This window comes from Puma concolor, chromosome C1 (genome assembly GCF_028749965.1).
Source record: "Puma concolor isolate L17-30 chromosome C1, mPumCon1.1.hap2, whole genome shotgun sequence".
Classification (NCBI taxonomy): Eukaryota; Metazoa; Chordata; class Mammalia; order Carnivora; family Felidae; genus Puma; species Puma concolor.
In genome coordinates this window covers 54313640-54457818 of record NC_141674.1, presented here as the reverse complement: position 1 = coordinate 54457818, position 144179 = coordinate 54313640, and the positions used below count along the sequence as shown (strand labels likewise).

Sequence of the window (144179 nt, the reverse complement as noted above, 5' to 3'; positions counted from 1 at the left end):
TCACTTGTGCTAAGCCCACATCACCAAACTGAGATTTTATATCTACCTTAATTACACTTTCAACCTCTCCCAGGAGGGGCATCTTATACCAATCAATCTTGAATTACCTGGTCTGTACTAGTGAGGTCATCTGTGTGCTCCAAAGCAAGGCTGTGGTGGAAAGTAAATGAGTCAATACACACAAAAATCTTCAAATAGTGCTTATTAACCTGTGGTAAGCGCTAAATGAGTGTGCATTTGTGTCTTTTTAGTCCAAGATATTTTAAATGCAGAGGGGTCTGAGCAAAGAATTTGGGAATCAGTGATATTTAAGCTGAGTTTTTGTTCATTTGTTTGTTTTGTTTTTTATTTTAGAGGGGCAGGGGGCGAGGCAGAGGCAGAGGAAGAGGGAGAGAGAATCTGAAGCAGGCTCCATGCTCAGCCCAGAGCCCAACCCCAAGACCCTGAGATCACCACCTGAACCGAAATCAAGAGTTGGAAGCTGACTGAGCCCCCACAGGCGCCCCAAGCTGAGTTTTAAATAATAACAAAATGTTCCAAAATGGAATGTGCAAGCCTAGCTAAGAGAGTCTCTTTTAAAGTAGGGCTGGGAAACCATTAAGGCAGGAGCGGTTTCTGAACTTTTGCCAACTGCAAGCCCTCAGCCTAGACTCAACTCCCTTGTCACCAGGACACCTGAATCACTCCCATTGTTCACTTTTTTTTAAAGGAGGCAAAACAAAGATGGTAGCTACACTTGCGGTGAGCATAGCGTAATATATAGGCTTTCAACTCTTCTGTTGTACACCTGAAACTGAAGTAACATTGTGGGTCAACTACAGTTTGTTTGTTTTTTAAATGGAGCCAACCCTATTTGACAAGTTTCAATCCCTCATTTGCCTCTTAACCCAGTAAACCCCAGTTAACCTAGTCTCAATCCGTGTTTTGCGTAGAGGACCTAAATGAGAACTGCTCTTTATAACTCTGCTCCCTGTTTGACTTCCTCGGAAGACAATTCACATATCTACCTGAATCTGTGTCTCCCAAATTGCAATTCTAATTGTCCAAATAAATGCCTGTTTGCTTAATTTTTCAGTAAATTCCTTCTAGGTCAATATAGTGACCAGAAAATTATCTCAGAAAATTAACTGACTGCCCCGGTGGCTCAGTTAAGCGTCCAGCTTCGGCTCAGGTCATGATCTCGAGGCTCATGGGTTCAAGACCCGCATGCGGCTCTGTGCTGACAGCTCAGAGCCCGAAGCCTCCTTCAGATTCTGTGTCTCCCCCTTTCTCTGCCCTTCTCCCACTCGGTCTCTCTCTCTCTCTCTCTCTCTCTCTCAAAAATAAATAAACATTAAAAAAATAAACTCATTATGGGATGCCTGGGTGGCTCAGTCGGTTAAGCGTCTGACTTCAGCTCAGGTCACGATCTCGCGGTCCGTGAGTTCGAGCCCTACATCGGGCTCTGGGCTGACGGCTCAGAGACTGGAGCCTGCTTCCAATTCTGTGTCTCCCTCTCTCTCTGCCCCTCCCCCGTTCATGCTCTGTCTCTCTCTGTCTCAAAAATAAAAATAAAAAAACGTTAAAAAATTAAAAAATAAATAAACTCATTATGAACATTTCTCCATGTCATTATTCTTCTACAACACATTTGTAATAGCTACATAACATTCCGTTTCAAATTGTAAATAGCATGTTTTTTAATCCATTTTTAGCACATTTTAATTATTTCCTTTGAATAATTTCCCAGAATTGGAGTTCTCAAGTTAAAGAGTATGGCCATTTTAAGGCTGTTGATATGTATGCACAGTCAAGATACCTCTAGGAAAGATAATGTTATAAATAGGGAACTTGCTGAGTGTCCTTTTTCATTATGATAACGCAGGCACTTGCTGGGGGATATGCATCTATCTGACAGGAAGGAAATCTTATGGCTGAGGCCTAAATGCATACCTACCTGTGGACACAGCAATTCATCCCATGTCCAGAGGAAAAGATAAGACAAAAGCCAGGAGGCAAAGAAAATGACACAAATGTTTTGTGTCATTTCTGCTCATAGAATTTTTTAGAAAAGGATATTCCTTCTATTTAGCAAATTAACCCCCCCCCAGCCCATCCCCATTAATAAATACAATACTGTCTGCCTTATTCCTGTCCATTTTTCACTCCCATTGAGATTGTATGTATGAGAGTGAACTTCCACCTTTGCCATCAGGTATGTCTCAGAACTAAACTTAGCTTTTTCGATACAGACCACTTTAGCAGCATAGGGTGAATATTCAGTGAAGACCCACTGAAGGTTAAAGGGATGGAGAAGATCTGATATGCGTTAAAGAATCCACTATGGGCCAGAGATTTCCTGCATAGATCAGTTAATCTCCCAGTTACTATCTAGATCATTATCATAATTATCACCAATTTAAAATGAGGATTAAGTGACTTAAATGATCCTGCTGCAAATAACTGCAGAGCAGAGCTCATCCCACACTCTGCTAGACCCCAAGGCCCATCCTGTTAACCTGCCTGGAGACGAGGCTGGGGTTGGGGGGGGATACCCCAAAGGTGAATTCCACACAAGCTTCTAGCACATACTTCAGGGAAATTCAGTCTTTTTCCATTGTTCCTTGGGATAGACAGTCTGAATTGAATGCATCTTCATGGTATCATTTGACATCTTCCTCTATGCTCTGTAATTCTTGGTTACCTGATGTTAAATCTAGAGCAGAAGTCAGCAAAATGTAGCCTTCGGGCCAGCTGCCTATTTTTGTAAATTATCTTTTTTTTTTGGAATACAGCCAGTCTCATTTGTTTATGTATTACTGTGACTGCTACAACAGCAGAATTGAGTAGTTATGACAAAGATCATATTGCCTCTAAAGCTGAAAATATTTACTCTCTGACTCTTCAAGAAAAAATTATCAACCCCTGATCTTAAGGCTTGAACAAATTCAATGAGTTCTCTGAGTTCCAAACATACTCCTTCATATTGCCCATTATTGCATTGCAGCAATACTACCACCTCACAGTCATCAGGGCCCAATATATCAAACAATAAAGTAATTCCTTTATTTGCTGAATAGGTTATATGCATGAGGAGCCCCAAGTGGCCAGGTGGTAGTTTCCAACTCAGAAAACTATGCGGAGGCATGCCTAGGGAGAGGCAATCCCATTCGCATGGGAACCAGGATCCCTAACATAACAGAACTCAAGGTTGTGAGGACAGAAAGCATAGACACCCCACCTAAGTCACTGGAAGTGATGAGGTCAAACGTCCTTCTGTCTATTGCTTCCTGGATCCACCTATCATAGCTATTGAGGACAAAGAACTATATTGGTCATTGATTTGCTTAGCACATCCTGAGTGACAATGCACCACTGGTGAATGGTGCTCTCCCAGGACTAGTGCTTTTGCTAAGCCTTCAAAAGCCCATTCCAGTACTACACCTGCTTGTCCAGGGACACCTGCTTTCAGTGGTAGGGCAACAGTATGAATCTTGTGGTCATGTGCCCACTGTTGCATTTTCTTTGCAGCAATTTGGTTCCTTCGTCTGAAGCAATATCAAATCAGATATTATATCAGCTGTTGTATCAATAGGTCATAAACCCTAAGATGGTGATGCTGACAGAGATACCACAGGTGACATGGTCAAATCTCTACTTGGATCAGGTATCAATTCTCATAAGGACAAATTGCTCCCCACTCCATGTTAGAAGGTGTCCAATGTAAACACTTCACAAGGTAGATGCCTGGTAAAGGTCACTGAGGCGACACAGAGCCCCATGGTCAGAAGCACCCACGCTCCATTTGATGCTCTGCTGTCTTGGAATTCTTAATAATTTCTGAACATGGAGTCCTACATTTCCATTTTGCACTGGGCCTTACAAACTATGTAGCCACTTCTATGGAGAGAAGAAGTCCATGCCATTGGCTTCAAAAATATCAGCTATTCTTGTAAAAATGACCCAAATGTTCATGGTCCCACTGCATAAGCACTGATATGATTGAGCATAGATGCTGGCTTGACACCCATGAGATGAGTCATTCCATCCTCCTGCTAATTCCAGACCTCTTCTGATAGGTATTAAAACTGGACAGGAACCGGATATCCTTCCACAGAAAGCCCTCTAGAATTCAAAGTCACCTTTCATCAAAGAGTTTCTAATAGCTTTGAAATTCAACAGGGAAGAGGTCAACTTCCGTCCTTTTGTTTCCAGGCCATTCAGTGACACCTATTGACCTCCACCCTAGAGACCAGTCATGTGCCTTCTGAGAGGCAGCCATGGCCAAGTTTCAAAACTCCTATTATGCCTTCCCTCAAGGCCATGGGCACAAGATTACTTACCATTTATGTTAGTAAAAGAGACTACCCAACCCCCCAAGTGACTCTTCCCAAAGCAATATCTGCTCCTAATGATGCCTTCCATTTACACCTCCAGACATTAAACCTGGAAGCTTTTCAATGGCAACTTTTCTTGCTTTAAAAAAACACAGACAAAAACAAGGAAGTGCCCTCACCTGGAGGCATTCCACTTTATCACCTTTACAAGATTGTAAAGGGTATGATAAGCTACTTTAGGCAGTTTGTATTTTATTCTAAAGGTGGAATGGTAGGGGTGAGAGGGGGGGGGCTGGGTGGCTCAGTAAGTTGAGTGTCCAACTTTTGATTTTGGCTCAGGTCATGACCTCAGAGTTTGTGGGTTCATGGGTTTTCAGCCCGATGTCTGGCTCTGTGCTGACAACATGGAGCCTGCTTGGGATTCATTCTCTCCCTCTTTTTCTGCCCCTACCCTGTGCCCCCTCTCTCTCTCTCAATAAATAAATAAACTTAAAAAACATAAAAAAATAAAGGTAGGATTGAAATTTGAGAATTTTAATTAGAAGAAAGACTGCTTAGATTTTTTATGTGGGGGAAAATTATTCTAACTGCTGTGTGGAAATAGGATTTTAAAATAGCATAATTGGAAGCTAAGATGTCTGTAAGAAGGTTGTTGGAATTTATGGTAGGTAGGACACATAAGAGTAGAGACCAAGATGATAGAAGTAAGTGAATTGAGGAAAGAGATTTAATCTACAGGACTTACTTGTATATGGGACATGAAAGAGAAGCAGGCACCAGAATAGAAATAGACACCCAGGTTTTTTATTTGGATAACTGGACAAACTCAAATTGGCCACTCACGCTAGGAACACGGGGGAGAGAAGGGCTAGTAGGAGAAACAGATAATGATCAATTTAGTTGGGTTTGGGGGATGCAGGAGGGCTTTCTAGCCATGCTCTAGATTGAAACCAGAACCCCACCATCATAATACAGGCTATCTATCGCTAACTGGAGGGACATCCAACTAGACATTCCAGAGAGCAGTTGAATAAATGGGTCTGGAACCCAAGAGCAATGTCTAGGCTGAAGATAGGAATGTGTAAGTTATCAGAAGATAGATACTAACTGAGGCTGTGGCAGATGGATAAGCTATTCCGGGGAAAATGTGTAGATTGAAGAAATAAAATGGCCACTATCAAGGCCTTAGCAAACATCAGGATAAAGGAAGAAGTCTTCATAAAAGGCTGAGAAAGAGTGGCTACAAAGGTGGGAGGTGAACGTATAATATTACAAAAGACAAGAGGGTATAATGTTTAAAGGAAGGAGAAGTTGTCAACAGAGTTAAATATTACCAACCAATGAAATAAAGTCCGATCTGCAGCGAGGAGTCAGTTTCCTGCCTAAAGGCCTTCGAAGACTTACCTTTCCCAACAGAGAAATATTCATAAGCACGGGTAACAGTAGGTATCTGCTCAGGGACACAGAGGACACATTAAATATTTTAAAGAGAAGGCATTTGATGCTGGGGATTGGCGACGTAAGTGTGGGAAGGCTTCAGGAGCAAAAAGGGAATGCGGCCACCTCTAGAGAATAAGAACTGCAGGGAGCAAACCTTACTGCCAGAAAGGAGGAACCTGAAGGAAAAAGATGGTATTTCCAGAACTAAAGAGCTGGGAATTCAGGCTTCTTGAAGGAAGCTCTGGAAAGCTGGCACTCAGATCACTGAGGGAGAAGGGTCCAGCAGAGGTTTGGATTATCAAGGGATTTTCAGGCGCATCTGGTGAAGGATCGCGGGGTGGCTGGTTCCCTGATTGCCAGCAGAGTTGCCAGCCAGCTGCTGCCGGCAACCAAGGAGCATTGAAAGTGGAGCCAACTACAGAAACATGGACTCGCATAAGGAAACAGGGAGGAAATCCACTTTCTCCTTCTCCCACCTCTCCAGCCTCTTTCTAGTGCCTCCCAATGGCAAAACCTAACAGAAAAGCAGCTGGCAAAGGAGTCCAGGAAATGCAATTTGCAAAGTCCCGGGCCCAGCACCACAGATCATGTAGAAGAGGCTGGATTTGTTGCGGACAGATAACAGATATTTAAAAAACAGCCCTCATGGCATACAAGACCCTGTATAATCTGCATCCACAAAACAATGTAGCTCGAGCTGGAAAATGCAGATGTACCATTTACCAGCTATGCAAACAAGAGCCAGTTACATGCATCTAAGCTTCTATTTGCTCTTCCACAAAGTGGAAATACAATAGTTCATCTCTCCTGTGACACTACATAGATGATCCTGAGAAACCTCATGTTCTACCAAAGTCACACACTAAAGATAAAAGGACTGAAGGGAAATTTAAAATTGGGCAGGTCTCTCCAAAGCTGTGAAGCATGGCAACCAGAGAACGAACAAAAACAAATAATTGGAATCTCAGGAGGTAAGTCAGACGCTCAAGGCAGGTCATTCAGTACACGTGAAGGCTGCTTCCGGGGATGTTTTTTGTTTTGGTTTGGTTTGGTTTTTTTTTCAACGTTTATTTATTTTTGGGACAGAGAGAGACAGAGCATGAACAGGGGAGGGGCAGAGAGAGAGGGAGACACAGAATCGGAAACAGGCTCCAGGCTCTGAGCCATCAGCCCAGAGCCCGACGCGGGGCTCGAACTCACAGACCACGAGATCGTGACCTGGCTGAAGTCGGACGCTTAACCGACTGCGCCACCCAGGCGCCCCCCGGGGATGTTTTTAAAACATAAAACAACAGAGCGGAGATACTATCCTATAAGAGCGAAGAAAATGGAGACAAAAGTGGAGCTCTGAGCCAGAGGAACTCAGAATGTAGACCGAGAGGGACATGTACCTGTCATGAGCCAGGAGCCTGTGCAAGCTGGGCTCTCTGGAGAGGGAGCCCAGGGGCAGGCTCTCAGTTTTAATTTTCTTAAAATAGAATAGTAGGGGACCCAGCCTAAGCGATAGTTGAGCTGAAGGCTTTCTCATCTCCTGCTGGAAATTCTAATTTTACTCCTTCTCTTCCAATTCCCTTTTCCTGGCATGGAAATCGTGTTTCGACCAACCCAACTTCATTATACTGAAATCATTTCCCTATTTTTCCAATCATGCGTGGGTTAATTGGTGTTACAGTAACCCATATTATAACAAAACAAACTATACCCACATTCAGGGTTTTGTAAGAAAGTAAATAGGACAGCCTGCAGAAAGTGTTGAGCAGAATACAGAGCCCCTAGGATGATGGTAGCATTGGTGCTGTTGCTCTTATGCCCCCAGCATCTCCTTCAACTGCTTTCTCTCAGGCAAACTAAGCTCCAGCCAGCCTAGACTACTTGTAGGAGCACCTGCCCGTTCTGCACATCTGCGTGGCTAAATGTCCACCCATCCCCCACTGGCCATCCGCAGCCCAAGTGGGCTGGCTGACTCCCATTTGCTGACGCTCTCTAGCCTGGACTCCTACAGAGCTTTGGGCATGGCTCTCTTGCGCACTTACTACACTGCAGGCTGCCTCTTGAACAAGATCTGGAGTGGCTGGAGAAGAGGCACCGTGTCTCACACAGCTCTCTAGCCCCAAGAAAACAAGAGGCAAACTTGCTGGTGGCAAATTTTGGCTAGGTTACCAGGAGGGGAGGGGCAGGTGATAAGCCGGGGATGAGATTGTGGGGGGCCTTACATGCCCACCTCTGGAATTCAGATTTTATTTGGTCAATGCTGGATTACTTGTGAATGCTTTTAGCAGGAAGAGCCGAAACTAGCCCTCAGATTGATGAAAAAGGTTATCTCTGAGCCAGATGGATGAGCCAAGGGAAGACTAAGGGGGTCAAAACAGCTTAGGAGCCTAGTGCTGTGGGATGAGCAGAGGCAACAGACAGAGCAGGGAAGCCACAGGGGGAAGGAGAGAAGGTAGACCCAGAGATAGAATCTTCAGGACTGGACACTTGTTTAGAGGGGAAGAAGAGTCAAAAGTAACTCCCAGGGGGTGCCTGCGGGGCTCACTTGTTAAGCGTCAGACTCTTGGTTTCAGCTCAGGTCATGATCTTGTGGTTTCATGCAGTCAAGCCCCATGTCAGACTCTGTGCTAGCAGCAGGGAGCCTGCTTGGGATTCTCTGTCTCCCTCTCTCTTTGTCCCTTCCCCACTTGCTTGCTGTCTCGCTCTCTCTCTCTCTCTCAAAATAAATAAATAAACTTAAAAAAGGGGGAACTCCCAGATTTTATGCTTAAGTTTCTAGGATGATGTCCCTGTTTTCAAAAAGGGTAGCAGAGAAGTATCCGCTGGGAGTGGGGAGAAGTTGAGTTTGATTTCACTTAGGTGGTGTTTCAGTTGCTAATGGGGAGAGCCTAGATTTTAGCTCCTCTCAGCTCAAGTTAAACTGTACGGGTTAATAAGTCTTAAATGTTGACATCCAGGGGCACCTGGGTGGCTCAGTCAGTGAAGTGTAGGACTCTTGGTTTCTGCACAGGTCATGATCACATCGTTGGTGAGATTCAGCCTTGAGTGGGGCTCTGTGCTGACAGTGTGGAGCCTGCTTGGGATTCTGTTTCTCTCCCTCTCTCTCTGCCCCTCCCCTGCTTGTGCACTCTCTCTCTCAAAATAAATAAACTTTAAAAAATGTTGATATACACAAGCCTCTCCAGTGGTAAAAAAAAAAAAAAAAAAAAAAAAAAAAAAAAAAAAAAGTCCTCGTCCCCCCCCCCTTAATACTTGAACAGACACAGGTTTTCCCCACTATCTGAAAGTAGAGAGTTCCTATGAAAACCTTTCTATGGCATAAAGCAAAGAAGCAATTACCATTAATTTTTATGAAAGCAGTTTTGAGCTCTCCCAGACCCGAAAAATAACCTCTCATAGGCTTTTCGGATACATCAGGAAACATCTTGCCAAGAAACGCACAGAATCAATGGAGATAAAGCACAGATGCTCACAGACACGGTTCAAAGCTATGGCGGCTTGACATGGAGATTCCAAGTGTAGTTCTGAGGGAAGGCGCTGGGTGGCGCCACTCTCCCCGCTGTGCACACTGCCTCCATTCAGGCTGGCTGCCAAATACACCCTGAAGGCTATTTTCATTTTTCACTTTTTTTTTTGTTTTTCATAGAAGCAAAAATCCTCTTTGGATTTCCCTCGGCTTTCAAAAACAGATACTAACACTGGTCTTTCATAAAAGTGAAGTGGCATAACGCAGACTTTTGAAAAGTGGGCGACACCTGTAACGTCTGTTTCTAGCCACTTACTTGAGATCATTTCTCATGGCAATGGAAAAAGAGGTTGGAGTGAGGGCGGGGCAATTACGACGAGGGAGGAGGACTAGGGAGAGAGGTAGTGGCAGGAGATCGTGGGTGAGGCCTGAATGAGAACAGGTAGGGACATGAGGACAGTGCCAGATCTCTAGACTCCAGAGCCAGCAACATGCCAGCCCAGCCAAGCTAGCGATGGCATTAGGGAGGCCAAAGAGCTCTGCCCCTGTCTCCAGACTGCTGATGTGGGTTGCGTTACTGAAACACAGCTGCCCTTTTCTGCCCTCCCATCTCCTGCCTGGGACACCCACGTCCATCCTACCCACAGCAAAAAAGTCCCAGGAATGTAGGTCTCTGCTTAGGGAACTTTTTTTAGTTAAAAAATATTACACCAGTAATAAATATTCCCTATAGAAAAATATTCTCATCACCCTCAGACAAATATTGTTTGATATTTGGTCTTTTACCAGAAATTTTATATTCTTGGCCTATGTGTGAATATATGTATTCCCCAGATTCTGGGTGAAAAGACGATGGGCAGTGTTCTAAAGTCGTTAATGGATAGTGTCCATTAACCATTTCCCTAACTGTTCCTTGAACAATATGGAGTCTAAGTCTGAGAACCCTGCTGACTTCGACGACCCACCTAGCTGAGGCCCTGGTATAACCAGGTCAGCTGCTTGTAGACTCTCTAGTGGTACACACACCCCAAATGAGGGGGCTTTCTCTTGAGTAAGTCCATGGGCAGAGTTTTGGCCAATGGAGTCCTAGTTTTAGCCAGTAAGAAGGCCCCAAATCCTTGGGACGATTTCAGGCTCTCAGTGTGTTCCAAATGGGTGGACTGCAGGGAACAAGCATTTTGCAGGGGACTGGGGTGGCTGGGGGTGGTAAGACCGGGGGGGGGGGGGGGCGGGGGGGGGAGGTTTGGTGAAGGAGAAGAAGGAAAAAAAGTTAAGAAGTCTCATTTGAAAAATCCCCACGGGCGACAGTCAGGCACAGCTGCGCCCCCCATTGAACCATTCACTTCCTTTATTGTTTTTAAAGTTTATTTATTTGGGAGAGAGAGAGAGAGAGAGAGAGCCCACTGTGAGCAAGGGAGGAGCGGAGAGAGAGAGGAGACAGAGAATTCCAAGCAATCTCTGCCTGCTGTCAGCACAAAGCCAGATGTGGGGCTCGAATCCACTAACCGTGAGATCATGACCTGAGCTGAAATTAAGAGCGGGACTCTCAGCCGACTGAGCCACCCAGGCGCCTCATCCATCTCCCTTATATCAGAGGTTTCAAGGACCCAGGGGAGAGGCCTCCCTGCCTGCATCCTGTTGGTGGGCTGGAACTTGAGACTCTGAGGCAGAGGTCCTTTACTCAGAACTTTTCTGAAACACCTGAAGAAACGGACAAGCCAAGGGTCTAAAACAAGCTCCTTCAGAAGAACTGCAGGGGACGCTGTAGTCACCCTGCTGGCCTGAGCTGTCAGAGTGAGCTGAGCAACGACAGTGTGAAGCTACTTTTTGCCTTCCCACAGACGACCAGCAGGGGGCAGCAGAGCACAACGCAAATCGGGACCAGCCCAGGACTGTTTCCTAAACCCTTGGAGATTTGGAATCCAAGGATCCTCTGTCCTCACCCACAGCCATTCCAGTTTTCACATCCCAGTTAGGAGAGCTTTCCTATGAGAAGCACACTATTTGATAAGCTGCTTTCGATATTTATATGCCTTTAGGCCCGATTCCTTTCCTTACTCAGCCACTTACTAGTCCTGACTTGTTGGAAAATTTACTAAGCCCCCATTCCCTCGCTGGGGTTATTAACCATTATGAGGATTAAAATAAGAGGACGGTGTTAAGTCACCAGCACAACACTGGCCATAGGAAAGTCCTCAGTAAATGCCAGTGATCTTGCCCCATCCAAGACAACATAAAGTGAGATGAATAAAGAGGTCATCTATTATAAGGAGGTGTGTCATTTCAAATGTTTAAAAGAGAGAATGACTCTCAAGCCAAAGTTTTTTTGTTGTTAATTTATTTTTAACTCCCAAAGCAGTGTCAACACTTTTTTGTCCTAAACATTTCACTCAAAAATTTTGTTCAGTGTCATTAAGTGAAAATTTACCAAAGACTTACTAGGTACCAGGCACTATCATAGATACTGGAGGTACAAATATAAGTAAAACACTTGATTTGTTAATATTTCCTTGAAGATTTTGTGTCTCTACTTATGTTTGTGGTTTTCTTTCCTGTAATAGCTTTGTCTGGTTTTGATATTAGGGTGTTTTAGCCTTTTAATATGAGTTAGGAAGTATTTTCTCCTCTCTTTATTCTGGAAGAGATTGTGCAGAATTGGTACTATCTCTCCCTTTAAGCATTGTAGAATTCACCAATGAAAACCCCTGGGCCTAGAGGGGTTTTTTTTGTGGGAAGATTTTTAAGAACAAATTCAATTTATTTAATAGATATAGAACTAGTCAGTTAAGTATTTCTTTCTTACTAAACTTTAGCTATTTGTGTCTTTCAAAGAATTGATCAAGTTTATGAAGTCTCCAAATTTTGATTGTGTGCTACTCTGAGCTTTTGAACAGACAGCACAGTGGGCAGAAAATAATACCTAGAAATTGGCTGCCTTTGAAATGCACCTGGCTTAAGATGTGGTAAGGAGAATTGTGATTCTGAGATTTTTTTTTCCTTGATAATACTGTTTATTGTCCATTGACCAAGTCATCACTCAAGAATGATACAAAGCATGGGAGACATACACAGTTGTTTGTCAACGTTCAACAGCTCTTACGTGTTTGCAGGACAGGAAAGTCACAGACTTCATATTCCAGCAAAAACACATTGCCCAAAAATTAAAAACAAAACAAAACAACAACAAAACAAAAACAAAAACAAGCAAAAACAAACACAATCAAACAAAGCTTTAAATTATGGCAACAAGTCTGATATTTCTTAGTACTTATCAAGCAAAGATTTGGAAATAACTACAATGTAAACTTCATTTTCAATATGTTGAGTTGCATGCATGAAGACAAGAATGGCTTCTGGCAATTCCATATGTATTTGTTTCGGGAGGGAAATGATGGATTTACTTTGTTTCAGGCACTGTCCTAGGCATCAAGGATATATAATTGAGAGAACAGTACCATGCCCTCCTAAAGCTTAAAAGCTTATATGGTAGTGAAATATACAAACAAGAAAGTAAGCAAAATAAACATTAATATAACTTTAGTTAGAGAATACTTTTTTTTAATGAAAAGAAAGAAAATGACCTGAAAAGACACAACTTTTGAATAGTTTGGTCTTGAACGGTCTCTGAGGTGAGGAAATTAATTCAAGCAGAGCCCTGCCTGAAGTGAGTCAGGGACCCATGTAAACATGGGGAGAACAACATTTATAGTTGACAGGTACTAAGTGAAAACCAGACTGCCATGTTCTGAGAATCTGACTTTACCATGTTCTTATCCTGGTTAATGTATTTGACCTCTTGACAAGGATTTTGGTGTGTACTTCTTTGTATATGGGTTTTCTTTAGCTTTGTTCTCTTTTTAGTGCAGCTCATTTTTATATCTACACATTCCTGCCAAGTTGGAAGGAATGTAGTTTTATTTCTACAAAAACACCAAACTTATGAATCTCTACTTTTTTCAGCTGAGAGGAAACTAAAAAAATCTCTCTATGCTTCCTTATCTATTCTTTCCCTCTTTTCCCACACTTCTCTTTGCAGAAAGCTAACCTGTATGGACTGTATCAACAGGGTTCCATGCCTTCTTTCCCTGGTTGGGTTTGACTAATTGAACCTCTGGGAGGAAAGTGGAGGGAGGGGAGGGGAACAACATAGAGGTAGTTTTTCCTTTGGTTCTCTCCCTCCCTGTCTAGAGCTGAAAGGCCTCCAGCTTTCTGTGTCCCTCAACTTCAGTTGAGCTCACTGCTTCTCTCAGAGTGGCTCTTTCTTTTATTATGTTCTCTGGCGGGAGCTCAGTGCACTCATCTTTTGGGGCCCAGGGGTGGTAGCAGTTTGGCTGTTACTTCCTTGACATCCTTCTGAAAAAAGAGAGTCCAAAGACTTAGAGGAATAGGTAAGCTGGAATGGATCTATTATGTGCAACCTGCTCAACCATCTTTGTCATACCTTCCTCTAAAGACCGGAGGATACTCCTTCACCAGTTAAAAAATGTCTACCTGAGGCGGAGGAGCCAAGATGGAGGAACAGCATGGAAGTTTTTTGTGTGTCTCGCATCCATGAAATACAGTGAGACCAACACTAAACCATCCTGCACACCTAGAAAACTGATTTGAGGATGAACACAACAATCTGCACAACCTGAAGCACAGAATTCAGCAGGTTAGTGGCACGGAGAGGTGAACTTGGGGAGTGAGAAGCCACAGCAGGTAGGGAGCCGCTTTTGCTGGTAGAGAGAGGACAGAGACGGCGGGGTGGGGAGGGAGGATACGGGAAAAGCACCCCTCCCCAAAAGCAGCTGGAGAGAAAGTGGAAAATTGGAAACAGCCACAGGGACTAAACTAAAAAAGGAGAAAGAAGAAAGGAGAAAGGAGAGGGTTTAAATTCCATTAAGACTGTAAACAGGGGGAGCACAGAGTCTGAAACTCCGCAGCTCAGCTCGATACCTGGTGGTGCTCTGGTGGGAAGGGTGAATCCCCAGGAGCAGAGTGGGGTCCTGGAGGTTCTCGGGACACGTGGGGAAAAGTGGTTCCACTCGTGGAAGTACATTTGGTACAGACTGTTGAAGCCACCTGGTCCCAGCAGACCCCAGAAAATGGCCACATTCGCTGGTGCTGGAACAAGGTTGTTAAGGGTGAAGCCTGGTGCCAGATGTGTGTTGTGATCTTCCACAATCCCTGAAACACTGTTGCTACAGTATCTCGTGAACTTTTTCTGGGGCAGGCTGGCACCTGGCCACAGTCTTGGGACACCAGCAGCAGCAGGGCCCTGTAAACTTTCCTGGGTGCGGCCAGCATTCAGCCATTGCTCAGTGAGACCCTCCGCAGAGGGGCAGAACGGGTCAAAGCCACATTCCTTCAGAAGTAAGGGGCCAGAGAAAACAGCCACATCTGAGACAAAACTTGGGAGAGAGGTACTACCTGGGACTTGGTCACGGACAGTGAAAAAGCGGGGAGTGGACAAAAGCTGAAGACAGAGGACGGATGCGCGATTGCTAATCGGGGAGAACAGAGTTCCAATACTAGAGACTGGGTAGCTGGGTGATGCCATTTTCACTGCTCCTGCGCATGTGCATACGCACCTACCAGTGCTGCAACAATCCACCTCAGTAGGCTAGCAGTGCCATCTAGTGGAGAGCAGAGCCACTACGTGGAGTCCCGCCCAACTGGGCCAACCTCGCTCTTCAAGAACACAAGTCTCACCGCCTGCTTAGTTTATGGACTATAAAGCAGAATTCATAGTCTGATTTCTAGGGGAAAACAAAGTAATTTCAGTCATATTTGAATCTGTTACCAGGTCCATCTATTGAGTTTTCTTTTCTTTTTTTTTCTCCTCTTTTTCACTTCTTTTTGTTGAATACAGAAAGGGAAAAATTCAGTTTTATTTTCAATTTTTTTTAAATATTTTTCTTTAATTTTTGACTATATTTTTTACTTTTGTGTAAATTTTTTCAAATTCTATTTTACTTCCATCATTTTATTTTAGTCTACTACAGTGTATTCACCTTTTCAAATTTTCAAATGATTCCCTTCTTTTTTCTCTTTTTTCTCTTTTCATTTCTTTTTTCTTGAATACAGTAAGAGAAAAAATTCATTTTCATTTTTAATTTTTATTAAAAATATTTTTAATTTTTTTCTACTATATTCTTTACTTTTGTGTAAATTTTTCAAATTCTATTTTACTTCCATCATTTCACTTTAGTCTTCAGTGGAGTAAATTCTCAACTAATTTGAGAATTACTAAATTACTAAATTCTCAAACAATTTCCTTTTTTTTCCCCACCTTTTTTCTCTAATCTGTCAAACCACTTTCAACACCCAGACCAAAACACACCTAGGATCTAGCATCATTTATTCGATTTTGTGTGTGTGTGTTTTTAATTTTCTAATTTTAATATTTTTTTAATTTTAATTTTTCTACCTCATTAATTCCTTTTCTCCCTTCAAAATGACAAAATGAAGGAATTCACCCCAAAAGAAAGAGCAGGAAGAAACGACAGCAAGGGGTTTAACCAACACAGATACAAGCAAGATGTCTGAACCAGAATTTAGAATCACGATAATAAGAATACTAGCTGGAGTCAAAAACAGACTAAAATCCCTTTCTGTGGAGATAAAAGAAGTAAAAACTAGTCAGAATGAAATTCAAAAATGCTATAACTGACCTGCAATCATGGATGGATGCTGTGGCAGCAAGGATGGATGAGGCAGAACAGAGAATCAGCGATATAGAGGACAAACTTATGGAGAATAATGAAGCAGAAAAAAAGAGGGAGATTAAGGCAAAAGAGCATGATTTAAGAATTAGAGAAATCAGTGACTCATTAAAAAGGAACATCAGAATCATAGGGGTCCCAGAAGAGGAAGAGAGAGAAATAGGGGTAGAAGGGTTATGTGAGCAAATCATAGCAGAAAACTTTCCTAACCTGGGGAAAGATACAGACATCAAAATCCAGAAAGCACAAAGGATTCCCATTAGATTCAACAAAAACCGACCATCAACAGGGCACATCATAGTCAAATTCACAAAATACTCAGGCAAGGAGAGAACCATGAAAGCAGCAAGGGAAAAAAGGTCCCTAACCTACAAGGGAAGACAGATCAGGTTTGCAGCAGACCTATCCACAGAAACTTGGCAGGGCAGAAAGGAGTGACAGGATATATTCAATGTGCTGAATCAGAAAAATATGCAGCCAAGAATTCTTTATCCAGCAAGGCTGTCATTCAAAATGGAAGGAGAGATAAAAAGTTTCCCAGACAAACAAAAATTAAAGGAGTTTGTGACCACTAAACTAGCCCTGCAAGAAATTTTAAGGGGGACTCTCTGAGGGGAGAAAAGATGAAAATATAAACACATACATACATACATACCAAAAGAAACAAAGATTAGAAAGGACCAGAGAACACCACCAGAAACTCCAACTCTACAAGCATCATAATGGCAATAAATTCATATCTTTCAGTATTCACTCTAAACATCAATGGAATCAATGCTCCAATTAAAAGACACAGGGTAACAGAATGGATAAGAAAACAAGATCTCTCTATATGCTGTTTACAAGAGACTCACTTTAGACCTAAAGACACCTTCAGATAGAAAGTAAGGGGATGGAGAACCATCTATCATGCTAATGGTCAACAAAACAAAGCCAGAGTAGCCATACTTATATCAGTCAAACTAGACTTTAAAATAAAGACTGTATCAGGAGATGCAGAAGGGCATTATATCATAATCAAGGGGTCTATCCACCAAGAAGACCTAACAGTTGTAAACATTGATGCACCAAATGTGAAAGCACCCAAATATATAAATAAATTAATCACAAACAAAGAAACTCTTCATTAATAATACCATAATAGTAGGAGACTTCAACACCCCACTCACAACAATGGACAGATCATCTAATCAAAAAATCAACAAGGAAACATGGATTTGAATGACACACTGGACCAGATGGACTTAACAGATATATTCAGAACATTTCATTCTAAAGCAGCAGAAAATACATTCTTCTCCAGTGCACATGGAATGTTCTCCAGAATAGACCATATACTGGGACACAAATCAGCCTTGAGCAAGTACAAAAAGATCAAGATCATACTGTGCATATTTTCAGACCACAACGCTATGAAACTCGAAATCAACCACAAGAAAAAATTTGGAAAGGTAACAAATACTTGGAGACTGAAGAACATCCAACTAAAGAATGAATGGGCTAACCAAGCAGTTAAAGAGGAAATTAAAAAGTATATGGAAGTCAATGAAAATGATAACACCACAACCCAAAACCTCTAGGACGCAGCAAAGGCAGTCCTAAGAGGAAGGATATAGCAATCCAGGCCTTCCTAAAGAAGAAAGAAAGATCTCAATTACACAACCTAACCTTATGCCTTAAAGAGCTGGAAAAAGAACAGCAAATAAAAGCCAAACCAGCAGAAGACAGGAAATAATAAAGATTAGAGCAGAAATTAGTGCTATTGAAACAAACAAACAAACAAACAAAAAAAAAAACAGTAGAACAGATCAATGAAACCAGAAACTGGTTCTTTGAAAGAACTAACAAAATTGATAAGCCACTAGCCAGTTTGATCAAAAAGAAAAAGGAAAGGACCCAAACAAATAAAGTCAAGAATGAAAGAGGAGAGATCATAACAAACACAGCAGAAATAAAAATAATAAGAGAATAGTATGAGCAATTATATGCCAATAAAATGGGCAATCTGGAAGAAATTGACAAATTCCTAGAAACATACACTACCAAAACTGAAACAGGAAGAAGTAGAAAATTTGAACAGACCCATAACCAGTAAGGAAATCGAATTAGTAATCAAAACTCTCCCAAAAACCAAGAGTCCAGGGCCAGATGACTTTCCAGGGGAATTCTACCAAACATTTAAGGAAGAGTTAACACCTATTCTCTTGAAAGTGTTCCAAAAAATAGATATGGAAGGAAAACTTCCAAACTCTTTCTATGAAGCCATGGTTTTGATTCCAAAACCAGACAGAGACCCCACTAAAAAGGAGAACTATAGACCAACTTCCCTGATGAACATGGATGCAACAATCTTCAACAAGATATTAGCCAACCGGATCCAACAATACATTAAAAAAATTATTTACCACGATCAAGTGGGATTTGTTCCTGGGATGCAGGACTGGTTCATTATCCACAAAACAATTGACATGATTCATCACATCAATAAAAGAAAAGACAAGAACCATATGATCCTCTCAATAGATGCAGAGAAAGCATTTGACAAAATACAGCATGCTTTCTTGATAAAAACACTCAAGAAAGTAGTGATAGAAGGATCATACCTCGAGATCATAAAAGCCACACATGAAACACCCAACGCTAATATCATCTTCAATGGGGAAAAACTGAGAGCTTTCCCCCTAAGGTCAGGAACAAGACAGGGATGTCCACTCTCACCACTGTTATTCAACATAGTATTGGAAGTCTTAGCCTCTGCAATCAGACAACACAAAGAAACAAAAGGCATCCAAATCCGCCAGGAGGAGGTCAAACTTTCACTCTTCAGAGATGACATGATACTCTGTATGGAAAACCCAAAAGATTCCACCAAAAAACTGCTAGAATTGATTCATGAATTCACCAAAGTTGCAGAATATAAAATCAACGCACAGAAATCAGTTGCATTCCAACAATGAAGCAACAGAAAGAGAAATCAAGGAATCGATCCCATTTAGAGTTGCACCAAAAACCATAAGACACCTAGAAATAAATATAACCAAAGAGGTGAAAAATCTATACACTAAAAACTATAGAAAGCTTATGAAAGAAACTGAAGAAGACACAAAAAAAATGGAACAAGATTCCATGCTCCTGGATAGGAAGAACAAATATTGTTAAAATGTCAATACTACCCAAAGCAATCTACGTATTCAGTGCAATCTCTATCAAAATAACACCAGCATTCTTCACAGAGCCAGAACAAATAATCCTAAAATTTTTATGGAACCAGAAAAGACCTCGAAGAGCCAAAGCAATCTTGAAAAAGAGAACCTAAGCAGAAGGCATTACAATCCCGGACTTCAAGCTGTACGGCAAGGCTGTAATCATCAGGATGGTATGGTACTGGCACAAGAACAGACACTCAGATCAATGGAACAGAATAGAGAACCCAGAAATGGACCCACAAACATATGGCCAACTAATCTTTGACAAAGCAGGAAAGAATATCCAATGCAATAAAGACAGTCTCCTCAGCAAGTGATGCTGGGAAAACTGGACAGCGACATGCAGAACAATGAACCTGGACCACTTTCTTACACCATACACAAAAATAAACTCAAAATGGATGAAAGACCTAAATGTAAGACAGGAAGCCACCAAAATCCTCGAGGAGAAAGCGAGCAAAAACCTCTTTGGTCTTAGCCGCAGCAACTTCTTACTCAACACGTCTCCAGAGGCAAGGGAACAAAAGCAAAAATGAACTATTGGGACCTCATCAAAATAAAAAGCTTCTACACAGTGAAGGAAACAATCAGCAAAACTAAAAGGCAAGCAACAGAATGGGAGAAGATTTTACAAACGACGTATCAGATAAAGGGTTAGTATCCAAAATCTATAAAGAACTTATCAAACACAACACCCAAAAACAAATAATTCAGTGAAGAAATGGGTAAAAGACATGAATAGACACTTGTCCAAAGAAGACAGCCAGATGGCCAACATGAAAAAATGCTCAACATCATTCATCATCAGGGAAATACAAATCAAAACCACAATGAGATTCTGACTCACACCTGTCAGAATGGCTAATATTCACAACTCAGGCAACAACCTCATGGAGGTTCCTCAAAAAACTAAAAATAGAACTACCCTACAACCCAGAATTGCACTACTAGGCATTTACCCGTGGGATACAGGTGTGCTGTTTTGAAGGGGCACATGCACCCCCATGTTTATAGCAGCACTATCAACAATAGCCAAAGTATGGAAAGAGCCCAAGTGTCCATTGATGGATGAGTGGATAAAGAAGTTGTGGTATATATATATATATATATATATATATATACACACACACACAATGGAGTATTACTCGGCAATCAAAAAGAATGAAACCTTGTCATTTGCAACTAGATGGATGGAATTGGAGGGTATTATGCTAAGTGAAATTAGTCAGAGAAAGACAAAAATCATATGACTTCACTCATATGAGGACTTAAAGAGCCAAAACAGATGAACATAAGGGAAAGGAAACAAAAAGAATATAAAAACAGGGAGGGGACAAAAGAGACTCATAAATATGGAGAACAAACTGAGGGTTACTGGAAGGGTTGTGGGAGGGGGGATGGGCTAAATGGGTAAGAGGCACTAAGGAATCTACTCCTGAAATCATTGTTGCACTATATGCTAACTAATTTGGATGTAAGTTATAAAACAAAAACAAAAACAAAAAAAACACTGTCTTCCTGAAGGGGCACCTGCATCTGGAAGAGCTCTGTGGTGACTGTTTTCTGAGGCTGAGGCTGGAAATGACCTTACAGTATGATGCAATGGAATTGGGTTCCTGATTTACCCACATGCTTACTAATTTATTCAATGAAGGATACTGGCATGGGAGGGGCCAGATGATGGTACTTAAGAATCAGTGATAAGGTGGCACAAATAAGGAAGGTAGGAAAGACAGGGCGTTAATCAGAGTGTTTAAAAGTAGCCTTAAACTAGCAAAAGAAAGAAGATAGGAAAATAAAGAACAAAAGAATAAAGATTAAAGCATGAGAATAAATATCTTTTATCATTGAATTTGGGAGGAAAGCTGTCTACATTTTGTGCAGTCATCTACTTGGTTTGAAGGACTTGGGTGGGAGCTATCACCCTTCTGGGAGACCATCAGTTTCTAGAGGATAAGAACCCTCAGCTTGAGATCTGGTAGGAGTACCCACTGCAGCTCCCAGGTAGTTAATGGTGGCATTTATCTTTGCAATTGCCCTTAGATGGTGGAGGAGATCCAAGGGCTTCCCCTTGGCCTTTCCAACCATAATGGCCCCCACTCCTTGGGACAGAAAACAAACATGGTGATTCTGACAGTTACAAACAAAGTATATTTTCACTATATAATCTGGGACTGGGTAAAGAAGCACAAGATAAATCTGAGGCTCAGGCCAAGACTCCACCTCTCAGTGATCTCCATAAACTCTATCCTGTGAAACACAGGGGTGTTTCTGATCTCTGGGAATCAGTGTAAATTCAGACCCAGTATATAATCATCCCTGGAAGAACTGGGGATTTCCCTGTCCCCATTGCACCGTTAATTTGATAAATGGCTACAGCTGTTCTCAGTTGGGAGTCTGGTTCTGCAAACTGACTTAGTTCTAGGAACTTGGTAAGAAGCTGTGAATCTCTACAGTGGGTCCTCATGTCTTCTCAGCAAACCCCCAATTTTCTTCCTATATATGTCCAGCAACACCTTACGAGGTTGTCCATCTACTTCATTTTTAGAGGCCCTGGGATCAGTTAGCCACGACTGCAGAACACTGTGGTTAGAACAATCTGGCAATTCTATATTCCCTATCAAGTTAGCAGGTATGATACCACAGAAGAGGAAAGAATATTTTTGGTTAAAGATCTGAGGATGAGCTCATTCTTAGGCTAGAACATGAGAAATGCCTGAGGATTATTAGAGGTCCCACTATTTGGGTTTATTGATTTCTAGGGAGAGGTTATGAATTTGTGATAAGGATTAAGGTTTACATTGTAGTGTCTATATCAACAAAATATTTGCAAAGTTATCCTTTCACAGAGAAATTTCTCCTTGTGAGTTAGTCAACATCTTTATTATTGTTTGATACAGTCAGTTTACCCACATGCTTACTAATTTATTTGATGAATCTCACTCTGTCCTGGTTCCATTTCTTTCTTATCAGTATCATACGGTAGTTCCTCCAGTGAAGGTCTATGCATGGTAAGTACATTGTTATTTTCTCTCATGACATTACAGATATTATTCTATTCTGGTTTCCACTCTAGCTTGTCTCTGTCATTCTTTTATAGATTGTTATTTTTTCTCTGGTTTCTTTTAATATCTTTTCTTTGTGTTCATAGTTTGGAAGCTTCATCAGATGTCTGGGTAAGGATTTAGTTTTATTAACAATTAGGGCCTGTGGTTCCTGCATCTTAAAATTCATGTTTTGCATTTCCTAACCATGATGCATGAGCACCTACCTTAGCCAAGTCCTAGGGAATCGACACCGTGTACAGGCGAGTTCGTCTAGAGAGCTGATGCATACCCTAGCTATGATAAAGCAGACAACACAAACCTATAAAAACACCGTCCTGACCTGATTCAAACCAGGTCATCCAAAGCTAAATTTCAGCTTCCACTAACATCTTGCCATTACTACAGAGCCAAAGGCTACATTTTGCAATGTGTACATTCCTTGGCATATGCCTCCCAAAAGATGTTACTCCTTAAGTACATTTCATAGGTAATGATCCTAATTTGTTAGCTATTTTAAACAGGATTAACATTACATATTTATAAGGGATTTTTACTTTAGAAAACTAATTTTCTCATGTGTAATGCATTAGAGTCATATATTTTTCTGGCTTTAGGTGTATATATTTCTGACCACGTTAAGGGTGACACAGCTGACCCACATCTCTTATACCCCCAGGTACCCTCTGGCATGAATCTCTTCCTTCTAGGCCTGATATTTCTCCCTGAAACTTTTCTCTCTCTTCTACTGTGCTGTAGTCCCCACAGCCATAGCACCTCTGTTAATCTCCTTATTCTCCAGCACTCTTGGCCTATACATCTGGCTGAGCTATTGACTCCAGCTGTAAATCTCAACTGGGAGCAGTTTGTTTGCCAAGACTTTATGACCAGAGAATGCAGCACAGACAGTGTTGTACCAGGCAGTGCTGGGCACATTTTGCTGACTTTGCTGCAAGGAAAAACGAGGGAACTGGAAGCTGTTGATTTGCTACAAGAACTCCAGTGGGTCAGTTGCCCTGGAGAAAATAATTAACATTTTTCACCTTGGGTGCCCTCTACTGAAGATGTATCACATCCCAGTTCAGGAAGAATAACCACCTCCCATGAACCTCTCATCCACTCATCCACTTCACCAAGATTTCATTTCCTTACAGCATTTTTCTACTTGAATGGCCTCATTTATGAAATAGGAATCATCCCTTCCTCAGATGTTTTGACAACACTGGGAAGTTTGAAGGCTGTAATGATGTTGTATGTCAGGGGTCTGGGGATGCTGTAGAGCACACGGCACTCAGGAGGACCTTCTACCTTAAGTTCCCTCCCACTCCCATCCCAGGGAAGAGGCAACAGGTAATTGTTTCCATGGTGAGAGACAGTGACAAGAACCACAGGCATCTAAGCATAAAGACCGTACAATAGTAATGCTGGAAATTACTGAAACTAATTACTCTCTTCTGTTGTCTAGACTGGGGAATGCAGAGAAGCGCTTGAATCTACACCTATTCAGAAACAGAGATGCCACAAGAGGCAGCCTGAGTGGGGTTGGGACAGAAATAATGAAGTTACCATCGTCTGGCACTGCCTCAGGCTCCGACTGACACCCAGCTCCAGCTCCAATCTCGAGTGGAAGTACTTATCCAGATAGGTAGGTGCTTGTGGATCATGGAATATGGACTATGAAGAGGGGCTGGAATATGAAGAGGGGCCGACCTGGAGCCCAGGCCCTCAGTCTAAGGCAACTAAGAGTGATTTTTTTTTAAGTAAACCTAAAGTATTCTCACTTGTTCTGTGAAATAACATCAGTTCTGCAGAGGTGAAAAATTTCACACTCAGTTGCAACCAATTCAAAGTGGTGAGTAGGAAAGATTCTAGCACATAAAAATTTCTTGAGTTTGGGAGATTTGTGGTAGGTTTGAAATAGTAAGGTTGATAAAGTGTCTCTCTTGCAGCTTCATTGTTCCCAGAATATTGGGAAACACACCACAGGAAATCTAGCTGGGTAAGGTTATTTTCTGAAAATAAATACTTACTTCCTTAAAATGGCATAAATATTCTTTGAAATCAAAAGAACTTCTCTTACTCAGAAATATGCAACATATTAAGGTATAAGACAGGGTCTAAGACTGAATAAAGTACAACCCGAAGGTATCTGTATACTTAAAGCAGAAAGTGGGTAGACTATGGGGCGCCTGGGTGGCACAGTCGGTTAAGCGTCCGACTTCAGCCAGGTCACGATCTCGCGGTCCGTGAGTTCGAGCCCCGCGTCGGGCTCTGGGCTGATGGCTCAGAGCCTGGAGCCTGTTTCCGATTCTGTGTCTCCCTCTCTCTCTGCCCCTCCCCCGTTCATGCTCTGTCTCTCTCTATCCCAAAAATAAATAAACGTTGAAAAAAAAAAATTAAAAAAAAACAATTAAAAAAAAAAAAAAAGTGGGTAGACTAGGTATTCTCAGACAGATATCCCACTGCAAAACAGCTACTGTCCGATAAAAAGTTAATGAAATCTTCAAGGCCAAAAGTCTTGGACATAGATTGAAAAATTCTTGAAACCAGAAAGACATGAAAACCAAAATTTGGATAATAAATTCAGAAAATAAAAACACAGAACACCCAGGTAAATTTGAGTTTCAAGGGAAAAAAATACACATTTGGAGGGGACATGCTCATACTAAAAAAAACTTTCATTATTTATCTGAAAATTGAATATAACTAAGTGGTCTGAATTTTATCTGACAACCCTATCCCAGGGCCAAATGGTTAATGCTTATACGGCACTGGGAAATGAGGCTCTGTCATTGCAAACAATGGGAGCTAATCTGAGAGCTTCAGGAAAAAACTAGGACCCTCTTTCTGTCCAAGGAAACCAACATAAAAATTTCCCTGTCTTTCTTACATCTCTAGGTAAAGGAAAAAAATATGTAGCTCTAATAAGTCTCTTCATGAGAGATATGGAACTAGAATTTGAATTTGTATTTACAGTGTGGTGGATGAAACTGTAAGCTGAGAAACTGAAGTTCTAAAAGATTGGTAGTACCCTGATGCCAGGCAGAAGAATATGCAACCCACTCTAAGGAAAGGATCCTTAACTCAGATCTCTTAAAGATTCTAAAAATGAACTACAGCCAACTGATTCCATAATTAAAAACCCACAATTTAAAAAATATATATACAAGAGTAAACAAGTCACTATGAGTTAGAGCTAGCAGAGATAATCAATTTAGAAGAACTAGGACTTCATTTTTTTTTCAACTAGGACTTCAAATGTTGGCATTATCAGTTACAGAATATAAGACAATTACTAATAAGTTACATTAAAAATAGATGTTGAGATTTTTAAAAAATTTTTTAATGTTTATTCATTTTTGAGAGAGACAGAGAGAGAGAGAGAAAGAGAGAGAGGGAGAGAGAGAGAATGAACAGGGGAGGGGCAGAGAGAGAGGGAGACACAGAATCTGAAGCAGGCTCCAGGCTCTGAGCTGTCAGCACAGAGCCCAAAGCGGGGCTCAACCCCACGAACTGTGAAATCATGACCTGAGTCATAGTCAGCCACTTAACCAACTGAACCACCCAGGCACCACAATAAAACTAACTCACTAACTAACTAACTTTGACAAAATATAATGAAAATGACTAAAAATTAATAACTCAGGCAACAACAGATGTTGGCAAGGATGTGGAGAAAGAGGAACCCTTTGGCACTGCTGGTGGGAATGCAAACTGGTGCAGCCACTCTGGAAAACAGTACGGAAGTTCCTCAAAAAATTAAAAATATAACTACCCTAGGACACAGCAATTGTATTAATATGTATTTACCCAAAGGATACAAAAATGCTGATTTGAAGGGGCACATGCACCCCAGTGTTTATAACAGAACTATTAATAGCCAAAGTATGAGAGGAGCCCAAATGTCCATCAACTGATGAATGGATAAGGAAGATGTGGTATGTATATACAATGGAATATTACTCAGCAATCAAAAAGAATGAAATACTGCCATTTGCAACAACATGGATGGAACTAGAGTGTATTATGTTAAGCAAAATAAGTCAGAGAAAGACAAATATATGATTTCACTCATATGTGGAATTTAAGAACAAAACAGATGAACATAGGGGAAGGGAAGCAAAAATAAGATAAAAACAGAGAGGGAGACAAACCACAAGAGACTCTTGAATACAGAGAACAAACTGAGGGATGCTGCTGGGGTGTTGGGGGGGGGGGATGGCCTAAATGGGTGATGGCTGATAGGCATTAAGGAGGGTACCTGCTGGGATGAGCACTGGGTGTAATACATAGGTGATGAATCACTAAATTATATTCCTGAAATCATTATTTCACTCTATGTTAACTAACTTGGATTTCAATTTTTTAAAATGACCAGAAGGGGGCGCCTGGGTGGCGCAGTCGGTTAAGCGTCCGACTTCAGCCAGGGCATGATCTCGCGGTCCGTGAGTTCAAGCCCCGCATCCAGCTCTGGGCTGATGGCTCGGAGCCTGGAGCCTGTTTCCGATTCTGTGTCTCCCTCTCTCTCTGCCCCTCCCTCGTTCATGCTCTGTCTCTCTCTGTCCCAAAAATAAATAAACGTTGAAAAAAAAAATTAAAAAAAATAAAAATAAAAAAAATAAAAATGACCAGAAGACTTGAAGAAGAATTCCTCAAATTAAAAAATAATGTCATTGAAATTTGCAACTCAATAACCATTTGGTAAGGCTAGGCTGCTCTAACAAAAACACCCAACAATAACTCAGTGTCTTAAAGGAGACACGCTGATTTTCTTCTCACATAATAGTCTAGGGGAACATTTGAGGGACACATTAAACTCCATTTGGCCATTCAGGGACACAGTTTCCTGCTTCATTATCCTCTACATCCTTATTTTCATCTACATTTTGGGGAGTGGGTGATCATGGGTTCCAGCTAGTCAGAAGGGAGAAGAGAGAACAGAGGAGGTATGACTAGATCTTACATTTCCATCCTGGAAGTGGTATACATCTTATCCAATCATGTTACATGGACCAGAACTTTGACTTAAGTATGCCCCTTTGCAATCTACCCTCTCACCTCTCCCAACCCACCCACTCCAGGCAAACACTGATCTACTTTCTCTAACATTACTTTGAATTTCCTCGAATTTTAAATACATAAAATCATTTGGTAAGTACTCTTTTCCTTTTTTGGTCTGGCTTTTTTCATTCAGTAAAATTACGCTGAGATTCACCCATGTTACTGTGTATATTACAGATGAAGTATTTTAACTGTATTTCACAAATTCTGATAGGCAGCTCAATGCTGCTTTAAGAACCAAACCTTTTCCTTTTTCCCCTCTGCCCTCCCCAGCATATTGGCTTGGTTTTCCATCTCTGTGGTTCTGATACTGTCATCTGCTGTTCCAGCTGACTTTCGCTAATGGGGTCTGTGTCCTTGTGTAAGTGACTTTGTCAATAGCCATATGTTCCCTGGAATTTTGATGTCCTCTGGGTCTAGGTCGAAGGTGGATTTACCCAGAGACTATTCATAGTTGCTTCCGTGATGTACCTTAAAGCCTCAACCAATCTGGGGCTCTTGAAAGTAAATATTCTGTTTCTTTTTCTGGACCACAGAAGTGGTATAGATTCCAGCCCAAAATCCATGTGAATGAAAATCTGAGGATAAAAATCTGAGTGGATACAAACTTGAGAGTATGTAGTTTTTTTTTTTTTCCTTTTTATCTTTTCAATTTGGTCAGAATCAATGGCTGAGATAGGAATATAAGCCCTACCATCCTTCTCTGCAGGGCATGGTTTTACTTCTGAGGTCTTCTATTTATGAAAGGTCTCCCCACTCTTTTTCTTCTGACATGTTTCCCTCTCAAAACTAGGCTATAGGTCATGGAGACCAGTTGACTCCAATGTTAGCATACTCCTCTGTACTTTACCTATTATTCCTTCAATGCAACCATACATTAAAATGATTTTTTTAATCTAGTGATTTTTTTTGGATATGCTATAATAGGGTAGATTTCTCATCTAGTATACTGTATTGCTGGATAAAGAAAGCTTTTAGGTTACTTTTGAGGAATAGATACATATATGCAAATAATAGCTATTTGCTAATAGATAGTTGTTTTCAGATGTTACAGTGGGAGAATTAAAGCAGTATCTTCATGTTCTTTAAATGCACCATCATTTCCAGATGTTCTATACCTGAACAAATTTGATAACCACTGGTACATTAAAGACATAAAAGCAACAGTGACAAATATTGTCGGAGGGCTAGTCCTTTATATGATAACCATGTATTTTGTTTGTCAAAACTAGGACACTTATAAGAGTGAAAGGGGTCATTATATGTGTGTGTGTGTGTGTGTGTGTGTGTGTGTGTGTGTGTGTGTGTAAAGGAAGACTTGGACAGGTACAGTGGGATGCATAATCACCCTACTTATAACCCCACATCTAAAGCATGAAGTTTAGAGCACCTACACATTACTATTCCACAGTATCAAAGGCGGATTCTTGGAAGAATTTAATACTGCAGGTATGATATGAATTATTTCTATTATTTAGGAAGATACAAGTAACAGTTTCCTCCCAACGTTTTTATTTTTTTTATTTATTTTTATTTTTTTTAATGTTTATTTATTTTTGAGACAGAGAGAGACAGAGCATGAATGGGGGAGGGGCAGAGAGAGAGGGAGACACAGAATCGGAAGCAGGCTCCAGGCTCTGAGCCGTCAGCCCAGAGCCTGATGCGGGGCTCAAACTCACGAACTGTGAGATCGTGACCTGAGCTGAAGTCGGACGCTCAACCGAGTGAGCCACCCAGGCGCCCCATTGACAGGCAATGTTGGGCATCTAAATACCATTGTAATAATACTTTTCAATACTTTTAACTACAGTTGAAATGCCAACAGGATTATTTTTTTACAAAAGCTTAATGACACAAAAATTGCTCAGGAAAGAATATCAATGAAATATAATGAGTGGGGCTGAGGAATCCAGCCCTCCAGATATTAAAACATATTGAGTAGCTGATGGTAATTAATAAACTTGGTACCAGATGAAAACAGATTAAATAGTCAATGAAAAAGAATAGGAAGCCCAGAAATAAACACAAACATACTTGAGAATTAATAAATGATAAATGTGATGGGGCACCTGGGTGGCTCAGTTGGTTAAGCATCCAACTTCAGCTTAGGTTAATATCTTGCAGTTCATAAGTTTGAGCCCCATGTCGGGCTCTGTGCTGACAGTTCAGAGCCTGGATCCTGCTTTGCATTCTGTGTCTCCCTGTGTCTCTGCCCCTCCCCCACTCGTATCAAATAAACGTTGAAAAAAAATTTTAAATAATGAATGATAAATGTGACATTTTATGTGTGCGGGGGGGGGGGGGAAGGGTGGGGGGGGGGAAGGTTGTTCTCCCAGAACCAAATTGTGTTGTGACAACTGAGTAGCCCCTTGGGAAAAATAAAAGCTAGATAATCATTCCATTCCTTATACCAGAATTAATTCCAAATAAGTTAAAAACATTCATCCCCAAATAACAGCACAGAATACCAGAAAAAGTAGTTATTAAGCAGTCAGAGTTGATCCACAGGACAAGAAACTTCTTTAGGATGAAGGGAAATTATCCCAGATGGAAGCACAGAGATGCAAGAAGGAATAGACTGCACTACAAAGGGCAAATTTGAAAGACCATTTACTGCTATAAGCAACAATACAACAACACTTTAGATGTTTATGAAATACATGGAAATAAGATATATGAAAAAAATAGCAAAAATGGCAAGAGAGGGATTAGTTAAATATTACTTAAAACCGTCACATATTACAGAAGCACAAACTGAAACCACGAGAAACCGTTACACAACCATCAGAATGGCTAACATTCAAAGGCTGACACTATCAGTGTTGAAACAGCAGGACCCTTCTACATTACCGATGGCAGTGTAAGTTAGTTCAACCATTACTTTATAGTATCTATTAAAGATAAATTAGGACCTAGCCTGCATTCAGCAATTTTACTCCTGGGTAAATACTCAAGGGGAAATGTGTAAAAAGTCACCAAAGGCTTGTGTACTTTACAGTATATAAGCTGTATCTCAATTAAGAAAAACTAAGATCACATATGTAAAAAATAATTACAAGAAATCAACAAAATGATAACAATTCAATAAGGAATAGGCAAAGAATATGAAAGTAGAGAAAACTGAATGGCTTATAATGTGAAAATATGCTCAACTTCATTCAAGATGAAATTAACACATCAAAAAGATACTCAGACAATTTGAGTTGATTTCTTACACTTGCAACCAATAGTCCTGACAAGTAGATTTGCAAAACTATGCCAAGGCAATTATATACACAAATGTTCACTTCAGCATTGCACATAAAAAAAAAATAGTAAAAAAAACCAAAACAAAACACAAATGTTTGCTAATCGTACACTGTTTACATAAATCATTGTACTTCGATACAGAGGGACAGTATTAAACCACTACAAATAATGAAGTAGGTATATGTGGGTTTATATGTTGCAACTCTATACATTTTTCAAAAGATATGTGACTAATAATAACAGGATATTTGGGGGAATAGGAACTGAGGGTTGGGAGGGGAGAGACACTTATACTTTTTATCTTACAGTTCTCTGTACTATTTGAAATTTTTCCAGTGTGTATTTTGTTCTATTCACATTTTAAAATCAGAAAGCAGGAAATAGAATGTATCTGAATACTAGCCCTCAAAGTGGTTAAAAATTCAAATTGCTTGAAGTCTAAATGACAAATATTCACAGATCACTAAATCAAGATTTCTTAAGGAAATAAAGAGTCGAACCAAAGAGCTCTTTATGTTTAAAATGAGTAATTGCCAGGAAAAATCTGGTGTGGGGTGATATATTGAGTAGATACCAGAGACGGTAACAATAAAGGGAAATACTTGCATCTAAGATGTTTTCAAACCCCTTTCAAAGCCAAGGCATTATATGAGTATTTTGAAGATATAAAGGCTAACAGTGTATAAAAATTTTATATTAACTATTGATATAAACTACAAAGATTACTTCTTTATATTTTCAAATCTTTACTAAAAGCAATCATACAATAGATGAAGTAATTCTAAAATAACTTAAATTCATAATAACTCTATTTGGACTTTCCATTTCTTAAAATTCTGACATCATTCATGACTTATAATGATAAAAAAATGAAAATATTCACAGTGGTAAATTATCTTCCTTCTTTATGACTTTAGGAACATAAAGGAGAATTAGACTAATTACATTTTATAAAATGATTCTCAACACTTACAACATTTATTAAAGTACCAATGGTGACTAAAAGAAAGTAGTAACTGATACCAACTTTAATGACACGTTTTTAAAGTACAATATCTGCAATCTAGGTATTTCACTACAAAATTAGATATTTTCCAAATTCTTTCTCAGTTCCAGGGAATGACCATTATTTAAAATATCCTGTCAAGGGCCTCACAAAATTGAATTTAATGCCAAACATCTGAAGTGTAGTTAATTTTGAAAAATGGACATCTTCAGCAGCTTTCCAAAATAAATACTGATTGATAAACTTTTTATAAAAATAATTTGTGCAATATAAACACCCATGGAAACCATTTTTGATGCTCATACAAGTAACAAGTAACATGACTCAGTTCTAATAAAGACCTTTGTATTCTAAATTGCCCCCCCCCCCAACACTGTGACTGCGTGCAGGCGTGCTTTACTGTTTTAATTTAGTTGTGCGAGATAAGGCAAAACTACTGACTTCTCTAGTTTCCTTTTGTAAATGCTTCTTCACATTTTCTTTGGTGACTATGTTTGCATTTTTTTCCTCAAACGCAGTTTTTCATAATAGAGTGGACAATTTTGTGTTTTACATCTGACAGTATGGTTTCTCCATAATAATCACTTTAGAAGAGTCCTTAACTATCAAGATGACCCTCAAAAGATGAACAGTGGAGCACATTTCTTTTTAAAACTACAAGAAGGAATTTGGCAAGAGGTCTTTTTCCATCCATGTCTAGGTGACATATGGTTGCAGCATGTCTTGATCCATTTAGCACGTTGTCCAACCCCACGTGGTCCCCATGGGCACAGCTCTGATGGCCTACCCTGTATCCCGTGCCAACCAAAGTAGTTTTGGAATCTGGCATCAGTTTGTGAAGGAAGTTTCTCTTCTCTCAGCATTTGTGTAGTCAAAGTGAATATTCCTAAGGGAATGTGACCATATGTTTGATATTTGGAAAGAGGGAGTTGGTTTTATTGGAAAGGGAAGAGAGAAGATAAACGCAGCTCATGCTCAGTGCCATAAAACCTTATTATAGGTCCAGAATCACCCACTGGTTTGCAAATTTCATCCAAGTCCTCTTACCACTTGAGACGAGGCTTAAACATGAAAGAATATCTGTTCCTATTCCTCTTGTCCATATGTAGCCCATCTCCAAATGGGAACACAGGGCTCCGTGGGAGGCCCCTGCTGTTACTGATAACCACACCTTGATTTTTCTTCTTTGTTTTAGGGGGTTTAACATAGGAAACGTATAATCTCATTAGCCCTGACAAGTGATTTGTCTTATGTTGAACCTTGAGGCCATATCCCAAATTATTAACTTCTGAATTTCTTTTCATCAAGTTCAGATTTAGAGAGACTGGTAACTTGTGTTGCAATTCAAGGCCTTAAGAGAAATACTCCAAATTCCAGATTTATCCTAAGTTTAAAAGTGCAAATCCATATTTCAGCTCTTCTCTCCTTAAAAACATTTTTTAAGGAATCTTTGGAAAGAAATGGAAAATATCAGACCATCCTGAAGTACAAAATGTTCTAAATTTACCTATATTTTTATTAAAACCCACTACTTAATGACAGATAATTTTCATAAAGACCCAATAATGTATAGTGATATATGCAGTGAAACAAACTTTCAAAAGTGAAAATCAGAGCCCTAACACACTGACAACAGATAGGATCTAAATCTATATATGCCAATAGGCCAAACTCTACCATTCAGCCCTCTCCATGAAAACAACTCCCTTGGCATTTCACTACTTGAGATGTTTTCATTTGTTTTTGGAACTGTGCACCGGGATATCAATGATCTCGTTAATATATTGTTACTAAATTCCTTTAACTCAGACCTGCAGCACTACACTGTTGCTGGGACTTCTGAATTCACTGCCACATACACAGAGCATGGTGAAATCATAGGCTGTTTGGAACATCTGTCACTTTCTCTTCCCCATAGTCATATAGTCATGGGTCCCAGGCCACAGGAGAATGTTGTGTCTCAGTGGACATGCTCATTGTTTAATCTCTAACTTTATGCAGAATGGAGCAAAATGTAATTCTTCTATACTGCATCCTCAATACAACTTCTATATTCTATGAGCAGCATTAAAAATAATGGTCAATTTTGCCAGAACTTCCATACATGCAATAATTTCTTTCTGTTTCTGAATCTGTAAACCACTTAAAACATCAGTGAAAAAAATGTATTCTCTCAATTTATCTTTGTATAGAACTAAGGCTTTCATACCACACTCAAAATTCAGTGAGTTGATGTGAGCCCTCTACCATTCTCTTGTGAGTCACCTATCTGTTGATGAGTATGTGAGATCCTGAGATATCTCAACAATCCTTATGGCATGAAACAACTTTATTGATTTCTAATTGGCAAATGATCATGAAGTGTGAAAAAAAATACCTGTTGTTTGGGCCCTGAGATCTTTGTCACTGTCTAGAACTTCTCATTTCATATGGCCACAACTAGAATAGAGATGGAGTGTAGGATTTTATCTAGGGTAACAGTAAAATCAGCAGGATCCTCTCTCAGGCCAAGTATGAAACTGGTGATGCTTAGCAATCTAATAGGCATATTTCTGAGTACTAAGATATGTATTTTGATTATACTGATCATCTTGAAATTCTGATTTATTGACACTCAACATCTATCTCTGCAGGTTTCTTGATTAGTTTGTTGCTCAAAATGCTGTCTCGGAGTTTTCTTGCCATACCAAAAACTGAAACAAACAAGAAATATTAAAGTCTTTAAAGGCAAAAACAACATCTGTATAATTCTCACTTCATTTTCACCCAGGATTATATATCCACTTAACAAATTTTATCTGCTTGTGAGTCATTTTTTTAATGGACGGCAACGTAAGGTATAGGTTTAAAACATAATCACTAGCATTAAAAGATCTGGGTTTAAATCTGGATTCTGGTTCCATTATACACTAACTCTGTGTCCTTGGGAAAATTACTTAATCTTCTAATCTTTAATAAGGGTGTTATAGTAGTACATGTCTCATACAATTATTTTAATAATTGATTGAGATAAAATATGGAAAGCTTTAACACAGTGGGTGGTTATATGAAAGAGAAGTGAGAAAAAAAAAAACAGCGTACAAGCAAGCTGGAATCAGGGAAGACAATAATTCCAGAGTGATATACAGTAGCATTTAGTCATCTAACTGTATCAGAAAGCAACCCTTGCAACATCTTTTATAGGGAAGCGTTAAGACACACATTATGTTTTCAAAATGCTTTTGTTGTCATCAAAATACTGTTTGTATTCTAGTATTGCCATTCTGATAGGTAGTATCATTGCATGGTTATATTCGATACATAAAGATCAGCTTACTTGTCAGTCTTCAGAAGTATATCCCCCAGGCCAGATCTAAATCTGCAACATTTAGCGGACTGCCTACCACAGAGTAAGTGCTCAAGGCAAGTTTGTTAAATTGCAAAATCTTAAAATCACACAGTCAAGTGGCACAAATACAAATATATCACATACTTCAAAAATGTACGAGGATGCCTCTTATGTATAGACGTGTGTGTGTGTGTGTGCGCGCGCGCGTGTGAATCAGTTGAAAACAAAGACAACTCAAGATAAAACAACCATACCTTTGAAACAAGTTACATCCCACAGTGTCTTTTAAACTTAGGTATAATCGAGAAGATTAGCTCTTTCTACACAGGTCTAATGTTCGCCAAACATGGTATTTGTTGGGTTCATTTCTAGCTAGAAACAAGCCATTGGAGATCTTCCTAGTGTAGCTTGTTAATGAAATCATTAGAAGAGTCAGTCTACATTGCCAGGCTCTTGAAGACTTTCTCTCATTTTTTGTCAATATTACTGAGCAATGACAGATACCTTTAATTTGGAAACACTCACTTTCAAGTTTGACTCTAACAGTTTTCCTTCCTCTCCCATATCCACAACCATGGTGGACTGTATTACATACATTCATATGATTCACTGTAACATACATCTGAGATGTTTCTTGAATGAAATTAGACAGTTAGGTCACACATTGTGTTTTCCATTATCTTCCGAGTCTGAGTAGAACAAGTCTGAAACTGAGGCATGTAAGATACAAAAGTCTTCTGACCATTAGTTCCTAAACTGAAATGATTTTCTACAAGTTGTGAGCAAGTGTCCTGGAGGATTCTGATGTCAGTGAGTAAACAATGGGCTGGGAACGGACACAACACTTGTGACTCGTCAGTCAAAAACACACCACTCTCTCTTTTTTTGATTGAGGTGACCCCTAAATAATAGACAGACCTCTCACCATTATTTTCTTCAGGGAAATTTCCCTCAGGTTTCAAAAATTCATCCAATCCTTCTGAGAACGGAAGGTGTGGTGAAATTATATTGGGATGCTGATCTGATAATATAAAAAATGCCTGGGTTTCTATCTCCCATGAGCTGTTAGAGAAAGAATCCTTGGACAGAATATTTTTGCTAGAGAAGCATTTGCTGACTGAACTATTTATAAGCCCTTGCTCTTCATCAATGTCACTTGATTTAGAGCTGCTGAGTAGGGTAGCATATCTAACAGAGGGCTGTCTCCTGTTTTCATCCTCATAGGTTACCACGCTGCTCTCAAGCTCAGAGAAGTCAGCACTGTTGTGCTGGTCACTGATACCAATAGAACCCTTTTCAAGATCCGGAGTTGCCAAAAGTAGAGAGACCATAGTTGTTGGCACCATGTCATCTTTATTTTTCCATGTTGTGTCAACACTGACATCTTCTGAAATGGCTTCAGGCTCCAAAAGAAGAGGACCAAATATCACTGATTCTGTATGCTTGACAAAAAGATGCTCAAACGTTTCTGGCTAAAAGAAAAGACACATTTTAACGCTCAATTGTATTATTATTATTATTTTTCTTCACTACGACATCATTGCAGAAACGAAAGTGTAAAAGGTTTACTACCAAAGGACATAAGTCAAGCACACATTAACTAGTTTTGGACTGAAATGGATATGTCAAAAATCATAAGGGAGAGACATATAAATTAGTGTTTAAAGTGGGATGAGATAGACTTTGGTTTGAGTCCTTCCACTTCTATGACCATGGACAAGTACATTAACTTCTTTGTCTTTTGGTTTCTTCATCTGTAAAAATGTGTTCTATCAATATTTACTTCCTGGCATTGCGGTGGGGAATAAATTAGAGAGGGTCTGAAAGTGCTTAGGTCTCAATAAAGATTGGTTGCTGCATATCTTCTGAAGAATTCCTCATGTTTTACAGCAAATTAGGCTTCCACAAACTGAAAAATTTAAACCTCAAATGAAAAAGTAATTGAAATAAAATCAAATGAACAAACCCTCTAGTCCAAAGGTAATTAGAGTATCTACGCCATGACATAAGATATGATGTAAAGGCGAACTATTTGTGACTGTTGAGACTAATCTGCCTTACACGATACTGAAAATCTACTTAAGATCACCAGAAGACAGGAACACCAATTTGTTGAAAACAATGATGGTAAAAGAGATGATCACAGACTCTTAAGTCACCATTCCTTATAGATAACTTCACATAAAAATACACACGGAACATGTGGAATGAAGACAAAGACACAAAACAAATGCACATCGTATCTTTTATAAGAATGCTGGTTACATCACAACAAAAAAATCCTGCTAAGCAGCTACAAATCAAGAATCTGTGTGTAAAAAGCTCAACTTATACAATGTAAACATATTGAAAAATAAGTGCAAAATGAAGAACACTGTGGACACATCACATTCAAAAATTAACGCAACTAAAGGACGTGCTACTGAAAATGTGTTCAATTTGTGAAACATACATATGATTGACCTTTTGAATTTTACAATTATTTTTTATTTATTTAAAAAAATTTTTTTAATGTTTATTTATTTTTGAGGGAGACAGAGACAGAGTGTGAGTGGGGGAGGGGCAGAGAGAGGGGGAGACACAGAATCCAAAACAGGCTGCAGGCTCTGAGCTGTCAGCGCAAGCCCGATGTGGGGCTTGAACTCACGAACTGTGAGATCATGACCCGAGCTGAAGTCGGACGCCCAACCGACTAAGCCACCCACATGCCCCTGAATTTTACAATTTTTAAACTACCAGAATGAATTCAAACTTATTCCCTGAAATAACAGTATCCCCAACTATTCTTCATAATGGCAAATATATTTCATATAAAAACATAATTCATTAGCACAGTTCTAAATTCTTAAATGAAATATATTTGTGATTATAACCATAAAGAATAAATATACCAAATGCTAAATATGATAAAAAATGGAATACATTTATATAGATATTAAAATCCTACATAATGACAAATATCATGTTAACACAACCTTCTCTGTTATTTATGAACATAATATATGAAAACTGTTCCTATGCCTTTTTTTCTGACAGAAATTTATCATTAGTTTTATGATTTGCTTCAAATATTTATTTTCTCATATTATTTTTTCTTAAACTTGCTACTCTGTGTGTCTTGAATTTCTTAAAATTTAAATGAACCTAGAAAATAAGATCACCAAATAAAGGAATTACATGCTATCAACATGAAAACAAAAAATACACACAAATAGCCAATAGCACGCAGACTCATATATGTTCTTCAGATGATGGCTCTGGCATATTTCATGTCCTCTAAAACCTTATAACTGGTAACTAATTATTGGTACCAAATAATTTACATGTCTTCAAATGCATCCAGATGGAAGATAATTAATAAGAAATCACATACCCATATATTATTGAGGTATATCTCATCAATGGGTCACAAACATTTATTAAAAGTATGTTCATTACAAAATCTTAACCATTATATGCACCTAATTTTTAAAGATTTTAGAACAGTCTGGGAACATATTAAGTATGTATTCAGCTGGTAGGAATTAAAAAATATTCTTTCATAATTTCACACTTTGATTTTACATTCCAATGATACCTATTCAAAGTCAATGAAGGGGAAAAGGACACATCGCTCCTCATTTTTAGTGTCTTTTTTGGTAATCAAATAAAACTCTGAGTGAAATCTAAATGTTAGTGATCTGTCTTTACCTAAATCTGAATATTATTTAGGTTCATCAAACAGAGGCTTTGGTTTATTTTGAATGTGAGCAACATAACACACTTAGTATGCTAGCATCATAGAAACAGCAAGGGTCTTTTTTTCCAGGGAGAAATGTCCTACCCTTGCCATGAACTTGTTGGAAAAGCTCCCTTTTTGCATCACTGTGTACTTCTATGCCTGCCAGAGGCTTTGAGTGGTTCAGTGTAAATAAATTTAAGAAGGAATTTCCAAAGAGGCTGAATTGGAGACTGATGTGTTTTCTGATCTGGTCAGTCTGACCTGGATATGTCAGGTCATCCTGATACGAACTGTAACTTCCATTGGCCTGTGACCAGCACAAGCCCTAACTTCTGGCTTTCTTTGAACTGAAACAGAAGTTAGCACATAAGCCATTTGCAAGGATACCAACGATAGAAATCCCCAGACTGACCAAAGTTAGATAGACATAAAAGCTATAAGACATTCAAAACAACACCCAAGTGGGTCAGTTTATAAGCTCAGATGTCTAGAGAAGAATATAAAATGGAAAATTTGGGATGTGAAAATATTAGCTAAATAGTTTTACTGTATTTTATAATTAGATTCATTGTGTTTGCAAAGTTATGTGTCAAGTTGTAGCTTTCATCTAGTTACAGCACTGTCTACTACATATCTGATAATATCTAATAGACCCATGGGAAGAGCAACAGTCATAGTTTTTAACGTTTTATGACCACCATACAAATGATAAATCAAAAGCCAGATACCATGAATATTACTTGTTAAACTTCATGCGACCTGAAAAGTAAGCATATATTCAAAATGCAGTGGACTGAGACCTACATCTTGACCCCAAATTTACCCTTCTATTTAAGTTCTAAATCAGCATCATCCACTATATGTTAGTTCTCAATAGTTCAACCAAATATTTTTTTAGATTTGTCTCCCCTTCTTCAAAATGTAAAAATCTTCTAATACTCTACAGAATGTTGGGAAGAATTGGGTTCATCAGTTGTGATCATGATTAAGCTTCAAAGAATATCCATTCTCTGTTTAGATAAAATAAAATAAGAAAGCAAAACAAAAAATCAGAAACAAAAGATAAAATATTTCAAAAACATTTTCTCTCAGGCATGGCTTCTGGACTATCAATTCTTCTGTGATACTACAGTAATGTACCTTTTTAGGAAAGAGTAAAATTTTGAACTAAGGTAGCCTTTTCTATTTCCGTAAAGCATGCCTTAATATCACACTCTAAGAACAGTCTTGGTGACCCCAGAAAAGGAAAAACTATACAATAATAACAGAATAAGGAGAAAGAACAAAGAGCTGGAAAGATAAATAGGCGGGGGAGAGTGAGGAGCAGGAGAAGTATTAGAGAGCTTGAAACAAGAAAGAGTAAAAGAGTAGAGGAGTAAAAACAAAAGTTCAAAAATTAAGAGAAAGAAGAGCTGAAATAATGGACCATTATCATGATTTTTCTAATCTAGGCAATCTAATCTAATCTAGGGGGGGGAAAAATCTAAGAAACCATCTGGTCCATGAGTCTCCCTTTTTTTTTTTTTTTTTTATAAACAAATTGACTGGGGCTTAAAGTTACAGAGCTAATTAGAGCAGAGTGAGGACCCCAACTTAGTTCTTTATTTTCTTCCAGTCTAACAAACTTTCTATAAAACAATGGAAAAATGAAAAGAGATGCTAACTGCAAACAGGCAGGAAAACATGTTTTTTGTTTTGCTTTTTCTACTTGCTGTGTTAGATTTCAGCCGATTAATTCAGTCTCTCCTCTGGCTACTTATAATTCATGGGCATATAACAAATATGAAGAACAGGAAAGTAAACAAAACTGAAATCATATTTTAGGGGAGTGAGATAGGTATTTCTAAGCCCAGTAACGTGTACTCCTAAATAGAACTTCCAACTCAAAACCACACCAGCTCTACCTACTTCTGCAAGACCAATTTCAGAGTTGCTCTGCCTCAGATCTGTGAGGCTGGTATTCTGGGAAGCTGCAGGTCTTTCAGCTTCTTCTTTGGAGGCCTAGAGCAGACTGAGGAATCTTGGATAGTCTTTGAATCACAAGGGAAAATCTATTTGGCTTTAGCTTTCTCACTTCTAAAGTAAGTTGTTAACTGGAGTACACTCTTGTGAAGAAGACAACAAAGAAGCGGGGTTAGATCCCCCTCCACCCAAAAAAATTACAGATGATTTAGATTTAGAGGAAGAAAATGATAGATTAGGCAACACTGCTAAAGAGAAAGGTAAATAACCAAATTGGTTACAGTCTTTTAAACACTATGAAATTTGCATTAGAAGAAAAAGCAAGTCTATTGCGTCACTGTATTTTCCTACAAGAATTCAACTTTTGTTTAAGATTCTGATTTATATATTTATTTTTATTTTATTTTTAATTTATTTTTAAGATTCTGACTTTTAAAGTATGAAAAGAAATGGTGTAGCACAGTATTCTGGTTCAAGATGGCAGTTTGAACACATTTCTCTCTCATCTTTGTAGAACTCTGTCACAATAAAAGTACACAAACAACAAATATATACCCACAACACAGAAGATAACCTGAGAAGGCAAGAGGGAATAAGATTTTGAATTCACTTCTAAAAGATGGAAAACAACCAGAAGAGTATAGACCAACGAGGATGAGCAAAGAAAGCTACAAACCAAAGTATCTCCAGAGCAGGCTGTGGCTGAAGAGAAAGCCAGTTTGCCCAGTTGAATCCAGTTGAGATGGTGAGTGACGAAATGGCAGGTAAAAGCAGGTAAATGAGTGAGTTGAGTGAAGAAATGAGTGAAGAAATGGCAGGTAAAAGAAGATATGAAGGAATGGGGCTCTTCCAGTTGTCTGTTGTGTATGGAAGAGCCTTTATATTAGAACTACCTTCCACACCCAAATTGAGGTTTTGTTTTCAAAAGCAACTAAGGAGCTCTCCTGGGAGTTACTAAGCAGCTGTGGGGTAGTAGCGACTATGAGTACATTTTTTTCCTCAGCTAGCCAGAGCCCTATCTACCCACCCAGAGCAACAATCCCTGCCTATACACATTGGGCTCCCAATCAGCTCATCTACAGTTTCATTCTAAAACATTAAAGGAAACCAAATAATTACTAGATATTTAGGGAAAGTCTGAGATTAAAAAAAAGAAAAGCCAATATAAACAAGAAGAAAATAGGATCCTGGCAGAAAGGGAATTCAGGGAAAAGGGAAAAAAGAGAATTTTTCAAACAAACAATGATCCTTAAAATGGTCCTTCTAGTAAGATTTAAGAAAATATCATATATAAAACCAGAAAAAAATACTCTGAAAAAAAAGCTTGCAAATTTACAAATGTGATAGTAAATAAAAGTTCAACAGAAACACTAGAAGAATAGGATATGGCAAGGTCTCAATGTAAAACAAAACACAACAAAAGAACATAATAAAGTGATAAGAAATATAGAAGATCTATGCAAAGGGCTCAACATCTAACAAATACATATTCTAGAAAGAGAAAACAAAAGAAACAGGAAGAGAGAAAATCACAAAGAAATAATATAATTTCTTAGATAAGACAGAAGGCATGGAATTGAAAGTGTCTTCAAATGGTGACCAAGTTAAATGAAAAAGAACCTCCCAAGATCCATCGCTGAAATTTTAGAACACACAAATGGAGAGAATTTTTAAGTGCAAGAAAACTGCAAGTAACCAGTGAGGAGTAAAAATTAGAATGGCATCTGAGTTCTCAGAAGCAATACTGAGTGCTAGATGATGAGACAGGAATTGCTTCAAAGTTGAATTGGAAAGTTTGTCCAATCTGGAAATGGCTACTCCACCAAACTAACGATCAATGAAGGCACAATGAAAAGAATTTCAGGCATGAAGAGACTCTGACTTAGCACATAACATTTCTTAGGAGGTTACTTAAGGATGTAGTTAATCAAGAAAGAGGAAGGAAACGAACTTAGGAAGCAGCAATCACTAGAAACCAGTTAAGGAAAAATTCTGGGTGATGGCTCGTAGAAATTATAGAAAACACCTTATCCGGATTGAAGTAGGAGGATATAGGGTTTCCTGGGCAGAGTACACTGGGAAAAGGTGTCCAGTGAAGAAGTTTGTATAATAGCAGCACACAGACATTCAAAAACACTTTGAAAGAAGCTATTAGCAGGCACCTGGGTGGCTCAGTCGGTTAAGCATCTGACTTTGGCTCAAGTCATGATCTCACCATTCATGAGTTCAAGCCCCATGCTGGGCTCTGTGCTGACAGCTCAGAGCCTGGAGCCTGCTTCAGATTCTGTGTCTCCCTCTCTGTCCCTCCCCTGCTCACCCTCTGTCTCTCTCTCAAAAATAAACATTACAGGGGCACCTGGGTGGTGCAGTGGGTTAAGCGTCCGACTTCAGCCAGGTCACGATCTCGCGGTCCGTGAGTTCGAGCCCCGTGTCGGGCTCTGGGCTGATGGCTCAGAGCCTGGAGCCTGTTTCCGATTCTGTGTCTCCCTCTCTCTCTGCCCCTCCCCCATTCATGCTCTGTCTCTCTCTGTCCCCCAAAAAATAAATAAAAACGTTGAAAAAAAATTTAAAAATAAATAAATAAATAAAATAAACATTACATTTTTATAAAGGCAATTAGAAACACTAGAAAAAGCAACAACAACCCCATAAAAACTAAAAACGAAGTCAACTAAAATTTGGCACAATTCTGACCAACAGGTGAAATATTTCTAATATCTTTTAAAAAAAACATTCTCCTGTGACATTGGAACTACCAAGAAATGTCATCACGTATATTACTTGTTCTTCAAGGAACAGTGTTTACATACCCATAGCCACCTAAATGCAGTTTACTGACTTTGTGTTTTTTACAATGATTATAGGACAAAACATGCTATCAATCCTGACTTAAAGCGAAGAGTTCTATTTACATAGACTGGGAGGTGGAGAGAGAAGGTAAGAGTGCTAATGTCTTTATTTAACAATAAAGCTCCCTAGAAGGGGAGCTCCTACAAGTGGCCTCTATTGATGGAAATAAATGGAATTTAAAAAGATTCTTCTGAGGTTGCAGAGTAATTACTGACAAAAATGGGGAAAAGGCGACAACACAGTATGTCGTAGGAGCGTGGGGAAAGGAGAACGGAAGGAAAAGTATGTGTATCCATAAATATTCATTATAGCCAGAAACCAATTGATCATGTCTACATTCCGTACTGGTGTAAGCATATTATTTTTAGAAATATAAAGATGACTTGCCAGAAAAGTTAAAAGCAAACCAGTTTAAAGTAATGGCATTTGGAAAGCAAGACTAAGGGTAGGTAGGCATGGAGGAGGACACTCTACTTTGCAACAAATGCTCTTCCATACTATTTCACTATTAAACCATGCACACTGATCACATGCTCATGCAAAAACTTATCTTTTTAAATAATGGGACATATACATCCCCAGAGAACAAAGAGATATTAACAACCATGTTTACAGCAGCATTGTTTGTAATGAATAGAAAAAGTTTGCAAACAACTTAAATATCCATAGGGGGAATGGACATATGAATTATGATATATTTATAGGATGGAATACAATCGGCCAGTCCACATAGCTGAACTCCGTTAATGGCATCAACATGGAAAGATCTCAAAAAACAATGCTTAGAACAAAAATAATTTTTGAATGACATGGAAGGCATGATAACATTAATTAATTAATGCCAAAAGTATTATTGTTCATTGGTCATGGATACACATATACAGATACAGTAAAGTACAAAAGCACAAACTAGACAAATACATACTATATTCTTGAAAGTCGGTGCCCCTAAAAAGGGAAGGAGGGACCAAAACGAATGAGAGGAATAAGCAGGACAAACTTTATCTTAACTTTTATCAATAAAAAAATATGAGGCAAATATGGATTTTTGATTAATTATAAACAAAAGGGAATGAGAATGATAGCTTAAAAAATGGAAGAGATTACTTTTAGGGAATATGTTAGAAACCAGGTTGGATATCTAAAGAATTACAAGTATAGATTACTTTCATAAAAACCAATGATCAAAGTAATCTGAATGTGAAGAACAAATTAAGGAAAATATTTCACGTAAAAAATTATCTCCTTAAAAAATACTGTCATTGTTTTTAACAACAATGGACTACCGCAGTATGTTTGCTTTGCAACACGTTGTGGGTTTTTTGTTTGTTGTTTCCTTTTGTTTTAGAATTGGATATATCACCCTTTGCTTATCCATTCAGCATTTGATGGATATTAAAAAATATGGCTTGTTGCCACATTTTGGCCATTATAAACAATGTTGTTATGAACATTCATGTATAAATCTCCATGTAAATACATGATTTCATTTCTATTGGATACATACCTAGCAGTGGAATTATTGGGTCATATGGTAACTCTATGTTGAACCGTTAAGACCATTTTCCAAAAGGGCTGCATCATTTTTTTTAAGTGTATTTATTTACTTCAAGAAAAAGAGAGCATGAGCAGGGGGAGGGGCAGACAGAGAGAGAAAGAGAGAATCCCAAGCAGGCTCTGTGCTGTTAGCACAGAAAGGGCTGCATCAGTTTACTTTCCCACTGGCAGTGTATGAGTTCTAATTTCTCCATGTTCTCACCAACACTTATCATCTTTTTGATTATAGCCATTCTAGCCAGTGTAAAGTGGTATCTTGTGTTTTTGGCTTGTATTTCCCCAATAGTTAATAATGTTGAACATATATGCATTAGTGCTTATTTTTCACTTATATGTCTTCTTTGCAAAAATGTGTATTCAGAGGCTCCTGGGTGGCTCAGTCAGTTAAGCGTCCGACTGTGGCTCAGGTCATGATCTCACAGTTCGTGAGTTCGAGCCCTGCATCAGGCTCTGTGCTGACAGCTCAGAGTCTGGAGCCTACTCTGGATTCTGTGTCTACCTCTCTCTCTACCCCTTGCCCACTCACATCTGTCTCAAAAATAAACATTTAAAAATATTTTTCAATGTCTATTCAGATTTTTACCCATTTTTAGAATTTTGTTAAAATATATATAAGATTTACCATTTCAATTATTTTTAGGTGTACAATTAATGGCACTAGTTAAATTAAGTAATACATTTGTTAATATGGAACTGATGGCAAGGGTAGCAGTTTGAGTCCAATGGACTGGGGTTTAACGAAGGTTTATACAAGTACAGGATAGATGATCAAGACAAGCCACTGAACCACTCTGAGACTCAGTATGGTCATCATAAAATTTAAGACGGTTAGGCCTATGAGAATTAAATAAAATAAAATATGAAAGTGAAGAGCCAATAGTAAATTTGCCGTACCATTTTTAGAAATTAGTATGAATTACACTATATTATTTTTCTCTATTAGACTAAAAACTATTATTTTTAGTTATTTAGGAGATAAAGTAGAAAATGAGATTTTTCTTAAGTTATTGAATTTTAGAAGATTAAATGTTTACCATTAGTAAAATCCTTTGAAATTATATTCTTCACTCTTCAAATATCGCCATTATATTCCAAAAATTCCTTTATTCCTGATTATGTTTTCTGTGTACCTATTAATCCCTAGAAATAAATTATGCATCTTAAGGACTAGTTGTGCTCAAATAATATCTTATAAGATTATATAAAGTCAAATATCTGCAGAGGGGGGAAAATCGGTCTTACAAATAAGGATATTCACACCCACTTTAAGTATCCTAAAAATTCTTCACATTTCTTTATTTTACCAGAACATAGGAAATTTTAGTGGTATTTCAGTCTCCTTGTATATAATGTCTATCAGATGATCTGCTGCAGCTTTGTGCTCATTTTCATCATGTCCATGTGAGACAGGGGAGCACATAGTCTACAAATATTTACTGACCCGACCTCTACCCATCAAGTGGTTCCTTTGCACACACCATTTTCTGGAAAGGAAAAGACATTTGCTGCAGGCTCAAACTGCATTTGCTGAGATGGGCCTGATCATTTCCCTGCCCTGGTAAACACTTAGAAACCATTTTCATGGTGGTGCATAGGGAAGATTTCAGAGCTTCACATGTTGAAGACAGAATATTTTAGCTTCCCCTAAAGAGACAGTGAGATGGTTATTCTCTGCATTCATATATACTTGTATAGTGAAGCTTTAAAATTTTTGCTTATATAGGTATTTAGTTTTTCTGACCAAAAAAAAAGCTCATATTAAAAGAAAGAACCCTTCATATTTAAGAAAATTAAATATTACACTGTAATTAAAAACTACACTCTCTTTTAATCTCCCTATTTTCAGTTTGTGAATGTGCTATGATCCTTTCTACCTCAGGGCTTTATATTTGCAGGTGGCTTTGCCTGGGCTCTACCCCTCCACCACAAAATCTATTTAATGACTACGCATCTTCCAGAGCTTAGCTCAATTGTCGCTTTCCTATCTTCACCCTCTCGTCCCCATCCATCCCACACACTAAGTTCAGCACAATGGATCCTTTTCTTTAACAACATGTTGTTTATAATTATCAGTATATCATATAGATCATATATATATTATTATTATTTTTATTATCATTGATTGATGCTTATCTTCCCCACTAGACCATTCGCTCCAGGAGTTTCTGTTTTCTGGTCATTACAACCTGAAGATATTGCATAGTGACTAACAAAGAATAGGTATTCAATAAATAGCCCATGAGTGAATGAGCGAAATTAATGAATTTTATTTTTTTTTTTAATTTTTTTTTTCAACGTTTATTTATTTTGGGGACAGAGAGAGACAGAGCATGAACGGGCGAGGGGCAGAGAGAGAGGGAGACACAGAATCGGAAACAGGCTCCAGGCTCCGAGCCATCAGCCCAGAGCCTGACGCGGGGCTCGAACTCACGGACCGCGAGATCGTGACCTGGCTGAAGTCGGACGCTTAACCGACTGCGCCACCCAGGCGCCCCAGAAATTAATGAATTTTAAAATGAATCAACTATTTTGGAGATGGTAAAGAAGACAAGTTCTTTCTATTCTGCTTTCCACCCAGCCACTCCTTTATGATCTGTCTTATTTCCCAGATACTAAGGAAAATCTCTTAAAAATTTGTTTTCCAAGATCCAAGCAATATCCTAGACTTACATATAAATACTCACTATGTGCTTATTGAATGAATGAATGAACGACAAATAAATATATATGGCTGAAATATCACTATAGCTACAAAAATGTTACTATATGAATTTACAATGGAAGACAGAGGAGAGGAATAAATATTTTACAAATTAAAAAAATATCATGACTTCTGTTTAATGAAAGGGGAGTAAGGGCTTACAGCAAGTAAGTGCATAGCTGAGAGAGGTATGGGGCTAGATGGACTCAAAACAAAGTGAAGTTTCTATAAAGAGAATGATCATCTTTAAAACTAGTGCTACCTGGTCTGAAGATAAGACAGTGTCATAGACCAATGGAATAGAAGAGAGACTCCAGAACTGGACCCACAAATGTATGGCCAACTAATCTTTGACAAAGCAGGAAAGAGTATCCAATGGGAAAAAGACGGTCTCTTTAACAAATGGTGCTGGGAGAACTGGACAGTAACATGTAGAAGAATGAAACTAGACCACTTTCTTACACCATTCACAAAAATAAACTCAAAATGGATGAAGGACCTGAATGTGAGACAGGAAGCCATCACAACCCTAGAGGAGAAAGCAGGAAAAAACTTCTCTGACCTCAGCCGAAGCAATTTCTTTCTCAACACATCTCCAAAGGCAAGGGAATTAAAAACAAAAATGAACTACTGGGACCTCATCAAGATAAAAGCTTCTACACTGCAAAGGAAACAATCAACAAAACTAAAAGGCAACCAATGGAATGGGAAAAGATATTTGCAAATGGCATATCGGACAAAGGGCTAGAACCCAAAATCTATAAAGAACTCACCAAACTCCACACCCAAAAAACAAATAATCCAGTGAAGAAATGGGCAAAAGACATGAATAGACACTTTTCTAAAGAAAACATCCAGATGGCCAACAGGCACATGAAAAGATGTTCAATGTCACTCCTCATCAAGGAAATACAAATCAAAACCACACTGAGATACCACCTCATGCCAGAGAGACTAAAATGAACAAATCAGGAGACTATAGATGCTGGCAAGGATGTGGAGAAACAGGAACCCTCTTGCACTGCTGGTGGGAATGCAAACTGGTGCAGCTGCTCTGGAAAACAGTGTGGAGGTTCCTCAAAAAATTAAAAATAGATCTACCCTATGACCCAGCAATAGCACTGCTAGGAATTTATCCAAGGGATACAGGAGTGCTGATGCACAGGGGCACTTGTACCCCAATATTTATAGCAGCACTTTCAACAATAGCCAAATTATGGGAAGAGCCTAAATGTCCATCAACTGAAAAATGGATAAAGAAGATGTGGTTTATATATACAATGGAATACTACTTGGCAATGAGAAAGAATGAAATCTGGCCATTTGCAGCAACGTGAACAGAACTAGAGGGTATTATACTAAGTGAAATAAGTCAGGCAGAGAAAGACAAATACCATATGTTTTCACTCATATGTGGATCCTGGGAAACTTAACAGAAGACCATGGGGGAGGGGAAGGGGAAAAAAAATTACAGAGAGGGAGGGAGGCAAAACAAGAGACTCTTAAATACTGAGAACAAACTGAGGGTTGATGGCGGGTGGGGGAGAGGGGAAAGTGGGTGATGGGCATTGAGGAGGGCATTTGTTGGGATGAGCACTGAGTGTTGTATGGAAACCAATTTGACAATAAATTATATTTAATATAAAAAAGACTGTAATTTCTGCTGAAAGATTACAATTTAATTGCTTGCACTGTTATATCTACAACATTACATATTTGTCCATTTGTTCATCGATAAGCTGTAGAGCAGTGTTTTTCTAACCTCAAGTCATAGGCCATTAGTATGTGAAATCAATGTACTGGGTTGCAATCAGTATTTTTAAAACAAAATAGAATTTTGAAAATAGCACTGCATATAATAAAATCACTTGGACATCTTTTTTCAGTTTTGCATATCTACGTCTATGCATGTACTGGGCTGCAAGGTAAGGCATATTTCTTACTGTGGGTCATGGTCAAAAAAAAAAAAAAATTGAAAGCCACCACTAGAGAGAAAAAGAACTAATGGAGCAGGCTCCACTGTGAGACAAATAGGCAAGCCAAGCCAGGTTCTAAAATAAATCACCTAATCACTATGAGCTTCAGGTTTTTTCTTCTATAAAATGGAGATAATGATACTTACCCCACAGTGTAACTGAAAGAATAATAATTTAAAACATCTAAATATGTAAAATAACGATAACTAATAGTTATTGAAACTTAACTATGCTACAAGTACCATCTTCTTCAATCCCCAAAACAATCTTATGATGTGAGTTCTATTAAACTTCATTTTACAGGAAACGAAACTGAGATGCTGCAGATTGAAGCATATACGACTATGTCTCAGTGATTTGCACATATATAAGCAGACACTCTTATGAATTACCAGCAATGCTTTACTGAATCTTCACTTTCATACTTCACAAGCAGCAGGAAGTCAGTCAATATTTGTGAGGGGTAAAATACTCCCCAGGAATTCAGAGAACTTTTCACAAAAATTAAACAGTAAAATGCTCTGGGAACTTAGAGGGGGAGAAATTCTGAACTACTTTTGTTAAAGGAAGGTTTGGGGAAAGGGGCCTAGAAGGGCAAGGTCTTCACTGACATGGTGGGGCTGTAGAGGTAAAGGGAACAGTAAAGGCATGACCAAGGCCCAGGGACAGAAGAGATAGGTTATGTAAGTTGATTGTAGACAGAAGTCATTGAGTGCTAGCTTAAAGGGACTGTACTTTATCTTGTAGCTAAAAGGAAACCAGTGAAGACTTTTCAACAGTGACTAATAATAAAGATGCAATCATTGAGACTGCTTAATAACCTCCATATGACTGATATTTAAAACAGCATGTTGATATTTGGACATGAAAACTGAATTCTATTTTCTCAATTTTATGGGTGGAAAACCAACCTGGCTTCAAGGGAAACTACAAGAACTAATGAAATATTAGTTAAACACTAGAGGTTTCTAAGAAATTCTATCATAGATGTAAGTACAAATTATTTTATTGTAGCTAGTTCATAAAGTACTTTAGCTTGAAAAAAAACCAATGTACTTAAAATGTAAGTTTTATTATGGTAATTATATTTTTCAGGTTGTGGTGTTTGAGGCCATAATTATTTTTATAGTTTTTAATTGATTTAAATAATTATGGAAATAATTACAGGGATTAAAAATATTGATTCCAGCTTTTACCTAAAGACAATCAATTTATACCAAAAAAGTATATCCAAATATCTGTTCTTCATCAGATTTAACTCTTAATATTCTAATATTTATTTTATTATATACTGTGATACAGATATATATTTAATGCCCACATGATAAACTACCTACTGAATTTTGTTTCATGCTGGTTTTAAATCTCTGCATCTTGCTATTCTTAAAAATATGTAATTAAAGAGAACCCATATTTAAATGAATACAATAAGACTTAAACCGTACCCTTAAAATATTTTAAACCTTAATAATGTTTGAAGCTATATAAGGCATATAGCATTTAAATGCAATCTTATATATTTTGGGTTAAAAAAATTAAAAAAGGGACCTTCTGAAAATTAAGTCCTTGTGCCCAGGAACAGTTCTTGGGGTTTGGAACATCTTCCCAAAACATCTTTTTCATTCTGCAAAGGATAAATAACAAAACATTCATACTGAAAATGTTCACAGTTAATGGGTGCACAAACTAGAAATTAATCAGCTATGTCTCAGTAGGGCTTGATTCATTTCAGATACTATCCCATGAAGATTTCCACAACGTTCTGTCTAGATCAAATCTAATAACCAGTATAATAATAAAAATAGCCAACACTATTTGACAGCTCTATGCCAGGCACTGTGCTGAACACTTGCCATGGATTTTCTTGGAGAAAATAATATATTAAAAGTGGCCATCGGTTGAATTTCAGAAACAATTCCACTTGATATGGCCTCATCAGCTCACTTGACTGAAAGATATATTCAGATTCTAAAAATCTCCTGTCCCTCTTTTCTGCTATAAGACAAAAGTTTCTGTAGAGATTTGGCATGTGTGAAATAATATCATTGGTCTGGACCTCTCAGCACACAGTGATGGGGCACCCACAGAACCACAAGAAATTCAAGGTTATTTGCCAAACAAGGCTATTTGCCAAACTGGGGAGCCGTGCAGTGCTGATTTTTAAAAATGAACTGTCCGGGGCGCCTGGGTGGCGCAGTCGGTTAAGCGTCCGACTTCAGCCAGGTCACGATCTCGCGGTCCGGGAGTTCGAGCCCCGCGTCGGGCTCTGGGCTGATGGCTCAGAGCCTGGAGCCTGTTTCCGATTCTGTGTCTCCCTCTCTCTCTGCCCCTCCCCCGTTCATGCTCTGTCTCTCTCTATCCCAAAAATAAATAAACGTTGAAAAAAAATTTAAAAAAAATAAAAAATAAAAAATAAAAAAAAAATAAAAATGAACTGTCCACTCCAGGTAAATCTTCATCACTAAAAGTCCTCAACCCAAAATCTACAACTCTAAAAGTCATTTTTGCCGTATCTGAGAACATACTGCTTAGGATATCCTGTTATAAGCCTGTTATTTCCTGAATGTATTTACATTTTAAAAATGAATTTCTGGGGTGCCTGGGTGGCTCAGTCATTTAAGCATCCAAATTCAGCTCAGGTCATGATCTCACAGTTTGTAAGTTTGAGCCCTGCATTGGGCTCTCTACTCTCAATGTAGAACCTGCTTCAGATCTTTGATCCTCTATTTCCCTCTCTCTCTGCCCATCTCCTGCTCATGTACACTCTCCCTCCCTGTCTCTCAAAAATAAAGATTAAAAAATAGTAATAAATAAATAAATAGATAGATAGATAGATGGATGGATAAATAAAATAAATAAATAAATAAATAAATAAATTAATTAATTAATTAATTAATAATTTCTTCCATGATGTTTATGTGGTACTAGCAAAACAGAATGTGGTTTCCTGAAAACAGGCCTTTTCTTTTTAGGCTATCTTAATTGTATACTGAATACACATAAACATATCTAGCATACTTTAATGTTTCTGATTTGGGGTTTAAATTAAGGTTTAAATATTCTCAAGGGCTTTTTTCATAAAGATTTTTCACATCAAACACATTACCTTTGGTGTGATATTAATAATGTTCCAAGCAATAAGATTGAAGAGGAAATAATTATTGGCACAATTACATATAGACCTGCATCATTCTGGCGTTTTTCAATATCATCTGAAAAAGACATACAATTCACACAATTCGGAAGCTTGAGAAAATAATGACATCTTTCTGTATCAATAATTACAATAGACTTTTTTTCTGATTTTATCATAAATCTGTATTACTTTAAAGATATAAATATAAAAATAAGAAAAAGATAAACTATAATTATGGTCACATTAATAAAATTATTATTTTGTTCAGAATTATGTTTACTGTAATTTAGCAAAACATTTTTTCAAAATTATTTCTTTGCCAATTCCATTTGATCACCTTAGGTTATATAAGTCAAAGTACCAATTAAAGTTCTGATGACTCTGTCTCAGCATCTGCTTCTAGAGAAGCCTACTTACAACACCTGCCAATGTCTACCTTGTTCACTACGCACATTGACCTTGCTTTTCTTGAGCTACCAAATATACTTGCTCTTCAGAAAGTTTTCACTTGCTAACCTTTGCCTGAAATGTCTTCTTTTGTACTTGTAGGTCTTGACTTAAATGTCATCTGCGCAGAGAAAAAGACCAATTCTGGGCATCCTAACTAAAGCAGCACTTTTTTTTTAAATGTTTATTTATTTTTGAGAAAGAGAGAGAGAATGTGTGAGCAGGGAAGGGACAGAGAGACAGGGAGACAGAGGATCCGAATTGGGCTCTGCGCTGACAGCAGAGAACCCTACACAGAGCGCACACTCACAAGCCATGAGAACATGACCTCAGCTGAAGCCAGACGCTTACCCTACTGAGAACCCCCCCCCGCAACAAGGAGCCCCTAAAGAACCACACTTTAACTCATCTTACTCTTATTTTGCTTCATGGCACTTACTTCTATCTGCTGTTATATTATACATGATTTGTTTACTGTCATTCCCATTAGAGCACTGGGGTTTAAGCTCCATGAGTACAGAGACTGATGTTTACTGTTCAATCCCCAGTTCTTGTGACCAACATGTATTTGTCAAATAATGAATGAATTTTTGTAATTATTTTAATTCTGAAACCAGGCAAAATATTTCTCTTCAACTTCATCATTAGGTTGCTTCGATTTGAAGACAATGTGAACAGTAATAGCAAAATCAAAATGTTAATACTCCAACCATGGTAAGATGAATCAGAAATTTAAGAGGAACAGTGAATTTATTTCTATAACTACCTTTCTAGTTTTATTTTTAGGGAACAAAATGTTTCCTTTAAAAGACTGATTAAAATTTAAAGGCTCATAAGTATATACCCCCAAACATATTACTTGGGGTAGATACATTTATATGAATTGTACAGAAAAGTCCTATTTTTCCAAGTAGTCTTTCTGATGATGTATTTTATTGTACAGCTGCATATCTCCCTTTATTTTGTTTCCATTAACTTTTTATCCAATTTGAGACTGAAAAATTTAATTTCCAATACGAGAATACAATACCATGCTTGGCTGTTCTCCTTCTTACTACCACCAGGGAACCATACACTCCTACTGCAATCACTCCCTGACACATCTATGTAAGACTCTGGCCTCTTCCATGACTTCATCAAAAAGAATATAATCAGATGGCAATATAACTGCTAACTGAGTAGGAAACCACACATCTGTGTGAAAAGAAACCAAAAGGAAAAAATTTACCTGGGGTAAAACTATTAATTATCTTCGGTTTCCCCACTCCTTCCATAAATACTGGGTAAAGACTGAATTGATACTTCTCGATGGGGATAAAATGATCTGAGGAGAAAAATTTATTGAAGGGTCATTCCTACTGAATTAATATTAATGATTAAAACTTATATAAAAAAATTTTAGGTGACTCTCCTATATTTCCACACCTAGAAATTTAGTTATTTATGGATCGAAACTGATGACTAAGCAAGTTTCGAAAATAACCTAAGCATTCCAAATTCTCCTAGTAATGACAATACTTTGTAACTAATTTTTGAAAATATTACCCAGAGACAGAAGATTGCAATTCCAAAAGCACGTTCCAATGATTACCAATTAGTTCAAGCTCATAGGATATGAGCTTCCAGTTTCCCTTTCTAGGACAATATGCCCTACCTCCTCTCCCATATCCCCAAAGCTAGCAACATTCCTCTTTAATATGCATTTAATTTACTTAGTTTCCCTATTCAAGGCAGCTGTGAGACTAAAGTCTTATGAAATGCAAAGTAGGGGCAGGGACCAGGATTCCCCTTGCTTATCCAGCCCCCCACCCCACCCCCCATCAAGGGAACAACGATCTGTATAACAAAGCTCAAAACAAATCTATCAGTGATGTATCATTTTTACAAATGTTGATAATATATAAATATTCCACAAGGGATCAATCTCTTTGAAGCCTAAATTATATATTCCCATAATTTAAATAAAAGCACAGAAAATAATCATCTGGACCACAGTGGTAATGAACTGAATTTAGTTCTCTATCAATCGTTTCTATGTGCCCTGATGCTAGGGTCTTTGGAATGCAACTGAAGTATAAGTCTCTGGAGTGATACTGTATTGTCGGATCATGGTAATCATTAGCTTCCCTACTTCAACCCTACTCAGACTTGGAGATACTGTATTATGCAGTTTAATCACCTCCTGGGGCAACTGGTCCAATCTGGGGAGTTTATATTGCCTACATCACCAAGTCCTACATTTTTAGACCTTCAGTCTGGCATTCCCACTCTCCACTAGTGGTATTATATGTTGGTACACATATTTGGGAAAACAATTTGGTGGTAGATAGTAAAAGCCATTAAAAAATAGTCTAGAAAAAAAAAGGTAAAGCTAGAAGCAACATAAATGTTCTCAAAAAAATAAATGGTTTAAGTAGACTTTAGAATAAGATGCTATATGATCATTAAAAATATGGTTAAAAGGATTGGGGAGAAAAGAGAAACATGCTTGTGATATATCAAAGGAACAAATCAGAAAAAAAGTTGATAGATGATATGATTACAACTGTGTAAAATATTTTAAAAGGATCAAATGAAATAGAATTGAATGTTTATGATAAAGGGATAGAATTATATGTAGTAAGATGGCAGTATCATCTATATTTTTTAAGTTTTCATTAACTGGCTATGTTATTTGAATTAATAATCACTCTCCTACTACTCCATAAGAGAAACTTATTAAAGTACAGCAAACTTACCATGAATATAATACTTCTTAACGGATGAAGGGATTCTAAGCCATTTAGTTTCACTGTCTTCATTAAGAATTTTCCACTCAGTAATAAAATACATCAGAGAGTAATCACTGGGTGATAATATCCAGGAAAGAAACACACAACTGCTGTTTAAAGGATAAGCACTGAGTGACTGCACGGTATTTACTGAGGGGAAAAGAAGGAAATTTGTTTTTAAATTCAAAATTAATGTAAAAAATCAAATACCCTCAAGGCACATATAACCTATTAGACAAAAGGAGAAGGAAGAGAAGGCTGACATTTATATAAATAAATATAATACAATTATTTTTGTACCACAGAGTCATGTATGCAGAAAGATGTGGGAATATATGCTATTGAGGAGAAACCAAAAACGGGATTTTGGATAGAGTCAAGGAAGTTGCTCGCCACTGGAATACTGCCCAAGCTTATTAATCATCCCCTCTACTTCTCTCCAAACTCTTCTCTCCTGCTGATGGAGTTGTGCTTTCAAAGAACAAATCTGATCATTTGTCTCCTCACAGAGTCTCACTTAAAAGCCTCCACTGGAGGGGTGCCTGGGTAGCTCAGTGAGTTGAGCATCCGACTCTTGATCTCAGCTCAGGTCTTGATCTCAGGGTTGTGAGTTCAAGCCCCACAATGGACTCTGTGCTGGGCATGAAGCCTACTTAAAAAAAAAAAAAGCCTCCACTGTATTTCCATATGTGAGGATAAAATTCCTTCATGTCCTCTCCTATGCCACAAGGACTTTCGGTCAGACTCTTCCTCTCTCAAGAGCCAATGCTCTTTTGGGGAAGTTTCATTCCTATACTGCTTGCTTAAGAAAGCCTCTCTAAACCTCAATACCAAGTCAGGTTCCTATTTTATTTTCTTTTATAAAATTATATTCCTCTCCTGGGAACATTTATCTCAGTTTGTAAATAAGCATCAACTTGTATGATTATTTGATTATTTGTTAATTAAATAATCAAAAAGTTGATTTGGCTCTGTGGATACTGAGACCATTTATAGTTTTTCTCACATTGGAGTTCCCACCACTTAACACAGTGCAGCATTCAATACATATTTCTAGAACATCTTGATGGAAAATATTTTTAGTGTAAAACATTGTGTAGATGCTATGGAACTTACAAGAAGCTTACACTATACGTACAAAACTAATCATTAATATAAGGCAAGATATAAAATACCTTAAGAAAGGTAGGAAGCACCCCAATTTAGGACATACCTAATCAAAGCAATAAGCAAAGACTTCATGGAAGAGATTAGTAGAGATACAAGAGATTTGAATTTTCCATTAAAAAGTTACACTTTGAATATGTAATGCAGATTGGAAACTCCTATTAAGGCAGTTCTCAATTCTCTAATCAAATATATCAAAATTAATTAAAGAAGGTTCATCACTTTTTTAAAAAGTTATTTATTTATTTTGAGAGAGAGCATGGAAGAGGAGCAGAGAAAAAGGAAGAGAGAGAGAATCCCAGGCCCCATGCATCAGGCTCCAGGGCTTGAACTCATGAACTGTGAGCCAAAACAAAGAGTTGGATGCTTAACTGACTGAGCCACCACAGAGCCCCAGTTCATCACTTGTATTAAATGAAGAACAGGGGTGCCTGGGTGGCTCAGTCAGTTAAGCGGCTGACTTTGGCTCAGGTCATGATCTCGCGGTCCGTGAGTTCGAGCCCCGCGTTGGGCTCTGTGCTGACAGCTCAGAGCCTGGAGCCTGTTTCAGATTCTGTGTCTCCCTCTCTCTGACCCTCCCCCATTCATGCTTTGTCTCTCTCTGTCTCAAAAATAAATAAAAATGTTAAAAAAATTTTTTTAATGAAGAACAGATTAATTTTCCAGTCTGAACAATTACTTGCATCCATGTCATACTATTACATATGTATGTAATAAATATAATACACACATGTACCTGTACTTACTTTTACACACACACACACACACACACACACACACACACACACACACACACACACAGAGGCAGGGAGAGAGAGATTAATTCACGTACAACTTGCATTGATCCAAAAGGTTTAGGTATTAGATTTACTAGAATATTCTCATTTATCATAATATTATTTCAACATGGTTCTACCACATGAAAACCCAAGGACCATATTATATAACCAGGGTACAACCTGCTTTGCTGTTTTTCAGAAAAGAAGAAATTAAAGACAGGAGACAGACTTACAGATTCAGGGAACTGCAGGCTTCTTGGAAGATCATTCAGAATGGGAGGAGTTTGTAAAAATTAGATATTGAAAGGGGCACAGGTTTACCACCCTGTACCCTTTCTTACCTTTGCTCATAGGCCATGAGAATGTTAAATTAAAATTCACAAAAGAAGCACCAATTGAATTGACGGCCAGAACTGTAACAGAATGTGCTTGCTCTGTCCACAGGAAAGTGAATTGAGTGTGATTTCCCACATCTTCTGACCATGTTCCATTGCGGGAAGTATGATGTTTTACCACATATTTTCTTACACTACACAATGAGTCATTTTTCATCAGAGGCTGTAGTAAACATGAAAATTGATTAGTTTAAGGGCTCCCGTGCTTTTTATATCAACCAAGCTCATGAACTCTTCTTATACGTTTCCCACTGGGAGGCAGGGGCAGACCAGGGCAAGCCCTGGCTAGTTCAAGGCTGAAGTATGGGGAGGTGAGGTAGGAGAGGGCTGGTGTCTGACAGAGACACAATGAAGTCATCGGGATGGGTATACAGCACAGGAAACTTATTTTTTTCCTTAAGACTCAGGGAATAAATCATTTAAGTATAATTAATTATGATACAATTAGGACACTTTTCTACTGAGAAGTTTCACACTAATTTTAGAGAAAAGAAAGACCGGCAGAGAGTCAAGAGTTTCCTCATCTGAAAAACCAACAACGTTCTGCTTCTGCAAAGCAACAACAAGAAAGAGCTGAAAAGATATTAATCATCACTTATGTTAACCCCAGTGTCATTTGTTATCTCTTCTCATAATTGTTGCTACTTCAAGTAACAGAGGCTATCAGAACCATGTATACGGCATCCCAGAATTTCTGCCCGATCACTTAAAAAAAAATCATACCAGATCACTGATGATTCCATGTAAAATACATATCTAGTCCAATTATGTTCTTCCATTCTACAGAGCATTGACAATACACCCCACTTCCTCCATTACTGCCACCTGTTTCAAATAAGATTCAGTGCTGCCAATGCCTTACAACCCATCGAAAACGACTCCATACAGTCGACTGGAAGTGTTTCTCCATATATTTTTTTTTTGTCATCGAGATTCCTCAAAATCAGAAATAACAGAAAAAAAAACACAAACACATACACATGTATGCCTGCGGGGTGTGGAACAATCTGGGTAGGTGGGGAGTAGAATTTTATCAGATATCATCTAGTCCAGCTCTACATTTATACAGATGAGAAAACTGAGGCTGAAGCATCTAAGCAACTTTGCCAAAATAATGCTGACCTAGCTGTAATATACTCAGCTGAGAATAGAATGAAGTTCCCTGAACTCCATGCCAGCGCATTGTAGCTCTCTGCAATCACATCTCAAAACTGAAATGAAATATTGGACTGCAGAGCCTAAAAAATGACAGGATTATGAAGTCTTTCATAAGTATAAAAATAAAATTTAAGAGTAATATAAAAAGCAGGAATACCTTCCAAAGTAAAGTAACATTTCTCTCTTTTTTAGTGGTGTCTTCATTAATTATTCTCCAAACTTCAGGTCCTCTGGTAGGAACTGCAGAAGGACAAGGAGCCCAAGTTGTACATGTGCTCTCAGAAGGAATAGTTTTTAGTCCTATTGGAAACGCACATCCTCGTGCATTTTTAAGACACATTTACAAAATCTCTACAGACCTTTTATATCTGTGACAACTGTGTAGGCTGGACTACTCCAATTGCTCCAATATCCCAGCCCATCCAGCCTCTTGCAGCGCACCTGAACAGCATAGACAGCACACAGATCTGGCACCAGGACGCTGGCAGAATTGGATTTTGCATCATGTACCTCATACATCTGTAAAATAAACTCAAGCATTAGAGTAATCATTACCAACACCTATGTAGCTGAAGGGTCCTGAAGTGCATTCTATTTAAAACCTTAATACTATTCCAAAATTAACAGAGGGCTGACTTTGTGTTTTCTGGCTACAGAAATATGTGACTTGGATCTTGAGCTCCTTCAAGTGAAGGATTATCTTAGTCATCTGTGGTCTCCTTCTCAGGCCAAGATTTGGACTGACCTACTTGCAACCTCACTCTCAGCTGTTCTCAACTCTATTACTAATTTCTGTCCACTAATCCTCTACCCACAGAAATTCTTAATAATTTTAACTGAGTGGTTACATAGTGATATCTTTGATAGTCTCTTCAATAAGATGGTAAACTGTCATATCCTTTCTGCTAAAATCATGATGATCTAAAGGCATAATTAGGGTTCCTAATATTCCTGGGTCTTTGCCGGCTGCCATCTGAAAACTGACGTGGCCTGTCACCATATGCACACTTGCCACTATGGGTGTGGTTTTAGTTGTTTGGTAAAAGCAGCTTCTTCCAAAATGTGTCCCTTTGAACATAAGTGTACTAAAGAATATTAGATGTTAAAGGAAAAAGAGTTCCTTGGTAAATTGAGTTTGAGAAACACAGAATAAAATAAAGTCACAAATATTACTTTGATGCAGGACCTATCTAAACCTTTAATATGTAACTCAGTGCAGTTCTGTACTAGGAACACACAGTGATACAGGGGTTCCTACATTTATTCATCCATGCAATCTTTTTTCAAGGAATATTTCAATATTCTGTCAAACTCATTTTGGGAAATGATGGGTTACAGGAAATGTCATAACTTTAAAGGGTTAGACCTAGGAGTGCCTGGGTGGCTCAGTCAGTTAAGTGCCCAACTTCAGCTCAGGTCATGATCACATGGTTCATGAGTTTGAGCCCCACATTGGGCTCTCTGCTGCCAGCGCAGAGCCTGCTTCAGATCCTCTGCCCCTTCTCTCTCTCTCTGCCCTTCCCCCACTCATTCTCTCTCTGTCTCTGTCTATCTCTATCTCTCTCAAAAATAAACATGAAAACAATTCTTTTAAAAAGGGTTAAACCTATAGAAATATCTACTTAACAAAAACAGCTACGGAATACAGGAAGATGTACATTTGTGCCAATAAAATAAATCTTATGCAATAAAATTCTTAAACACTTATAAGAAATAACATTTAGTGACACAAGCTGAAGACATTTCTATGTAAAATGTACCTTCCACTGTACTTCTTTTCCACTTAAGCCGTAGCGAATCTGGAATTTAAGATTATTCTCTGGAAAGACTGGCTTTTCCCAAGATATTTTCAATAATCCAATTTTTACAGTAATTTCCACTTTCACACTGGATGGAGGCAGTGGTTTCACTAGAAAATTTAAAAATAGTACTGTATAACAGTAATTTAAACAGTGAGAATATTTTTAAAACATTATCATGATGTTATAATCTTTTATACTCTATAAAGCAGTATCTCCTTCTCAAAGGAGATTAAAAAAAAATAGTACAAGTCAATGTGCAAACTCAGCATATTTGGGAACTAAAAGTCCCAACATCCCAGCACAGTAGTATGAACTCTGAAGCTCTGCACTTATAATACCTTAAGACTGTTGATGGCCAAAACCTCTAAACCTTTTCATTTCTAATGTTTCTCATGCTTATCCAATTCTTCATATATGAAGAAGACATTCTTGACCAACAGTAAGATGACATACATTTCAACTCCTGAAAAGTTAATTCCTCCTCAGAAAAGGAAGTATGAATATGTGAGAGATGCTAAGACATTCAATCTGTGATCTTACTTGACTGAATCATATGGATATCATATGGATATATTCCATGAATATCTAGTTTGCAGAAAGGATACTTTAAAGTACAAGAGTTTGCATGATCCCTACAACATGCACAGTGAGGAGGAAGGAGAAGCTTTCCACATTTTATGGGTGATAAACTAGTCACGGGGCACTTACATGTCTAGCCCATGTTTACAAAGCTAGTAACATATGGAACTGGCATTTGGATCCTAAAGTTGAATCTCCACCTTGTTTTCTAGTACTAAGTAGGCAGTATAAGCCTAACTTAAACTCCTAATTTTAGTACTGAAAAGAATAACATCAAAGGTTGTTTTGATAACATATAGAACTGAATTCATAGTGTCATATATTACATGTGAAGTTATTAATGTGTGTGTTTGTGGGGTAGAGAGTGGTAGGAGGGTTCCATGCTATTCCAAGATACTTAGTACCAGAGAAGTACTCCTTACAGTAAAATCCCTTTAAGTGGAACCAAACTAAATAGTTTGTGTGTATGCATGTGCATGTGTGTGCACATGCGCGCACGTGGGGGAGGAAATCAATTAATTGGGACTCTATGGTAATAAAAAAAACCCTAAATATTATGATTTTATCATACATTTAACAAAATATAGGTTTTAATTCAGATGCGTACTAATTATTTGAAAATATAACGAATCAAATACTGATTTTTGGCATAATTTCCCAACAAAATCGTATATAGGACCAAAGATATTCTTTTACCTCTATTGCATAATCATAAATAGGTCATTTCTCAAAGACTTTGCAGCAATATTGGAGGGATATATTATACTTTTCAATATATTCTTTCAATATATTCTTAATCCTTTGAAATCAGTGGATCTTTTTTAAGCGTATTTAAAAATATCATGATGGATATCATCTTTATTTTTTTCTTGTTCAGTGTAGTCATTTTGAATCTTTCGGTAGCCTACACAGCCTCACAAATTAAACTCTCTGGTTATGACTACTCAGATTACAAAATCCATCACAATACCCAAATTAAATTTCTAAATTAAAAACACCAAATGTTTTCGTAAGTACATTGGGAGAAAAACAAAGCAGTGCATTATTTACAATAATATTACTGCTACATTTTATTACCAATGACCAATATAACTTATCAAATTACATGCTGAAAGTATTCCTATTACAAAAACATTGTGCTATAAGTAACTTAAAAAAATAAAAACAGTAAAACTTTCTAAGGTTGATTGTCTTTTCAATTCCACTATAAACACACACAAAATTTTGTTTAAAAATAGTGTTATCTGAAAATGGTAAAACACAACAATTACCATGAATCAACCTGAATCCAAATCTGCTAATAAAAATGAAGACACACAACACAGTTTGACATACCCACAGAATCAGGAACAACACACGTTGGTGGAGAGTCAAGTGAACCCAAAGAGTGATTGATTCTAATCCACATTGTATAGCCGGACAATAGAAAGATTGGCTGAAATACGCATTCATAAAAACCATCTCTCTGCAAATGGCAATCTTTAGATTCAGATATGGGATGAATAGATGGAACATCAGAGCAGTAAAGGCTGCTCCTTAAAAGATACGAGAACACTCAGTTAATATACAACATTGATGAAAACGGTAAGATATATGAGAGAACGCCATAGATTTTATTCCACTTAAAATAGATGTTCTTATTGGAAATGCATTTTTGATTTCCCCACTGTATCACAATTTTATGTATTTCCATAAAAATGACAACAAACCTTATTAAATATTTTATTAGATACTAAATGGAAATGCAAATAAAATAATTGGTATTCCTTCTCTATGGATCCAAGTAGAGGTAGAACCTACGACACTGAAAGTTAAGTTAATATTATATTTAAGTGATTATCATTTTAAAAGTATGGATCACAAGTAGTATTGGAGCATTCCTGAGATGGGAAGGAAGATAAATCCCTTACACTTTAAATATGGATTAAATTCCACCAGAAACTGAAGACATAACTGATGACAGTAAATTATAGCTTAATTGACAATGTCCTAGTATTTTCCAGTTCGGAGCATTACAATGAAAACAATACCAATCTTTGATTTATATCTGAATCATATAAATATATAACGCATTTTCTCAGAGAAGAAAATTAAGAAAGCAATTTTTATAACTGTGTCCCGATCAACACTCTACCTCAGAACATACGAAGCATTTTTCCTTTTCTTTGAAATAGCCCTTCTGCCACTATTTGCTCTGAACATGGTATTTAAGTGGTTAAATTAGCATTTTGTTTCCATAAAAATGGAGTAAGGAGATTACAAGAAAATGAAAAACCTACATTCTTATGTTTCTCGTTCTATTTTTTGTGACATTTTGCTGCCTGTCTCCTCAAAATTACAATCATTGGGGTGTCTGTGTGTGAATGAGTGCTAGTGGGGAGAGGGGAGAGATGAGAACAAGGCATGGGGAGTCATCTGCGGTAAAAAGAACCGTGACCATGTACAGAAACACAGTAATGCTCCATTTGGAATGCAAAGGTTATATCTTTGTCATCATGACAGCAATAGCCATTTACTGAATATTTACCAGGAGAAATTCTATCACTTAACTATAATTAAATGGAATTTATCATTAATTCTCACAGAAACCTTGTAAGTCCTATTATTCACTCCATTTTACAGACAAGGAAGTCGAGGCTTAGAGAGGTTTAAAAAACTCGCCACAGTACATGCAGGAGTTTCATACTCTTCTGTAAATATTAGCGATTTAATTGAGGTACAGAGCTTATGTGATGATCATCCACAAACACCTTTTTTAATATGAAAATGTTATGGAAGGAACGTAAAGACAGATTATAGAAGTAAAATGGCATCCCATGAACATTCTATTGATTTTAAAATGCTACTATCAAGTAAGATGAAGCCAGCTATTATTCCCATGTAAGAAATGTAGAAATTGCCCCATTTTTCTACCACTACATAAGAATAGAATAGACTGGTCATGGGGTGCCTGGGTGGCTCAGTCGGTTGAGCGCCCGACTTTGGCTCAGGTCATGATCTCCCGGTACATGAGTTTGAGCCCCATGTCCGGCTCTGTGCTGACAGCTCAGAGCCTGGAGCCTGTTTCAGATTCCTTGTCTCCCTGTCTCTCTGCTCCTCCCCTGCTCACGCTCTGTCTCTCTCTCCCAAAAATATAAAACATTAAAAAAAATTTTTTTTAAAGAATAGACTAGTCACTTTAGGAACAGAATTCAGATCACAGTATTTGAGGACGGGGATTTGTTTTTCACGTAGAAAATTTAGATTTTAAGAATAAATGAGTAGGGGCGCCTGGGTGGCTCAGTTGGCTATGCGTCTGACTTCAGCTCAGGTCATGATCTCACAGTTCGTGAGTTCAAGCCCCGTGTCAAGCTCTGTGCTGACAGCTCAGAGCCTGGAGCCTGCTTCGGATTCCGTCTCTCACTCACTCTCTCTCTCTCTCTCTGCCCCTCCCCGGCTCATGCTCTGTCTCTCTCTGTCTCAAAAATAAAAATAAAAACATTAAAAAAAAAAAAAAAAAAGAAGAAATGAGGACAAGGGAGACAAACTGGAAGGCCCCAGTATGAACACAAATTGAGACAGCGTGTTTGAGAGCAGTATATATCACTGAAAACTACTAAGAGAGATTATAAAAATAAAAATGTATCTACCTCCTCCTAATCAAGAGTTCTATTACTTCAGATGACACTACAGGAAGATGATGTCTTGGAATCATTTCAAAACAGGGAAGCACAAAAATAAACAAGCATAAATTACTCTTTATCATAACACTTCACTCCTTATTAAGCATTTCTTTCCTAATCTTTCCTACTTCTGAAAGCATTCATATTATCTCTTAGAATCTTTGTGCAACAACCTCTGACTTTTTTCCAAGATATTTATCTTTAGCAAATGATACTGGACCTCTATAATCATGGATATTCTCCTCTGGCCAATTCTCTAAGTCAAACTAAAATGTACAGAAGCCAATTCTTCCTGGATTTCATTCAATAATTAAAAGGCAATTATGGAAAATTAACTGATTATCAGAAAAATAATTTGAGGTAAAAACAAGTTATATTTTTTCTACCAATGTAAATTTTTTCAAAAATCACCTAATCCCTCAACAATTTCCTAAGTATATAGTACCTTCCTCTATTAGGAAGAACGTCTACTAGACTACTGTTCTGATGATATTTCTATAAAAAGTTTTATCTCACCATATCCACAGAATAATAACTCAGCAAAAATAATACATACCTATGATACCTCAACTGCAAAGTACTTCCCACGAGTGATTGGATTGCATTGGTTGACCATCTGCAAGTCATTTGAGTTAAGTACCCATCAGTTTCACATGATATATTGATATCGACATCTATTTAAAACACATTAAAATATTAATACAAAGCAAAATCACCACACATTTTTTAATGAAAATAAAATTTCCTTACATTATCAATGGGACTCTAATATAGGGTCCATAATAAAAATCTGTCTGTGGAAGGAAATGAAGGGAAGTTCAGTACTCTTACCAATCACATATAATTCAGCATAGCGATGGTGGCATTCACGCTCGTTGCAGCAGTATATTGCGTCGTAGGTAAACTTCCCTCGAGGTTTGGTTGCCTTCAAACTGCGAAAAGTAACTTTGCTAACATGGTCACCCACGACATGATACTGGCTTTGAGGAATTTTCTCAGCTAAATTCATCCACCAAATAATCTTTTTTGAGGAAACAATCTTGTTTTCATTTTTATAAATGCAGTGAAAAGAAACGTTAGACCCGACACTTGTCAGAATTTTAGGTGGAAAGTATATGACATCTGCAATAAGAGAAGAAAGGGAGGATATCAGATGAAGAACAAAAACATCCTGTATGGAATTTATGCTACATAGAGAAGATTCACAATGCAATCAGGATCACACTGCCAAAAATAAAATGAGTGCACTAAGAGACTGTATAACTTGTACTGCCTGCTTACGTACAATTCTGTAGTATCCAGGCATTCCCATTTCCAAATCACTTGAACTTCCAAAAATGTCTATTTTCTTTTAAAAAAATTTTTAATGTTTTATTTATTTTTGACAGAGAGAGAGAGAGAGAGAGAGAGAGAGAGCATGAGTGGGGGAGAGCCAGAGAGACAGGGAAACACAGAATCTGAAGCAGGTTCCAGGCTCTGAGCTGTCAGCACAGAGCCCAACGTGGGGCTTGAACTTATGGACTGTGAGATCTTGACTTGAGCCAAAGTCAGACACTCAACCAACTGAGCCACCCAGGCACCCCTGTCTCAGTATTTTCTAAACATAGAAATTTATTACAAAGTGTATTTAGTGAGTAATTGTCACTTGCTAATTGACAGGCAGAAAATCAATTTAAATGAAATATAACCTAATTCCACAATGACATGTTTTCATCAGACTGTGCCTTATGAATCAGTGAAACCTAGGCTGAGTTCTTGAATCAAATCACTGTAAAGGCAAAATTCTGAAGAATAAATGGTGGTTGCTATTGTCTCATTTGGATATATGAAAATTTCAATCAGCAGGTAAAGCTGAAAAATAAGCTTTAAATAAGAGAACTGGTTAGGGACAGGGCACCTGGCTGGCTAAGTTGGTTAAGCATCCAACTTTGGCTCAGGTCATGATCTCATGGTTTGTGAGTTCGAGCCCCACATCTGACTCTATGCTGACAGCTCAGAGCCTGGAGCCTGCTTCAGATTCTGTGTTTCCGTCTTTCTTTCTCTCTCTCTCTCTCTCTCTCTCTCTCTCTCTCTGCACCTCCCCTGCTCGCTCTCTCTCTGTCTCTCACTCTTAAACATTAAAAAATAAATAAATAAATAAATAAATAAATAAATAAATAAATAAATAAAGAGAACTAGTTAGGGAATGTAAAATCAACAATGCCCCAATGCACCAAAACAGGTAAACCTTAAATACTGGTCTGTAATGTTTTAAAGTTATTTAATGCCAGTATGCTGTGGTTAAGGATAAGAGGAACCAATATTTTTCTAAAATATTATTATTTTTTAATGCCTCTACACTATTCCATACTACTTTTTTGGTCCCCTATTGTTGGAAACAATATATTTTTATTTTTAATAAAATAATCTATTGTTTACATAATGTTTATATATTTTTATTTTTAATAAAAGAATTTATTATTTAATAAAACAATCTATATTTTTAATTAGAAACAATAAAAGTGATTGTTTACATAAGAAGAAATCATTTCTGCCACAGTGCATTACAAAAACAGTGTATTTCAGTTGTACAATTCACAATAAGACATTTTCTTCTGAGAGAATATGAATATGTTTCTATTCATATCATCTGGATTACCCCCAAAACAAAAACGAAAACCTTCATTGATTTTTATTATTTTATATCATCTGGATTACCCCCCAAAAACAAAAGTGAAAAACTTCATTGATTTTTATATTTAAGTTTTTTCTTTTTTGCAATAGCGGGCTAAACTCCATGGCCTTTGTATTTAGAATCCAAACAAAACATTTGTATTTTGTACGTTTGCAGTCAAGCATAAACAAGAAAAAAACTAGTAGCATGAAATCACTAGACAGAAGACAGTCCATTAGATTTTTAACCCTAGCCTAGGATGGCACTCAAGCTTCGTTAGTACATTACTTACTGCACGCAAGTACCTAGCACAGATCTGAAAAATCATTAACCTATTTTCAATATGCTCCACATGTCATTACTGAATGGCTTCAAAACTTTAAGAGTAATTTATTTTTTTAAAGAGTACACATTAGATTTCAAAAGCTAAGCTGAATCTTTTATGTTTAAAGATAATGAAAAACTCAAACCATTTCACTTCAAAATTGAATGCCTCAGTAAGGCTTAATCAAGAAATGCAGTTAAAGTCATAATATTTTGGCATGATTAAATACTAAGATATTAGCTTACAAAAAAGAAAAGCAGGTTATTAAAAACCTGATGATGTGTAAAGTTTACATTGAATATACAGAAATTGATATGAAGTAAATTAATATTTAATTTTTAAAATAATATAAATATATATTTTATTCTCATGTAAGATACTCCACAACATTTAATTTGTAAAACGAGAAAATAATTTTCTTCTGATGACCAGGTACCAATACTTTTGTAAGGTCTAAAATAATGAATTTCATTAAAAGAGGAAAATCTTTTGATAAATATTAGTGAATTACCTACATGAACATAAATCATGAATCAAAACATTACAGTTAAAGTTATTTTACAATGTGTTTATTATAGCTCCAGAAAATAGATTTTTAAATTTTCAAAGCAGACTTCCTATTTTCCTTTGAGGGGAAAATATTTTCTCTAGCACATTATAAGCACTGCCAAGTATGAAATGAAGAAATTATCTGTTTCTCCTCTTCTTCGGCAGCACAAGAATGTAATTAAGAAAGGTACTACAAGAAGTGAGCACTTCTAAACTTGTTTTAAGCGTGTGGCGTCGTAACTCAACTGCAACATTGTTAGCCTTCCTAAGTTCTGCGAGGGTCCTGGGTTTTCTTCTCAAAGTCCAAGGTCTCCCAATAGCTACAAAGAAAGAACCTAGCCAATTCATTTTCAAAAAATCTGTAAGAATTCCTTGATTAGAAATGGTCAATGCTTCATTAACTGTGTACTTGGTAGGTACAGCTTTAATAAATCAATGACTACAAAATAGTAACTATAAAGGTACTGATAATGAGCATTCTGTTTGCTCCAGCAACAATACATCAGACAACCTCTGTTAAAAAAAGAAAAATTGGGGCGCCTGGGTGGCGCAGTCGGTTAAGCGTCCGACTTCAGCCAGGTCACGATCTCGCGGTCCAGGAGTTCGAGCCCTGCGTCAGGCTCTGGGCTGATGGCTCAGAGCCTGGAGCCTGTTTCCGATTCTGTGTCTCCCTCTCTCTCTGCCCCTCCCCCGTTCATGCTCTGTCTCTCTCTGTCCCAAAAATAAATAAACGTTGAAAAAAAAAATTAAAAAAAAAAAAAGAAAAATCAATAAAATCCAAAGTGTTTGGAAATGATAAAGCACATGTGCTAATTCACTCATGCTAAATAAGTTAATGCCTCAAACTTACAGAATGCTTCTGTTTGGTGGATGTCATTGTAGCACCTAGCAGTGAGCAACAGAAGATAATCTAATAATATTAAATACCTCGATTTAAGGGAGAAGGATCCAAATCCTTTTACATAAGAATAGGAAGCTCCCGAGTTTGGAGAAACATACTTCACTGATGCACAGCACTCAAGAACAAGCCTCAAGTGCAGTAAGCACCGTGAGGTGTGGAAAGTGCTGTGAAGGCAAACTCAGCAAAACTAAAACTTGAACAACCTAAGCAACACTGAAACCTCGTTTATCAGGAACCATGAAGGAAATGAGAGGTCCCACTAAAATGCTCGATGTAAGTTTACTGCTTATTAGTTCCCAGTATCAATTTTTAGTGACACCAGAAATCTTGCATAAATATACATCATGCACTTAATCACTGTATTAGTGTGTACAAACATGAGCGCTGGGATTGGCCTGCCAGCTCTAGATTGTGCCAACTTTTACAAGTTACTTAACCTCTCTAAATCTCGACTGCTCTGTTTGCAAAAAGGGAGTATCAGGGAGACATAGGTGAATACCGTATCTCACAGGGCATCAAAAGGATAAAATGATAATACATGTAAAGCACTTAGAGCAGTGCTTGAAACACAGGAAGTACCCTGTAACTGTCATTACTATGATTATTATTATTATTATTATTATTCAGTAGGGAAGTATGAACCTAATTGTACCTTTGATTTATGATTTAGCACCCATCATTACATCATTACAGAAGATGATACTGTAACACAGAAATGTGCTTGGGAGCTACTGAAGTGTGTAGGCTTTTCTCCCCACTCTTGGTGACCCTAGTCTACTTTCTATTTGGCAAGTTTCTATCTTTCCCTTAATATTTACCTGGTACCACTCACTGGCAACTAAGCCATCCAAGTCTGTTAAACTAGTAAGCTACTTTTACACTTATTGCTAAATCAACAAATTCTGCCCATTGGGGCAGCTGTTTACTCACTGTCTGGCTTTATTTTTAACTTATTTTCAGACATTTCTGTTTGGGATGTCTAAAGTCACTAAAGGGATACACCTGTGGTGAATAAGTAAAAGGATAGGTGTTAATTGTAATACTGTTAGAGACTGTACAAGTAAATAAATTGGTAAAGTTTCTTCTCAACAAAACATATCTTTATTACTGTCAGGTACACAAAACACTAAATATATGCAGAGGGAAGGGCATATATATGCCTATGTGTGTGTTTTATAATACATATTCATAAATCTTATTTATATTATGCACGAAAGCATAAGAATGTGGCCCAACATATTCGAAACCAAGCAAATTTAATCCTGCACATAATGACCATGAACTAAGAAAGTAATAGTAGTATGAAAGGATTTTGCACAATGTAAAACAGAACTAAGCCTATGTCCATCCAAAGGTCTAAAAAAACTGACCTGAACAATCTAAAACAAAATCTTACATGAAATATAACACAAATAATTATCACATCATAATCGATCAAAATGTTCATTTTAGGGGTGCCTAGGCAGCTCAGTCGGTTAAGCATATGACTTAGGCTCAGGTCATGATCTGACGGTTCATGGCTTTGACATGAATGTGCTGACAGTGGGGAGCCTGGAACCTGCTTCGGACTCTGCATCTCCCTCCCTCTGCCCCTCCCCTGCTCTCACTCTGTCTCTCTTTCTCTCATAAATAAATAAATAAATAAATAAATAAATAAATAAATAAATAAATAAATAAATAAAATTTTAAAAAATATATTTAAAAAAATAAATATTAAAAAAATTTCATTTTAGTCCCACTAAAAACATAACATTGCTAAGAGCCATTATTCTAAAAAGGCATAAATGTATGAATATTCAAAATGTTGAATATTAGCAAGCTTTAAAAATAACAATGATTCTTTTAGAATTTCCCTCTGCTTCAGAAAGGGTACATTTTCAGATCTAATTAAGAAGTAAAATCATAAAGAAGAAAGCCATTTTTTTCTCAAAGAGAAACGTTTCACCAGAAGGTAGTTAAAGGGGCCACAGGGTCACTCAGAGTAGGTTTCCAGACCACTTCTCTCCTCTTCTACCCACTTCACCCCATCCCACTGTTGTAAAAACTTCCATGGGATAGTCTTTAAAATTTGATTTATAATTCATTCCTTGCTACATAACTCACAGCTAGTCATTAAGTCCTATTAATCAACAATAAATAATTGAAGGTAGAAAAGTTGACCTTCCTTGGAAATAATCCCAAAGCTGAGTTGTCAGCACCATATTACACACATTGCTCAATAATTATTTGAGGAAAAGTGACGAGAAATTCATGTTTTCTAAATCTGTTCCCACAAGGTTCCTGACTTTCCTAGAGAGAACCAATCTTTCCCGTTGCCTAGCACTTGGTCAGCTCTTCTGACAACCTTGCTCATGCAATTAGTTATGTATCATGTCAACCTCTCACCTTTATTAGATGCTGAGATTTTGAATATCAAGTTGTGGTTTATAAACTATGGTTGCATCTACTATTTACTGAGTGCTTACTAAGGGTCAGGACAAGAAAATATTAAAGGCAGCTTTCCAAATCCGTAACAGTGACCTCACTTATTTGAGCTATGCTCAGTAATACGATGAACGTCAATAGAAGTAATACATTGTGAAGCAGGGGCTTTTTTTGTTTGATTTTGTTTTTTGTGGTTTTTTTTTTTTTTTGCAACTTTGCTGTGTGAGAATCCTCTAATTCAGTGCAGACATTAGGCAAATTGTGCCATTCTATCATATAAAGACATCTCTATTTTGCAGATGAGGAAAGGAGGCATAGAAAGGTTAAGAAACTTTCCAAATAAGTGGTGGGGCCGGGACTTCTATAAACTTGTTGGACTCCAAAGTCAGTGCTCTTAAACCACTAATGCTACAGACTTTTTGACTAAGCAATGCTTTTTAAATAGTAAGCAATCAATACATGAACTTTAGTTAAATGTGTTGACTATCTTCTCAGTGATTTACACAGCACTTGTCTCTATATATCCATAATCAACCTGCATGAGTTTCAGTAGGAATAATTTTGGTCTTTTGATGGATCAGACAACTAGGCAAAGGTCCACAAAGTGTTTTCCTATGGTCACAAGTTAGCATGTGACAGGGTTGCACTATTCTAAGGCTCCCGGGCCTCTTTGTAAAACACCACCCCAACTTCATGAGGTAGTTCTGAATAAATCACAGTTTTTCTGATGTTAAGCTTAACTTTCAAAATATGCAAATTAACAGTGAAAACTCTCAAAAGCAAGTATCTAGAGTGGAAAAAATTATTTTATTATGTTATTATTTATTATGTAAAATATAATAATTAAATAAAATTTGAATATTTGAAATTTATGTCAAATAAACATATCTGACATAAATAAACATATACCTAAATGTAAATTCAAAAAACATCAATAGAGATAAGGTTCTGAATTTGTAAATTTGGAACCTTTCTATCTTTTCTATCTTTTCTATCTTTCTACCTTTTGAGTAAGAAAGAATAATTCAGCAAGACACTACTATGGATGAATGTAAACTTGGGAACCTTTACACAAGTTTTCATTAACAAATTAACCTGTCAAAATTTAAATAAAACATTAATATTGCATTCCTCCTTGACTGCCACAAAGTTTAAGATGCTTATAACAGGCCAAAGAAAAAAATCAGGAAGCATATTCTCCTCTCAGTAGGAGCCACTATTAGCAATCCTACCTTGTGTGGTAAAGATCAGAGGGGCGCTCCAGTCACTCCAGAGTCCTGGGCCATCCAGTCTCCTGCCCCTCACTTGAACTTCATATGAAGACCCAGGAAGCACACTGTCTACCAGCAGAGATGTAGCTGAGACAATCTCATCAGCCTATTAAATATTATTTGAAAACATCAGAGCATCAAGTTGATGTGGAACCTTTATCAAAATTGTTGACAAGCAGTCTTAGCAAATTTCAAAGAATTAAAATCTTACAGAATAGTTAGCAGGCCCCAGTAGAATTCATTTGCACATTTGTCAATAAAAGTTTAAAGAGCCCATGAGTCCAAGAAGAAAATCATAGTGACAGGAAATATTTTTACCTGAATAATAATGAATATTGACCTTTCGAAATTTGAGAGACACAGCTGAAGTCAGTGGAGAGCTTTAAGCCACCACTGACATCTCTAATAAACACACATGGTAGGAAATAATGAGCAGGGGTGGACAGAGAATAACAAACATTCCTAGAATAAAGCTTCACAGAGAAGGGCACGAATAATTTAAAAACCTGAACTTGGGGCGCCTGGGTGGCGCAGTCGGTTAAGCGTCCGACTTCAGCCAGGTCACGATCTCGCGGTCCGTGGGTTCGAGCCCTGCGTCGGGCTCTGGGCTGATGGCTCAGAGCCTGGAGCCTGCTTCCGATTCTGTGTCTCCCTCTCTCTCTGCCCCTCCCCCGTTCATGCTGTGTCTCTCTCTGTCCCAAAAATAAATAAATGTTGAAAAAAAAAATTAAAAAAATAAAAAAAATAAAAAAATAAAAACCTGAACTTGATGATAAGCTACAGTGAATCAAAATATAGTTTATACACTAGAGAGCAGATATCCAAGAGACTTAATTCTGCATAAGACAACCACTACTAAGAACTGCTTAGCAAATAAATTCAGTTTTCCAATGATGTACTCCAAAGCTACTGAACTCCCTGGCCTCTTAAACTGGGAAAGGGTGAAAAGCGCTAGGAATGTATTACACAATAGCAGATTACTTATATTTCAAATTCTATTATCTCCGTTTTATAGATGAGAAAGCTGAGGCCCAGAGAAGCCTTAACTCTGCTTTTCCCACACGTGGCACTAAGGATTCCTTTTCTGCTCTTCATGAAAATAAAGTCTTTAAAAAACTGGCCCAGAGTTAAAAAGACAGTTTTTATATCTAAATTATATAACAATTCATTTCATAAGGGAAAATGCCAAACTCCACGCACCGTCCACGCTCCTTATGACCTCCTTCTTCTCCTCTCCTACTCCTCTCTGATTCATCCACTGCTACTCTTGCTCTCACTCACTCCCCTGGCCTCTAGCTTCTCATCCAGCTTATGGCCTCTGAATTGCTGTTTCCTCTATTTGGAAACTAATTCCCCCGTATATCTCCATCACGAACCTCCTTCAAATCCTTGCCCAAATGTCACCTTCTCAATGAGGTCTTCCACACCTCCACTTAATGCTACAACCTACCATCTCCACCAGCACCCTCAAGCTCCCCTCTCCAGTTTGTTCTACTACCAAGTGCATCCTGATGCCCGTAGAACAGTTCCTAGCACCTATTAGGTACTCAATAAACACTGAAACGATGCAAAAGGGATTTGACACACTTTACACTACAAATGTATGCACTGCATGTAAACAAATATGTTGAGCAATAAAAAAAGTAAGTTTGAATTGTAAAATCAGAAAGGATTACGATCATGAATCCAAGTTTCTGTAACTGGACTTTCTATAGCCCTTTAGCCGTGTGTGCGTGCATGTGTGGAGGGAGAGGGAAGAGACGGAGAAAGATGATAATCTATACATAAACTCTTTTTGGAAGTGGGACTTTCTCTGGAACTAAATTCTGGGAAGAATTTGTCATACCCCTCAATATATAACATGGATCCATACATAAGAGATACTGTGCAACATCAAACAATTTTTCTAAAAGCATTTTACCAAAGATGCAGACATGCTGTTCATATGGTCATTTCCTAGGCTGATCTTAAATGAAAGCAAGTATAATATTAAATTACAGCTGGTTCTGCTCCAGAAGAGCCATGTACATTTGGCAAGCAAAGGGCATTTGAGATGGGACTTGGAAAGCGCTGTATCTTCAGTTGCTCCTCGATGTTCCATTTTGTTTACTAAAATATACTTACTGGGGCACCTGAGTGGCGGCCTCCATTAAGTATCAGACTCTTGATCTCGATTCAGGGCATCTTGGCTCAGGGCATGATCTCATGATTTCATGAGTTCGAGCTCTACATCAGGCTCTGTGCTATCAGCACAGAGCCTGCTTGGGACTCTTTCTCTCCTTCTCTCTCTCCCCTTCCCACATTAGAGTTGTCTCACTCTCAAAATAAATAAATAAACATTAATTTTTTTTTTCCAATTTAAACTATACTTACTTTTCTCATACTTGTTGAAGAATTCTCTGAATATTTCACTTGATATTGAAGTTGAAATGGTACCAATGTTGGGCTGGACCAAGAAATTTTTAAATTGCCAGTGTCTGTGATTTCCATATGTAAACCTAATGGTGGATCAGGCTTCACTTAAGGAAAAGAGAATATTTTGAAGTCAAGCAATTTTCATGATAATCATAAAATAAAGTCAAAATGAATTTTTAGCAGATCCTAATCTTTTAACTACTTAAAAGGTAACCTTAAGCAAAGGCTAATTACAGAACCAAAATATTAGGTCTCCTCCTTGTATCTTTCCATAACAATCCACACATCTTCCTTTCCTTCTCCCTAAATGGTAAAAACTGTAAATCAGTAAATGAGGTTGTTTTGATAAACATGAATTCCTGCTGTAAAAAAGTCTGTTAACTTTATTTAAACTGGCATTCCCCAAACTTCTTTGAAGCTTCTCCCTACCACACTCACCCACTGTTTTAGTGGGTGACAAAGAAAAACAGCATTTTGCAGAGTACTACTTGGAAAATGCATACAGAGTTTTCAGGTAAAACTTCACACAAATATGCATGCAAACTTCAGCAAACCTATTAACTTTGAAATACAGTAATCTAGATGCACCAATTCAAATAACCCACAGCATGCATATTTTACATGCAATAAACATAGCATTAGCAGGCCCTGGCTTGTCACCAGAAATGGGCATAGAGTTTCATAGTCTAACAATGTGTTTAGCTTAGTAAATGATTTGAGTTTGTATGTATACGCATGTGTTTATGTATGAATATGCATTTGTGTATAGATTTTGTGTGTGTGTGTGTGTGTGTGTGTGTGTGTGTGTGTGTGTGTACTTTTAAGCACACATAACCTTGGGACACCTGGGTGGCTCACTCAGTTAAGCATCTGACTTAAGTTCAGGTCATGATCTCACAGTTTATGAGTTCTAGTCCTGCATCAGGCTCTGTGCTAACAGCTCAGAACCCATCTCCCCTGTCTCTGTTCCTTGCTTGTGTGCTCTCTCTCTCCCAAAAACAAATAAACATTAAAAAGAAAAATTAAAAACACATAACCTTTAAATTATTTGTAGAAACAATATAAACATCTTACAATAAAAGACTGGCGAAAGAAATAATGGCTCATCCCTATAAGGGGCTCTATATAGCCATTAAAAATGATAATGGAGAAGAATACTGAACATGTTTAACACTGTTAGTATTGTAAGTTTATTGGGGGTGCCTAGGTGGCTTGGTCAGTTAAGCGTCTGACTCCTGACTTCAGCTCAGGTCATAATCTCACAGTTTGTGAGTTCGAGCCCTGCATCGGGCTCTATACTGACAGCGCAGAGCCTCCTTGTGATTCTTTCTCCCTCTCTCCGTCCCTCCCCTATTTGCTCTCTATCTCTCTCTCAAAATGAATAAAAATAAATTTTAAAAAAAGTTTATTAAACAACATCTATACTTGGATTCCTGATTTTTTTTTGAAATTAATAAAAGAATATTCATAAATATGTATTAAAATTAGAAAAAATGACAAAATGATGGAAAACAGATAATGAATTTGTCCTTTTTGCACATCTCTTGTGTTTTTAAGATTTTAACTAGCAGAACTTACATAATAGAAATAGTCATTACATTGAAACACTGATTTGCATTTCATTTTCAAGAACTAAAATGGCACATTACTGTTTTTTAACACACTGTATTTTCTTTTCATTTTTTTTAAATGTTTTTATTTATTTTTGAAGGAGAGAGAGAGACAGAGCATGAGCAGGGGAGGACCAGAGAGAGAGGGAGACACAGAATCCAAAGCAGGCTCCAGGCTCTGAGCTGTCAGCACAGAGCCCGACATGGGGCTTGAACTCACAAACCATGAGATCATGACCTGAGCCAAAGTCAGACACTCAACCAACTGAGCCACCAGGCGTCCCTTAACACACTGTATTTTCAAGAATTTAGACACAGTTTTTCTCTTTTCCTTGAATCAAAATTAATAAAGTTTTTACTTTATGTGACATATTACAAATTTTAGTTATTTTAAAGCAGGGACAGATAAACACTAAAGTCTAGAAACAATAGGTGAAACTCACTGAGTTCTCATGACCAAAAAGAAAACAAAGCAAAGCCATCAAACAGAAGAGAAATCATAAAATTATAAACTATTGTACACTTCCTGCCGTATAGATATATTCCTTAATATTAGAAATCTAAAGGGGCGCCTGGGTGGCGCAGTCGGTTGAGCGTCCGACTTCAGCCAGGTCACGATCTCGCGGTCCGTGGGTTCGAGCCTCGCGTCGGGCTCTGGGCTGATGGCTCAGAGCCTGGAGCCTGCTTCCGAGTCTGTGTCTCCCTCTCTCTCTGCCCCTCCCCCATTCATGCTCTGTCTCTCTCTGTCCCAAAAATAAATAAACGTTGAAAAAAAAAATTTTTTTTTTTAAAAAATAAAAAAATAAAAAAATAAAAAATAAATAAAAATAAATCTTTCCCTGAACCACCTATGTCCCCAGTCTTAGATATACTGCCACCTACCTGCTTCTTTCACAGTAACATCTCTTGGAAGCATTGGCACTACTCATTCCGCCCACTTTATGTCCCATCTTCCTAACCAACCTACTCTGATCAGGTCTACCCCCTCACCAATCCACTGAAAGCGCTCTCTCTTATCAAGATCACCACCCTTTTCCAAAATCCAGGATCAGCTGTCTGATCCATTTCACTCCACCTCTCAGTGGCATTCCACATATCTGCTCACTGTTCCTGCATGGTTCCAGGCCACCATGTTCTTTTACTCCTCTTTTCCCTCTGACTGCCTCAGTCTTTCCCTCGCTGAACTCTTAAGTGGCTGATCTTATTCAATCCCAAAAACATCTATACAACAAATACTCCTGTATATATCTCCCTTGAACTCTAGGATCATATGTCCAAATGCCTACTCAGCATCTCTTGGGTATCTATAAGCATCTCAAAATTAATGTGTCACACATGATCCTCCCCAAATCTCCCCATCCCAGTACATGGTACCACTATTCACTGGCATGCTCTGGTCCTAGCCTGAGTGTTATCCTTGGCTCTTCTCTTTCCTTCGTACCAAATCCACTAGAAATCTCAGATAGCACCATCTCCCAAATAAATTCCAACTGTGACCATTTCTTTCTTCTCCATTGCTACATCCCTAAACCAACTAGATCATTCCAATAACCTCCTATCTGAGCCCTCTGATTCCACTCTTGCAACTATCCTTCCTCTTTTCCCCATCAACTTTCTTCTCCACATGCAGAGCAAATTTGAAACATGCACACAGACACACATACCTGACCATATCACTCTCCTGGCTCAAAAGCTTCCAGTGCAATTAGGATAAAATCCAACTCTGTAACTCTGGCCTACGATATGAACCCAATAACTCTCCGACCACATCTCCAGATATTCCCTTACCTCATTCAGTCCAAACATAGAGGCCTTTTCTTTGGTTCCTCCAACTGCCAAGCTCATTCCATCTCAGAGGTTTCATGGGTGCTATTTTTCTTGCATGGAGCACCTTTTGCTCTGGAGTTTTACACAGTTTTTTCTCTTTCATTTAGCCCAACTGCTATCTCCCAAAACAGGTCCTCTTTGACCTCCATAGCTAAAATAATAGTCACTACACCTGACACTCTCCATCTCTTACTTCTTTTATGGAACTTAAAATTTTGGGACATTATCATATATGCCCAAGCATACGGAAAGATTTTTTTTCTTCAAAAATCATTACTGAAAAAAAACAAAACTCTTTTTAAGTTTCTTATAAAGTCTATCATAGAACTTCATCTTAACTTTTATTTTTTTTAAATATGCAATTAAATTCTGACTCCAGGTGCTTCTAAAAATCACCTGAGAGAATTAGTTTTAAAAAGAGAACATAACAGTATTTTATAAATATTATGTATATTTTTTCCTGTGGTACAATTTCATGATGGAATTGTTCAGGCGTCATCATAATTATGTTGTAGAGACCAAAAATATATCCCTAGAAGACAAATTATTTGAAAGTCCTAATGTTGGGGCGCCTGGGTGGCTCAGTCGGTTAAGCACCCGACTTCAGCTCAGGTCACGATCTCACGGTCCATGAGTTCGAGCCCCGCGTCAGGCTCTGGGCTGATGGCTCAGAGCCTGGAGCCTGCTTCCAATTCTGTGTCTCCCTCTCTCTCTGCCCCTCCCCCGTTCACGCTCTGTCTCTCTCTGTCCCCAAAATAAATAAACGTTAAAAAAAATTTTTTTTGAAAAAAAAAAAGAAAGTCCTAATGTTAAAATATGATGTCAATGCATTCATATGTCATATGTCATATGCAAATCTGCATATGTAGATGTCATGCTCAGTAACTTAGAAAGAAATGAAGGTGAGGCTATGTGAAAAACCGTGTGAGATGCCTGGAAAAGTGGCTCTTGTGATGTCAAAAACAATGATGCAATGATGCATGTAAGAAGTTTATATACAATGCTTTCAAGAAATACAAGTGGAAAATAGTAACACTGTTACATTACATGTTATATATAATATACGTACATACACAAAACTGAGTTAATAAACACAATCATTAAGTGAACACTTGCCTATCTTATTCACATTTGTAATTATATGTTCAGGTGGATCAAAAGAAACTTTGGGAATCTTTGCACTAAAAATCTGGGCCATAACCTATTACTTGAGTTTTTCTTATAATCAGATTTGTACAGCAAATTATTTAGTCGTTTACTTTTTTACTATCCCTGTCTGCTTAATATTGTCTCTGGTCTATGAGGCAGAAACTTTGTCTCATTCACCATTGTTTCCCCAGTTCCTAGGTCAGTGGCTGACACATATGAGCCTCTGAGAAATATTTATTGAAGGAAGAAATCCAGGTAAAAAACAAGCTTCTCATTATTTTTGGAAATTATTATCTGATAAGTGAAAACAGGAATAACCAAACGACACGTATCCATTGCACAGATCCAGAATTTAAGAAAAAATGTTTTTAAGAAAGAATTTAACAACTGCAGAGATATCTATATTGCGCTTAAAACATTCTAGAAGCTACTCTTAATAGTTCCTCATACCACATTTACCATCCTTACAGCTCGAAAGCAAGATAAACTATTGAAAAAAAACATTTTGTGAGCAATTTTTAACCTGCTTGTGTGACTGATGTTTAGATCTATTATCTCTTTTATACACAACTTACCAACATTTATGGGCTGAACTGACATCATAGGTGACTGAAAAATTACTCCACCAGACGTGATTTTGAAATACATAAGAAGAGTGTGGTTGAGTTTGGCTGTGGGCACAGGCACATGGCATTCACAGCTGTCACGAACACTGCAGTTACACTGAACAGTCAGAAAACTGCCCTTCTGGGGGACCGGAAGTGACTCTTCTAACACTTCAGGCCTATGTGAAAAAAGAAGAGATAAATATTAGTGTAGATGTGGCATGTACTGGATTTACTTAAAATGTATGACAAAAATTTCTGCGCATCCAGCTTAAAAGGCATCTAGGGAAAAACAAAGGATGCATTATATCAGAGATACAAACATAAGAGTTAAAGCAGGTTAGCCATTAGAAAGAATATCAGCACAGGGGCACTTGGTTGGCTCCATCGGTAGGGCATGTGACTCTGGATCTTGGAATTGTAAGTTCGCGCCCCATGTTGGGTATAGAGATGACTTAAAAATAATAAAAAATCTTAAAAGAAATAATACCAGCAACAAGGTACTGAAGCAATAGTGAAGTACCAAAAAGGAAAGAGATACTGTGATCCTAAAACTCTATATCCAGAGAAAATATCTTTCAAAATAAACATGAAATAAAGGTTTTTTTTCAAGCATACCAAAACTGAAAGAATTCGTCACCCATCAGGTGTGTATTATAAAAGCTGCCAAAGAAAATCCATCAGGCAAAATAAAATGATAGCAGATGGAAGACAGGTTCCACACAAAGAAATGAAAATAACTTTAAAAGGGTATTTACTTGGGAATGCAAGCTGGTGCTGCCGCTCTGGAAAACAGTAGGGAGGTTCCTCAAAAAACTAAAAATAGAACTACCCTATGACCCAGCAATTGCACTACTAGGCATCTATCCATGGGATACAGGTGTGCTGTTTTGAAGGGACACATGCACCCCATGTTTATAGCAGCACTATCAACAATAGCCAAAGTACGGAAAGAGCCCAAATGTCCATCGATGGATGAATGGATAAAGAAGATGTGGTATATACATACAATGGAGTATTACTCGGCAATCAAAAAGAATGAAATCTTGCCATTTGCAACTACATGGATCGAACTAGAGGGTATTGTGCTAAGCGAAATTAATCAGAGAAAGACAAGTATCATATGACTTCACTCATATGAGTACTTTAAGAGACAAAACAGATGAACATAAGGGAAGGGAAACAAAAAGAATATAAAAACAGGGAGGGAGACAAAGCAGAAGAGACTCATGAATATGGAGAACAAACTGAGGGTTACTGGAGGGATTGTGGGAGGGGGGGTGAGCTAAATGGGTAAGGGACACTAAGGTAATCTACTCCTGAAATCAATTTTGCACTATATGCTAACTAATTTGGATGTAAATTTAAAAAAATTAAAATTAAAATTAAAAAAATAAATAATAAATATGGAGAACTGAAGGTTACTGGAGGGGTTGTCGGAGGGGGGATGGGCTAAATGGGTAAGGGGCACTAAGGAATCTACTCCTTAAATCATTGTTTCACTATATGCTAACTAATTTGGATGTAAATTTAAAAAAATAAAAAAATAAAATTAAAAAAATAATGTGGAGAAAGTTAAAATGGGATATTTTAAAAGCTATACACATTTATTTTTGTTCTGTACTGAAGATAAAGACAAGGAGAATCCTTTCAAGATCAAGTAATGAAAATTCTCTAGTTTTTAGAGCCTCTACTCCTTTACCATAGGTTTCTAAAAAGTTTAATACCTACTTTAGGATCAATACTTTGTGCAAATTAATATAAGGAGGATTCTGGGGGATGAAGTTTAGAATTAGCAAAAATAAGAAGGGTTTATATTTTTCCAAGAAAATAGAAAAAAATCACTGGAAAACAGATTCTTGAATTTTTTCAGTTATTCTAAAATGTCTTGTCTGTGGAAACTATCCAGTTTTCAAAACAACATTATCCTCAGATCTTTGTAACTAGAGCGTATTTATTAAATCATGATTTTTTTAAAAAAGGGTATTTACTGACTGCTTAAAGCAAAAATAATAACCATGTAGTGTAAGGTTTATAACAGATAGAAGTAAAACATATGACATTGGCTCCAAGCTTGGGAGTGTGGGACATAATGTAAGTATGCAGTTGTAATGTTCTCATGCTACACATGAAGTGGTATAATATTCCTCGGAGGTACATAAGTTAGACCGTGATGAGTTAAAAACCTGTATTACAAATCCTAAAGCAACCACTAAAATAACAAAACAAGAAGTTACAGCTTTGGAATCACAATGGTCAAGTCAATAGAGTATTAGTATAGAGAAAAATAGATGAATGGAACAGAATAGAGACGAAGACCTATATGGACAACCAGCTTTCTAGAGAGGTACAAAAGCAGGTCTGTGGAGAAGGGTGGTGAGCAATGGGACGTCTATACGCAAAACAAAACAGATTTCAACCCCTACTCACACCAGATTCAAAAATTAATTCAAAATGGGTCATCAATTCAAATATAAAATCTAAAGCTATAAAACGTCTAGAAGAGAACACGGGAAAAAAAATTTGTGACCTTGGGTAAGGTAACATGTCCTTAGATGCAACACCAAAAACATGATCCATAAAAGAACAAATTCATAGATTGGACTCTTCTCAACATTGAAAACTCCTCTGAAAGAAAGACACTATGAAACAACAAAAAGACAAGCCACAGACTGAGAGAATACATTTCCCAATCATCTATCTAATAAAGCACTTGTCTCCAAAAGATAAAAAGATCTCTCAAAACTCAATAATAATAGGGGCTCCTGGGTGGCTCAGTTGGTTAAGTGTCAAACTCTTGGTGTCTGTTCAGGTTATGATCTCACCGTTCGTGGGTTCAAGCCCCATGATGGGCTCCACCTGCTGGGGATTCTCTCTCTCTGTCTCTCTCTCTCCTTCTTTCTCTGCCCCTCCCCTGCTCTCACTCTCTGTGCGTCTCTCTGAAAATAAACTTTTTTAAAAAGGTTAAAAAAAACCTTGTAAATGGGGAGAGAGTATTAATATTTAGACATGATCACTGCCTTCAGAAATCTTGCAGCCCTTTTGGAGGGAAAAACTGTAAGTTATAAATATACAAATTTAGTGCAGGGAAAGCAATGCTTTAGAAACTCTGCTAACTAGCACATACCTGAAAATTCAGATATAAACACAACATGAAAGAAATGGGCCCGAATCATTCATACATATACCCCCAGTATTAAATGTTGTGAATTATGATAGATTTTCATGTTTCCTGAGATAGACTTTAGTATTACATTAGACCTAAAAGAAATCAATCAAGAAACAACATTTCCAGGCCTTTTAAGGTGCAAATCAGTCTATTGGGCGCTGTGTAAGGGATAATCCTATTGTGGGAAGCACACTAAACTAAACTGAGACCTAAAATTAAGTCCTGTTTGCTTATGAGCCATAGTCAGAGAGTTCCTTTTGTGAGCTTTGGTTTCGACAATCAGTAAAACAGAGAAAAATGCCTGCACTACTCACCTTTACAAGGCTATTGTAAGTATTAAAGAGGATAACATAAGAGGATTTTTGAAAACTTTAAAGTGTTATATACTCATAAGATACCATTTTGGGGTTTTTTTTAATATGAAATTTACTGTCAAATTGGTTTCCATACAACACCCAGTGCTCATCCCAACAGGTGCCCTCCTCAATGCCCATCACCCACTTTCCCCTCCCTCCCACCCCCCACCAACCCTCAGTTTATTCTCAGTTTTTGAGACTCTTATTGTTTCCCTCCTTCCCTCTCTGTCCCCCATGGTCTTCTGTCAAGTTTCCCAGGATCCACGTAAGAGTAAAAACATATGGTATCTGTCTTTCTCTGTATGACTAATTTCACTTAGCATAACACTCTCCAGTTCCATCTACATTGCTACATAAGGCCATAATTCATTCTTTCTCATTGCCAAGTAGTATTCCATTGTATATATAAACCACATCTTCTTTCTCCATTCATCCATTGATGGACATTTAGGCTCTTTCCATTATTTGGCTATTGTTGCAGGTGCTACTATAAACATTGGGTTGCAAGTGCTCCTATACATCAGCACTCCTGTATCCCTTGGGTAAATTCCTAGCAGTGCTATTGCTGGGTCATAGGGTAGATCTATTTTTAATTTTTTGAGAAACCTCTACACTGTTTTCTAGAGTGGCTGTACCAGTTTGCATTCCCACAAGCAGTGCAAGAGGATTCCCGTTTCTCCACATCCTCGCCAGCATCTATAGTCTCCTGAATTGTTCATTTTAGCCACTCTGACTGGCGTGAGGTGATATCTGAGTGTGGTTTTGATTTGTATTTCCCTGATGAGGAGTGACATTGAGCATCTTTTCATGTGCCTATTGGCCATCTGGATGTCTTCTTTAGAGAAGTGTCTATTCATGTCTTCTGCCCATTTCTTCACTGGATTATTTGTTTTTTGGGTGTGGAGTTTGGTGAGTTCTTTATAGATTTTGGATACTAGCCCTTTGTCCAATATGTCATTTGCAAATATCTTTTCCCATTCCATCGGCTGCCTTTTAGTTTTGTTGATTGTTTCCTTCGCAGTGCAGAAGCTTTTTAATTCATGAGGTCCCAAAAGTTCATTTTTGCTTTTAATTCCCTTGCCTTTGGAGATGTGTCAAGTAAGAAATTGCTATGGCTGAGGTCAGAGAGATTTTTTCCTGCTTTCTCCTCTAGGGTTTTGATGGTTTCCTGCCTCACATTCAGGTCCTTTATCCACTTTGAATTTATTTTTGTGAATGGTGTAAGAGAGTGGTCTAGTTTCATTCTTCTGCATGTTGCTGTCCAGTTCTCCCAGCACCATTGGTTAAAGAGACTGTCTTTTTCCATTGGATATTCTTTCCTGCTTTGTCAAAGATTAGTTGGCCATGCTTTTGTGGGTCCAATTCTGGAGTCTCTATTCTATTCCATCGGTCTATGTGTCTGTTTTTGTGCCAATGCCATGCTGTCTTGATGACTACAGCTTTGTAGTAGAGGCTCAAGTCTGGGATTGTGATGCCTCCTGCTTTGGTTTTCTTCTTCAATATTACTTTGGCTATTCGGGGTCTTCTGTGGTTCCATACAAATTTTAGGATTGCTTGTTCTAGCTTCAAGAATGCTGGTGCAATTTTGATTGGGATTGCATTGAATGTGTAGATAGCTTTGGGTAGTATTGACATTTTAACAATATTTATTCTTCCAATTCATGGGCACGGAATGTTTTTCCATTTCTTTGTATCTTCTTCAATTTCTTCATAAGCTTTTCTATAGTTTTCAGCATACAGATCTTTTACATCTTTGGTTAGGTTTATTCCTAGGTGTTTTATGCTTCTTGGTGCAATTGTGAATGGGATCAGTTTCTTTATTTTCTTTCTGTTGTTTCATTATTAGTGTATAAGAATGCAACTGATTTCTATACATTGATTTTGTATCCTGCAACTTTGCTGAATTCATGTATCAGTTCTAGCTGATTTTTGGTGGAGTCTATTCGGTTTTCCATGTAGAGTATCATGTCATCTGCAAAAGTGAAAGCTTGACTTCATCTTTGCCAATTTTGATGCCTTTCATTTCCTTTTGTTGTCTGATTGCTGATGCTAAAACTTCCAACACTATGTTAAACAACAGCTGTGAGAGTGGACATCCCTGTTGTGTTCCTGATCTCAGGGGGAAAGCTTTCAGTTTTTCCCCATTGAGGATGATGTTAGCTGTGGGCTTTTCATAAATGGCTTTTATGATCTTTAAGTATGTTCCTTCTATCCCGACTTTCTCAAGGGTTTTTATTAAGAAAGGATGCTGATGTCAGGCTCAATCTCACAAACCATGAGATCGTGACCTGAGCTGAAATCAAGAGTTGGACGCTTAACGTCTGAGTCACCCAGGCACCCCTGGACAAAACACTTGCTCTCAGTTTAGAGAGTTGGCTCCATTTCACTCCAACACATCAGGCTCTGTGTTGACAGCGTGGAGCCTGCTTGGGATTCTCTCTCTCTCCCTCTCTGCCCCATCCCCTGCTTGTGCTCTCTTATTTTGAGAGAGAGCAGGAGCAAGGGAGGGGCAGAGAGAGAGGGAGACACAGAGTCTGAAGCAGGTTCCAAATTCTGGGCTGTTAGCTCAGAGTCCAACACAGAGGTCGAACCTACAAACCTCAAGATCGTGACCTGAGCTGAAGTCAGATGCAACTGAGCCACCCAGGTGCCCCAATAAATAAACTTAAAAGAATAGAAAAGAAGAGAAGAGAAAAGTAAAGTAAAGAAAAGAAAAAAAAAAAGGAAAGAGTTTTGTCCAAATTACATTTCTCCAACTTCTCTTTATTCAACACCAACTAGTTGTGTACAACTGTTCAGAGTTCTGTTTTGGACTTTTAATTAACTGTCCATGTGTAATAATCAGATATAAAGCTTGCTAAGAATTCTACTATACCTGTCAGCCATGTGAGTTCCAGAAGCAGACTGGGAAATTGGCTTTCTGACCAAAAAAAAGCCCTCTTAGGTAGTGTTTGCTAATTTCTGTGGGCTAATACTTCTACCGTGGCCCATTTCAAGCTGGCAATGGTTTCACGATCACCTTGCAAAATTCTTGAGTATTTAACTAGTTCGCTCTGTGAGGCAGTCCCAGCTGGCTCCAACACATATCAAAAAAAAAAAAAAAAAGAAAGGATGCTGAATTTTGTCAAATGCTTTTTCTGCATCGATTGACAGGACATATGGTTCTTATCTTTTCTTTTTTTAATGTGATGTATCACATTGATTGATTTGCAAATATTGAACCAGCCCTGCATCCCAGGAATGAATCCCACTTGATCATGGTGAATAATTCTTTTTATATGCTGTTGAATTTGATTTGCTAGTATCTTGTCGAGAATTTTTGCCTCCATATTCATCAGGGACATTGGCTTGTGGTTCTCTTTTTTTGCTGGGTCTCTGGTTTGGGAATCAAAGTAATGCTGGCTTCATAGAATGAGTCTAGAAGTTTTCCCTCCCTTTCTATTTTTTGGAACAGCTTGAGACAGATAGGTATTCTATGCCTCATAGAATTCCCCAGGGAAGCCATCTGGTCCTGGATTCTTATTTGTTGGGAGATTTTTGATAACTGATTCAACTTCTTCACTGGTTATGGGTCTGTTCAAATTTTCTATTTCTTCCTGTTTGAGTTTTGGAAGTGTGTGGGTGCTTAGGAATTTGTCCATTTCTTTTTTTTTTTTTATAGAGAATTTATTTTTTTTTTAATTTTTTTTTTCAACGTTTATTTATTTTTGGGACAGAGAGAGACAGAGCATGAATGGGCAAGGGGCAGAGAGAGAGGGAGACACAGAATCGGAAACAGGCTCCAGGCTCTGAGCCATCAGCCCAGAGCCCGACGCGGGGCTCGAACTCACAGACCGTGAGATCGTGACCTGGCTGAAGTTGGATGCTTAACCGACTGCGCCACCCAGGCGCCCCGGAATTTGTCCATTTCTTCCAGGTTGTCCAGTTTGTTGGCATATAATTTTTCATAGTATTTCCTGATAATTGCTTGTACTTCTGAGGGATTAGTTATAATAATTCCATTTTCATTCATGATTTTATCTATTTGGGTCCTCTCCCCTTTCTTTTTGAGAAGCCTGGCTACAGGTTTATCAATTTTGTTTATTTTTTCAAAAAACCAACTCTTGCTTTCATTGACCTGCTCTACTGTTTTTTTTAGATTCTAGATTATTTCTGCTCTGATCTTTATTATTTCTCTTCTTCTGCTGGGTTTGGGGTGTCTTTGCTGCTCTGCTTCTATTTCCTTTAGGTGTGCTGTTAGATTTTGTATTTGGGATTTTTCTTGTTTCTTGAGATAGGCCTGGATTGCAATGTATTTTCCTCTCAGGACTGCCTTCGCTGCATCCCAAAGCGTTTGGATTGCTGTATTTTCATTTTCGTTTGTTTCCATATATTTTTTAATTTCTTCTCTAATTGCCTGGTTGACCCATTCATTCTTTAGTAGGGTGTTCTTTAACCTCCATGCTTTTGGAGGTTTTCCAGACTTTTTCCTGTGGTTGATTTCAAGCTTCATAGCATTGTGGTCTGAAAGTATGCATGGTATGATTTCAATTCTTGTATACTTATGAAGGGCTGTTTTGTGACCCAGAATGTGATCTATCTTGGAGAATGTTCCATGTGCACTTGAGAAGAAAGTATATTCTGTTGCTTTGGGATGCAGAGTTCTAAATATATCTGTCAAGTCCATCTGTTCCAATGTATCATTCAGAGCCCTTGTTTCTTTATTGACCGTGTGTCTATATGATCTATCCATTTCTGTAAGTGGGGTGTTAAAGTCCCCTGCAATTACCACATTCTTATCAATAAGGTTGCTTATGTTTATGAGTAATTGTTTTAAATATTTGGGGGCTCCCGTATTTGGCACATAGACATTTATAATTGTTAGCTCTTCCTGATGGATAGACCCTGTAATTATTATATAATGCCCTTCTTCATCTGTTGTTACAGCCTTTAATTTAAAGTCTAGTTTGTCTGATATAAGTATGGCACTCCAGCTCTCTTTTGACTTCCAGTGGCATGATAAATAGTTCTCCATCCCCTCACTCTCAATCTGAAGGTGTCCTCAGGTCTAAAATGAGTCTCTTGTAGACAGCAAATAGATGGGTCTTGTTTTTTTCTCCATTCTGATACCCTATGTCTTTTGGTTGGCGCATTTAGTCCATTTACGTTCAGTGTTATTATAGAAAGATATGAGTTTAGAGTCATTGTGATGTCTGTATGTTTCATGCTTATAGCGATGTCTCTGGTACTTTGTCTCACAGGATCCCCCTCAGGATCTCTTGTAGGGCTGGTTTAGTGGTGATGAATTCCTTCAGTTTTTGTTTGGGAAGACCTTTATCTCTCCTTCTATTCTAAATGACAGATTTGCTGCATAAAGGATTCTTGGCTGCATATTTTTTCTGTTCATCACATTGAAGATTTCCTGCCATTCCTTTTTGGCCTGCCAAGTTTCAGTAGAGAGATCCGTCACGAGTCTTATCGGTCTCCCTTTATATGTTAGAGCACGTTTATCCCTAGCTGCTTTCAGAATTTTCTCTTTATCCTTGTATGTTGCCAGTTTCATTATGTCGTGCAGAAGATTGATTCAAGTTACGTCTGAAGGGAGTTCTCTGTGCCTCTTGGATTTCAATGCCTTTTTCCTTCCCCGGATCAGGGAAGTTCTCAGCTATTATTTCTTCAAGTACACCTTCAACACCTTTCTCTCTCTCTTCCTCCTCTGGAATACCAATTATGCGTAGATTATTTCTCTTTAGTGCATCATTTAGTTCTCTAATTTTCCACTCATACTCCTGGATTTTTTTATCTCTCTTTTTCTCAGCTTCCTCTTTTTCTCAGCTTCCTCTTTTTCCATAATTTTATCTTCTAGTTCACCTATTCTCTCCTCTGCCTCTTCAATCCGAGCTGTGGTTGTCTCCCTTTTATTTTGCAGCTCATGTATAGCATCTTTTAGCTCCTCCTGGCTGTTCCTTAGTCCCTTGATCTCTGTAGCAATAGATTCTCTGCTGTCCTCTATACTGTTTTCAAGCCCAGCGATTAATTTTATGACTATTATTCTAAATTCACTTTCTGTTATATTGTTTAAATCCTTTTTGATCAGTTCGTTAGCTGTTGTTATTTTCTGGAGATTCTTTTGAGGGGAATTCTTCCGTTTTGTCATTTTGGACAGTCCCTGGAGTGGTGCGGGACTGCGGGGCACTTCCCCTGTGCTGCCTTGAATAACTTGCGTTAGTGGGCGGGGCCACAGTCAGACCTGATGTCTGCCCCCAGCCCACTGCTGGGGCCACAGTCAGACTGGTGTGTACCTTCTCTTCCCCTCTCCTAGGGGCAGGATTCACTGTGGGGTGCTGTGGCCTGTCTGGGCTACTTGCACACTGGTAGGCTTGTGGTACTGGGGATCTGGCGTATTAGCTGGGGTGGATCAGCAAGGTGCACAGCGGCAGGAGGGGCAGGCTCAGCTCACTTTTCCTTCGGTGATCCGCTTCAGGAGGGGCTCTGTGGCACCGGGAGTGAGTCAGACCCTCCGCTGGAGGGATGGATCCGCAGAAGCACAGCGTTGGGTGTTTGTGGGTGTTTGTGTGGTGCAAGCAAGTTCCCTGGCAGGAACTGGTTCCCTTTGGGATTTTGGCTGGGGGATGGGCGAGGGAGATGGTGCTAGAGAGCGCCTTTGTTCCCCGCCAAGCTGAGCTCTGTCATCCGGGGCTCAACAACTCTCCCTCCCGTTGTCCTCCAGCCCTCCCGATCTCCGAGCAGAGCTGTTAGCTTGTAACCTTCCAGATGTTAAGTCCCACTTGCTTCCGAACACACTCCGTCCGGCCCCTCCACTTTTGCAAGCCAGACTCGGGGGCTCTGCTTGGCCAGCAGGCTGCCCCTCCGCCCCGGCTCCTTCCCGCCAGTCAATGGAGCACGCACCGCCTCTCCACCCTTCCTACCCTTTTCTGTGGGCCTCTCGTCTATGCTTGGCTCCAGAGAATCTGTTCTGCTAGCCTTCTGGTGGTTTTCTGGGTTATTTAGGCAGGTATGGGTGGAATCTAAGTGATCAGCAGGACGCGGTGAGCCCAGCATCCTCCTACGCCGCCATCTTCCTCTGGCACCTGCTCGCGACAAACTCATTATTTTTTTAAAAAAGCATTTCCATTCAGAAATTTCCCAAACTACCACAACAGATAATCCCATCATGAAACTCTAAAAATCAATCTAAAACTAATTCTCAAAGTGTTCTATACAGGGGTGAGAAAACTACAGCCCACAGGCCAAATAAACTTGTTTTTTGTACAGCTTGTGAACTAAGAATGGTTTCTTACATTTTCAGAAGGTAAAAAAAAAAAAAAAAGAGGAAGAATGTCCTGTGATACAAGGAAATTGCATAAAATTCAAATTTCAATGTCCATTAACATTCTCAAGTTTATTCATTTATATATTTGCATATGGCTACAAGGTTGTGATAGGGACAGTATGGACCACAAAGTCTAAAATATTTGCTATCTGGGGGTGCTTGGGTGGCTCAGTTGGTTAAGTGTCCAACTTCGGTTCAGGTCATGATCTCACGGTTTGTGAGTTGCAGCCCCACGTTGGGCTCTGTGCTGACAGCTCAGAGCCTGGAGTCTGTTTCAGATTCTGTGTCTCCCTCTCTCCCTGTCCTTCCCCCATTCATGCTCTGTCTGTCTCTGTCTCTCTCTCTCTCTCAAAAATAAATAAATATTTAAAAAAAATTTTTTTAAATATTTGCTATCTGGCCCTTAAAGAAAACATTTTTCAATCCCAGCTATTGGCCAAAAACATTTTGTACTCCTTACTGCTGGGTACTTGAAAGACAAAGGACACAAAAATAAAGAATCCACATTAAATATATCATCAAATTTCATTATATAGCATATTTACAGTTGAAATAAAAACAGCTGGAGGATCACGATCTAATTCAACTTTTCAAAGAAAAAGTATGTAAGAAACTGAATAAGAAACTGAGGCTTGGAGACCATACAGACATGAAACTCATTTGAAGCCTATGCTTACATGCTCACTGCTCACTTCATTATGCCCAACATATCTTATTATCACAGGAGACATTTCACTGCTACTGTTGCCATTTTATTTAGGGGATTCATAGAGACATTGGTAGCCACAACTAAAAACTTATTATAATCTGAATCATCTCAATATTTCTATAGATCAGAACTTTAAAGAATTAGAGAATTATTTCAAATTACTTTTTCCATGAGGAAAACATTAGATATTTCTCATATGTGTGAGAGCATAAGCTTTTCAAAGTTTGTGTGAAACCTGGAATACATGAGCCTTGTTATTGTCAAAGCCTTTGTTATTTGTCAAAGTCAGCATAAGAACTTCTTTTACCTTCCAAAAGAAGTTTGAAGTTATTTGTGAAGATCAAACAACACTCTAAATTTTGATCATTTTAATGTATAAGGATTAAAATGATGATCAAATTTTTAAAGTAAGAAAGAGATACTTTGGCTTAAAATATCCAAAACTTAATAATTTCTGAAATCCTTGAAAACTTTTTATGCAGCAAAATATCTTATATCTTGCCAGTACACACATAAATTCAGTGCCACTATTTATTTAATCTCTATATGTGAGTAAACTTTACTTAGAAGTGAAAACAGTAAAAAAAAATTTTTTTTCTGAAATTTTACATTTGGCTACTTTGCAAATTTCATCACTTGGGAAATTTTTCTACTCAGAAGTTAGATATACAAATATTTATTACTGAAATTTCATTTCTGGTAGCCACAGTGGTTTACAGAGAACACATTCTGTCCTCTGACCTTCTGTCAAAGCATTCATTCCCAGAATTACTTCTCCATGAATATATTAAAACTTCTCTAAGCAATGATCTACACTAAGTTACTACAGAAATAGCATCAAATGGTGCCATCCAAGTTCCTGACTGTGACATAAACTGAGAGCAAACTACAGTAGACAAACCAATACATAGGAATTGTTTAAAACAGTATTACTTTTATATATCATTTGAACAGGTCACTTTAAATCTATACAAATTTTACCAAATCTATACAAATGTTCCCAAAAAATCTACTTTGCCAATCCCCAAAATTTCAAAGACCAGGTTAGTGTTCCAGACTGGTCTCGTCATCATAATCACCTGGAGACTTGTTAAAACTAGATTCCTAGACCCTCCATGAAGAAGTCAGTAGGTCTGGTGCTAAAGAATCTGTTTTCAAGAAGTCTTAGATGAGTGGTTCTCAAAGTTTAGTCCCAAACCAGTAGCATCAGTATCACCTGGAACTTGATTGAAATGCAAATAACTGGTTCCACTTTATATCTTGTGAATCAGCTCCAAGTGAGAAGTAATGGCCTAGATAAATCTCATCAAGGAGACAAGTTTAAGAAGCATTTTGTAAAACATGAAGTATTCTTCAAATGTAAGATAGTGCCAAACAAATGGAAAATCAACAAGGATAAAAGAGACGAAGAAAAAAGAAAAAGAAAGACTGAAAACAAAAACAAATGAACCTTAATGTATATCGAATTAACAATACAACCATGTGGGTAGAGGGGGAGGGATATCCAAATTAACTTTGGAACACAGTATTTTGACCTTGTAACCCTTAGCCTTAGCACAGGCAAAATGAGTGTAAACAAATACTAGCAACTCTAGTTAGCATGCTTGTTTTTCACAGTGGTATAGGTTACCAATTCCAAAACTACTTTACATGTATTCTACGACTGAGCAAATGGGTTATATATCGTGGGAAATGGAAGCCAGGTTTCTTACTGGTGGAAGAAAGAGAAGAAAGAAGGGCAAGGAAGGGAGAGGGAAGGGAAGAGAAGGAGTGAAGAAAGGAAAAAAGGAAAAGGGAAGACTAGAATGTATCCTATGGTTTGGGGCTAAAATGGGAGATATTAGGGGCACCTGGATGGCTCAGTCAGTTAAGCATCCAACTCTTAGTTTTGGCTCAGGTCATGATCTCAAGGTTCATGAGTTCAAGCCCCACATCTGGCTCTATGCTGAAGGTGAAAAGTCTGCTTCAGATTCTCTCTCTCTCCCTCTCTCTCTCCCCCTCCCCTGCTGATACACTCCCACTCTCTAAATAAATAAATAAACAAGCTTTAAAAAGTAATAAAATGGGAAATGTTAGTATGAATACCTACTCTTAATATATGTATATACAGATACAGAAATATAGATTTGTGTATATTATATATAAACCTTGCATATATTGTGTACGTACATACATGTATCTAGTGCATACATACACGTATCTGAGAAGGCCCAGATGTTTCAACAATGCCACTCAAGTAACAATGAGCATCTAGCTCCCAGATACTGCTTTGTAAATACCATTCTCTAATAAAAAGGAAGCAGGGCTCCTTGGAGAAATGGCTGACTCCAGTATTATGGCAAGGAAAGTATAAAATCAACCTGAAACATCCTGTAGCACTAAAGAGTAAGGAAGTCCTCAAAAAAAAAAAAAAAAAAAAAAAAAAAGGTGGGACAGATCAAAATGACACAGGAGCCAGCTTCAATAAGTTCCCAGTGGTCAAATATGGGGCAATTTGACCAATAATATAAAAAATGAAAATAACTGATTATAGCTTATAAAATAAAATGAGAATCCATGAGGGGTGCTGGGATGGTTCAATAGGCTGAGCATCTAACTCTTGATTTTCACTCAGGTCATGATCTCATAGTTCATGAGTTCAAGTCCTATGTTGGGCTCTGCACTGACAAGGCAGAACTTACTTGGGATTCTCTCTCTCCCTCTCTCTCTGTCCCACCCCACTCATGCTTCTCTCTCTCTCTCTCTCTCTCTCTCTCTCTCTCTGTCTCTCTCTCTCTCAGAATACATAACAAACTTTTTTTAAAATGTGGGAGTGGCTTTAGAACCAGGTGATGGACAGGGGTTAGAAAAATTTGGAGATGTGTGATAAAGAAAGCCTAAATTGTCTTGAATAGACTGTGAGTGGAAATGTGGAGTTTGGTGACAGTTCCAGTGAGGGCACAAGAGGAAGTGAGTAACACAGACTGGAAACTGGAGGAAAGAGAATGTAATGTAAAGGCAGACAGCTAAGTCACACATCCACAGTTACATGGGAAGCACAGTCTACCTACTGAACTGGGTGATCTGCTGCAGGAAATTTCCAAGCAGGTGTTGAAGGTGCCTCTTGGTTTCCTCTTGCCACAAGAGGAGAGGTACACATTGAGTAAAGGGTGGTTAAACAAAAGAAACCAAGACTTGAGAGCTATGAGATGCCTGGCCTCTCCAGAGGGTAAAGATGTTAACACTAGGAAATGGCTTCTAAGCAAAGACCAGGGCTTAGAGATCTGTGGGCTTTTGTCTAATGGGGTGAACCCCAATGGGAGCCACAGAAGGCTGTATGGTCTTGTGAGAGAACACAGTAGCAGACTACTAGCTTAGACTGAAAGGATACAAAATGAAATGGAGCCATTGGACGTCCAAACTTGTGCTGACAGGAAGCATATGAGAAAACTCCCTGGCTGCAGAGATATGCAGCCTTTCATGAAAAACAACCTCAGAGGACAGAGCCAAGAAACATGGAGAATTAATTATTCCTGAGGTTGAGGTAATAGAGGGAATAAGCCTAAGGTGAGGAGGAGGGGGGATGGTCAAAGAGTGGGATCCTTGAAACTGAACTTATAGACAGAGCATGCTTACCAGTAATGACAAGGTCTACAGTAGGTCCACGAGAATGGGTGAACCAGGTCAGGTGAAAAAACAAGAATAGTGAAAGAAAAGCCTTTAAGAAATTGATGATCATCCATATAGAAGTGGAAATCACCAAGAATGGTGACAGGGTAACAGTAAAGAGACAAGGTAAACTAGGTATTAGCAGTTACAAAAGTCTAAACACCTTGGATGACCCTTACTTATTCTTCCACTTCAATTTCTCACCATCCCCCAGCTTTACAACCCAACCACACTTAACTTTTCTTGTCCGCAATGTCCAGATGTGACTGTGGGACTTTGCAAATGCTCTTCATTCTACCTGGTTCATTCTCTGCCCCCTTGTAACCCAGGCAGATAACTTCTAGTACCTGTATATGTTTTCACAAGTCCCTATGTTTATTACATCACAGCACTTTCAAATTATTATGTTCTCTGTCTTTACTGTTAGCTCCAGAAGGGTGAGGGCTGTGTCTGAGTTGTTCAACATGGTTCCTCACACTGAACTCAGTGGCTGGTGCACACAGTAGGATTTTTCTCCCAGGTCAAAGGTAAAGCGTCTAAAGAAGTAGCCTATTTCTATGGTATCTCTCCTTTGGATTCTTTGACAAACATTAATATCTGAGCTCAAACAATGCTTTCCCTTAAGGGACATATTTATAGGGCTTTAAATCCCTTATAAATGTTAGGTTTTGGTTCCTTTTAAAAACCATTCTTATTTACACATGGAAGCATTTGAAAGATTTCTCTCATGAACTCTAATGTCTGCAGAAGGGCATTTTGATTAAAAACTCTTCTTACAGTAACCACCTTTATGGGTTTTCTCTTCCATGGAAGTCTTATTCATTAAACTGACCATCTCTTCCTCATGATTTGAGGAGTCTTATTTAAATTATTTAGAGATACAGTGCCCAGAGATGCAGACAACACAGAATTTAAGGCAGAAACAGCATTGACAATTGGTAAAGTGGATATATTAACCCAATCATACAAAGGAGAAAACAATTAATATGGCAAAAAGGAGTAAGAAAAAAACCCACAATGTTCCTCCAACTGCATGCAATTATGATAAGTTTTCCTGTACTGATATTTTTAGAAAATTGAGTTCAAAACAAAAGCAGGTCAAAAGAATCTGCTAAATTCATCATGTGAGTAAGTTGAAAAATCTAGTTAATTTATCATAATTTTCTCATTTTCTGAGTCTGACCCAGAAAAACCATCATGTAATGAATAGACCAATGGTTACCTGGCTGACTGAAGTGAAGTGAAAATTCTCAACTGTAACTAAGTTACTATGCAATTTTGTAATGTTCCAATATATTCATGTATATTTTTTTCTAAAAACGCAGACCTCAAGACTTAACTATAGTCTATACATAATAGTAAGATTTTGATAATAACAAAATGTAAATACTTGCACATGGTCACAGAGCTCTTAAACCAAGCATGCTGCCCTAGCTTGCTGACAATATCTGAAATTCTCTTGAATGGGCACCCAGTGAGTTTTTGATCACCATCCAAAATATTTAGGTCATCGTAGGAATGTGCTACATTGCAAAGTAATTCTTTTCTGTGAGCTAAAACCTATTTTGCTCAATAAAACAGGAAATTTTCTGTTCCAAACTTCAAATATATCTTTATCTACCACAATGCTTCCTTTCTTTCCTCAGTACTCAAGGTTGAGGTGAGCTTCCTTCATTTTAAGACCAACCTTTCACCTGTGCTTTTTTCCTGGAACTTGTTTATTTAAATATTCACACTCTGTTATAGATCTTCAATAGTCCCCCTTCTACTATATCTTCAAACTTTCCCTCCCTGCTGGGTCATTATCTAGAAGCAAGCTCACTCTCTCCTGTCCTTTAAACGCCCACCCTTGGCTGTGCATTACCCATTATTCCTCTATCCTTCCCACTTTACAACCTCCACTACTTTGGGGGACTCTAGAGGTTTATAGCTCAGTCATTTCTATTTTGCACATTTTTCTAGGTTTCCTGGCTGCCCAGAATTTTGTGCCGCTGAAACACTGGCAGCTAGGGCACCTTTTCACCAATCAGATAGTCCCCTTCAGGATCCTCGCCTTAATGTGAATTGCACAAAGAAGCAAAGGCTAGCAGGGCCTTCTACAGTCATCTAGAATTAGAATTCAGCTGCACAAGTTATCCCCACCTAAGGCTTCCACAACAATCTTGTGTTCCCATGGCTTCATGTGCCTCCCAAACAGACAAGAGTAACCACTAAAACTGAAGCCCTATACCTATCTGCCCCAACCACCAGCCTGTGATGCCTCAAAGGCAGAAATCATTACTATCTTTTTTTCTAAGCATCTTTAAGTTTCTTTCTTTACAAATTATTTTTATTGGGGTAAAATATACATAAAATTTGTCATTTTGAGTATACAGTTCAGTGACAGCAGTACATTTACACTGTTGGGTAATATAAATCCAATTCCAGAACTTTTCTCATCTTCCTCAACTGAAACTCTATACTTATTCAAAGAGGACCTCCCATTGCCCCTACCCCTAGTCCCTGGTAACTACTATTCTATTTGACTCATGTTTATATGGACAGTTTCTAGCATGTCGCCCCTCAGTGGTATGATCCCAATAACTGCAGAACTGAAGGAAATGAGTCTCTTTCTCCTTGAGCATCCCACAAAAGGACAAATTAGAAAAAAAAAATTTAAATAGCTAAAATTTACAGAGGAATGATATGTATTATCACTGGAATTATTAGAACACTTGAATGATGTGTTAGCTAGAATTCTAAGTGTATGGCTATCTCAAACCACCATCTTGGCTCTCTAGCTAGCACAAATAAATATTGAGCACTTCTATTTTTAAGTGAATTAAAATGATCAAATATGAAGGAAAAAATCTACCTGAAAAAGAAACGTGTAACAAGTTTTTCCCCTCCACTCAAATATCTAAGACCCCTGAATTGAGTTCATACTTCTTTCAGAATATATTCCCGTAGATACAAAAGGAAATGTAGGGATAGGAGAGTTTTCATAATCCACTTCTGTGTATGGAAGCTCTTGCATTTAAAAGAAATTATGTCCTAGAAATTTCCAAATTAATTTATTTGGTACTTACAGAACATATAAAAGATGGACCTTAAGGTCATAAGCCTTGAATGAATTCTTAAATAGTGACTCCATATAGCAGATGAATAATTCCAAGTCCTCTTTCGTCCAGCACTGTATGTTCCAGTTTGCACCTGAATTAAAAATAAACTACATTAAATCTGAAAAACATTCTGAACAACTCAGTGAAAGAGAAGAACTAAATTAAATTTACCAGTGTTCTGATACAACTTCCACTGCCTATTCTGAGAGAAAAAGAACTGGCTCTAACCAGTGGTATGTATCTGCCCAAGTGATCTAGTCCCTTAGGCCTTCAGTTTCCTTTCTGGTAAAGTAAGAGACTTAAATTCAATTACTGCTTCTCAAACTCTTCTTATTTTTTTAATCTTGAACTACTTAAGTAGGACAAAAGACCTCAAAAGTCACCTAGTTCCGTTCATGCTTGCTTTCTAAGAGAAAAGAAAATATTCAATATCAAGATATGAGCACATGTGGAGCAGTATTTATGTGTCTGCTTTAGCAATAAAAGCAAAGTGATTCACATGTGAACAGTGATTCATGTCTTAAATTCTTGTTATTGTAAATTACAGGCCCCAGATATAACTGATGCAGGCATACTTTCACTGTGCACTGAAAAACTCACCTGGCAATAAATTATTGGCGGGTTGTAATTTAAAAAGCAAGAATAGCAACAATCATAAATAATGGCTCACTTAAGACAACACTAACGTATTCCCCAAACTTGAAGGATTTCTAGCTGGTAGGGATTTTACAACAGTGTTGAACCATTATGAAGTAAACAGCATGCGTGGCAGAATAATCAGCTGAAATCCTCGGTAACCACCACTTAACCTACTGATTTCAGTTACAAAAATTTAAAGTGAGAAGTGACTAGTTATGCAAGCTTTATTTATGTGTAAAACTGAAATCTACGGCATCATAGGGACACCTGGGTGGCTCAATCTGTTTGGCTCAGGTCACAATCTCACGGCTTGTGGGCTAGAGGCCCTTGTTGACAGCGAGAAGCCTACTTGGGATTCTCTCTCCCTCCCTCTCTCTCTCTACCCCTCCCTCCCCTGCTTCAACACACACCTGCACATGCTCCCTCTCTCTCTCTCTCAAAAATAAATAAAACTTAAAAAAAATCTATAACATCATAATCATTTCTCTTCAAAAGTGAAGAAAGTACTAACATTTTTTGATCATTTCAAAGCTCAACACAAAGACCCTGCCTTAATAAGTTCATTCTTGGTATATCCATTGAATTACTGGAATGGCTAGTTAATTTCCCCTACAAATTAAAAAAAAAAATGCTTCAATTAAAATTAAGTGAATGTTATGTGGCGCCTGGCTGGTTCAGCCAATTAAGCATCTGACGTTGGCTCAGGTCATGATCTCACGGCTTGTGGGTTTGAGCCCTGCATTGGGCTCTATGCTGACAGCTCAGGTCTGGAGCCTGCTTCGGATTCTGTGTCTCCCCTTCTCTTCCCCTCCCCCACTCGCATTCTGTCTCTCTCTCCCTCAAAAATAAATGAACATTAAAAAAATGATATAGGGGCGCCTGGGTGGCGCAGTCGGTTGAGCGTCCGACTTCAGCCAGGTCACGATCTCGCGGTCCGTGAGTTCGAGCCCCGCGTCGGGCTCTGGGCTGATGGCTCAGAGCCTGGAGCGTGTTTCCGATTCTGTGTCTCCCTCTCTCTCTGTCCCTCCCCCATTCATGCTCTGTCTCTCTCTGTCCCAAAAATAAATAAACGTTGAAAAAAAAAATTTTTTTTTAAAAAATGATATTAATAAAAAATTAAGTGAATTTTATTAATCAATGGTTATGGACTCCATTGGAGACACTGGGAATTATTACTACTAACTTGTTTTAAAACTCTGATTTTATTGCATATTTATACTTTGTTCTTAAGCTGATTTCAATAAACCAGAGTGTTTCTTCCATCTAATCAGTGATGCTCAACCAGTGGCAATTTGGCCCTCAGGGACATCTGGCAATGTTTGGAGACATGTTTTGATTGTCACAACTGGGGAAGGAGCTACTTGTATCTAGGTAGAAGCCAGGGATGTTGCTAAACATCCTACAATGCACAGAACAGCCCCCCCATACCCAAGAATTGTCAGGCCCAAAATGTTAATAAGGTTGAGGTTGAGAAATTCTGATTAACCTTTAACAGAAGTGCTATATTTATGCTTGCCTTTACTTTCATACTGTAGGTCTCTTTGTATTACTGAGTCAATGGATGCTGTTCTGTTAGCTTTTCCAGAAGGCTTGGAAATAATTTTGCTGTTTAGATTTCCAGATGTAGAATTATTAATTATGCTAACTACATTCAGTGTACATTATACTTCAACAACAAAACCCCCTTGATTTAAAACATGGATTGGCTGGGGCACCTGGGTGGCTCAGTCGGTTAAGCCGCCGACTTCAGCTCAGGTCATGATCTCGCGGTCCGTGAGTTCGAGCCCTGCGTCGGGCTCTGTGCTGACAGCTCAGAGCCTAGAGCCTGTTTCAGATTCTGTGTCTCCCTCTCTCTGACCCTCCCCCACTCATGCTCTGTCTCTCTCTGTCTCAAGAAATAAATAAATGTTAAAAAAATTTTTAAAAATAAAAAAAAAACATGGATTGGCTGCAGAGAGATTCTTTGCTTGAACAAATATTATTCATAAATGCTTTAAAATTTAACTACTTCTGATGTGCCTGGCTAGCTAAGTCTGTAGCGCATGCAACACTTGATCTCGGGGTTGTGAGTTCAAGCCCCATGGTGGGTGTAGAGATTACTTTAAAAACTTTTTTTAATCTTAAAAAATTTTTTAACTAATTCAACAGTTGAATGTTTTGAATATTTAATATATTTAACAACATAAGGGGTGATTTTTCTATTTTAAAGCAAATTTAGTGGTGCCTGGGCGGCTTGGTCAGTTGAGAATCCAACTCTTGGTTTTGGCTTAGGTCATGATCCCAGGGTCATGGGATTGCACCCACATTGGACCCTGGGCTCAGTATGGAGCCTGCTTAAGATTCTCTCTCCCTCTTTCTCTCTCTACCCCTTTCCTCTACACATGCTCTCTCTCTAAAATAAAAAATAATAATAATAAAATAAGGCAAACTTAGAAGATTACAAAAAACTGACTTACAGGGTCTAGGTAAGAGTTCCCTCATTACATTTTTCTTTTATTTTTATAACATATCAAATAATTTGGGGCTCATTAATTTGGTCACATAACGAATCATAATTTTATTACTAATATAAAATGATGATATGTGTTAAGAATCCCATCCATAAGACATCTATTTTACACAAGTTTCAGAAAACGAAAACATTTTGTTTAAAACAGTTAAAATAACATCTAATGCTCACAACATTAAAATACTTACCTATTTGTTGGAAAACTAAAGAATTCACTGTTGCAACAAATGCCTTCCCTTCCACGTCATCTGCATGTACAGAACAGTTTTTATCTTCCTCGCTCCAAAGGCAACAGTGAAAAGTTGTTTTGGAAGATAAATTAGAAAAGTAGGTACTACTTGAATTAAATTTAGCTTCAACAACTGCCTCATAATGTTCATTCACATTTGAAGTGTTCTTTGACATTCCAGTAGGCAAGAGAAAGTCATAGGTTGTATTTGGTGGCATGCACGACAGCTTAAATCTCCAGGGAGTAATTGGGTATGCCAAGTTAAATGAAGTTATCAAATAAATAAATTCTGTCAGGGTATTAAAAAAGACACATAGAAAAATAATTAATCACTTTGACTAAGACATAAATAGGAAGTATCTAAGATTAAACCATGTAGTGCCCAGTAGTATTTAACTGTCTTAGTGCCCAATCCATGCCTAATGCACAGCTCTGGGTTTCCATTACACAATGTATTATACATTAGTTCATAGAGATAACTTCACTCTTAGCACCTCTTTTTGGAAATTCATGCTTCATTTTCCTCATGAATCTAGCATTCTATATTTATATTTTAATGAAAAAACTATAGTTTAATATTTCAATTACCTTTTCTAAAAAAATATTCTAATGAACTTCCAGTATAAGAGAGAAATAGCTGAATATGCAATTATATAAGCAAGTATTAAAGTTCTGTTTTAATATTTTTTATTTTTTTTAATGTGTATTCATCCATTTTTGAGAGAGACAGAGAGCATGAATGGGGGAGGGACAGAGAGAGGGAGACACAGAATCTGAAGCAAGCTCCAGGCTCTGAGCTGTCAGCACAGAGCCCGACGCGGGGCTTGAACTCGCGAATCACAAGATCATGACCTGAGCTGAAATCAGACGTTTAATGGACTGGACCACCTAGGCACCCCTATTTTAATATTTCTTAAAGAGAATAATACCAAAATGTTAGCACTATGAGTGCTTTTCAAAGAGTTTGCTTTCAACATCAGGACAGCTGGATGATCTCTTCTGCCCATGATCCTCAAATATATGACATCATTGAAGGCATGTCCTTAATGTACTCTCCAAGAATCAATGTACAAAGACAAGAAAATTCCATTGCTGATTAAAGACAATTCTCACCTTTTTAGACATAAAAAAAATTAAGAATAATCATATAATCCCATACTCAAAAACTCTCAAAAGTGGTACTTATTTTTTAGGAATTGTCTGAAAATATAATAATAAATTCTCAATAATTCTTTCTTTTACAAGCTACTCAAATAATCCAACAGCTGTGTTGCCTCATATACAAACTAATGCAGAATGAGAATTCTGAGAATTTAGCATAGATTTGCATGGAATGAGAATTTTGAAGAATTAGGGTAAATGTAAAAATATAAGAAAATAGCAATTTTTAAAAAACGAATTCACAAAAATGATGTTTCAAACTATAAAAGTAAAACATGTAAAAATATTTAAGCAATATGTAGGTAACAACTGTTAAAGTTTGGTTTCTAAACTTTTACATTAAAATAAATTAACATAAAAATGTATCAGATGCAGGGGCACCTGGGTGGCTCCTCAGTTAAGCATCCAACTCTTGATTTCAGCTCAGGTCACAATCTCATGAGATCCAGCCCCACTGGTCAAGATTCTCATTCTCTCTCTCTCTCTCTCTCTCTTCCTCTGCTCCTCCTCCACACTCGTACACTCATTCTCTCTCTCTCTCTCTCTCTCTCTCAAAATAAAAAAATTTTAAATGTATCAGATGCAAAAAAAATAAGATAAAATAAGAATATATCAGATGCCTAAATTAAGCCAAATATGACTAACATGACTAATATTATTTTGCCCACACTGACAACAATTAGGTATCATACATTATCAAAAGTGACCCCTCATTTCAATTGTGTTCCTTTGGACTTCAATCTTTCTAATATATGTTTCTGAAATCAGAACATGTCAATAAAAAATAAAATAGATTATTTCTTTGGTTTTACAAAACCATCAATATTTGTTGGTATTAATTAAAAGCATTATTTTCTAGCTGCATATGGAAGATTCAGTTGGCTGAACTGAAATGAGCCTAAAATCCTCAAAGAAGTCTTTGAAATTTAAAATGTAATAATGAATGTCATAGACATAATGACTATTGAATCAGTTTAATTAAAAGATGATTCTATTTTTGCATGTTTGTTTTGCAAATAATATTTCTTTCCCTCCAGATGAACCCTAAACAACAGAAACCAGAATTTATTTCTGGAGGCATATGTTATCATGGTAACAACATCCCAAGAACTCTTCTGATTCATAAGACTTCATCAAACAACAAATCTTTTGGAAAGCCAATGTGAAACACGTTGAATGGAGTCTAATAAAAGCTACAGAATATAAGAGAGAATGAGTATGTTGCTACTTTTAGATAGTCCCTTGTGGCATAGTTGTTTTGTTTTTTGTTTTGTTTTGTTTTGAAATCTGTCAACAGTGGGGTTATCCTGGGTATTTGCTGTAAATATACAGATGGCAACAATGAGAAAGAACAGTATGCACAACAAGGAAAACTAGTAGAGAAGCTCATAAGAGCGCCTTCAGTTTGGATTAGCCAAGGAGAGGCTCAGAACTCACTGACACATAGCTGGACAGCTTGAGGAGCTCCCAATATGGTTGCCAGATAAAATGTGTTTTTTTTTTTAAATAGCCTGACTTTAATTTTAAAAATGGAACATAACCTAAATTAGATGATTTGAGGTTTTTTTAAGTCAGAATATCTCTAGAGTGCGGTCAGAAACAAGTGAGAATAGTATGCTCAAAATTGGCAATATGAGTGACTAATTTCAAACAGAAGCATGCTATTAGTTAAAATCAAGACATTTAAAAAAATCTATAAGCTTTCTCTTGAGGATATTCCTGCAATGGATAGGAGGGAGACTAGTATACATTTAAACTCTGAAAGCATTCTTCTGGTGGTATTCAGGATGGAAATTTTAAAGATATACACCATCCCTTGGTAATATCCCTTTATAACATTATACTTGTCATTGTCTACTGGAGTTCTAATGTGAAATAACATTTAAAATGGCATGTCCCTTCCATTTGAGAATAAATCCATTATTTTGTCATAGTCATATATTTTAAATATTATCACCAAGTTAAACAGCTCCTTGATAGAGAACTAAAGTTTTGACTATAATCTGATATATATACATTCATAATTTAATAATACTACATTTACTAAATTAAAATTAAAACATTTAAGTGTCACTGTATCTTGTTTCTACACATGCATAAGGGTGTTAGTATGCATACATAAATTTCTGTACCATAAAAAAAAAAACAAAGTTAAAAAGCAAACAATGGGCAGGAAGAAAAATTTGCATAATATTAAATAATTACAGGCTTGTGATGATTAAGGTTATGTGTCAACTTGTCTAGGTTCATGGGGTGCTCAGTCATTTGGTCAAACATTATTCTGGGTGTATCTGTGAGGATGTCTGGATGAACTTAACAACTGAATCAGTAAAATGAGTAAAGCAGATTGCCCTCCGTAAGGTAGACAGGCCTCATGATCGATTGGAGACCTGAATAGAGCAAAAAGGCTGAGTTAAAGGGAACTCCTACTGCCTGACTGACATCAGTCTTTTCCTTCCTTTGGACCCAAACTGAAACATCAGCTCTTCTTGCATCTGAAACCTTCCAGTGTCCAGACTGGAACTTGTATCATCAGGTCTCCTGGGTTTCCAGCCTGGCAACTACAGGTCACGGGACTTCTCAACCTCCACAATCTTGTGAGTCAATCCTTATAATAAATCTCTTTCTCTCTATATATAAATCCTACCAGTTCTGTTTCTCTGGAAAACCCTAATACAGTACTAAATATCAATTACATTTTAGAAAATCCTAAAAATCACTAAGACAGAATCCAACCACAAAATGGCCAAAGTGTATGATTTAGAAAATCACATAAGAAATATAAATGGTCCATAAACAGTGCTCAACCTTGCAAACAGCCAAATAAATAAAACTGAAATGGGATGCTATGTTTTGCTTATATGAGAGCAAAAAGACAAAAGAATGATAGTATACATCTTTGACAGAAATGCAATGGGCTGGCGTTCATATATCTGTGGTGGTACCACAAATGCTACAAAGCTTTGTGGAGATTTCACAGTATTCATCAAATTTTAAAATGTGCATACTATGTAATAGAGAATTCCTCCTTAACAACTAATCAGCAGGAATATTCTTCCAAATATACAAAGATATAGATACAGATATATGGATTTCAATGCAGCATTATTTGCTACAGTAAGAGAAATGTCTATCAATGGGGAATTGGTGAAATAAATTAATAATTTAAAGTATATTTATACAGGGGCGCCTGGGTGGCGCAGTCGGTTAAGCGTCCGACTTCAGCCAGGTCACGATCTCACGGTCCGTGAGTTCGAGCCCCGCGTCGGGCTCTGGGCTGATGGCTCAGAGCCTGGAGCCTGCTTCCGAGTCTGTGTCTCCCTCTCTCTCTGACCCTCCCCTGTTCATGCTCTGTCTCTCTCTGTCCCAAAAATAAATAAACGTTGAAAAAAAAAAAAAATTTGTAAAAAAAAAAAAAAAGTATATTTATACAGATCATTGTTGTGCAACCATTAAATGAATAAGCATATCAGTAAATACTCAGTAAAAAAAATGTTATCATAATAAATTGAAAAACTATTAAGTAGAAAAAAACAAAAAACAATATGTATAGACCAATTCTATTTTTGTAACCATAGATATGGATTGTGTGTGTTTGTATGTGTTATGGTTCTGGAAAGCTACACATCAGGTTATTCCCAGGAGATTGGGAAGTGTTTTTATTTTCACACTTATGCTTTTGTTTGGTTTGTATTTTTAATCATAAGCATGAGAATTCCGAACTGTGGACAGGAAATTCTGCTAGCCAAAAAGAAACAACATCTCCAACAGCAAAATCTCTTATATACGGACATTTAAAAAGCAGATAACTTACCCCAATGTAACAAAGCCACACAGAATTTTTGACAAATCATCTTACTTCAGAGAGTAGACCTGAAAAACAGCACATCGAAAACAAATACATACATACACACATGCACAAAAACACCTGACATCTATATAAGCTGTCTGGGAAAATATAAAAGGAAAAGGATTATGAACGAGTCTAAATTTAATCCTCTATAATACTCTGCATCAATATCAGAGAAGTGTCTCGCATTAAAGTATAGCTACACATTAAAGGTTTACTCCTGTGTACCTATCTTACACAATTAAAATATAAGCTACATATTCACATACAGCATAATCAAACATTTTTCAATGTTCCTTTATGCCATGACAAACGAGGACAGGCATCAAAGGATAAGACTATATTTTTAACTGAACAAAAGTGTTCATAATGTTAATTAAATATGTACTACCATTAATAGCACAGTCTTTTTTTTTTATAGCTCAGTTCTTAAATTTCTCTTATTTTCTAAAGCCTTTATCTTTACTATGATACTACAAAGTCAAACAGTTATAGCATAGGTAATCACTGTACATTTGTTTCCAAAAAAAGAGGAGGAAATTTTCCAGTATGTTTTTGGAAACTCCCACCATTTATTTGCAGATAAAGCAATATTCACATTGGAGAGTTATTAGAGTAATTCAAGGAAAGGCTGACAGCTTAATATATCCAAATGATAGGGTGACTTCAAGAGATAAGCTTTCCCATGAAGTCTCCTCATTTTTAAATACATCATGAATGAGATTATTCTTACCAGTATATCATGAATGGTAGCATAATTTTAATATATTGGGATTCAATTTGTAATGAAACCATAAAGGCTTTTGTTGTTCCAGGGTTTTTTGTTATCTCAAACTGGGGATTCAGTTCACTACACAAAAGTTAATCTGAGTTAAAAAGTTCTGAATTAGGTGTCAGGAGTCTTGAATGTCATTCTAGAGTCTTTGACCAGCTGTAGGACTTGGCACTTCAACACTCTAGACCTCAGGTTCCTCATCTACAAATCCTCCTGATGGATGAGCTCAACAATCCCTTTCAGAGATGTTCATGATTCTGAGAGATTTTATTTTAAAATAGAAATCACAGCTTTACACAAAGATATTTTCAAATATCAAGTAAGAAAGATGTCTCATAAGTCATTACTGACAATTGGTACCATGTGATGAGTAAACAGAAAAACGTACTTGTTTAGTTCACAACTTAATAACTCTCAGGAGGAAAATGGATGAGTATAAACATTTTGTAGTCTGGTCAATTTGTTTTTCAGCCTCTTGCTTTTTCATCAGAAGTTTGGTTCTTTATATACTGACATCACAGTGTGTCTTCAGGATTTCTAAAAATCAGTTTAGTGTTTGGAATCCTCATTATCTAATCATATGATTTTTTTTTTTTTGCTACCTGTTTCTGGTACAACATTTTCTCATAAAATAAACCCAAGAGCAAGTTTCATAATCAGGATGTGTCATAGATACAACATATCATTTAACTAAGTGTTTTGAATGAACTGACTGGTGACAAGTAATTCAGTCCAACAACAGATTTGACTCACTTTTAACTCAACTGATCTGCTGAGTCAAGTGACCAAACAGACCAGGGTTTTTTTGCTTATATAAGACAAGCATTATTTTCTTTAATGTTCCATGCAAAACACAAACTATTCTGATGGTTTGAATTCTGGTAGTCAGGTTTCACTCTTACATAACAGAGAAATAATCACAGATATGAAAAAGGCATAGATGAAACCTTGAAGAGAGTGTGAAAGGTGGTACCTTACACAGACCCAATGAGACAAATATTTAAATGACCGACACTGTACCAGAAATGAATAATAAGGAGATTTGCAAAAATACAAATAATACAGAAAAAAGGAACAGAAGTTTCTAAACTGTGAGAAAAAAAAATCAAGTAAAGGGAAAACTAATGGTAAGGTGGCCAAAATAAGTATAATACACAAAATGCCATTAATTTGAATTCGGTTTTTAAAGATGAGCTATTGGGGCACTTGGGTGGCTCAGCTGGTTAAGTTTTGGACTTCAGCTCAGGTCATGATCTCACTGCTCATGGGTTCAAGCCCCACATCAGGCCCTGTGCTGACAGCTCACAGCCTGGAGCCTGCTTGATTCTCTCTCTCTCTCTCTCTCTCTCTCTCTCTCTCTCTCTCTCTCTCTTTCTCTGCCCCTTCCCTGCTTGTGCTCTCTCAAAAATTAAAAAAAAGTTAAAAAAAAATTTAAAGATAAGCTACTGATTTCCCTTATGCTTTCTTATGGTCAAATTGGTCAATTACAAATTCAGAGTACTCAAAATAAAACGTAACCAACAGCTTAGGGGAAATGTTCAAATAATCCTAACAGTAAGAACAGAAAGAAATTTTGCCTGAGTAACTTCAAAACAGGTAACATCCTCATGAACACTCTCACAATACCAGAGTTTCATGTGAACCTCAAAATCCAATAATTTCTCAGCCCCTCCATTGCCAATACCCTATTCTAAGTCACCATTATCTCTTCCCTGGACAGTCGGAAGGGCCTCCTAACTGGTCTCCCTGCTGTTGCCCTTACTCTCCAGTTCAGTCTATTCTCAATGCTGCAGCCAGAGTGGTCTTGTTAACACATAGGTCAGATCATGCCTGTCTTACCCCAAACACGGTCGTACTCTCCTTTTCACTCTGCGTAAAAGTCCGAGCCCTGCATAGAACTACAAGGTCCTGGATCTCTACTGCCTCTCTGACCTCATCAACCACTGCTCTTCTCTTTGTTCAAGTCACCTTCTCAGAGGAGCCTTTCCTGACTAGCCCATCTACAATTTCAACCCAGCATGTCATATCTGCTGAATTTTCTTCTTATTATTACTTCACACTGTCTAATGTGAATATGACTTGTTTTTCTTGTTTATTGTTTAACTCTCCCCACTGGAATATAAACTCCACTAGACCAAGGGATTTTTTTTACTATCCTTTCACCATTATATCCTTCTCACATAGAAGCCTGCCTCTCACATAGTAGGGGCTCTCTATACACTCACTGAATGAGTGAGTGAATGAATGCATGATATGACTCTTTCTTGATATATTCTTAAAAATAGGCTGGTAGCATCATACCAAGAAAATAACAGCAATCTTTAAAAGAGGTGTTCTGTGGACAGCAAAGATGTGATCACACACACACACACGAATATTATACAACCATAAAAAAGGATGAGATCCTGCATTTGTTACAACATGGATGCTAAGTGTAGTAAGTTAAACTGGGAGAGACAAATACCATATGATTTCACTCATGTGGAATCTAAAAAACAAAACAAATGAATACACAAACCAAAAGTAGAATAAGACCTCTAAATACAGAGAACTGATGTTTGCCAGGGGGGAGCTGGGGGGATGGGCAAAATGGGTGAAGGAGAGTGGGAGATATAGGCTTCCAGTTATGGAATGAATATGTCACAGGAATAAAAGTCATAGCATAAGGAATATAGTCAAGGATATTGTAATAATGTTATATGGTGACAGATGGTAGTTACAGTTGTGGTGAACATAGCATAATGTATAAACTTATTGAATCACTATGTTGTACATCTAAAACTAATGTAATTTTATGTGTCAACTATACTCAAATTAAAAAAAAATTAAAGAGGCATTCTAATAAAAACCCAGCTTTGAGAACCAGATTTAATTCCAGAGAAAATTTCAGAATGGTGATTCTTAACCATTTTTAAATATGCATCTTGTTGAGAAGTTGGTGAGAGCAAGGTACCAACTGCCAGGAAGAGACACATATATACAAAATTACGCCTATAATATCAGAGGGTTAACAAATTCTCTGAAATTTATTCAAAGCTCCCATATTAAGTCCTGATGTAGCTAAATGAACAGAGTTCACACTCCTCCATCAATCCTCCATAAGTATAGCTCCTATGAATCGAGCCATTGATAGACACCGAATTGTGAGGAGTTTGAGATAATATTGCCTAACATTCCCCCTGGAATGTAGTCATTCTATGTTGACAGTTAAAACACTTAAGTGTTTTATTTGAAATCTCCATAAAGTATACAAAGATTCATCCACAGTCTGATCTAAATGATCCCTCCATAATACCTGGATGTGCAGTCAGTAATTCAAATTTCATCTTTTTCTATAATTTTTTTAATGTTTATTTTTGAGAGAGAGAGAGAGAAATAGAGACAGTGCGAGTGGGGGAGGGGCAGAGAGAGAGAAGAAGACAGAATCTGAAGCAGGCTCCAGGCTCTGAGCTGTCAGCAAAAAGCCTGATGCAGAGCTACAATTCATGAAGCACAAGATCATGACCTGAGCCAAAGTTGTACACTTAACTGACTCATAATACAACAGAGTAAGCATATTATATCACTAACTCTTCAGCTATTACTATCATGGAAAATTCTTTGTGTATTTTTATGTATAAAATTCTACTTAAATATAAAGCAGAATAGTCTCAATTAATGTTTGAATGAGTGGGAAGAAAAAGAAATTATTTACAACTTGCTCTAATGATCTCACCAAGTCTCTAGTTTGTAGAAAAGTTTATGAGTAAGAAAAGCAATTCTGACAATTCTGTTGTCTTGATGAGTAAACTCAATGAGTTCCATCTGCCACTAATTCTTGCTTTTATTTTCTGCTAGAGAGGCACCCATCTTTCACTTAAAAAACAACATTTAAGTATTTTGTTTAAATATAAATGAAAAACACTATTTCTTCAAGTGTCAAATAAATATAGCTTGGTCTAGCTCTACTAACCTTGTTATCTTAGTTCTGTTTACTTTTATTTCTTCACTTAGGACAGAAATTGGTCATGTTATTCCTTCCCATTATGTAGTTGTCAAAGACTTAAATTTTTCTTTAATTTTTATTTATTTATTTGTTCTTATTTTAGAGGGAGAAAGAGAGTATGTGCATGGGGGTAGAGGAACAGAGGGGAAGAGAGAGATAGAATCCCAAGCAGGCTCCACACTTAGCATGGAGCTCGATGTGGGGCCCGATCCCACAACCCTAGGATCATGACCTGAGCCAAAACCAAGAGTGAGTCACTGAACCAACTGAGCCACCAGGTGCCCCTGCTCAACTTTTAAAATCAAGCTTAGAAAATCAAAACATAATATAGGAGTGCCTGGGTGGCTCAGTCAGTTAAGCATCCCACTCTTAATTTCAGCTCAGGTCATGACCCCAGGGTCATGGAATTGAGCCCCATGTTGGACTCCTGAGTGTGGAGCCTGCTTGGGATTTTCTCTCTCCTCCTCTGCCCCTCTATCCCCAGCATGCACACGCATGCTCTCTCTCTCTCTCCACCTCTAAAATTAAAAAATAAAAAAAAAAAACTTTCATCATCTTGGCATAAGCATTTGTCACTTTGAAAACTTAATTTCAAGTGTTTTAATTTCTAATGACTCTAACTGTGTGATCTTGTTGCAAATTAATTCCTTGAAAATGAAGAGGGATGAGCTATGATTCGCAGACTTAAGTGCCATAAAGTCAACAAAGTTCAGTCAGAATAGGCATCTTACCTACAAAGTAATTTAAAAATCTCTATATAAATTAACTCATTTAAATATTAACTAAATATTTGGTAAAATATGTTACCACACAGGGTACTAGAAATATAAAAATAAATAAGAAATCATCATATACTTTAATAAGTAACATTGTTTTATGACCTTTTTACATGTCAAATTTTATAATACCAATATGAATAAAGTACCATGGGACTTCAGATTCAAGACGATAAACTGAATAAACTGATTTTCTTATTCCTGAGATGCCTTTAGAATTACAGAAAGTAAATCATTATCAACCCACTAGAACAGAGAAAATGAGAGGGGACCAGCAGCAAAAAAGAGATTTAAACACATTTCTGGAAGACAAAGAAAAAGTAGAATGATGGAAGTGACTACCTAGGATATTTGGGGAAAGAGCTGTCATCAATGAAGAAACAAATTTATTTAGAAAACTCTGGAGGTGTTCTGAATTGTAAAGGGCAGGGTGACGTGGGGCTGAAAGAAGAGAAGGCTTTGGTTTGTAGATGTAATATCTGACTTCTTTATCTCCTTATAAACAATTCACAGCAGCCAAATCTAACTCCCTATAATTGTCAGAGGAGTGGTTTATAAACAAGCAGGGTAGTTTAAATAGAATAAAAAATTATTAAAGATTATTGGGTACCTCACTGAGCCTCAGTGAGATCCAGTAAACCTAATAAAGCATTCAGCCAAGAACCACACCCAAAATCCCACGTAAATTGCTCTAGAAAAGACAGCTCTGCCACCACGCCAAGGCATTGCACGTTATGACTGAAATCTCGATGCCTACTACCTCTGAGTTCCTCTGAGGCCATCTGCTCCTCCATATCCCACACTTCTGATCTAAGATCTGGCATGAACACCTCTTATTGATAAAGAATAGTTCACAGTCTGTGTGTAGGCAGCCAGGAAATTTGGGAAAATATGGATTTATAAAGTGAGGAATTCCCCAAACATAGACAAAATACTCAAAGATGACAAATAGCCAAAGGACAAAAACTTGTTCCGTATACTTCTATATGTTAAAGAGCTAAAACGTATAAGTTATTTGAGGATAACTTGGGCTTTTAGTACAGACTTCACACCACACACACAAACTTACATGTTGTGACATTTAGGGGGACAGGCCTTCAGCACAAAAGGTAGCTCCCCACTCAAGTGCTTAAAAGAAAGCCTAACAGTTGACAAACACTGCCCATATGCACAGAATTCACATTCCTCCTACTTCTCTCCTTAACAGCCATGCTGAATAGAGACAGGAAGACATCAGCATCATGGAAAAATTGTGTAAAAAGAAGGAAAGAAAAAAGAAAACCTACCACAGGGACCTAGATAAATCAGAACAGAAAAAATAGCTTTAACAAATGTTCATGAGTGTCTTCAAGGACATCTCAGAAGACCTTGCATCCACAATTTCAAAGATTGTTCTGACAAAGGAATCATCAGAGGAAGAAAGAGCTTAGCTGTGAAAACATTTTTCAATAGAAATCTTAGAAAACACATTTGCATAATTAACTCTTCCCCCAAAAGAAATAAAGAGAAAAAAATGTTTTAAAAAAAGAAAAGTTCAAATGATCCATATCCAGTCAGCAGTATTTCTAGAAAAAGAGAATAAAGAGAAAATGATCAATGAAATAACATGAAAAACTTTTCCAGAGCTGACAAGAGACACAAGTCTTCAAACTGAAGGCAGTGGGGGGGGGGGGGGGGGGGGGGAGGGGGGGAGGAAAAAAAAAGAAAAGTCCACCAAGTCCAAAGAGAAGGAATAGAAAAATACCCATTGCTAAATATATCACTAAGAAATTGCAAGAGCAAAGAAGATAAGATAGGAAACGTTTCCAGAAAAGAAAAAACCTCCAAAGGTATGAGAAACAGAATGGAAGCAAATGTTTCATACCAAAACAATGAACAGTAGAAGATAATCCAGTAACACCTGATGTAAAATGATTTACAGTGGAAAATGCTATCAGCCCGTCAAGCAAGTATCAGAGCACAGCAAATCTATTTTCAATAACACAATGACTTAGAAAATTTATATCCTATAAATCTCTTTCTCAGAAATAATTTTATAACATAGTCCAGCAAAATGAGAAGTAACCAAGAAAAAGGGATTCAGGGACTAAAGATTCAGGAAATCATGAGTACAGACTTGACAATGACCAGTACAGATAGCAGATGACTCTCGAAAGTAAACAGCCAGAAGGAAGGCGGGAATTGAGACAACTCAACACATCATATGATTCTGAAGCGGCAAAATTTGATTTAAAAAACAAAACAAAACAAAACAGGGACGCCTGGGTGGCTCTGTCAGTTAAGAATCCAGCTCTTGATTTTGGCTCGGGTCATGATCTGACAGTTCGGGCGTTCAAGCTCCACATCAGGCTCCACGCTACCGGTGTGGAGCCTGCTTGGGGTTTTTTCTTTCTCTCTCTCTCTCCCCCTGCCCCTCCCCTGCTCTCTCTCAAAAAATAAATAAGTTTAAAAAAAAAAAAAACAGAAACACAGAATAGCACAAGGGGAAAAAAGGAAGTCCTATTTCAAAATTGTAGCCACTAGGCCAAATGAGAATATGAGTTCATGGACTTCAAAAAGAAGAACGAAATGGATTCCAAAAAAATAAAGAGAATGAATAAAAAACTGAAAAATTAAGGATATAATAAAGTAGGCCCACCTACCTTGTCCCAATAAGAAAAAAGTTTATTGGAAAAGGCTTACAAAAAGTCCTGATCTAAATATGAACCAAAATAAAATATGGCATAATTTTCCTTTTTAAAGTAAGCTCTACACCCAATGTGGGGCTTGAACTCACGAATATGAGGTCAAGAGTTGCATGCTCTACCTACTGAGCCAGCTAGGTGTCTCCAAATGGCATAATTTTGACTAAGCGCTGGAATTAAAGAGTCCATTTGAAAGAAGGAAGAATGGCTTCAACCTTGATTCTAGGAATATTTGCCTTTGGGTAGCTAAGCAGTGATATTAAAATGAAATGAGGGGCGCCTGGGTGGTGCAGTCGGTTAAGCGTCCGACTTCAGCCAGGTCACGATCTCCCGGTCCGTGAGTTCGAGCCCCGCGTCGGGCTCTGGGCTGATGGCTCAGAGCCTGGAGCCTGTTTCTGATTCTGTGTCTCCCTCTCTCTCTGCCCCTCCCCCGTTCATGCTCTGTCTCTCTCTGTCCCCAAAAAATAAATAAACGTTAAAAAAAAATTTTTTTTAAATGAAATGAATCCTGGAACGCTTCTTGATTCTGTAGTGAGTAATATTTACGAGGTCATAATAACATTAATGCTATTTATCAATTTTTCAACTGTTTAGCTCAGCCAATACACAAAAACAAAAGATTTAATTAATTACAATACTAAACATGAAATATTAACAATATTCTCACTATACAGTTCCAAAACTTGGGTGGCATATTTATATAAGGAGAGATAGTGGGAAGGCTTATGAAATATGAAATATCCCAACCTCATACTGTAGGAAGTCAACAGAAAATGTCTGTAGTGAATAGAACAGAAATAGTGGAGGGAATTACAAATGTAACCAATTAAAACACTCAGAAAATTAATATAATTATATGTAGGAATGAAGAAAGAAAGAAGGCAAAATTAGTAGGCTAAATTCTCTTCCATGATGGTGTCTGTTTAAGTTGATAAATGAAAAGAAAAGAAGTCCCTAAAAGAATATTATTTAGCCCAGCATAGGTAGTCAGAGGTCTAAGAACCAAAACCAGAAATGGATAAAGTTCGTTGTTCTCAAGGTCAGCGCTGGCACAGTGAGGGTAGAGGGGCAGGGGGACTAGAACTTTTTTTTTATTGCAGTAGGTTTTTGTCACCATGCGCATGGATTATTTTCATGTATAATTATTATTTAGTCCTTTCAATTAAATAGAGGGCTATGAGATTTCAGAGAAAATAGCTACTAACAAAGTCTTAGGGGCCAACAAAAGGTTCACAGAAGTAAATTTTAGTTGAACTCCAACAAATACAAAAGAAGACAGGAGTGTTGTATTTCTTCTTATTTTAAGGTTCACAATATTTTAAAACCTCCGACATCAAAATCTTTGTTAAAATCAATGTCATCTCACAACTACCGATAGCCTAGTAGCAGCTGTGATCTAGTTGTCATTGATTGCCTACAAACTGGGGCGCTTTCCTCCTGACAGACTTGACAATTTTAACCCATCAATATTTTGATCAACAAACTATTTAAAGGCCATTTGAGGAAGGAATAGGAGCCCTGAGCATTGTCTGAAAACCTTATGTTAACATCTTATGGGAAGATCATATAGAGCCAGCATAAAATCTGCAAAATGGACCACACTGGTAGAAAATCTAAGAAACAACAGTGAAGCATTGTTTTATATAGTGCTATATCACAAATACTCTTGATAACCCAGAATATGCTACCGTTTAGAAAAATATTGACATCAACAGCACTGAGTTGAAAAGCAATTTTTAAAAAAACCCACCAGATTCTGAATATGAAAAAGAATTCCTTAACCAATTTCTTTGATCTGTACTTTTCTTATGAGAGTGATATGAGTTAAACAAAAATCTTTATTTAAATAATTCTAAAAGAGCTCTTCCAGTAGACATAAGACAAAAATTCTAAAGAAAGAGAAAGCATTGTCAAATATATAGGCAGAGTCTTTTGTTTCTTGGACATACAAAAATGGTAGTATATCTTAAAAATCCATGATGTCTAGATTTACAGAATTACAACTATCTAGACAGAGTGGTAATTAGGAGAAATCAGACAGATTACTTCTTGTATGGAGAAATCATAACCAGTGCCACAGAAGAGGGTCAAGTTGACTGCCCCCTTGAAGAACAGGAAGGCATATGAAACATATTTTAAGTATTAGAAGAAAGATACCCACAGGACCTATGGTCCGTAAAAACAAATAAGCCAAAGAATATCAATCACAGACAGTAGGAACTCCTATGTGAGAACTGATTTGCACATTGAGAATCAAAAGACCAAGAAACTGCCTGCCCAGATGACTGTTTCACACAGAAAGAACATTTTTTACATCCTGCTTGTTCCGTGCAAAAACCTTCTCTCCCCGCAAATCAAATCTGTGACTAACAGTGCTGTTATTAGACACTCAGCTCACTAGAGATACAGCCAGCTACCTCCTGCATATGTCTAACATGATAGGTATATGTCATAATTCCAAAAGATAGCATCTTAATAATATAGCAACTACAATTACTGGGTGTGTATTATGTATACGTCAGTATGTTTTCTCTCTCTGCTTAGACTGTGTGTGTGTGTGTGTGTGTGTGTGTGTGTGTGTGTGTGTGTATCTATGTGCGCTTATAATTTATTTTCTCTCTCATCTCCTGACCACTGACCAGACTGGTTCAGAAATTTTGTTGGTGCATACAAAAATCTAATTGTTCAATGATCTCATGTTCATAGTTTCTCAATTTTCATAGGTTTAGACACCCAAATAACAGCTGCTAGTTAAAGTAAAATGAGAAAATATAATTCTGAGAAAAACTAAGTTGTCCTATGCCTTCACAAAACAAATATTTGGTAGCAGCTGTTCTTAAACATGAGTTCACATTTTTAAAGCCTATTATAATACCAATATAGAAGCTCCTGAAGCTCTATTTATCTCAAATCTTTAGCCACTATCTAGTAAAAACAGATAAAAATGTTTATGTTCCCATAAACCTTAAAGAAATTATTGGCCCAGAAGTAAAGCCTCTCTCTCTCTACCCCCTACTCCTTCTCTTTCTCTTTCTCATTCACTATTATACCCATATGAGTACACATTTATAAGTCTATATTGTTTCTGGATTTCTTCCCATTAATTGGCAAAGACTTTAAGATGAGTGACACAATGCCCCTTAAGAGAGTCTCTAGTTAGGTCATCTTCTTTTGCTAGTCCATAGTACTCTAGTGTGATTCAAATACATGACTCTCATCTTCAGGATCATCCACTCGCCCACCAGGCAGGGGCTTCCCAAGCTCTGTGCTCTCCTGGGCAAGTCTCCATGCTGTGCTAGCCAGGGCCACAGCTCACACCCAGTGGAGCAGATCACTGAGAGACTGCACTAACTGAAAGCAGACTATATTGACTTTGGGGAAGACTTTACTTGGTACCCATAAGCCTACTAAGTTAATAGAAGAATGTGTGACTTGCTGACTTTCATTCAATGAGAATCAATATCCACAAAAATTTCTTATAGTCTACCTTGAACATATTAAGTGTTCACAGTTCTGAAAAAGATTTTAAACTTCCAAGCCCATGAAACTTAAATTTGACAGTAATTTTCACTACGTATCCACTATTGCTATGTCTAATGAGCTTGGCATGTTGGCAATGTAGATTCAAGGGTCACACTGCTGGCGGAATATAAAAGGATGAAAGCTGCTCTGGCATACAGTTTGGCAGATCTTTAAGTGTTAAACATAGTGTTGCCATATGACTCAGCAATTCCACTCATAGGTATATACCCAAAAGAGATAAAAACATATATTCACATAACAATGTGCACACATATGTTAATAGCATTATTCATAATAGCCAAAAAGTGGAAACTACCCAAATGTCCACCAACTGATGAATAAACAAAAAGTAGTATACCAATATAATGGAATATTATCTGGCCATAAAAAAGGAATGAAGTACTGACCCATGCTACAGCACAGATGAACACCGGAAACATGCTCAGTGAAAGAATTTGGTCACTAAAGGCCCCATGATTTTATTTACGTGAAATATCGAGAGTAGACAAATCAGTAAACACGGAAAGTAAATCAGTGATTTTGAGGGATGGGAGGAGGCGGGGTTGGACAGTAAGTGCTAATGGGTACAGAGTTTCTGCAGGGAGTGATAAAAATGTTCCGAAATTAGATAGTGGTGATGGTTGCATAAATCAGTTAATGTATTAAAAACCAGTGAATAGTACCCATAAAAAGATGAACATTATGAATGTGAATTACAGTCCAATGGAAATATTATTTTGAAAATCTGTTTCAAGGACAAGTTTATGTCTATATGGCATCAATAAACAGACAATGAATGTTTTAAAGATGTGGTTTAAAGTAATTTTTTAAATATGTGGTTCCTGTAATAAAGAAGATGTTCATGAACTCCTAAGAAAAACATCAGACAAAATTTACATTTCTTATATCAGAGAAGACCTATTATACTAGGAGACAGTCATGGATTCTAGGACCAAATATTTAAGAGACATCAGTTTTGGAGCACCTGGGTGGCTCAGTTGGTTAAGCCATCCAACTCTTGATTTCAGCTCAGGTCATGATCTCATGGTTCTTTAGAGGAAGCTCTGGGTTGGGCTCCACACTGTCGGCAAGAAGGCTGCTGGGATTCTCTCTCTCTCTGCCCCCCTCCCCAAAAGAAATAAATAAACTTAAAAAACAGTTTTTGCTTTAAAGGGGAATGAAGAAATGGCTTAATCTCACAAAGACATAATGCAAGAGAATCCATGAAAGAATGCCTCTTAAGTGAATACAACATTTTTTTTTAAGGTAAAACTACATTTGTGATCAGAAAGGAACAAGCAAGAAGTTTCTAGATGTTGGCATGTTCTCTCACTCATGATAAAGTATTTGCCTTATCATCGTCTGTTGGAATGATGTGCTATATTATTTGTCAACCAGCACATTTTTTATGTACCCCTTCTCTCTATATATGTCATATATATATATATTCAAATGGTTAAAAAATTAAAGATGAATAAGATCACGTGTGTGAAAAGACAACAGATAATATCACCATTGCGTCACAAAAGGTTTAATAAAAAGTATGTGAGAGGAAATATTCCAAATTATAACCAGGCCAAATTTGAATTGAACCTCCAAAAGGTTACATGTACTAGGTCTGTCCAATAGGTAAACATTTGTGCCTTTCTGTTTTAATTAAAAGCGGAATTTGTAAATCACATAAAATCTTAAGAATTAGAGGAGACCATAAGCCCTTTTCTTCATTTTCAACTCCACAGGATATGGTTTTGGTTTTTTTTTTTCTTTTTCATATGTGTGTTTGGTTCTCAGTATGAAAAATGCAATACAATACCTGCCAAGACAAGTCTTCTTTTTTTTTTTTCTGGATATTTTAGAGTTTTATTTCCAAGGCCCCCAGAGAGATTGCTTTTCACAAACAAAAACCATTTGATTATATAATAGTGATCTAAGTGTAAAGACATGACTGGTTTTTTTCTTGGTAAATTCATCACAAAAGATGAACAGTGCTTCGGCCAACCATGGGGACGCTCCCAAGCCGTGAATGAATTGGCTGTAGACCTTAAGCAGTCAGATCCATCTACTGTTTTCCAATAAGCGCCTAGAAGGCAGGGTATTTGAGTTCAACTACGCTCTATTCATTCAACAACCAATTCACGTAACTCTTTGAGCATCTCTCTTAAAGGAGATGATCATCTACTTCACCAGAGAATATGAGGGAAGACAAATGCCAGATTGACTGACGATACTTCCAGCCCACAGGGGAAAAAGCAATGAAAATAAGTGGCTGTGTTCATAGAAGAACAGTGTACTTCAAATCCATTCCACTCTCCCAAACTACATGCGCAGCAAGGCTGGGTGGGAACACATTATTTTATTTTACATCAAAGCCGCCAAAAAGAGGCTGAAACACTTTTAAATCTATTCTTCTTTTTTAATTTTTTGTTTTTACATTTATTCATTTTTGAGAGACAGAGTGAGACAGAGCACAAGCAGGGGACGGGCAGAGAGAGAAGGAGACACAGAATCTGAAGCAGGCTCCAGGCTCCCAGCTATCAGCATAGAGCCTGACGCAGGGCTCGAACTCACAAACCGTGAGATCATGACCTGAGCCCAAGTCGGATGCACAACCAACTGAGCCACCCAGGCGCCCCCACTTTTAAATCTAACTACTGATGACTGCATCTCCAATAATTTGATATTACAAGTAACAACAAAAGCCCCTCTTTCTCACAGCCTCTGTGCGCTTAAACAGACCAACGGCTGTCTGTTGTTTGTTTTTATCAAAAGTAAATAAAAGGCTCACTGACACTGTAGCACACACTTCTCTGACAACTGTATGTGTGTGTGTGCGCATGCGTGTGTGTGTGTCAATTCCTAATTTCTGGTTTATCTATTTAGTTAACCTTTGCTATTTTCTGGGCTTCATTCCAAGACAACTAAAATGCATTACTAAAATTGGCATCTCTGCTATTGAGTTTAATTTCAGAGAGGTTCTGAAATGGTCTGAAACCATTTTTTTAATATTCTGCACACAACTTTATGCTAAAAAGTAACAAATGTTGGTCAAGACAAGTAATTGATAGGAAAGGTGCAATTTTGTTTTCCTCCAAAACAATTTTTACTTCCTCCAAATATACTGAAAAGAGAGTAAGTGCAGTGCTAAGGCCACATGTTTCGGTTGCAGTGTCATAAATATTGCCTTCAAGTTGAACATAATTCCTTAGAGTGAGAGATGATCTAAATATTTACATATAAACCATACATTTCTGAACTCTTTTATAAGCCTTTTTCTCTTTTTTTCAAGTTTATTTATTTTGAGAGAGACAGTGAGAGCCCTCTCTCTGAGAGAGGGAGAATCCCACGCAGGCTTGCAGGCAGATCAGTGGGCAGAGCCTGAGGTGGGGCTTGAAACTCATCAAACTGTGACATCATGACCTGAGCTGAAATTAAGTCAGGCGCTTAACCAGTTGAGCCACCCAGGCGCCCCAAGCGTTTTTCTCTTGATTTGGGGTGGGAAAACCCTAAAAGCACAAGTCATAAATGCATATAAACAAATGCTCATGAAATTATGAATCTACTAATGTTTGTGACATGTTAAAGAGTCACAGAATTATACATTTTTAAGTTGGAAAATACCTGAAGTATTTTAAAAGGCCCCTAGAATATTAACTCAACCCTCTAATTCGACAGATGAGGAAAATGAGGCCCAGAGAGGTGAAGCTAACCACAGCTGTCACGGATAATAAATGGCAAATCATGTCAAAATCCAGATATTCTGACTCTGAAAGAGTATTTGTTTCAATATACCTTAATACGTACAGAAATTCGTGTTAACAGAGGGCATTCCAGGCAGCCCCTCAACAGAAGGAACTCTCAGGCTTAACAGAGCCAGCCTGTTTGCAAACACAAGTTCTAGAAATAGCACCAGCAACAACCGATTTCTTAGACGGCCTCACCGTACCTGGGGTTCCCAATGATTCCTCAGTTAGGTCTATTTTTCTCACCTCTACGAATCCCTTTAAATAAGTGCTTTGGTCGGGATTGGGTTTATTTTGTTTCGCTTTTTACATTTGCTTGCGGAGAGCGGGAGAGGGGGAAAAAGAGAAGCTGGCATTTAAACCACCCCTGAAGCACAAGTTTGTTCTTTGGGCAGCCAAACCAACAAACCCTTCCCCGAGCCCCAGGGCTTACTGGTTTATGTCGCAGTCCTTTCAGTTTCCAAAGTAGGAAGGAGACCTGGAAAAGAAGTTGGCTGGGTGGCGCAGCCTTTCGGTGGCGCAGCCTTTCGGTGGCGCCTGGCAGGTGCGCGCCCACGTGCGGCCGGCGACCGACAGCCGCGCGTCCCTGTCTTCCGCCCGCCCCGGGAGCCTCCCGCTCCCCGGCCGGGGGGGGGGGGGGGGGGGGGGGCCAGAGCCCCTGCCGCCCCTCCTGGCGCCGCCGGGCTGTCCCCTGACTCCCGGCCCCCAAATGGCCCGCGGGCTCCCCGCCGGCCACGCGGGCCCCAGCGTCCCGCTCCTCCAGTGTCCGAGAGCGGGAAAGGTGGCAGTAAGGGGTGCAGGAGAGAGAAGCGGGTCCCACCTCGTTGCCGGGGTCCAACCCACACAGAAGGCAGAGATGGCGGCGGCGGGGCTCCGGCCCCTGCGTCGCTCGCGCTCTGCGGGCCGCGCGGGCTCTGCGGCGGGGCAGCTCCGAACTCCTCGCCCAAGGTGCCGGACAACTCTCCGGAGGGCGCAGGGCAGCGGAGTGTGGGGAGGAGGGGCCGAGGGGGAGCGCGTGGGGTGGGGAGAAGGGAGAAAAGAGCCCGCGCGCGCCCCGCGCCCTGGTCCCCAGCTCCGGGTCGGGGGCAGCGGACCCCAGCGCCGAGGGCGGCCGTGCAGGTGACCGGAGCTGCGAAAAGGAACGTTGCTGCGCGTGGCCGTGGGCCTGGAGCAGCGACGAGCTTGAGAAGGAGGACCCCCTGCCTGAGGGAGGCGGAGAGGCGAGACGATCCCAGCAGGAAGGCGGCGCCGCTGCTACATTCAGCAGTTAGCTGCTGCGCGCCCACCGCAGCCCCAGCTGGGGCTTCTCAGACTCCCGGCTGGGCCTAGGGGTTCCAGCGGGGTTCCTCCCACTCCCAGACTTGCGGGCCTCTGCTGCATCAGGGGCGCAAAATGCTACAGCAAAGATTGCAATAACTGAGAGGGGTGGGAGAGGAAAGCAAATTGGCAAAGGGCGGAGGTAGTGAGTTTCCTGTCACCAAGTCACCAAGGATGTTCCCGCCAAGCATGTTGGTCATGCCTGTCAGGAAGGCTGAAGAGGGCACTTACGCGTCTGTGCGAGGCTGGACTAAATGACCACTTTACTTCTCTTGCAGTCCTGAAATTTAATGGCGTTCGATGTAGCAAGCAAAAAAACCAAGCAAACAAAATCCGTCCTTGAACGGAATACAGCCCCTAAGTAATAGACATTTCATAAGTCTCCACTCAAAACGTTCACTCCCTAATCTGTCTATTTATTAATACACTTTTATTGAAGGCCTACTATGGGTCAGACAACATGCTACATACAATTATGATGTTCCTTCAACTTGGACTAATGACAGACTAGCAAGTGTTCATAACATTACCAGTTATGAGGGGTGATATGAAGGAACCCAACGGGGAGAGAAAGAAAGAATAAAGGGAAGTGGACATACTCTGGATTGGGTGGATGGTTAATTTTCAAAGGTCTCTAGAAATGAACTTGCCTAATACCCTCATAGGAAGATGCATCAGAGACACAGCGAGAAAGTAGCCCAGAGATGGGTAGGGCCAGAAGCAACGTGTCTTGGCTCCTGGCCCAGCTGCTTTATCAACTTGTGAGCTTTGTTAAATGAAACTTGACCCATAGGAATATCCTCTCAGAATCAGTGACACTTTTATGAAGAGCATTTAGATCTCTAGACCACTTGTTGAAGCCACTTCATTCAGAAATTTCCTATTTGTGGGGTGCCTGGGTGGCTCAGTCGGTTGGCTCAGGTCATGATCTCACTGTTGGTGAGTTGGAGCCCCACACTGGGCTCTGTGCTGACAGCTCAGAAACTGGAGCCTGCTTCGGATTCTCTGTCTCCCTGTCTCTGCACCTCTCCTGCTCACGTGCTCCCTCTCTCTCTCAAAAGTAAACACTAAAAAATTTTTTTTAAAGAAAAGAAATTTCCGGGGCGCCTGGGTGGCGCAGTCGGTTAAGCGTCCGACTTCAGCCAGGTCACGATCTCGCGGTCCGTGAGTTCGAGCCCCGCGTCGGGCTCTGGGCTGATGGCTCAGAGCCTGGAGCCTGTTTCCGATTCTGTGTCTCCCTCTCTCTCTGCCCCTCCCCCGTTCATGCTCTGTCTCTCTCTGTCCCAAAAATAAATAAAAACGTTGAAAAAAAATTTAAAAAAAAAAAAAAAGAAAAGAAATTTCCTATTTGCGCCCTGAATGGACTTTCTGGGGCACTGTGGTTAGAAGCATTAACCTTTGGGTTTTATCAAACCACAAAAAAGAGACAAATGTCTCCATTAGATAGAGACAATAATTGGAGTAGAGATACTGACTTCCCCAAATTATTGTGAAATGAAACAACACAACAGAATCCTTAATTAGATAATCCCCTATGAACTAGCATATTCATTTCCTAGGGCTGCCTTAACGAACGACCAGACTAAATGCTTAAAACAAAGGAAATTTATTCTCTCACTCTTCTGAAGGCCAGAACTCCAAAATCAGGTCCGCACTCCTTCCCAAAAGTCTAGGAGGGAAACTTCCCTTGCCTAGTCCAGCTTCTGGTGGCTCCAGGAATTCATTGGCTTATGGCTGCATCACTCCAATCTCTGCCTCCATCTTTGTATGGCCTTCTCCTCCATGTCTTCTTCTCTTCTGTCTCCTACAAGGATACTTGTCATCAGATTTAGGGACCATTCACATAATCCAGGATGATCTCAGCTCAAGATCCTTATTTAATTACAACTGCAAAGACCCTTTTTCTAAATAAGGTCACATTCACAGGTTCTGAGATTTAGAATGTGGACATACTTTGGGGGGGAAGCCACCATTCAACACACTAAGAGGGACCACATTCATTGTCTGCTGTGGTATCAGGGTGTCATTTCAACACCATTATACAAAATCATATTTATACTAAGTATAATCTATCCTTTCATTGCAAGCTACTGCAAATAAGTATCATCAAACCCGAGCATTACGTGGAATAACTACTATCAGGAAAAGAAGTACAGAGGCCCAAGCCCGAAATTCATGTTTGAGTCACAGGTGATACTTAAAGGCCAACCGTGGCTCTCAGCAGCTACCATTGTTAAATTACTACAGAAATACACCCCACATCTGTAGGTATGGATTTCTGATAACGTGATCCAATACTGAATGTCTACTAGGCCGCAAGCTCTCCATCAGGGGCTCCTATGGAGCTTATATTCTAGGTTAGGGGGCAACTTTGAGTCTCATTTCCTCTGGCACAAAGCCTGCTGCATATCTGAAGCCTGATAAAGAGCTGTTGAATGAGTAGATGGGTATAAATAAATCACTACCAATCTTTTAGGCAATTATTACCACACTGAAAAACATGTCTATAATAAGATAGGATTTACTAGAGAAAACAGATTAACACTCTGACTCATTCAGCATTTTCTTGAGTGAAGGAAAAGTCCTTAAAGGAAAAATTTTGATTTGAAAAAGAAAATAATGAGATATCTATTTTCTCTTTTTTAATCAATAATATGCCTATTTACACAGAAACAGATCCTGCTGGGAACAGTCAATCATGACTGAAGTAATAGTTACTTAAAATGAATAAAATATTTTGTCTAAGTATTTGGTTGATAGTTTCAAAAACAAACATTATTCAACTAGTAATTTCATAATATTGATGCATCACTTCTTAAAACTCTTGCAATGATTTCAGTGACTCCACTCTCTCCTGGTTCACCTCTTCCCTTTTTGACTTCCCTTCTCACTTTTCCCCTCTTATAATTTTAGACAATCAACCAGCATATTAATAGGTACCAAATTGAGTCTTATTCTTGGGCTTCCTTGGGTCATAGGCCCATCCCTGCACCAGTCACAGTGGCTAATGAGTTGGAATACGATGGCCATCCAGGTATGAGCCACCTGTGCACTCCTGGAAAACAGGGATTGGGAGGAGAGTTGATCTCACTCACCCTAACCAAATAACTTAGAATGGGGAAAAGTGGTATCCCAAAATAAAACTAGGGTGCCCTTACTGAAGAGGAAGCAGGCAAAAAAGCACAGATACTCAATACAATAGACATTCAAAAAGGTTTGCTGTTAACTGAATGTAGTTTTAATTAAAACAGTACTTCACCCTTTCTACGGTGTGCTAAATGTTTCTATAAAGTTTTTAAAACTGAAGTGACAATCATAACTATTGATTATATGTGTAATTACCACACAAATCTTTAACACTTACATTTATCAAAGACTGTGAAAAATATTTTTGTATGCATCCAAGGCTATATAGCAAGTACATAGACTCTGGAATCTAATTGCCTGAGTTGGTTTTATTTTTTATGCACATTAATTATGAGAATTTGAGTAAGTTCTCTACCCTCTTTCTGTCTCAGTTTCCTTTTTTTGTAAAATGGAGTCGATCATAATTACCCCCTCTGAAATCTCATGAAATGCAATGAGACAATAACTATGCCTTTATAACGGGACTTGTTACCTAGTACTCTATTATGTTTATTTATTGTTAACCACATTTATCTTTCACAGCATCGCTGGAAACTATTTTGGGTAGTCATACTCTGAGCATTTATTTTTCTCTCAACAAATAATCAGTATCTATTATGTTATCAGTACAATTACCCAGATAAACATCATGGGTCCTTTATACCCTCAAGGAGTCAAGGGAGGATTCCCATAGTTCAGCCAGGTTGGTGTAGGGCACTCCATTCAGTGGAACATAGAATGGAAAGAAAGGCACAGAGAAAAAAAGGCATAGCACCTTACACATCACAAGGTATTACAATCACACCCAGTAGTGTAGCCCTGAGTGTGTTCAGAAAAGTGTACCTGGAAAAGTACACAGAAGTCTAATAGGAAGAACTTTGAAGGCCATGTGGATTTTGAAGGTCATTTGGACTTTAACCTCTATGTATGATGAAATATTGAAAACTTTTAGACTCCAGAATTATTTTCAAATTTGTAGAAGGAAAGCACATCCCGGGTATGTGAGGTGTGACAGAAAAAGGCAAATGTCAGGGGTAACAGTTAAGAAACTAGGCAATTGCAGCAGACCAGTGTTTCTCAAATTTTAACGTGCACCTGAATCAGATGAGAGCTATTTAAAACATATATTCCGATTCAGTAGTGCTGGGGTGGGGCCCTAGAGTCTGCATGTTTAATAAGCTCCCAGGTGATGTCAGTGCTGCTGGTCTCCAGCAAGGCAAGAGACTATTAAAACACTGCCAATGCTGTTTCCAACAAAAAGAAATTTATATCTAATGTACATTGAACTTTTAAGTCCTCATGGAGAAATAATTTGCAGCTCATAAAGCTGTCACCACTAATTGAAGAACTATTGTGTGCCACAAGCCAATAAAGTAGAAATATTTTATCTTGATTCTTAAGATATCTCTGAGAAGAAATCCCCTTAAAGCCTGAACGCTCAAGTGAAAATTACTTTGTTGTGTGTATGAGGAGGCAGTTGTGGTGAGTGAAAGAAGTATAATATAGGATACTGTGACGGTATTTTTTTTTAATTTTTTAAAAATGTTTATTTATTTTTAAGAGAGAGAGAAACAGAGCACAGGCAGGGGAGGGAGAGACAGACAGACAGACAGACATGGAGACCCAGAATCCGAAGCAGGCTCCAGGTTCTGAGCTGTCAGCACAGAGCCAGATGTGGGGCTCAAACTCACAGACAAGGAGATCATGACCTGAGCCAAAGTCAGATGCTTAACCAACTGAGCCACCCAGGTGCCCCTGTGATAGTCTTTTTGATGTTGTTAACTTGACTCAGCTACAGTGTCCAGTTATACAAACACTAATCTAAGTGTTGCTATGAAGATATTTTGTAGATGTGATTAAAGTCCATAATCAACTGACTTTAAGCAAGAGAGATTATCCTAAATAATCATGGAGGGCCTGGTTTAGTCCATTGGAAGACTGAAAAAGCAGAGCTGAGGATTCCCTGAAGAAGATATTCCACCTGTGGACAGAAGCCTCAGACCATGACTAGTCCAGCTTGCCTTTCCTGACAGTCTGCTTTCTGGATTTTGGACCTGCCTAGCTAGTCCCTACAACCACATATGCCCTGCAATAAATATCTTACTATGTATCTCCTACTGGTTCTGCTTCTCTAGTTGAACTCCAAAAGATTTTAGTGACTAAAAACAGAGTGCTGCTATAACAAAAACTCAAAAAATGTGGTAATGGTGTTAGAATTAGTCAGTGGGCAGAAACTGGAAGAATTTTGAGACACATGATGGAAAAAGCCTACCCTGTCTTGGACTATTAGTAGAAAGACAGTTGTTAACAACTCTGCTAGTGAGGACTTAAAGGAAGCAGGGAGCGTGTTATTGGAAATTTGAGGAAAGGAGATCCTTGTTATGTAGTGGCAGAAAGCTTAGCAGGATTGTGTCCTGCAGTTTTGTAGAAAGCATAACTTGGATACAATTTAATTGGACATATAGCAGAGGGGATGTCCAAGTAAAGTGTTGAAGATGTGTCCCGGCTTCTTCCTGCTACCTACAGTAAAATTTAAGAAGAAAAAATAAATTGAAAAAAGAATTCTTAAACAAAAAGGAACCAGGATTTGATGATTGAGAAATTCTTGGCTCAGCCAGTCTCTGAAAGGTACAAACATTGAGAGATTTGTGGCCAGGAAGGCCAAAAATATGGCTGGTCAACCTTTTGCTAATACTTCAGAAGGAATAAAAAAAATCAGAGTATTCAGTCACACAGTGGCTCTTTGAAGAGATTAAGTATGTGACTCATAAATTCCCTCATATCCCCCAAATAGAAATGGTATTATCTAGGGAAGATCTATGGATAAGCCTCTTCTTTTCTGGAGTGAATTCCTTGTAACATACATAGGACACCTATAAGGTTCTTGAGAATTTTATACAGTGGAAATTCTGCCAGCTTGTATTTAAAGAGATAGAAAAAGCTGCTGGACCCCCAAATTCTAGGTACAGGAAACAGGCTGATAAAACTACACAGCTTGTACTACAAAACAGACAAAAATCCTGGGGCCCATCGTAGACCTAATGAACAAAAGTCTCTGGGGTAGGGAAAGAGAACTCTGTGCTTTAACGGGCATGCCAAATGAAATCAGAGATAATTAGCTTTTGGAGAAAGGCAAGAATGATAGTTTACTTCCAACACTGAATAGACAACGATGAAGACGTGATAGATTTTTCTATATAGACCCTGTAAGCCAACTAAAATCAGCAAGTGGAAAGCACAGGTAGCCAGATTTAAACCAAATCAAAGGAATCACTTCCAGCTATCATAGCCATTAGAAGCAGAGTAGGCTACCAGTGAGACAACGAGCTCTTCATCAGTAACTATTTTTAAATAGAGACTAAAGGATTGTCCATCAGAAATACTGCAGGACGACACTGGGTAGGAAAGACCTTAGATCAGAATGACGGTAATTAGGGCTGCACATATCAAAGAATCTAAGGCTTGGAGCTGCAACTTCAGAGTATTTACGTGAAGAGGTTTTGGGCTGTAAAAAACAAGTTATGTAGTAAAAATGTTACCTACTATCCAGGGAGTTGATTCACCATTCACAGAGCATGAACAATCCCTCCAAAAATGAGGATTGCTTTACCTATTGCATCTGCTATTTTTTAAAAATTTTAAAGTTTATTTCTTTATTTTGAGAGAGAGAGGAATTGCATGGAGGGGAGGGGCAGAAAGAGAGAGAGAGAGAGAGAGAAGAGAGAGAATCCCAAGCAGGCTCCATGCTGTCAGCCTGACATGGGGCTTGATCCCGCAAACCATGAGATCATGACCTGAGCCTAAATCAAGAGTCAGACACTTAATCGACTGAGCCAACCAGGCACCCATGCCTGCATCTGTTTTGTATTGCAATAAACAAGTAAATAGAAAGTGTGTGTGTGTGTGTGTGTGTGTGTGTGTGTGTGTGTGTGTGTGGTGTGTGGGGTGTGTGTGTGTGTGTGTGTGTGTGTGTGTATGTGTGTCTTATTTTCAAGATAATTGGGGTGAATCAGTAAATCTGAAACAGAAAAATTAATTGATGTGGAGTGTTATTTAAACATACATATGCATGTTTGACTTTAATGAGTTCAGTTAAGCAGCCAAAGAACTACTAAGTAATTTGACAGCTTATAATGTATATGCTCTGCTGTAACTTTCACATTAATTGTACATAAATCCTTTAAGTTTGGGGCACCAGTACTCTACAGGAACCATTAGTATCTATGGGTATAGGGGTATTTAGCAAATTTACCTTGATATTGATCAGTTATATATTCCATATCCCATTAGTAATGTCAAAGAGATATGGAATACTCTAGCAGTAAAAAGCAAAAAAGAAAAACACTTTAAACATTTAGAAAGGAGACTGAAGAACAAATAAAGAAAATCTGAGTTTCCAAATATTAATAAACAGGACAATGAGTATCAACTAGTGAAGTTTAGCTATTAGAAATGCTAGTAATTTTATCTTGAAAGGAATGATATTCAAAATTCCTCCTACTAAAATGCTATCTCCGGGCCCAGAATTTAGTCCAAATTATCCAGAAGACAGTTTCTACAATCCTCATTATATAATACAATATTCTACTCATAAAGTTGCTCCATAAATGTTTTTTGAGTGAATAAATGATTTTATGAAAGACAAAGGGAACATATACAGAACAAATGAACATTATGTTGTCAAGTTATAAATGATAAGAAAACACATACTCCTAATAAGGAAGTTTAGACATTAAAATACTTCAGTAAATTCTTATGCTCTTCTTCTTTTTTTTTTTTACTTCTTTAACAAACTTTTTATTTTAGAATTATTTTAATTTTATAAAAAAAAGTTAGAGACAGCACAGAGAGTTCCCATATACACCATAACCAGTCTCCCCTATTGTTGACATCTTGTGTTAGTATGGTACATTTGTCACAACCAAGAAACCCAATATGATGGATTACTTATTCACTAGTCATTACATTATTTAGATTTTTAACATTTTTTACTTAATGTCCCTTTTCTATTCAGGATTCTATCCAGGATACCATGTTAATATAGTCATCTTGTCTCCTTAGCTTTCTTTTAGCTGTGAAAGTTTCTTAGGCTTTTCTTGCTTTTAATGACCTTGACAGTTTTGAAGAGCACTTTTTTAGTCATGTTTTTTGGTCACGTACTTTGTGGAATATGTCTCACTTTGGATTGGCTGATATTTTTCTCATGATTAAACTGGAGTTGTGGGCTTGAGGTTTAGGAAAAACCACAGAGTTAAAGTGTCATTTTCATCACATCATATGAAAGGTATATGCTATGAAAAAAAAAAAAAAAGAAAAAAAAAAGAAAGGTATATGCTAGGAACATGATTTTCCACTGTTGGTTTTAACCTTGATCATCTGGCTGTAGGTGTTTTTCAGCTTTCTCCACTGCTAAGTTACTCTTTTCCCCATTTCCATACTGTACTCTTTTTAAGGAAGTCAGTATATTTAGTCCATAGTTACAAACTGAAAAGTTATTCTCCACCTTCCTGAGAGGGGTGTGTCTATGTAAATTATTCGGAATTCCACACAAGAGATTTTTCTATTCTCTCCCATTTTAAAATTTATTCAGTCAGTTATTTATATAAGTATCAGTTCATGGTATATATTTTATACTTTCAGTTATAATACAATATACTACATTATTTAATATTTTATTCAAATTATTCTAGTTTGGGCCATTGGGGGCTCTTTCACTTGGCTCCTGTGCCTCTTCCAAGTACACTTACCATTGTGCTTTTGTTAGTTTTTCTTGTTTTTCTCTTTTTTAAAATATAATTTGGGGCGCCTGGGTGGCTCAGTCGGTTGAGCGTCCGACTTCAGCCCAGGTAATGATCTCGCAATCCATGAGTTCGAGCCCCGCGTCGGGCTCTGTGCTGACAGCTCAGAGCCCGGAGCCTGTTTCAGGTTCTGTGTCTCCCTCTCTCTCTGACCCTCCCCTGTTCATGCTCTGTCTCTCTCTGTCTCAAAAATAAATATACATTAAAAAATAATAATAAATAAATATATTTATTTATATAGAAATATTATATTAAATATATAAATATATTTATTGACAAATTGGTTTCTATACAATACCCAGTGCTCATCCCAACAAGTGCCCTCTTTAATGCCCACCACCCACTTTCCCCTCTCCCCCACCCCCCATCAACCCTCAGTTTGTTCTCAGTATCCAAGAGTCTCTTATGGTTTGCCTCCCTCCCTGTAACTTTTTTTCCCTCTTCTCCTCCCCAATGGTCTTCTGTTAATTTTCTCAAGATTCACCTATGAGTGAAAACATATGATATCTGTCTTTCTCTGACTGACTTATTTCACTTAATACCTTCCAGTTCCATCCATGTGGCTGCAAATGGCCAGATTTTATTCTTTCTCATTGCCGAGTAGTATTCCATTGCATATATAAACCACATCTTCTTTTTTTTTTTTTTTTTAATTTTTTTTTTCAACATTTATTTATTTTTGGGACAGAGAGAGACAGAGCATGAACGGGGGAGGGGCAGAGAGAGAGGGAGACACAGAATCGGAAACAGGCTCCAGGCTCTGAGCCATCAGCCCAGAGCCTGACGCGGGGCTCGAACTCACGGACCGCGAGATGGTGACCTGGCTGAAGTCGGACGCTTAACTGACTGCGCCACCCAGGCGCCCCAAACCACATCTTCTTTATCCATTCGTCAGTTGATGGACATTTAGGCTCTTTCCATAATTTGGCTGTTGTTGAAAGTGCTTCCATAAACATTGGGGTACATGTGCCCCTATGCATCAGCACTCTTGTATCCCTTGGGTCAATTCCTAGCACTGCTATAGGGCATGTCATTTCCTTTGAGTCTCCCTGCCCCCATACACTTGGACTCCCAAATGTTCCCCTCTGGCAAGTGAGAGCAGGAAGAAAGATGGATTAATAGTTCCCAGCACACATGACCCTGACCAGCCTGAAGGAAGTACTGGATAGGCTGTCTTTCCACATATACAGTATAGGCCACACACATATACCTGTGGCCTGCCATTTGATAGCTGTGTGGACATTGTCCCAGGCCTCTCGAGAGAAGTTAGGCAGGGGGTGGGGATCTGGCTCAAGATGCTCTGGGGACCCCCACCATTGGGTTTCCCAGGTGGTTGAGTTATAAAATCTTCGCTCTAGGCATGTCAAGTTCCTAACAGAGATGGTAGACTTTCTGCCCCACTGGGCAAGACAGTTTTTCCCAATAATTGAGCTTTTGTGGAGCCAAACCCCAGTAGTAGGACTGGGGTATTCTGTTCCACTATAAGGCTTGCAGGGAACTAATTCTCTAGCCTCCCAGGGCCATTGATTCTTCATGTTGGCACCAATGAAGCATCCTATCCACAAAGGGAAGGTGAGTGCTATCAGAAACCTCTCATCACACTCCCAGCTGGCCAGGGTGGCCTCTGCCAATTCTGTGGTGAAAAGTAGAGCAAGAATCACAATAACAGCGAGAGACAAAGGGTGACAGTGCATCACAGTAAGGAAACAGATATAGAAAATATGGACAGTCTATTTGTTCCACCAGACCATCGACTCCTCAGGCTTTTGCCATGCGTGGATTAGTCAGCTTCCGGAGTGACTAAAGCAGGGCTGCAGTCTCCCAGAGCCTCTGGAGTTGCAGATTGCTTCTTCTGTATAGTCAGCTTGCACAGCCTTGACGGACCAGGAATGAACTCCCAGTTTTGAGATGCTGGCTTCACTCTGCTGTGGTGAATCCAGGGACCCACCTCGGCCACCTTTACTGCCATTAGGGAACAGGGATGATGACCTTACTGGCTTCTTCAAGCTGATAAGGGATGGTGTGGGGGTACAGCAGTTAGAGTTTACCCAAGGGTCAGTTGAGTGGCCCACGGTATGGTTCTACAGGAAGGCTTTCTGGTTCAAACCTGCTTCCAAGGTAACACGTCTGCAAACCACCTTCCATTCCTGGGGTGTCCATTGATTTTTTTCACACTTTCGATGGGAAATACATTCCAGAATTCTGGCAGCTTCCAGGATAGTGGTAGGAGCTAAGATGGGAAGCCGTGCTCATTCTTTTCCGAGGCCCATCCGTCATTTCCACCCGTGCAGCGCCCAGCTCTTCTCTGCCCGCTAATGCTACTTATCCCGGGAAAGCTCGCGCGGGGCGGTGGAGCAAACCCCACAGACTAAAAGTGAAACTTGAGCAGCGCTGGCCCGGCTGCTGGCTGGTGCCTTTCCCCCTCCTGCCTCCCCGCCGTCGCCACCCTTATGCTCTTCTAAGAGTTCTAAACAAGTATTCTTGGGGTGCAGTGAGAAAAAAACATAACTACAATTTACACTTTTAAAAAAAGATATTTTTCTAAATATCTAAACAGTTTCTAAATTTTCCAAACAGTTACCTGAACACCTACCTACACCCAAATGGCCATATATCATTCCGTGTAGGAATTTTAGGTCTTACATAATATTCTTAAGATACAGACTTCATCATTTTATGGACTGCTCAGAAGTATCTGTGGTTCTCCTCTGCCTACAGTTTAAAGATTAAATTCACTCTGGTATTCAAATTCATTCTGAGATTTAATTGACCAATATTTTCTCCCACTATTAAAGACAACTCCTAGTTACCTAAACACACTTTTGCTTTTTTTTTTTCCACTTCTTGCTTTTGTTCATGCTGTTCCATCCTAAATGTTCTTACTCCATTCCGCAACACCCCTCTTTCAACCATCACCCATTACCATCATCCATCTGCTGGGCGAAATCTTAGCCAATATTCCAAGATCCAACTAAATTGACTCTTCCCTATAAGCTCTCCAATTGGAGCTATGGTAGCTATGGTCCATGATCACTTAGAAATTTATTTTGTGTCCATTTTATCATCAGCCAGTTAGTTGTGTATATACCTACATATATGCCTTTGAGGGCAAATGATGTATTATTATTAATGTTTGGTTTTCTATCCCCTAAAAGTTTATCACAGTATCTTGGATTTCTCAATGAATATGCATTGGACTAAAACAGAAGAGGCTTGGGGCTCCACAGTGGCTCAGTTGGTTACATGTCCAACTCTCAATTTTGGCTCAGTTGGTTACATGTCCAACTCTCAATTTTGGCTCAATTTTGGCTCATGATCTCATGGTTGTGAGATGGAGCCCCACAGTGGGCTCTGGGCTGACCAGTGGAGACTGCATAAGAATCCTCTCCCTCTGCCCCTCTCCAGCTCATGGGTGCATGTGCACTCTGTCAAAATAAATAAATAAACTTAAAAACTAAAATGAAATAAATAAAATAAAATAAAATAAAATAGACAAATTGTATATTTTCAATTTGTTTCATTAAAAAGAACAAAAGCAAAAAATGTTTTATTTTATGGATAATTACTGTACAATGAGTATTTACCTATAGTACTATTTAAAATTTGCATACCAGAAAGAAATTTTATTCTAAATTTCTGTAGAATATATATCATAGAAATTATATATGTAATATAATTTCAATGAATTTTAAAATATATATTCACACGAAAAATGAGGAGAAATATGACAAAATGTTACCAGGAGGTATCTTTCGATTGAGAAATTGATGAGTTTGTTTAGTCATTAATTTTTACCTTTCCGAGTGATCCAGAATAATCATGTTACTTTATAGTCCCCCCCCAAAAGAAAGCTACTTGAAAATATCTGTGTGAGATTACATGTTCTTTGGAAATGACTCCCAAGATCTAGATCCTTTCAAATACACCTTAAAGCCCAGGGCAGCCCAGTTACTGTTGGCTGTTGCTCACTGGGCAGTCGCCCCAGTTTGTAACTCATTTAGGCTCCTAATCTGTTGGAACACTTTTTCTTGTCCTTGGATGCTACTGGCTCCAATGTGGAGGAAATGTTATTATCCTGAATGCCTAAAAAGCTACATAACAGCAAGGAAATTCATAGTAGCTATTTCAGCTGTGATCAAAAAACTGTTTTGAGTTGAAAGGCAAGTTAATTGGATTGTTTGCTTACAATTTAGTACCAAGGATACAAATTACTTAACTCCAAGGTTAAAATTAGTACCAGAGCTTGGACTAAAATAGGACTTTTCTTCAAGGAATTTATTTTTTTGCATTGTCAGTATTTTTGTCAGGATACACAGTGTTATATTCATATATTTATCATCTATTTACCTCCTTATCAGAAATGGTACCAGGTGTAAAAGAGATTACAAAATTCTCCAGACTTTATACTTAAGCCAAAGTAATTATTATTTCCTTGCATTTGAAAGAATATAATAAGAACTCAAGTTAAGAAAATAAATGTTGTGGCGCACCTGGCTAGCTCAGTCAGTGAAGCATCTGACTCTTGATCTCAGCTCAGGTCTTGACCTTAGGTTTGTGAAGTCAAGCCCCATGTTGGGCTCTGCACTGGGTGTGGAGCCTATTTAGAAAAAAGAAGAAGAAGGACAAGGAGAAGAAGACATGCAGAGAAATTACTCCTAGACTATTGCCTGAAAAGGCTGCTATGAATAAACAGTTGGCTAGAATCATTTCAGAATTATGCAGTGAAATGAAGTTTTCATAGAAATGCATTTCAGATTTAAGTCCCTACGGACCTTAAAGAAAAGTGGCCAGTATTTCTGATAATCCTGATGATTGGTACACACATACTATAAACTAATTTTCACATAGCACAAAGCACTTTGTTCTCTGCAGGCATATAATGAGATTTGAGCGCAAAAACCACCAGGCCCATTCATGGCCTATAAGCCAAATCTCATCGTTGAACTGCTACAGAGTTTACACACGTTTACAATGAAAAGGCTAAGTGTTTTTGTTGTCACTGTTGTTTTGTTGTATTCTGTTTCAGAGCCCAGTTTCTAGTTCTGAACCAATGGGTCATAAAAGACACAGTATCTTATTAATTATTTTACTTACCTTCATCATATCGATGTGATATTAAGAAACCTTAATTTTTTTCTTTTTTAAATTTTAGAGAAGTGGGGGGAGCAGGGCAGAGAGAGGGAGAGTGAGAATCACAAGCAGGCTCCAAGCTCAGTGCAGAGCCCAATGCAGGACTCAATCCCATGGCCGAGGATCATGACCTGAGCCAAAATCAAGAGTCGGACACTCAACTGACTAAGCCACCCAGGCATCCCCAGGAAGCCTTTATTAGTGTGGTCCTACTAGATACCTACCCAGTACAGACTGTGGGGGAGACTTACTATTTTCCCAGCCAGCTCCCCCTTTTCTCTTCTTCTGGTCACAGTATTTCCTTTGGTGGCGAACTGCTGCCCCTCGGATTCCAAGCGCATGGATCTGCTACAGCATCCTGGCTTCAGAGGCCACCTTGCACATGGCTTTGTGCTATGTGAAAATTCATTTATAGTATGTGTGTGCCAATCACCGAGGCTATCAGAAATACTGGCCACTTTCCATTAAGGTCCATAGGGACTTAAACCCAAGGAGGATTTGTCATAGTATATCACAGTTCTATGGGGTGGGAACACCAATAGAAGGGTAGTGAACACTGATCTCTGAAGCTTTTCAAACAGAAGCTGGGTCGGGAGGATCAAGGGGTGGGCGTCAAAGGGTTCAGCAGCATTTTCCCCTCCTATGGTGGTGAATAAGTGTGGCTGTGAGCGGCAGCTTCCAGCAGCCAGGTTCTCTGCCACATGGAAGATCTCAGCCTGGGGGAGAAGACATAATTTGAAAATCAGGCCACGCAAGCAGGTGTTCAGCAAATGTGACAATTTTTGTATGCAACTGAACTCCATTTCTCCAGTGATATCCTGTTGTACCAATGGATAGAAACCAAACCTCAATGAGTTCAGGTTCCTCTTTTTTCCCTTAACTTCTCTTCTAACTTCTAAGCAGGAGACAGTAAGAGAAACATCAGCTGGGCCCAATATAAGCAAAAGCTCTGATCCTTGGTCAGGTATTGAATTTCACATGGGACTCCTCATCCTGTCTGTTTTTCAGATGTTGATCTACATGGGTCCATGCCAAAGGTCACTTCAGGATCAATGACTCTCCCTGCTTTCCCCTAGTGCCTTTCTGAAGTGAATCGAGAAATATTCTCCAACCACTACCTGGGCTACGGCCACCTTGGCAAGGCTTTCTAAGCACGCCCATGCTATTCTCAGGAATGAAGCTACTGTCCCTACACCTCAGTGAGTCAAGTCGGAACTCTGCAAGGCTACTTCAGATTTGACTGCCTTCATTGCACAGACATGCTGCCCCATGCTATCCCCAGTTGCCAAGCCATTAGGGTCTTCTCTCCATCCCTACTTCTATTTAGGATAAAGGGCAACCACTCTTTCTACTCTGGATCCTCTCCACTCTTAGTTTTCCCCCACACATTGAGAGTGTCTGTTGCTCCCCCATCGAGCTCAGCCCTCAGATATAAACTTCATAGGATACTTCAAAAATTTGTTTCAACTATAGATTGGCTGTAATTGATATTATAAAACACATTCAGTTTAAGACACCAAACAACATAGACACTCACAGGGTGTTGATTAGTGAAGGATTCATTAACAGTATGCAGGGCCTCTTTCTCAACGGTGTACCAACTTAGCTCTCTTTGTTTCACCCTTGGCTTTCTTCTTTTCCCCTAATTTAGGATACTTCTCTTAGTCTTCAGAGTCTGAATTCACTCCCAGTCTGTGTTTCTGAGACTCAAGACACAGTCTATTATCACATCTCCTGTGGCAATGGACACAAAAAAATGCCCACGATGAAAGAGTGTTATAGGGAAAATAAACGAAGAGTACTGGGGAAAAACATAGCAAGTAATATATCAAAACATTCCTCCACAGAGAGCATGATGTCCAGGAAGAAGAGGGGCAGGGGTCACATGAGGGAAAAGTGAATCCTGATGGTACTCACCTCTTGGACCACGGCTCTGAGTCCCTCCCAGAGAGCTTTCTCCTGCCTTCATGAAGCTTAGTTGATCAACTCTGCCTCAAGATCTTTCCTTAATTCCCTCCTTTTGCTTAAGCTAATTCAAGTTATGCATGGCTGACTCAATATAATAGCTTAGCCAAGAATGGGCATTTTTATTTCATGGAATCAGGAAGAGTTGAGCAACTAAACAACCAGAAGAGCAGACACGTAGCTGGTCTTCATGAATTCTAACACTACCATTAGCCTTCTCCATCTCTTCTCTCTGCTGCTCAGTATGAGTGGGTTTCATTCCTTTTTACTATGTCTCTCCCCGAGGTGGGAAACATGGCTACTGATCGTTCCCCAGTTTTTCATCAGTGGGTTCTACTATCAGATAAAAGAAGAAATAAGTCAGTGTTTAAAGTCTCTATTAATTTGTTTCAGTAGTAGAAATGTAAAGAGAAAGAAAATTATTGGGTTCGCCAATTCTTCTTCCATGAAATATGGACAGTAGCTTCTGTTTGGATTATATCTGCATAAAAAAAATTCTGTCTATGACTAAGCTATCTGTCCCTTTTAAATTCCTTCTTAAAAGTGCATAAAGGAAAGAATGAATTTCAAAAGACTACTTTGTGTCTTTTTCTCAAGCTAAACACAGAGAAAAGAAGTAATGAGAACATAAACAAAAAATATATTTTTAAACAGACAAAAGCTAAAAAAGTCATGTGTTAATGTCTCTGCAGTCAAAATTAAATGTGATATGACACAACAAAAGAGGATATTACATTCCCAACAAAGAAGAATTTTAAAGTCAAGGAGACTGAACTACGATAAATAACGCCCTATGTTCTTCTACCCTGCCCAAACGTTGGGTACTTTGGAAATTTTGTTTCGATTACAAATTGGCTGTACTTGACATTATGAAACACATTGAATTTAAAACACCAACAAATACAAACATCCAAAGCCCGTTGCTTAGTGATGGAGTCATCTATAAATGAGCTTCTGCAATTATTTATAATAAAAAGGACATGGATTAGCGCAAATACAAACGTTTCTGGATCTGTGAACATAAAAGTTCTTAGTCACTCAAACTTCATGGAAAAGTCCTGTAAACGTCTTGTTTAAACTTCCAGGTGCGCTCTTACCCTCTCCTCTCTTGCTTCCCCCGTTGGAGGGACAGTGAAATGCAATACCGAAACATGCAGAAAACAACCATTTTGGCTTTTAAACCTCCTTCTATTTTCCCCTGATACTATTTCCCTCTTTACCAGGATTGAGACCCTGTTATGTAAACAACTAAACTTGAGTGCCTGCCTTGACATCGTTCACATTGGCCACTTGCCCCAGATTTGTAAGATTCTTGTGGTAAGATGAAATACAGCTGAATTCCCTTCATGTTTCAAAGTCAAACACTCACTTAGATCAATGGTTCCCAGGCTCTGGATTTCAAAAATGAAATTTCACAAATGAAATTTCAAAAATGTGTGGTGAACCAGCACAGGCTTGCCAACTTTTTCTTTTGCCAAGAAAGGATTTAGGGAAAATAATGCTCTCTACTATCAGTATCATTTTACAAAATAAAGAGCATTTTTAAGGCCAAAGAAGTAAGCAGTATATTATGTCAAGTTAAAAAAAGTGGGGGGAGGCGGTCATCATTCCCAAGAAGAAAGAGTAGACAACAATACACTGATTGTATCACTCAGAATTCTGACAAGAAGCACATGGCACCCTTAGAGGGGTTAAATGAAAAGTACTTCAGTCAAGTGACTATTTACAGAGGTGTGGGCAAAATTTTAAAAATTCCAACAGGGGATATGAGTTACCCAGAAATAGCCACAGCAGGAAGCCATTATTTCTCTGGGGCCTGAAGGGGTGGGGAAAGGGAACAGTGTTTCTGGAGCCAAGTGAGAGCGGGAGACAACAGGAGCTGGATCTGGGACAAAGGCAGCCATGGCCTGCCATGATGAAGAATGGAGAGAGTGAAGCTAAAGAGACCACATCTATCTCCTCCATCCTGCCTGAACTCAACTGGAAATCAAGGGCAAGGGGCCCTGGGTGTTGCAGTCCACAGACAGCCTCTAGGGGCACGGAACAGATCAAAAAGGGTGAAATATGGATGGGGCTGTGGGTCCACTAGAGCATATAGACATTCTCTGGTGGAGGGGCCAGGGACCAGGCAGAGCAAAGTGTGTACATGTGAATGTCATTTTTCACTTCAATTGCAGGAAAATTACAAGAGAAATTTTATTTTAAGATATAATATTACTTGTAATTATATGCTTGATACACTGGTCATTTAGTGGCTCAGTATCTAATAGTGTAACGTCAAGTGGTGTTCAAATGGGCAACTTGTTCTAGTACTTTATTTTTATCACACTCATTAAAAATTCAACTTCACAAAGCTATAAAATAGAAGCAACACTTGACATTTTTATTTAGTTCAGAACATTTTGAGTGAATTAATGCCAAAATATAATAGCCTCCGGCCTCAGAGACTTTTCCTACCAGAGAGTTTCCCAAACTTTTGCCGCACGTTGATATCATCTGGGATCTTAAAAAAAAAAAAAATACTGATGCCTGGCTTACACCCCAGAAATACTGATTTAATTGGTAGAGGTAAAACTTTGCAAAGGATATTTTTTAAAAGTTTTTATTTTAGGAATTTTAGATTTAAAGAAAAGCCGTAAAGATAGAGTTCCCAGGGCATCTGGGTGGCTCATTAGATTAAGCGTCCAACTTTGGCTCAGGTCATAATCTCAGGGTTCATGAGTCTGAGCCCCACATTAGGCTCCCTGCTGACATTGAGTCTCCCTCTCTCTCTGCCCCTCCCCTGCTCATGTTCTGTCTCTCTCTCTCTCTCTCTCTCTCTCTCTCTCTTTCTCTCCTTCTCTCAAAAATAAACATTAAAAAATTTTTAAAAATAAAAAGATAGTAGAGTTTCCATATATGTCATACTTGATCTCCCCTATAATTAACATCTCACTTTAGTATGGTGTATTGATCACAGTCAATGACTCAATCTTGAAACACTGATACATAATTTTAAACTAACACCTATACTTTATTCAGATTTCCATTAGTCACCTTATGCTCTTTTTCTGTTCCTGGATCCCACCCAGGATAGCACAATACATTTTAGCATGTCTCCTTGGGCTCTTGGCTGGGATCATTTCCCAGAATTTTCCTGTTTTGGATGGCCTTATAGTACTGAGGAGTACTGGTCAGGTATATTGTATGACATCTCTCAGTTTGGGTCTGTCTAATGTTTTTCTGATGATGAGACTATGCTTCTATGTTATATAGGGAGGAAGACCACAGAGGGAAAGTGTTACTCTCATCACATCATGTCAAGAGTACATACTATCAATATGATTTATCACTGTTAATGTTGACCTTGATCACCTGAGAGACACAGTGTTTATTTACCAGGCTTCTCTGCTGTAAAAGTACTTGTTTGTTTTCCTTTCCACCCTGTATTCTGGGAGAAAATCACATGCACAGCCCACACTTCAGAAGTGGG

The 144179-nt window shown here is 38.3% G+C and overlaps 1 protein-coding gene across 5 annotated transcripts; it reads right to left on the bottom strand.

The window, feature by feature from the left end:
• Positions 1-33797: 33797 nt before the first annotated feature.
• On the bottom strand, positions 33798-139458 carry LEPR (leptin receptor). 5 transcript variants are annotated; one of them, XM_086717216.1, is made up of 23 exons: positions 138967-139458; positions 138103-138209; positions 126307-126492; positions 124920-124968; positions 123805-123849; positions 107854-107912; positions 102838-103167; positions 99469-99592; positions 81177-81385; positions 75974-76119; positions 73562-73706; positions 66309-66599; positions 66034-66151; positions 63151-63350; positions 61195-61343; positions 59794-59953; positions 59592-59674; positions 58223-58439; positions 55903-56085; positions 54393-54488; positions 52688-52793; positions 51130-51205; positions 33798-36286 (listed from the first exon to the last, which is right to left on the bottom strand). In XM_086717216.1, the coding sequence occupies exons 6-23, from the start codon at positions 107891-107893 to the stop codon at positions 35459-35461; spliced, it is 3501 nt and encodes a 1166-aa protein (XP_086573342.1). In that variant the 5' UTR covers positions 107894-107912; positions 123805-123849; positions 124920-124968; positions 126307-126492; positions 138103-138209; positions 138967-139458; the 3' UTR covers positions 33798-35458. The 5 variants fall into 5 exon arrangements, with proteins under 5 accessions (XP_086573342.1, XP_086573344.1, XP_086573343.1 ...); XM_086717218.1 differs by having other exon boundaries at positions 138994-139458; XM_086717217.1 differs by lacking the exons at positions 124920-124968; positions 126307-126492; positions 138103-138209; positions 138967-139458 and adding an exon at positions 124192-124347.
• Between the last annotated feature and the right edge of the window lie 4721 nt (positions 139459-144179).

What these genes read in the sequence shown, in the direction of transcription:
- LEPR (XM_086717216.1), bottom strand. Translation starts at nt 107,893, where the DNA reads ATGATTTGTCAAAAATTCTGTGTGGCTTTGTTACATTGGG. An exon ending in AATTAATAGTTTTACCCCAG is followed by an intron (nt 52,794 to 54,392) that starts GTAAATTTTTTC and finishes TGTCTTTTTCAG; the next exon opens with ATGATATTGAAAAACGCCAG. An exon ending in AAGGACTTAATTTTCAGAAG is followed by an intron (nt 36,287 to 51,129) that starts GTCCCTTTTTTA and finishes CTTTTCTTTTAG; the next exon opens with CCAGAAACGTTTGAGCATCT.